Source organism: Balaenoptera borealis, assembly GCF_965194805.1.
Source record: "Balaenoptera borealis genome assembly, chromosome: 4".
In the NCBI taxonomy this organism is placed as follows: Eukaryota; Metazoa; Chordata; class Mammalia; order Artiodactyla; family Balaenopteridae; genus Balaenoptera; species Balaenoptera borealis.
In genome coordinates this window covers 81,050,720-81,179,064 of record NC_138861.1, presented here as the reverse complement: position 1 = coordinate 81,179,064, position 128,345 = coordinate 81,050,720, and the positions used below count along the sequence as shown (strand labels likewise).

General features: G+C 33.6%; 1 protein-coding gene across 1 annotated transcript; it reads right to left on the bottom strand.

Annotated features, from left to right (window-relative positions):
- Positions 1-57,092: 57,092 nt before the first annotated feature.
- Positions 57,093-125,083, bottom strand: GABRG1 (gamma-aminobutyric acid type A receptor subunit gamma1). Its single transcript, XM_082390687.1, has 9 exons — positions 124,965-125,083; positions 107,427-107,575; positions 94,057-94,124; positions 80,142-80,362; positions 79,215-79,297; positions 75,869-76,006; positions 75,591-75,743; positions 70,563-70,774; positions 57,093-62,478 (listed from the first exon to the last, which is right to left on the bottom strand). Exons 1-9 carry the CDS (start codon positions 125,066-125,068, stop codon positions 62,209-62,211), a joined length of 1,398 nt encoding a protein of 465 aa, XP_082246813.1. The 5' UTR covers positions 125,069-125,083; the 3' UTR covers positions 57,093-62,208.
- Positions 125,084-128,345: the final 3,262 nt, after the last annotated feature.

The following is a 128,345-nucleotide window of genomic DNA, read 5'->3' as shown; positions in this document are numbered from 1 at the left end:
TTCTTCTAGGTCTGAGAATGTAGCAAACATTCCCCACCATCAGCCTAAGAGAATCAGGATAGTACTCATTACCCTGACTTTTCCACTGGTAACCTCACCTTCAATGTCCACTCCCACACAGAGGTATTCCTGATCATGGAGTGTAAAGTAGCTACACACTCACTCTATTGTCAAGCCAAATTTCAGATCTACTAGTTGTCATTTTGCTGAAGTGATTATTTGAATCCTACTTTTTTGCATGAAAAACATGTTTATAGAATTGTCTCTTAACTAATGGAGGAGAGCCTTGCCAAACTCCCAATATTCAAGCTTAATGCAGTTTTGATTTTTATTCATTTAGCCATTGAGAGAAATCTCATGAAGTCATTAAAATAAACAAACAACAAAAAAAAGTCCTCCTAAAATTGCTAGTTCTCATGGGGTAATTGTGAACTTCAAAACAAATAAAAATTGTTTGAAAAAAAGGGGAAATGTCGTTTTTTATATTAAGTAATGAAAATTAGTTAACATATCAATAAATTGAAATTATAGATATCCTATAAAAGGAAGTTAACAACATAACTTGAGAGGGCATCATTTTCACTAGTGACTCACTTAGACACTGGATGAAATAAATATTACTGTTTTGAAAGGTCAGGGATTGGACAGACTGAAAATGATAAGCATTTTAAAATAATAACACCACATAAATATAGTATTGTTTTGTATAGTAATTTTTAAAATATAATTTTAAATAAATTCCAAGGGCTTGTCTACTAATATCTTTTAAACATAAAACTAATATCACTTTCCAATTATAAAATCTAAAGCATCAAATATGTTCTTTTAAAAATTCAGATAGCTTCTAGTATTTCTGATTCCCATAGAATCACTATGTAGGTCTTCTTTCATAAACTGATTCACTGTTTTCAGTACCAGAAGCAGTTACAGACAGTAGTGTAAAGGCAAATAAAAATTAAAAATAAGAGGTTTAATTCTCCCTGATAAAAATAAGGAAATAGACTCCTTCCCCTTCCTCACCCTTTCCTTAGAGCATTTACTTTAGAAAACTTGTAATTGTAAGTTATTTCTTTCTCTCTTTGAAATGTAAGCAAATCTTTTTAAAAGTTAAATAAGCCTCTTGTCAACTTTAAGACCCAGGAATGTCTTTCTCCAGGACCTGGGAAACATCCCTTTAAAATGTAATCATCAAAGAAGATGGTGTCCTTACCTACCTGTTTCTGTGGGATAATAGAAGCCTAACTTCAGCAGGCGCCTAACTCTAAAACTACCTCTTGTCAGAAAAATATGAGAAGTTTATTTTCCTCTGGATAAAATCAATTAGGCAACACAGATAATCACCTCAACTGCCAAGTCAATTTAGGATGAACTATGTGTGACAAATGGTTTTGTCAAGTCTTCTTGAGGACCAGTCATTGTTTAAATTGAGAACATGTATGTAACGGGTGAATCTGCTCGGCTGTATAAAAGAGCGAGAGTTCTTTCTGTCTTTGCAGTCTCTCAGAAGATTGCCTGTGATGCACATGCCATTCTGGTTTAATGCTTATTCAGTAGCAAAACTGTTTACTTTCTCTTTTACCTTTTGGGAGAGGTTTTCTGGGTTGAGAGGAAATTTTGTTTTTAATTGTATTTCCTCCAAATAGACCATAGTAAGTAATCCACGTACTCTCTGAGTTAGCAGCTCATTGAAAATAGTATATATTTTATGCTTTCAGATATCATCTATATTAACAGATTGTCTCTTCAAGTAGGTTTTTCAAAAATGTAAGAGTGTAATTATCTTTTTTAAAAGTTTGATTATATCATTCTATAAAAATAAAACTTCAAATTGACAATACAAACTTACCCTAGGATTTTATGTTTAATACTTGAAAAAATATTTAAATGGCATTTTTTGTTTCAAATTATATTTGAGGTAATTTCTTATTTTTTCCTCAATTTTGGAGTTGCCTACTTGATATATAATTTGAAAAGTGTTCTTAGTATTGCATGGCTTTGCTTATTAACTCTTTATTAAATACTTTTTCCTTTAGTAGTGTTCACCATGGTTAGCAAACACTAAGTTAACATGTAAACAAGTGTTCAGATCACTAATATCACAGTAACTAAAAGCATGTCAAATCACTAATGGCAAGAGAAAATGTGATGCTGTGATGCTTCAAAACAATTACAGAAATATTGTCCTGTCTACTATTCAGATGATGATATTCCTCCATTGTTTATAGAGAAAAGAGGTAGCATTAACTTTGGCTCGCGTCAGAGAATTGCCAGCTCTTGCTTCCATGTCTCAGCAAAGTCACTGCCAAGGCAAGGCTCCTGTTCCCTTGAACAATAACTGGCAAGGCAAGTGACAGTCTGTTGGTACAAGTGTCAGGTCTTCTTACCCCCATGGATTTTTATTAAATTACCCATTTGTCTAATTCTGAAAATGGTAGATTGGTTAGAAAGCATGTTGTAGATTTACCTTAAAGGTGCCTAGACTTGGTATACAGTTAAATATATGGAGTCAATGAAACACAGATCAAATCCCAGCTCTGACATTGACTAGCTATGTTAACTAGAAAAAATATCTCCACTTGTTTCTTTCATCTGCTTCCTCATCAATAAAAGAGGTAGAATAATAGCTGTTTCAAAGGCTGCAATGAGGATATAATAAGACAATTCATTTCAAAATCTAATAGAGTAGATTTAGGTTTCTTGCTAATGGTATGTGTTGTTTGTTGTCATTTCATATTGGGTGGAAAGCCTTCATGGGCCACACACTAGTGACTGTTGATTACTTTATATAAAACACCTACAAGGGAATACTTTGGTAATACATCAGAGTGCAAATGATTATATTGGATATTGTTGTTATCAACAAAGAAGATTTAAATCTTCTTTCTGAGTAGAAAGTTAAAATAAACTTTCTACTCAGTTTATTTTATTAACTAGTTAAAACCTACTTATGCCACGGAGAATTCTATACTTACTGATATATTTTTCAGGAAATAATCAGTAGGAAATTTCCCCTTCCCTCCATCTAATTGCAAATCATTATTGTTAATCTTATTATAAAACAAGTGTTGTAGTTAGTGTCCAAAATGGCTTCCCAATGGACCAATGGACAATGCCCCTGATATTCACATTGTTGTATGCCCCTCCCCACCCCAGCCTCTGGGTTGTATTTGGGCTGGCCTATGTCATAAATAAGATGTGGTGAAAGCGACTTCTGAGGCAAGGTCGTAGAAGTTTTGCAGTTTCTGTCTGAGTGTCTTGGAAAGCTTATTGGGTAAAGCTGGTGGTCTTATCTGATGTTTAACTATTCTGAGCTGCCTTTCTATGAGGAAGCCCAAACTAGTCATGTGGAGAGGCAATATGGAAAGAAAGAGATGCCAGTCAGTCTCCAGCTATTCCACCCATCCCTGCTTAAGTGCCAGGCATATGAAGAGCCATCTGGACCCCAGCCCAGTTATACCTTCAGATGACTGCAGCACAAGCCTGTGGTTTCTGACTAAAACCACTTGGGAACCCTGAATGAGAACTACCCAGATAGGTCCAATCAATCCATAGAACGATAAAAAGTAGTAATTTATTTTTTTCAGGTAGTCTCTTACATAGCAATACAAATAGAAATCATTTTCTACGCTTAATTTGAAAAAAATGGAAAAGAATATACGCTTTATTGGTTATAATATGTAATTGTAAAATTTATACATATTTTAGCCTGAATTGTCCAAAAACATTTAAGAATGTGACCAAATCTGGCACAAGCTAAAAAAATAAATCCATACATAGGTCAAAAATCCTACCCAGGACTTTGGATCTTATAACTGAATATTATGCACTGAAATATGCCCTCCCCTCCCCCAGTTTGTATGTTGAAGCCCTCAGTAGCCTAGAATGTAAGGGCCTTTAAAGAGGTGATTAAGTTAAAATGAGGAAGTTAGGGTGGGTCCAAATTCAATCTGACTAGTGTCCTTATAATAAGAGGAAATTTAGACAAACTGAAAGACACTAGAGGTGCACACACACAAAAGAGAGAATGAAGATAACGGGAGGAGACCTCAGTAAAAAACCAACCCTGTCAACACCTTGATCTTGGACTTCCAGCTTTCATAACTGTGAGAAATAAATTTCTGTTGTTTAAAGCCACCAAATCTGTGGTACTGTGTTATGGCAGCCCTAGCTGACTAATACAAACATGAAATAAGAGTTAAGAGTCAGAGTGTTTCCACTGCTGATCAAAGCGGTGTACCTGGCTGAAGTCTCCAGGGTTTGCTAGACCTATACCTGTATAGGACTCCTGACCTATATCAACCAGCACATCCCAGACCAGTAGTGGAATCCGGATTCTGCCTTGTCTGTAGCTGTTCTGGCTTAGGACGTTCCATCAGTTCTATAAACTCTCTGAATGAATCCCTTGTTCTGTTTAAGTTAATATGATTTGGTTTCTGTAGTTTGTAACCAAGAACACTAACTATGAACGATCTCTCCTTCAATACGGTTGTTTAGATGAGTCACAGTAAACCATATAGGATAAGGAGTTCCCTACAAAATGCCTGCATGTGCTCTTACAGCAGGAGGGGCACACAGTTACAAAAACTCACTGGTGGAAGAATTCAGTAACAATATAGGAGGGTGGAAATTTGGCTTAGTGAGACATTTAGATAGTGCTACAAAATAATAACAATCATACTAGTAATAACTACCATTATAGTGTTAAACAAGAAGGGTCTGTCAAATGTTTATGAATGGCTCTTTGAATAATGAACTGTATTAGAGATCTTAACAATTTCATTGCTTTAGGATTAAACTAGTAAATTATGACATTCATAAGGGTTGCTTGTAGAGAGAAGCAAATCTGTTTTTGAGTTCTGATTACATTATCTAATAGATGTGGCCTTCAGTAAGTTATTTCCCTCATCTCCAAAATAAGGATGTCTCTTATATAGAATTATTCTAAAGGTTTAAGGAGAATATATATGCCAAATATTAATCATGGGATACAACAAAGTCCATGTTTTCTTATTATCAAGTCCACATCCCTTTCAGAGGTGAGGGGAGGATGTTTTTAACTTGCCAAGAAAACTAAATTTAGTCTCTTCTCAAGGTAAACAATCTATTTCAATATAAAACAATCTCTTTGGGACAAATATTCAGTCAATTCAAAGTTATCTACCTAACAAGGATAATTCTGTCTTCTCAAGTGATGGCCTTTCTTCTATCCGCTTATCTAAGAAGATTCCTGGATGTTAGCAAGCAAACAGGTGACCTCCTGACAGCAAGGATGGGGCAATTTGTTCTTGTACTGGTGCTTACGTTAGCGGGTCTGAAGTTCTGGAATCCTGATTCCCCAAGAAATGTATCATCTCCTATGTTATTGTGCACATTCACTTCTGCTGATCTTTGCTGATAGTTTCCCCGTGGTGGAACTTCAGAAAACAGTTCTCTGTGAATTGTAAGAGGCTGTTGTCTGCCCTCCCCATCACTGATTGTAGTCCCAGCATAGCAGTCACTGGCACTGCATTGTGTCCTCTATCCCATTCCTAGCTATGCTGTCATCCTCACGGTGTCACCATCCCCTCATCACAACAACCCTACAGCAGGCAGTCTGGTGCCAGCCTACTTTTCTGTTTTCTCTGCTAAGACAATGAGAGGCACCTCTGTACTTTGCATGCCACAAGGACCCAAGAGTAAGCAGTGGAGGCCAAGAGATGGTAGAGGGCTAATGCAGACCCTCTCTGTGATTGGACACAGCATGCTTCCTTTCCATCATCTTAACAGCCATGATGGAGTGGTCTACACACCCTGAGTTCAAAATAAACAAACAAAAAATTTAAAACATTTCTGCTTTCAGCTCTCTTCCACTCTCAAGTTATCTGCATTCTTTCTGTTGTTCCTCTGGAAGTTCAACTCCAAAGTGAAGAGAAGAAAAATCAAGGACTTTCTGTCATCTGACTCCTTGCCCTTTCCTCTATCTTGCTTTCTTCTCTCAATGTCTCAAAAGCGCTCTTTGTTTTGTCCTTCAATGGGTAAGAATTCTCTTCTGTCTCATCTTGAGTCCTCTCTTCATTGAGGCTTATATAGTCTTTAGAGACCTGGCTTTTGACATAAAAATGAAAATGCCTTTGCAATGTGAAAATCCTTTGTTTCTCTACAAAAGCCCATCATTCAAGGTTTTATCTCACTTTACACCCACACACCCACACACTATATTTCTTACAAGTTAATAGCTATTCACCATTTTTCTCCTCTTCTGTGCATTCCTACTAAGGCAATTCTAGTTGCCCTTCAGACAATGGGGGTACTCTGGTGAAACAGAAGCAAGATCTTTATGTGGAAAATAGAAGAGGAAAAGCATATTAACACAATTTTAAAATGTCATTCTATCTAATGAATAGAGGAAATACTTGTAATTAAAACTATAACTTTAATTTATACTTCCATTCACTCAGTGAAAAAGTATCTATTGAGCTCCTACTATGTGCAATCAGTATATTAGAAATTGGAGAATATAACACAGAACAAAATGGAAATAGTCTCTGGCCTCCTGGGTAAGACAATCATAGAACAAGTAGTTACAAGTGCGATAAGGATCACAGAAGGAGAGTTCTGTACAACATCTTACAGGAGGGAGCTCAATATTTTTTTCGCCTAAGTGACTTTTTTCGTTCTAAAATTCAGGTAGACCTACCTAAAAAGTAAGTTTATGAGTATAAGTTAATTTTGAAATAATTGAACAGTTCTTTTAGGATTCTGTTGAAATCTAGACATTTTAATTTATTTATTATATTAGCAAAGTGAATTATAAAAATGATGACACGTAATAACTGTTCCCCTGAACTAGCAAGCTTTTCTATTAATGAAAAATATTTTATTACCTGAAGAAAACTTTAAAATAAAATATAATTTTCTTAATTTAGATGAATAGAAATAAAGGACAAATACTAGTCAAGGAATGATTTTCCTGGATTGAACAAGATACATTAATATGAATTGAACAAGTTGGTTGTGGAGAATGTCTATATTTGCATTTTTATTAACACTGTCAGAGTGGTGATAATTAGCCTCTACCAATCAAGAAAAACCTGATTTACAGATATATAGTCCATCAACTCTGCGATTTCTGATGTTTAGACAAAAAACTCTGATTGCATGGCAAAAGTGTTCTCCAAGGACAAAAAGAAACTGAGATATGAGAGGGCCAACTAATCTTTCATAATTGGGAACATAAAAGCACTTGTGTTCTAAGCTGTCCTTTGCCTAACACCATGCAAATAGACCAAACATGTGATGATGAAATAGATTATAAGATCATAGTCTAGCATGTCCCATCACCTCTACTTGACTGAGAATGCAGCTGTATGATAAATAATATCAAAACACAGAAATAATTTTATGCGTCATTGATTTGATTATAGGATTCTGAGTCCCAAAAGTGCCCTTGCTCTTCAACGCACAGAGGATTTCTAGTTTAACTTTGATGTAATATTTAAAATATATGGGGCTTAGAGGTATTAAAAATCATTTCTATCAAGTTGGAATATATACACATTTCTCCAGAAGAAGGATAATTCCAGCTACCATTTCCTGAGGTGCTCAAGTTATGCCAGGCTTTAGGCTAAACATATTCCATACATTATTTCATGGAAACACCACAAAACCCTATGAGGAATTATTATTACTCTTTTCTAATGAAGGCAGTGAGTTTTGAAAGGTTAAATAAATTGCTGAATGTCACAAATAAGTTAATAGGTAGCAGCTGGACAAACTCTGGTCTTCTAGTTCAAAATTTAGTGCTCTGCATTTCTTTATTTGTTTTTGTTTTTTCTGCTTTGTTTTGTTACTTTGCATGACACATGCCCTCTTGGGTTGGAAAAGAGAACTTCCTCAGTCTAAAGGTAGTCCCTGAGGCACAGTTCCACATTTTGAGCCAGGAGATGGGTTTTCATGCTCTTTGAACAAATTCAAAGAGTAATAAGCATTCCACATGTAAATGAGAGGAAAATTCATTTTTTAACGTCCATGCTCCCTATCTGAACATCTCCTACACTGCTTTTCCCAAAACTATAATCCAGTTTCCTGGTACATCATCCAGATTTTCTCAAATCAATGTGATGTCAACATTACCAACGGCTTAAATCTTTAACATTTTTATAGGTGAGAATGCCACAGGTTTCTCTCTTTCCTTCTTTTTGGTAGGCTAGTCATATTAATTACTCCAAACATTTTAATCTCTTACAAATACACTAGAAATAAAGAAGCATTTAAAAAAAATTATAAAAGGTAAAACATCATCTTAGAGACTTCTCTAAAGAGAAGCTTTTTCCTCAGCCTGAGGGAGCCTTTGCTGGGACTTTCTCTCTCTATGTAGAATCAGGGTGACCTGGTCACCTTAATCTAAATAAAAAGAGTCTTTGAGTGGGTGGTGACACTGACAGCAGCTTTCAGCAATTACCCAGGACTTTCTGATCCAACACTACACACCCAGTTCTAGCATGGTTTCTGGCACAAAGTCGGAGTTAGAGTGACAAATAGCAAAATTGGTAACAGTGCTGCCCCCAGGCTGAAGAATAAACTTGAGTGAGTTCAATGCACTGTAAGATGGCCAGACACAGCAGCTTCATATTCATGGTGATCACCCAAGAGGTATTATTTACTCAGTGGGGTTGACTGAGCATGTAACCCCACCCACCAACCCCATCATCCCAGTCCTTCCTGGTCACATCCCGGGGAGGAACTTTTTGGAAAACTAACTGGAATAGGAAAAGAAATGGCAGGAGAAGATGCTCCTGACTCAGGGAAAACACTCTTATTTTTTACCTGGAGGTGTTTATTGGAATAGTTAGTTATGAGGAGGCAGATGGTTTAAGAATCTTTCCCCACTTAATACTGACTGAACCTGTCTTGGGCCTCACCTTTTCTGGAAGGAGTAGTAGTAGTGAGCAGCTTCAACCAAATTTGGATGGGTGGAGAGCCTATCATGAACAAATATTAGGATAAGCAAATATGCAGACATTGCACACAAGTTATAAGAGTTAATGAAGAACTGAAGAGGACTTTAGTAGGGGCTGGTAAATCATTGATAGTTAAAAGAGGTTTCAAGGACACAGTAAATATCTATTATTTTTACTCTGGAAGGAGTAAGCTAGCCATTCACCTTAGCAGATTGATGATGAGGATGATGATGAGGATGTTGATGATAAAAGAAAAACAAGTAAAATCCTCCGACTATTAATCTTATTATTATTTTTTTGTTCTTCCATTTCTAGATATATATATGAAAATTGCAACTGCCTGTGAATAATCAATGCTATAAGCAATCACAGTGCCATATTTTGATTTTGCCCTGATTATATATATAACTTTATTTTAGTTGGATGAACATAAAAATGTGTCTTTATTGAGTTTTAATTATTAATTTAAAACTATTTAGACATAATAAAAGTAAATGAATAAAATATTAAAATGTATTAAATTGGCTACTGACTTTGTTTATGAAGCACTAATAGTCACTTTTGGTGAATTTTTAAACTATAAATACATATTTTATTTAAAAATTTGAAACAAAAAATAAGTAAAAGGTGATATAACTTAACTAAAAAGAGTTTTCATTTATATTGGAATGGTTCTATATACATGAAGCACCCTGAAAAAATAAAACTGAAATTTTGTAGTCTTAGCAATTGGCTCAAAAAAACCCAAAACCTTGACTAAAATATTTTGATTTTGACCTATATAATTTTTTGAAACTATATTAGTTATAAGAATAAAAACTGATTCAATTATACCCAAACTTAATATTCAAATCATGTATTCACAACTGATTTAATTTTAAATTATGTGGTAAATCTACTGATTCCATTTATATTATTCAAGTCACCAAGATGCCATAGCCTTTAATGTAGTTAATGGAGCTTTTTTGTGTGTTTATTTTATAAAAAATTTATTAGAAATTAAAGTTGTCTCCTTTCTTTAAATGGGCTTATATAATATTTTTAAAAAATTCTTGTTAGTGTTCTGGTTGTGATTGAATACACATACACATGCAATAAATATTTAAATTGGCATTTAACACACTTTTAAGTCTATAAAACAGATATATTTAATTGGAAAAAAGACACTCAATGAATGTAGTAAAATTTGGCTGTACAGTATGTAAGTTTTAAAGTCCTAACAATATTACTTTATTGATATTATAATCCAGAGGCCATCAAGAGGTAAACTTTTATTTGTGAATAAATATTTTAAATAATCATTCTCTTTTTCTCTAGTAAGAGGGGCCTAAGCTAGCATGAATGCTGGAAATTGATGAGAATTAGATGTAGATATATATGAACAGAATCATCTACTTCTAAAGAGGAAAGGAGTGTCCTTTACTATCTTGACTGCAAATCAGTGCTTTTAAGAAAATGACTGAGCCAGATTGTTTGGGTTCTAATCCTGGCTTTTCTACTGATTTTTTTTTTTTTTAGAATATACTTAACCTTTCTATGCCCATTTTCTTAAGCGTAAAACAGCAGTACTTAACTCCTATGATTGTTATGAGAACTAAATAAATTAATAATTATCAAACTCCTGGATCAATGAAAAGCATTTGTTAGGTTAGGTTAAACCATTAGAAATTGTCATTTTTATAATTGAAAAATGATTGTGTAATAGCAATTTTGTACATCCCAACATAATATTCCTGCTATTACCTGCCTGGCTAACTACTACTCATTATTTAAGATTCAGAGCAGCGATCACTTGCTTCCAGAGCCTTCTCTAACCCCTTACCCTCTCCTTTTTGTGACTAAATTCTGTTCCACATCTCTCTTTCTTGCTACCACAGTACAGAATATCTATCTTTATTAAACCTTGATCATGCATATTCTCTGTTTATTTCTAGTCTTGAAACACCTTTTTCATGATCATGCTTTTTATTTCTGTAATTCTAGCATGTATAACATATTTCATTATGCTAACATATCAAAATTATATTAGAAGTGTCAGTAGCAATACCAGCACAGAAATTTTCTTCTCTCATTGCCATATGTTTCACACCCGCCCTGGGAGCCTACCCAGGAACAGTCCCCCAGCTCAGTTTGTAGGCTTCTCACTCCATGTCGAGGGACTGCCTATCAAGCCACTTGGGATGCTGGGACACAGCAAAGAGCAGCACAGGCACCTGTACTAAATGAAGTGAAAGGAACAATGAAAACGAGATTGATCCCGCCCTTAGAACTGTCTGCAAAACAATCCTCCAGAATGAACTTGCTATTTTCAAAAAAGTAATTTTCCAGATATAAAATTATGTCTACAAGAGTAATAGGAGATTTGATGCAAGTAGAGGAAGCTCATGATTTCTCATGCAGATCTATTGCCAAATAGTGTGAGACAAATGCAGCAATCCTCAGATTTCTAATCTTGAGTAAGGCACGCATGCATTTCATTCTTAAAAGAAGAAAAAGTGAAAGAAAGAACACAAGAAAACAAGAAAGGAAAGAAGAAAAGTAAGGAAGAAGGAAGGAAAGAAAGAAGAAAGAAAGGAAGGAGGAGGGAGGAAGAAAACCAGAAAGAAAGGGAAAGAGGAAAAAATACATTTAAGATGAATAAAATTTAAAAAGGACTTTTAATATCCTGTGTGCATTTATCTCACCATGAACACAAATATAGTATCATGTCAGAGGCCAGGCTCTTAAATCATTAAAAACTTGGTTTGAATCTTGTCTTGGACATTTATCGTCTGTGTGATTTTTAGCAAGTTATCTTCCTCTCTATATCTCAGTTTCTTCACCTATAAAATGGGGATTGTAATTATAGTATCTATAGAGTTGTGAAGAGTAAATAAAGTAATGCACATAAATAGTACAATTCGTGGAATGTAGTAACAGTTCAATAAAAGTTCATTACTATGTAAAAGATGGTATGCAAGTTCAGAATTAGGTATGTTATGTGTATTTATTTTAAAAATACACAATTTTGGATGAGAATATCTTCAGAGACCATTATTCAAAGGAGATTTCAAAATAGTGGTGTTTAACAATCCTAGCAATTATGATTTTGTTATTTTATTGTGACCAATTATAATTCTTATTTTAGAAAATATAAACATTAAAGAATTTAAATTCAAATTTGGTAAATGACTCTTTGGATACTGTGAAACTTCATATATAAGGCCATAACTTCAGAAGTTTAAACAAGAAAGATGTTTATTTCTCTCTTACCTAACTCTTTAAGAGGTCCAAAACTGATATGAAAGCTCCACAGTGCTGGAGACCCAGGTTCTCTCAGCTCTGTGTTCTGCCTTTCATAAAATGTTGCCTCTGTCCATTCATTAGTTAGGACAAGCTATTATGCATTAACAAGTTAACCCTTAAATCCCAGAAGCTTAAAGTAAGAAAGGTTATTGTCTACTTCCTCTGTAGCTTATCATCAGCAAAGAGCTCTGTTCCACAAAGTCACTCAAGGACGTGGGATGATGGGGACTCTATGATCTGATAGCACCAACAAATGGAATATGACGCTTCACTGGTCACCATTGCAGAGGAAGAGAGATACTGCAGATTAGCACCTGGTGTTTTCCCTACCTAAGCCAGGAAGTGTTAGAGGTCACTTCCTCTCACAGTTCACTGAACAGAAGTAGGCATCTGGCCTTCCCTAAATACATGGGTTTGGGATATATTGAAAATACATAGAATGTCTGGTGAGCATTAATATCTCTGTCACAACTTACATTTTCTACATTCACCACCATAGCTTCTTTCAGCCAGAAGGAAGAGATAAAAAGGGAAGTGGAGTGTATTCTCCTCTCCCTCAAGCCAAGATCTAAAAGGTGTTCTCTCACTTCTATTCACAAGACATGGGCCAAATTTAATGAGGTGGCTATAACTCCCTGCAAGGAAGACTAGGGGATATGGTCTTTATTCTGATAAGCATGTACCTTGCTAACATTTAAGAGTTCTATTACCAAAAAAAAAAAAAAAAAAAAGGAAGGGAAAATTAGAATTGAAAGAAAAACTGCAGCCTCAACCACAACATTTGTGGACAAAATTATATAATATCAGTTAAGGTAATTTAATATTTAGAAAAAATGTTTGAATTTCTGGATTCTGATATAAATAAAAATTCTGATTCAAAGTAATCTTGAAGTACTTCCTGTGTATCACCAGAATATATATTTTTAATTAATAAGCAGTCTACCAATCGATTGAATTATCATCTATCCTCCTACCCACAAGGAATTTTTTCTGAATTACCACCTTGCAGGCTCCTAATGATGACAAACCTTATAGGATATTGGTGAAATAAGGTTGAGTACAAATTAAAGAGGGAAGATATACAGATTTATAGTTCATGGTTTATCTTTCTGTGCAGTTTCATGAGAAGAAACAAGTCATCCATTAAGATTGTTCAGCAAAGTTTGTTTTTTTTTAAAGTAATTTTATTTATCTATTTATTTTTGGCTCCGTTGGGCCTTCATTGCTGTGCGCGGGCTATCTCTAGTTGCGGCGAGCGGGGGCCACTCTTCATTGCGGTGCACAGGCTTGTCATCGCGGTGGCTTCTCTTGTTGTGGAGCATGGGCTCTAGGTGCGCAGGCTTCAATAGTTGTGGCACACGGGCTCAGTAGTTGTGGCTCACGGGCTTAGTTGCTCCTCAGCATGTGGCATCTTCCCAGACCAGGGCTTGAACCCGTGTCCCCTGAATTGGCAGGCGGATTCTTAACCACTGCACCAGCAGGGAAATCCCTGTTCAGCAAAGTGTTGGTTTCTCTTCTCTTTCAAGAAAGGCTCAATTCTTTGAAAGAGTTGGACATTTCCAAGAACTAATGTTCCAGTCTTGTACTTATATCAAAAACAATTTAAGAGAGACTGTTGCTAGTTGTGTTTTTCTTTTGACATTATTTTTAAAACACAAAAACAACTATTGCCAAAAGGCCTGTGGCCAGTTGAAATTGATCCTTAGATATCATTTAAAAATAATCTTTACCATTGGCTACCTAAGAGTTGCATAAAAGCTAATTGGTGGAAATTATATTATTATGCTGACCTTTACAACCTGAAATAATATTTCAGGCAATGAATGTTTTCTGCAATAAATCCACCTGGCTATTAAAGAGAGCTATTATTTCCTCTTATAAATAACTTCCTTGCAGACCGATTTACAGTGGACTGGCTTCCTTCAGAATGCCATCTATCTTCAGAGAATGAATAGATTAGAAATGCATGCTGGTTAACAAAAATATTATTATATAATAATTCTAAAGCAGAGTACAGAAATGGAGAATTATTATACCCAGGTGTTGGACGCAGTTTAGGTAACTCTCCAGGTTTGCTCACATCTCCCTTTCTGCACTATGTTTGTAATGAACTTCCAGAAAGATCACTTGGAATTATCTTCCTTCTGGTAGGTTTAATCTTCTGGAGAGGAAGTCCCACTGAGCTCTGATGCCATGTCGTGGTGTTCATGGTAATCTACCTGCTTGGGCAGCAGACCTTCAGGCTGGGGCTCCTGGTCTGCCATGTTGTTCATTGACATAGATAGGCAGCACTTCACCTCACACCTTTACCTACACCAGTTGCCTTCTGCCACGGGTTCTCCTGTTGCTTCTGAGACACAAGGCACCACTAGATCTTTTGGAGGCTTCCTCTGCTACTTTGAGATTGGCTTCCCTAGAAGATGCCCAGTAAGACTGAACTGAAAAACTTGCAAGTCTGGGTATAAGAGCCCTATGGAGGAATTTGGTCAGTGGGAGATAAGAAACAGAAAAGCTTTCTGCAGCACAGTGGTTCTCTCAGATGCCCCTCACACTGGGAAGTTGTCTATGTTTGTTACCTGGCTACAGCCAGCTCAGAAATGCACCCTCTTATGTGGGGGCTTCTTCTATCCTCGGCTCATTTTCCCTCACTCCATTTTTCCTGAGATTTCAATTTTCCTCACCCATAAAATGTTAGCATATAAGTTTTCATTTCAGGATCTGAATTTTAGAGAATCTGGGCTAAGACATCCATAAGTTAAATATTCTTAAGGTGTCAAGAGCAATTATATTTATCTTCCATTCTTCCTACAACCCTTCTTCTTTCCTCCTAATTTTTTCCTATCTCTTTTTTTCATTTCTTGTTAAGATTTTATAACTAATTTTTAGGCTATTCTATGAATTAGCAAGAGCCAAAATAAATGTACATATATTTGGAGGAAAGACAAGCTATGCTGTTTTTTTCCTTTAAATGGAACTAATATCTTAAATGACCTCCAAATTAATATATATATTTTTACTCTCAATAGAGAAAAGCATCTGAAGATTACTTAGGAAATTTGCTGTCAAATTGTAGGGTATGGGAAAACTTTGGTTATGTGGTCTTGACAGATATGAGAAGTTATAATTAATATATTTCACACATTAATCTGTATTGGGACTTTTAAAATTTGATTTTAACTATAGGAATTAACTGTAAACATATAAAATGTAATTTTAGAGACAGAAAAAGCTTCAGCCTTCACCTAATCCTAACTTTAATTATTATATAGGCAGATAAGTCTCAGAGAGATGAAGTGACTTTGGAAACACCTAATCTCCCAAGTTCAGAGACTCAACTAAGACCTAGATCTTCTGAATCAAAGACCAAATTTTTTAAGTCACTTGTAGGCAGTTTGCTATATGTCTTGCCAAATGTTCTCTCTACTTTGACTTTTTGAAACTAGAACTAGAAAGGGGAAATTAAAAAATAAACAATAAAAAAAAATCTAAGGAACTGAATGCTAGACTTTAAAAAATGTTGTTAAAGGGACAGATTTTATTTTTATCTCCCTTTACAGAAATGACCCCAAAACTCAGTTTCTTAACTATGTGCTACAAAAGAGAAGGCTGTGGATTCCAAATTATTTAAGTCCATGACTTGCTAAAGGGAATGGCTTTAACCCATAGAGAATGAAGCTATTGGCAGTACTTGAGATTTTCTGACTCAGGCTCCTCTGGAATATTTTGGGAAAGTATTTCTTTTTAACCCATACTTTGAGTGATAGATGATTTTCAGCAAAACTGCCATGTGTAGATAATGAATCAAGAAATTAGGGAAACAACAAATTTCTACTTATGTGTGTTCTCTAACTATGATGAGCATGTGCAACATTAGCCATATTTTAATTTTATTTTATTTTGCTTATTTTTCTTTTTAAAACTAATTTTTTAAATTTGAAAAGTAAATCATAGAAATGATATGAAAAATAGACAATATAATTAAGTACAAAGATGAAAATAATATTAGTATCTCACAACCCAGAATTGAACAGTATTAAAATTTTGGAGTTTATCTTTCAAGAAATTTTTATTCATATATATTTATGAATTTTTACAAATAAGAGGCCTCACTAAAAATACAACTTTTAACCTGATTCTTTTCTTTAAAATATCTAGGGTACATAACTCCAAGTCTGAATAGTCCTTGATAAATTCATGCTAAATTTTTCAAAAATATCCCATTGTATACAAAATATCTAAATAGTAGTAGAAAGGAAAAAATAAAATATAAATAATTTGACCACTGTGCTTATGGCACTGAGAACCTCTCCATAGATATGGGATGCCATCAAATATTTTACTTTTAACTATGTAAGCTTTTTATTTACTAAGTTAAAGAGATTTTTTTGTGAAAAAGTATTTCTTTTGAAACCAGTGTATGTGACAAATGTGAATAAACGATTTCCGCATTGAAAACAATAACAATTGCTAATTTTAAATTTTTACTATAAATATATGACCAACATTGTGCTAAGTATTTGAACTGAATTATCTTACTTATTCCTCAGACAACTTAATTATATAAATACCATCATAATTCTCACTTTACAGATAAGGCTATTCAGTCTCAGAAAAGCTATTTTTTTCCAAAAATCAAACAGCTAGATAGCTAGAATCTGTCAGAATTTGCATACAGTTCCAGAACCCATATCGGTCTAGAATCCATACTCTTAGTTATACACTGCTTTTAATTAATAATAATAATAGTAATAATAATAACAACATAATCTCTTTTCAGTGAGGATGTGCTATCTTTGGAATTATTTATACCACCCTTTCCTCTCTCAACTTTCATAAATAGTAATCGATAGTATAATACTTAAAGTGTATATGTTGCATGTAGAGTATGTAAATCCTTGCTTGGGTTAATTTAGTGAAAAATTACTAAGATAATTTTAATGTGCTGTTTACAATCTGGTTTTACTGTCAAAGATGGAATTTTTATTAGCACAAAAATGATATTTCAGGGAGACGCTTTTGCTGGAAAATACTTATAAAAACAGTTTAAAAAAGCAGTGGCCTGTTCTCTATCTTTAAATAGATAATCCTAAAATTTGAGCATATTGAATGATTTCAAGTAGTTTTTCATTGTTGACCAAAAAATGGACTCAACACTCCTTACATTACATCAATTGAAAAATGTATCTCATTTTCCTCTACTAATAAGGAAATAGTTTGTTATTCTTCAGAGAACTTCAGCCAATCTGGCATGAGCAAAAAGGGGAATTTTTTTGGCTCAAGTATCTGAGAAGTCCAGAGGTAGGGCTGCCTTCAGGCAAAGCTTGATGTACTGGCGTAAATGAGATCCTTGGCATCTGTTTTTTCCCCACCACTTGGCTCAACTTGACTCAATGTTTTGGCTCCACTCTCCAACAGGCTCAGAAAAACTAGCTGCAGAAGGTGAAAACTTTACATTCTCTTAGCTCCAATTTCCTTAAGAAGGGACAGTGTTCTCTCCCATAGGATTCCCGGGATCTTATTCTCTCTCACTGGTTTAAATTATATATCAACTCTAAACATAAACCTACGGCAGGAGAATATGAGTCACCAATTGGTGTAAGGTCAGGTCACATGATACACTCTGTGTTAGGTCAGGTTCCTCAGGTTCCTTTGTAGGTGAGTAAGGCAGTATTCCTAGAAGAAACCAGAAAGGAAGACAGGGATGGGAAGGAAAACAAGCAAGGATGTAATTTTAGGCAGAGTCCAGAAAAGGGGTATGTTTCAGGAACTGTCCAGAAAGGGATGTCTTCTACCTTTTCCCACATGGAAAGCTGGTGTGTAATTTATTCCTACCCTTTTCAATGACTGGGCTTGGATAAACATGATCTCCAGATCTCCTGTGCATGAGGGTACAGTGGATCCAGGGTCCTGAGGGCAGTCTCCTGAAGAGGAGTCTTGAATGCAGACCACTGGAAGCAAATGCACATGGAAGCCGGGTGAGGGCTCACAGGAATTCAAAACGATTGGAGTAACAGTGTTCCCTACAAACCCTAAGGTCAAGTGGTAGCTAGGGATCTAACTCTCATGAAAATCAGGGTGTGGCTACCAGAATATGGGTGAAATGAATGCTGAGTAACACAAAACAAGAGATTCTCCAAATTAGATTTTGGAAATGAACCAGAAAACTTTTTAGTAAAATATTGGTAAATTGGTTAGTATTAGAAATCTTGATTTTATATATATTTTTAATTTTAATTATTTTATTAAAATTAATAAGTGGATTAATTATCTGAATTATTACTTAAATTTTTTTGTGAGGGTTCTTTTTTTTATAGTTGCTTTACAATGTTGTGTTAGTTTCTGCTGTACATGAAGTGAATCAGCTATATGTATACCTATATCCCCTCCCTCTTGGACTTCCCTCCCCCCCATTCCACCCATCTAAGTCATCACAGAGCTGAGCTTCCTGTACTCTACAGCAGGTTCCCACTAGCTATTTTACATATGGTAGTGTATTTATGTCAAAGCTAATCTCCCAGTTTATCCCACCCTCTCCTTCCGCCTGTGTCCACATGTCCATTCTCTACATCTGCATCTCTATTCCTGCCCTGCAAACCGGTTCATCTGTACCATTTTTCTAGATTCCACATATATGCGTTAATATACGATATTTGTTTTTCTCTTTCTGACTTAACTTCACTCTATTTTAAAGGCAGTATTAGTAAATTAAGCAGCTATTGTGGAGTGGAATGAGCACAACATTTAGTAAGAAGTTCTAGTTTCAGCCTCTCATTTAGAATGTAAATTAGACAAATTAATTAACCTTTTTGAGCCCCAATTTCCCTACCTGCAAAGTGAGAATTAAAATAAGACATACATCACTAGTTGTAATGAAGACCAAATGAGGTAGTAAATGCAAAAGAGGTTTTGTAACTGTGACAGGGCTTGGAATGTTAATGGTTCCACCTTACCCATTAGCGTGTAAATTTCTGAAGGCCAAGACCTTACCTCCTCAACTGTTCTCAGTGTTTAGCCTAATACCTACACTTAATTTACACTACTTGGAGATTTAATAAGAAAACGTATTTGGCAGGCAAGATTTTTGTTTTGGTAGCTATATGCTTGTGGGCATTATTGTCTTATACAAATAAATTTTGTTTTGATAGAAATATAATAAACTATTTCAGCTTTTTAGAGGCCATGCTACATACTTTATAATGAGAAATAACAAAGACTATGAGGCAAGCTCTTTTTCTCTTTTGTATCCCCTGTCTTAATGCTTTATAAGTTTTTGTTTTATTAAGCAGGAATTAACTAAGCATAAATTCCAAACATTCAAAATAACTAGCAGCCATTTGCTGTCAGAGTAGTCTTGTTCCTTCAGAAAATTGTCTGGAAGGAAACTATTAGTGCTTTTCAGAATTAAACTTGTCATCAAAATTTTCTTAACGAGAAGTGGAAGATATGAGGAGGTGTGTGTACGAGGGAGAGAGAGAGAGACAGAGAGAGAGAGAGAGAGAGAGAGAAAATTTTATGCAGAACAGATTCCAGGTTATAAGTGTAGCTAATTATCTAGACTTCAGAACCACGCTACCTTGAGTTATTTCAGTTCCGTTTGTCAATTTCTTCATCTAAAAATGAGGATAATAGTATTGCTCTCATAGTTTGTGGTGAGTACTAATTGTTTTAATACATATAAACTATTTTATCAAAGCATATGCCTTGTTTTGTTTATTTTGTTAACAAACCCTGCTATGTTTATTGTTACCCTAAAATTACCAGTGGATAAAAGACACTCAGGACATTGTAGAAAATCCATGGATATTAACTGCAGAATACATTAGCATCTGTAAGGGCAAATACAAATTTAAAACAGGAGGCTTAATTCTCTATGTTAAAAATAAGGGAAAGGAATTCCCTCTCCTCCCTTTTCTTAGACCATTTGCTTTAGAAAATTTCTAAGTGTAAGTTCTTTCTCTGTCTCTTTGTAATGTATGTAAAACATTTTATTTTATTTTTATTTATTTATTTTTTAACATCTTTATTGGAGTATAACTGCTTTACGATGGTGTGTTAGTTTCTGCTTTATAACAAAGTGAATCAGCTATACATATACATATATCCCCATATCTCTTCCCTGTTGCGTCTCCCTCCCTCCCACCCTCCCTATCCCACCCCTCTAGGTGGTCACAAAGCACCGAGCTGATCTCCCTGTGCTATGCGGCTGCTTCCCACTAGCTGTCAGTTTTACATTTGGTAAAAGCTAAAGAAGGTTTTTGTTGGCTATCTGAATACCCAGGAATGGCTTTCTCAAGGACCTGGAAACCATCTCATTGTAATGTAAACATCCAAGGAAGATAGGGTCCCTATCTCCCAGTTTCTGTGGGAGAATAGGAGCCTAACTTCAACTGGCTGCAAGTTACAAAACTGCTTCCTGTCATAGAGATATGAAAAGATTATTTTTCCTTTGAATTTAGCTAAGTAACTAACACAAATGGTAATCCCAATTACCAGGGTATGGTAGGCGATCACACTACGTGTGGTCAATGGTGCTGTCATGTCCCCCTACTCGAGGACTAGTTATTGTTTATCTTGAGAATATATATGCAATGGGTTGTATCTGCTTGGTTATAAAAAGGTTGAGATTTCTTTCTGTCTTGGAAACCTAAACCTCTTAGCAGATTACCTGTGATGCATATCACATTCTGATAATGCTTACTCAATAATAAACTGTTTTCTTTCTCTACATTTTGGAGAAATTTTCTGAATTGACAGATTTTGTTTTCAATTATATTTTGCCAAAACACCTTCTCTTTATATGTGGACCAAGAGATACATGAGCATTTATATCTATAGAGAAAGGAAGACTGACAACTGGCAAAGAAGTTCTGGATTTCTTCCTTATTCACACTTTGATAATTCTTTTTCATCTCTGCACATAGAGCAGTAGTCACAAAATTTGACAAATGTAGGATTTAGATAGACAGTCTTTCTTGAAGTGCTGGCAGAGAACTAAATCCATCAGAATCACTTGTTCTGCTGATAGAAATGAAGATTTGAGGCCCACTGCATCTTTCTTTACTCAAGTACTTTTGACCTTCAATTATCAATCCTATGTATAAGTAACTTAATTGTCGTGAGTTTCAGTTTAATCATCATTAAAATGGGGATAACAACACCTACTTCACTGGGTTGTTATGCTTATTTAACTTTCTGATGTAATGTGTTAGTCTTTTTTCACTAACATTCTATTGTGGATTTTCTGTCATTGTCATTATTCTTTTTGTTTCAGTCACCATAATCTGTGAGTATCACCAAATTTCTTGGTTCCATTAAGAATACCTGCTTGCAGTTTATGATTGTGACTAGTCTAGGTAACACTGAAACTGTTGATTTAAAAAAAAAAATCAAAAAGAATTAAAAAATTTTAAAAAGACTTCTACATTAATATAAAAAATGTCCAAGAAACTACTTCAAATAAAATAAGTAAACATATTAGAAAAATGGACAAAGAATATGAACAATTAAGTTATAGAAAAAATGGCTAAAACTATATAAAAAGACAATTAACTCTGCTAGTAAATAGAAATGGCAAATTAAAACCACAGTGATATACCCTCAATCAGACTGGCAAACATAGATAAATATCAAGGGTTGTGTATTATGTGAAAAAATAGTAACCTGCATGCATTCCTCTTGGAATGAAAATCGGTACAGCTATTTTGGAGAGTACTTTAACACGGCGTGTTAAAATGTAATGTAAATGTATAGCATGACCCAGCAATTCCACTCCACATCCAAACAAAAATGGGCTCAAAAGGGAAATTTGCAGAATGTTTACTGCAGTATTTTTTGTAGAAGCAGAGAGCTGGAAATAATCTGGGTATCTCCAACAAAGAGAACAGTTAAATAAAATATAGTTTCCTTGTACTATAAAACAGGCTGCAGCAGTAGCAGTTCAAAACAATGAGTGATATTTATATGCTAATGTGGACTGAAAATTGTAGTATCAAGTGGAAAATTAAGATATGGAAAATATATCTACAACACAATGTGGCATACATAGAGGCAAAATACATAAAGATGGGTTAAAGCTTCCAGTTTCTGGAGCCAGATAATCTGGGTATGACTTCTTGTTAGGTGTGTAACCTAGGGCAAATCACATAACCTCTCTGTACCTCTGTTTCTCATCTGTAAATGGAGAAAATAATAGTACCTACACCATAAAATTGTTGTAAGAATTAAATGAGTCAATATATGAAAAACACTTTGAAGAGTGCTTCACACATATTAAGACCTGAACAATTCTTAAAACTGTTTATTATTTATTTTAAGATGTATTTAAAATATATACATACACCCACCAGTACTATATATTTTTGAAAAGATCTATCTCTGTATTTCCCTGATAATATATGAAAGTGAGAATGTAGTTAAGGGCAGGATGGGTATAAAATGTAGGAAATAAATAAAATAAAATATAAAATATGAGAGAGGACTTGTAAAGATTGATGATCATAGAGTCCCATGAATGGAAGTGTATGATGAACTAAACTATCCTCGGTTGAAATCTAAACAAAACAAATCTGCTATTTTTTTTTTCAAAATTTGCATTTTAAGTATTTTGTTTTATTTATTTATTTTTGGGTCTTCGTTTCTGTGCGAGGGCTTTCTCTAGTTGTGGCAAGCGGGATCCACTCTTCATCGCGGTGCGCGGGCCTCTCACTATTGCGGCCTCTCTTATTGCGGAGCACAGGCTCCAGACGTGCAGGCTCAGTAGTTGTGGCTCACGGGCCTAGTTGCTTCGCGTCATGTGGGATCTTCCCAGACCAGGGCTCGAACCCATGTCCCCTGCATCGGCAGGCAGACTCTCAACCACTGCGCCACCAGGGAAGCCCCCAAATCCGCTATTTTAACTTCAACTGTATTCAGGCTTTTCCAGAACAATTTGTCACAGTTAGTTGGAATAAAATTTTTGCAAAAATCCTTAACAGCAAAATTCACATTTAATTATGTATCTAGGGAGTGATATCCTAAAACCTTACAGGAAATAATATAAAGACACTCTATCAAAATTCAAAGTTCCTCAATCTCACCACAACAGTATATACATAGGAACTTCTGATGGTAAAATAAATTATTTTCCGGTTTGTAGAAAGGGAAAGGAAAATTTAGTTTGCCCTTTAGAGTATAAGCATCTACTACTTTTTAATATCTTTAACCCTAGCAACTATACACATGCCTGACAGTAGGCTCTCAATTATTATCTGCTGAGTTAATGAACAGATATTATAATCAGAGATATTTACCCCTCTCTAACTGGTGGATTTTGCTTGCATATTTAAGAGCTCATTCTCTCCTAGGGATCCAATTGTCATTACTTCACGAATAAGAAACAGAATCATAATGCTTTATGATCTGTCTCCATGCCTGTGCTGAGTTGCCCAATTAATGAATACTGACAGATGCAGATACAGTTCCCTTCTGTCCCCAGGCCAATGACAATGACCCTGGTTGCATATTAGAAGCCGTTGATGCAATGGATAGAGTCAGCACTTTGTTTTCTGTTTTAAGCCCATTATCTAAAATGGATAAAGTGAGGCTTCAGGCCTGAACTTAACTGCTCCCCATTTCCTCCTCTCTGCCAAGTCAGAGTGATGAGATTTCTGCAACATCATTGAGATTATGCCCTCATTTCATCCTGAATTTGTTGCGAACTATAACAACTAATTATATTCTCATAAGTGTCTTCTCCGTGGTTGACAACACTCTACTTACTCACTATGACCTCAAAGGGATTTAATTTCCCCCGCAGCCCCATTTGTGCTTAGAGTCTGCTATGGTGGGTACTAGCTCCCAGACCAGTGCCCTTAGATATTTAGTCGGTGTGAATCAGAACAAAGCTTTTTTATTCCACATCTGTGGGTGCAAAGTTCTGGTCCTGGAACTGTCAGTTCAAATTTTGGTCATGTCAACTCCCAAGTCACTCCCCTCTTCCTGCCTGCCTGATTCCCATACTGACTTGTGATTGGGTCTGCATGTAACATGATAAATTGTCTCTGTAAATGTGTCTGCTAAAGTTTTCTTTTCAATTATCAAAGATAAGCAACCCCAGCAGAACTCTGACTGCTAATCAAAACAGAACATATGCCAATGAATACGTTTGTCTTGATATGTAACTATAATAAGTTGCATTTTTTCCCTAGTGAGAATAATCATTGTCCCCAGTATTTGAAGGAGATAAAACTTCAGAGAGTCTTCCCATTAAAAGTCACTTCAATAATACATAATGATAAAATGTTTTGTACTGTATAAAACGTCAACATTAACAATCTTTTTATCTCATCTTACTCTTCCTGTGCATTTATTAAAACTGTTAAAAATGGTTTTGAAATTTCTTTACTGCATAAATCTGACTCAGTAATTAAATTTACCACATATGCTTTCAATATGCATATCAGTTACTAATCGTGGAATGATAGCAATGATGAAAGTACCGTAATAGTAATACCTTTTGATGTTGAAATATCGTATCTTAGGATCAACAGAAAGTGTTAAAAGCATATCTTAATTTCTTTCTCAGTAGATAGTGACACCACCTACCACTAAAGATTGCTATAAGAGTTAAATTTGACATGGATTAAGTGCTTAATGCATGTTATATATGATTATCAATACATACTACAGTGCTATACAATGTGTAAGAGAAAATATTCAGCACAACTTCATATTAAAATATGAAAGCAAAAAAAGTGTAATGTGATGTTAACTGTATTCATTCAGGAGTTATGTATTTGATAGTAGTAGGGGAGAATATTTTCACCTTCCTGTGGGTTTTCATTGAAGCTGGCTGATCTAAGCACTCTATCTGTGAACACACTATTCAGGGCTTTAGAGCTGACATTTCACAACAAGATTTCTTTCTGACATCTCCTGTGGTGGACATTACCAGTGGTCATAAGACACCATACCCATCACATCATGCTATGGAAGAGAATAACATGACACATTGCTTCCCGTGTTGGAGTGTTTAATGCAGTTTGCCCCTTCTTTTAAAACTAAGGACAGCATTTACAGTAATCAGGATGGATTTTGCTTTGGTGGTTTTTTTTTTTTCTTCTTTTCTGTTAAGAGGTGTAAGTTGTATCTTTTATATTGATATTTGTTACATAGGCTTTGTCTCCTCTACAAGAATTCAAGCTGGAAGGTTTATTTTATGCACTGGCTTGTTTATTTTTTTTATTTTTATTTTTTTTAAACATCTCCATTGGAGTATAATTGCTTTACAGTGGTGTGTTAGTTTCTCCTTTATAACAAAGTGAATCAGCTATACATATACATATACATATATCCCCATATCTCTTCCCTATTGCATCTCCCTCCCTCTCACCCTCACTATCTCACCCCTCTAGGTGGTCACAAAGCACGGAGCTGATCTCCCTGTGCTATGCAGCTGCTTCCCACTAGCTATCTATTTTACATTCGGTAGTGTATATATGTCCATGCCACTCTCTCACTTTGTCCCAGTTTACCCTTCCCCCTCCCTGTATCCTCAAGTCCGTTCCCTAGTAGGTCTGCGTCTTTATTCCCATCTTGCCCCTAGGTTCTTCATGACCATTTTCTATTTTTTTCTTTTTCTTTTTACATTCCATATACATGTGTTAGCATACGGTATTTGTTTTTCTCTTTCTGACTTACTTCACTCTGTATGACAGTCTCTAGGTCCATCGAACTCACTACAAATAACTCAGTTTCATTCCTTTTTATGGGTGAGTAATATTCCATTGTATATATGTTCCACATCTTCTTTATCCATTCATCTGTCGATGGACACTTAGGTTGCTTCCATGTCCTGGTAAATAGAGCTGCAACGAACATTTTGGTACATGACTCTTTTCGAATTATGGTTTTCTCAGGGTGTATGCCCAGTAGTGGGATTGCTGGGTCATATGCTAGTTCTATTTTTAGTTTTTTAAGGAACCTCCATACTGTTCTCCATAGTGGCTGTATCAATTTACATTCCCACCAACAGTGCAAGAGAGTTCCCTTTTCACCACACCCTCTCCAGCATTTATTGTTTGTAGATTTTTTGATGATGGCCATTCTGACCGGTGTGAGATGATATCTCATTGTAGTTTTGATTTGCATTTCTCTAATGATTAATGATGTTGAGCATTCTTTTATGTGTCTGTTGGCAATCTGTATGTCTTCTTTGGAGAAATGTCTATTTAGGTCTTCTGCCCATTTTTGGATTGGGTTGTTTGTTTTTTTAATGTTGAACTGCATGAGCTGCTTGTATGTTTTGGAGATTAATCCTTTGTCAGTTGCTTCATTTGCAAATATTTTCTCCCATTCTGAGGGTTGTCTTTTCATCATGTTTATGGTTTCCTTTGATGTGCAAAAGCTTTTAAGTTTCATTAAGTCCTGTTTGTTTTTATTTCCATTTCTCTAGGAGGTGGGTCAAAAAGGATCTTGCTGTGATTTATGTCATAGAGTGTTCTACCTATGTTTTCCTCTAAGAGTTTGATGGTGTCTGGCCTTACATTTAGGTCTTTAATCCATTTTGAGTTTATTTTTGTGTATGGTGTTAGGGAGTGTTCTAATTTCATTCTTTTACATGTAGCTGTCTAGTTTTCCCAGCACCACTTATTGAAGAGGCTGTCTTTTCTCCACTGTATATTCCTGCCTCCTTTATCTAAGATAAGGTGACCATATGTGCATGGGTTTATCTCTGGGCTTTCTACTCTGTTCCATTGATCTATATTTCTGTTTCTGTGCCAGTACCATACTGTCTTGATTACTGTAGCTTTGTGGTATAGTCTGAAGTCAGGGAGCCTGATTTCTCCAGCTCCACTTTTCTTTCTCAAGATTGCTTTGGCTATTTGGAGTCTTTTGTGTTTCCATACAAATTGTGAAATTTTTTGTTCTAGTTCTGTGAAAAATGCCAGTGGTAATTTGATACAGATTGCATTGAATCTGCAGATTGCTTTGGGGAGTAGAGTCATTTTCACAATATTGATTCTTCCAATCCAAGAACATGCTGTATCTCTCCATCTATTTGTATCACCTTTAATTTCTTTCATCAGTGTCTTATAATTTTCTGCATACAGGTCTTTTGTCTCCTTAGGTAGGTTTATTCCTAGATATTTTATTCTTTTTGTTGCAATGGTAAATGGGAGTGTTTTCTTAATTTCACTTTCAGATTTGTCATCATTAGTGTATAGGAATGCAAGAATTTCTGTGCATTAATTTTGTATCCTGCTACTTCACCAAATTCATTGATGAGCTTTAGTAGTTTTCTGGTAGCATCTTTAGAATTCTCTATGTATAGTATCATGTCATCTGCAAACAGTGACAGCTTTACTTCTTCTTTTCCAATTTGGATTCCTTTTATTTCTTTTTCTTCTCTGATTCTATGGCTAAAACCTCCAAAACTATGTTGAATAATAGTGGTGAGAGTGGGCAACCTTGTCTTGTTCCTGATCTTAGTGGAAATGGTTTCAGTTTTTCACCATTGAGGATGATGCTGGCTGTGGGTTTGTCATATATGGCCTGTATTATGTTGAGGAAAGTTCCCTCTTTGCCTACTTTCTGGAGGGTTTTTATCATAAATCGGTGTTGAATTTTGTCAAAAGCTCTTTCTGCATCTATTGAGATGATCATATGGTTTTTCTCCTTCAATTTGTTAATATGGTGTATTACGTTGATTGATTTGCCTATATTGAAGAATCCTTGCATTCCTGGGATAAACCCCACTTGATCATGGTGTATGATCCTTTTAATGTGCTGTTGGATTCTGTTTGCTAGTATTTTGTTGAGGATTTTTGCATCTATATTCATCAATGATATTGGCCTGTAGTTTTCTTTCTTTGTGACATCTTTGTCTGCTTTTGGTATCAGGGTGATGGTGGCCTCATAGAATGAATTGGGGAGTACTCCTCCCTCTGATATATTTTGAAAGAGTTTGAGAAGGATAGGTGTTAGCTCTTCTCTAAATGTTTGGTAGAATTCACCTGTGAAGCCATCTGGTCCTGGGCTTTTGTTTGTTGGAAGATTTTTAATCACAGTTTCAATATCAGTGCTTGTGATTGGTCTGTTCGTATTTTCTATTTCTTCCTGGTTTAGTCTTGGAAGGTTGTACATTTCTAAGAATTTGTCCATTTCTTCCAGGTTGTCCATTTTATTTGCATATACTTGCTTGTAGTCATCTCTCATGATTCTTTTTATTTCTGCAGTGTCAGTTGTTACTTCTCCTTTTTCATTTCTAATTCTATTGATTTGGGTCTTTTCCCTTTTTTTCTTGATAAGTCTTGCTAATGGTTTATCAATTTTGTTTATCTTCTCAAAGAACCAGCTTTTAGTTTTATTGATCTTTGCTATCATTTCCTTCGTTTCTTTTTCATTTATTTCTGATCTGATCTTTATGATTTCTTCCCTTCTGCTACCTTTGGGTTTTTTTTTGTTCTTCTTTCTCTAATTGCTTTAGGTGTAAGGTTAGATTGTTTATTTGAGATGTTTCTTGTTTCTTAAGGTAGGATTGTATAGCTATAAACTTCCCTCTTAGAACTGCTTTTGCTGCATCCCATAAGTTTAGGGTTGCTGTGTTTTCATTGTCATTTGTTTCTAAGTATTTTTTGATTTCCTCTTTGATTTCTTCAGTGATCTCTTGGTTACTAAGCAGTGTGTTGTTTAACCTCCATGTGTTTGTATTTCTTACAGATTTTTTCCTGTAATTGATATCTAGTCTCATAGCGTTGTGGTCGGAAAAGATACCTGATACAATTTCAATTTTCTTAAATTTATGAAGGCTTGATTTGTGACCCAAGGTATGATCTATCCTGGAGAATGTTCCATGAGCACTTGAGAAGAATGTGTATTCTGTTGTTTTTGGATGGAATGTCCTATAAATATCAATTAAGTCCATCTTGTTTAATTTATCATTTAAGGCTTGTGTTTTCTTATTTATTTTCATTTTTGATGATCTGTCCATTGGTGAAAGTGGGTGTTAAAGTCCCCTACTATGATTGTGTTACTGTTGATTTCCCCTTTTATGGCTGTTAGCATTTGCCTTATGTATTGAGGTGCTCCTATGTTGGGTACATTGGCTTGTTTATTTAATGTGCATTGTAAATTATTCTGTCACCATATTATCTAATAAATCATATTGCTTGATGTTCACAAGGTTCTTGCTACTCAAGACTGCAAACAGATAATTCATGGGAAATCAGAGAATCTCTGTGAAATAGTACACACAATGTTTATCAATAATGTCATTTCAAAAAAATATATAGTTGATATTTTTTAATTCCATTTCTGAGAGAGTATAAGTCAAATGAGATTTCAGCAGGTCATTTTGAACAGGTATAATTTTATTTTACCAAAGCCAGATCTATATATAAATTTGGAGTGCATGGTGAATTTAGATGAGGTTCTTTTGTTCATATTCCCTATATCTGCTGAAAGATTCTTGCTTTTCTATAGTAATTTAAACTATTGCAGACATCTGAATTCTTAGAAATTGCGTACAGCATCTGGGACTAATGAAAGAGCTCAGAATTGGGAACCTAAATACATTTTACCTTATATAGTAATGTATAACGATCTCAATTGGTGGAACCACATAGTTTATTTATTTAAAAAAGAGTTAATGGTTTCCTGAATCACACCAAGAATGGTAAGAAATTATAAAACAAATAAATCCTTTTTTTTCAAGTAATCACATTTTATGATTTATTTAATTCTTGAGACAGCATGACATACTGCCAAATAGCATAGGTGCTAGTGCCACAACATCGAGTGATAATTCTAACTTGCTACTGCAGATTATTTAACTTCCTATGTATTAAATTCCTTATGCCTAAAGTAAGGATAATAACAGTACTCAATGGATGGGCTGCTGTGAGAATTAAGTGTGTTAATACAGGTAAACCACATGGAAGAGTGATAATATGCAATAAGCACCCAATATAACTCAAAAGCCAATATGAAGAACAAAGTAGGATAAATATTTGCAATAATATGACAATATTTTTTCCAATAAACCTATTAGAAATACTTAAAATAGATCAATGAATAAAAGACATAAATAGATAATTAAAAAAGGAGGACATATATTGTTTAGGGGAAAAGTAAACTTCATTGGTAAAGAAATACATATGAAGAAATAAAAAATAATTTTTATTTTTTAAAGTAACATAGATATGGGAAAATACAAGAATGTACTATGCAAGAAGTTTACACTTTTACATTTAACGTTCTTGCATAATGCTAGTGGGAGTGTAAATTTGTATAATCATTTTGGAAATCAATCTAACAATATTTATAATGAAAGGTAAAGTCTTTTATTATTTGACCTAAAAATAATATTTTGTAATTTTGCTTTAGGTTAAAAAACTTTAGGCAAAATGATAGTTAGTACAATATAATTTGTAACTGTAAATTTTTGAAACAATATAAAAGTACAAAAGTAATTGTTAGTATATTATTTTAATTTCAATTATTAAAATGTATTTAGTGAAAAATAACATGAATTCTGCTTATATGATGATTGAGTAATTTAAAAAAGAAGAATACAATGTAGACTATGTAATAAGGAACACAGTTATGTGAAACAAGGAAATAAAATTACACATAGATACAAGGCTGAGAGAAATGCAACAAAATATAATTAAAAGCTATTTATAGATACAAATAAAAAATGATTTGTTAACTATTTACATCTTCGTAAATGTTTTGTATTTTATATACTGAGCATGTACAATTTATAAAATAAAATAGCAAACTTTAGGAAGAAAAATAATATTTCATAAACATTTAAATTACTTTTAATTAATCATTCATAATTATTTAAATTACCAAAAAGAAATTTTGATATAAAATTAATTCAATGCTGTGGGAAAGATTCAGATCTCATTTTTAATCTGTATACTTCTAGTAGTAAAAGATAACATCAGAATATCATGTCACTGATTAAAAAAGACTGCATTCATTTTCATAATAGTCACTATGGATTTCATGTAGATATCTTAATTTTAGACTTTATTTATTTATTCAATTATTTATTTTCAACTTATTTTATTGATCAGGAAGTTGAAGTTCAGAATGGTAAAAGGAGTGACCTCAGGTAACTCAGCTCATCAATGGTAAAACTGGAACCCAGGGGTATTCTGACATGAAATGAATGTGTCTTGCTTTATCATATGTAAGGTGCCACTTGTCTCTTATTTGCAGGAATTAAAGAGAAAAAGAACGGGGAAAAATATCATACCAGTTTTGTTATTTATTCAAGAGGCATTTATTGAGCTTAACATGCATTAGGTTATGTGATAAATACTGACATTGAAAAGTGAGTAAATCATAATCCCTAAATCCATGAAACTTGAAGTTATTAGGGTGACAAACATATAAACAAATATAAAAAATGTCATCCTGGAAGTATGTGCCAAATATGTGTAGGAAAAGTCCTTTTGAAAATGTGTGCCAGTGTAATGAAAGTACAGTGGAGACACAAGGGTGTCAACCTGGGGAATCTTGGAAGGCTTCCTAGAGGTGGTGATCTATGAACAGGATTTCACAAGACTGAGGATGAAGTAGAGGAAAAAGATACAAATGAGGTGGCACTTTAGAGGAGCAGCAGGTAATTCTATAAACTGGAACCACAGCGTGCTGAAGGGTAGTAAATAAGGCTGGGGACATGAATAAACACAGACTGTCATTGTGGATTTATAGGTGATTCAAGTGAGATTAAAATATATAGAGTAGAGGAAAGAATAGTAGACTAAAAAGCAGGAAAATTTGTTTCCAGTTTTGACTTTGTTTTATAAGCAGATATCTTGAGTCCTTCGTATGCTGGGCACTATGCTAATTGCATAACTTACAGCAATTAGCAAGAACAAATAAAAACCCTGCTTCGATGGAGCTCATAGTCTAGTGAATAAACATACAGTCAAAAATATTTACAACACATATTATAGTTGCTAAGTGGTATTTGGGAGGGAGGGAGGTGTGCAAGGAACTAAGGCAGTGTGCAGGAGGTATTAGTGATATTTGAGTTCAAATCTATAACCTGTAGGAGTTAGATTTAAGGATAAGGTGGCAGTTTCTATAGAGCAAGAAATCAGCATTTATCAATATAAAACCCAGGGGCATGCAAGAACATGCTGAGGTCAATAAGGTAGAGGACAGCACTTGAGAAGGAGAGGTGAGAAGAGTTCAAGCTGGAAATCAGAAGTGGTCAGATCAGTCACAGACTTGGAATGGAAATTACGGGGCTACTTAAGGCAGTGGGAAGCCTTAGAGATTTTATGGCATGAAGAGTGCATTTTTGAATGAGTTCTCATTTGTTAATGTGGAGAATGGATTGCAAAAGGCAAATCTAAAGACAATGATACACTTAGGTAGGTGTGTAGCAAACGAAGGAAGAGATAGCAACAGCCTTGAGTCACTAGGGTCATAAGAGTAAGGAAGTCAATTTTACTTAACCTCTCCGAGACTCAGGTTGATCTGCTAGCAAATAAAGATGTTGGGCTAGATGGACTCAAGTTAGCTTTCTGATGGAAAAATGTGCCCCAGAGTTTTTAGCTCATGTACTACAATGAAAGAAGCATCTCATCCCCACATGGACATTCACAGAGCAATGCAATAACATTTTGACCTAACACATAGCTCTGAGGGACTAGGCTGTGTGAGTTTGAAAGAGAAAGATAAAAATAAGCCACAAGAGAAAGAAGGAAAGCAAATAAAATGAAATATCTGCTGGGAACTTTCACACAGGCTTATCTGTGAAGATTCCTAGGGGAAACAAATCAGAACACTGAAATTTTCATCAGACCCCAAACCCCATGAAAACTACCTCCTTCCAGGTTTATGCACAAATTTCAGACCAAAGAGATTTCATTCAGATTTGTGGAATGTTTTCCCCTGAGCCCAGGAACATTTCATCAAAGCAAAAAGAGAAACCTGTTATCTGGTCTAGAGAGGGTGCTTTCTCCATGTTGACTGTTCAGCTCCTTGCTCTGTGTGCTTGCAGTTCAACAAGGAGTGGGGGTATAAGTGTAGGTGTTTGGCTTTCCTGTGCTATTGCATGGAAAATCAGAGTAAGGATAGGATTTTTTTAGTATCTGATGTAATATCCAGGTTCTTGCCATTTTTTAGTGATGATGGAGAAAGAACTGGAAAGGAGTCCTCACCTGGCCTTTTCATTCTTATGCACCTCTCCCCAACTCTGTCCACCCCCCATAATTTCTGTCCTTTGCCTACAGGAGCCAATACACCTTAGTTTCCACTTGGTTGTCAGAATTTATTCAGTCCTGCGATCTACTGGGCCCAGCTCCTGCTGCTTCTTGCCTCTTCTGCATTCTGCCCTCTTCATACTTAATGGAATTAGGATTAGATATATAAAGTCTTAAGCTTCAAGGGCCCTTTAAGAATCATATAACCCAACATCTTTATCTTACTTCTAAAGCAACTGAGTTTTAAGTCTATGGCATTCTTTGCCTTCTCAACCCTCTCCTGAACCAGGACTGAATAAATAGAAAAAGGATGCTACATGCCAAGTCTCTCAATGAATACAGCTCCTTCCAGAGCATTGGTCCTTCTATTACCACAGAGGCCTTACCTTTGCCACTATTCTGAATTTAATGTAAGGAAATACAGTGGTATTTCTGTTCGTGAAATTTTATAATTCACATATTAGTGTTTTTCCTGAATTTTAGAATACAATGTACCATGTCTTCACAGGATTTTAGCTGGTGGTTAAGGTGAAATTGTTGAAAATTAATTCAGAAAAGCATCAGTTTTTACAAACATTATAGGTATTACCAATCTCTTCATTTGCTGTGCTCCATAATGCTTCATTTATTATATTTTTATGGTTCCTCTGACACTCTCCACTCATATATCTCATTTCATGCCTGCCTTCTTTTTATACTACAAGCATCTATACTATAAGCAGGACGCATGTATTCTTCACTTTTTGTGTTCTAAACCTCTAAGATTATATCTAGCAAATAGAAAGGGCTGAGTGAATAGTTGCAGAGCAAACACTTTTATTTTTTAAACTGAAGATACAGTGCCACCTATATTAAATAAAGCAGTATAAAAATCATGAAAAAGTACATATATCAATGAATTTCTTCAAGATGTCTTAATTTTAGAGCTTTTGTGCATATTGAGAACTGAGAGAAATTTGAAGAAATGACTTAGACAACTTTTAATATGTTCCTAATTTCTTTATATAAAACCAGGAGAGAAACAAAATAGTAAAAGAAGCAGGATCACTTAAATTGTGTATTCTCTCATTTATTAAAGGTATTATGCAGTTTTAAGAAATACTGGCTTGAACTGGTTTATCCATCTAACAAAAGAAATTGTATGTCTATCTAGGATATGCAAAGAATTTCTGTGAGTTTTAATTTGTGTAAGACAATAATGAGGGACTTCCCTGGTGGTCCAGTGGCCAAGACTCTGCACTCCCAATGCAGGGGACCTGGGTTCCATCCCTGGTCAGGGAACCATATCCCGCATGCTACAACTGAAGATCAAGCATGCCACAACTAAAAGATTCCACATGACACAACGAAGATTCTACCCATGGCAATGAAGGTCCCACGTGCCACAAGTTAAGACCTGGAGCAGCCAAATAAATAAATAAATATTTTTTAAAAAGACAATAATGAGTATAGTCTTTAGCAATAATTATATTACATATACCTACTTCAATTTCTACGTTTCCAACTACTCTTTATCTATCCAAGGATGAAACCAATTTCTCAACAACAGATGTGTAGATGTGTAGTGAACACGGCTCTTAGACATATAGTAATATTTGTCATATTGTAATTCCAAGTCTTCCTACACTGAAATCGTTGCAGTTAAATAAGGAAAGACAATTGTTTTTAAGACTGAGGAAGCAGCAATTTGTTTGTCTCCTGGATTTGGTATTAAAAAGAGGCTTTGGATAAGGCTTTTGGATTATTTAATTACTGACTAGTACTGTAAACACATATTATTTTTTAAATTGGTGTATAGTTGCATTACAATGTTGTATTAGTTTCTGCTGTACAACGAAGTGTATCAGCTATACGTATACATATATCCCTTACCTCCTGGGTCTCCCTCCCACCCCCACCCCCATCCCATCCATCTAGGTCACCACAGAGCACTGAGCTGAGGTCCCTGCACTATACAGCAGGTTCCAACTAGCTATCTGTTTCACACATGGTAGTGTATATATGTCAATCCCAATCTACCAATTCATCCTACTTCCCCCTCCTCCATCCACATATTTGTTCTATACATCTGCGTCTCTATTGCTGCCCTGCAAATAGGTGCATCTGTACCATTTTTCTAGATTCCACATATATGCATTAATATACAATATCTGTTTTTCTCTTTCTGACTTACTTCACTTTGTATGACAGATTCTAGGTCCATCCATGTCTCTGCAAATGACCCAATTTCGTCCCTTTTTATGGCTGAGTAATAGTCCATGGTATATATGTGCCACATCTTCTTTATCCATTCATATGTTGATGGACACTTAGGTTGCTTCCATGTCCTGGCTATTGTAAATAGTGCTGCAATGAACATTGGGGTGCATGTGTCTTTTTGAATTATAGTTTTCTCAGTGTATATGCCCAGTAGTGGGATTGCTGGGTTGTATGGTAGTTCTATTTTTAGTTCTTTAAGGAACCTCCATACTGTTCTCCATAGTGGCTGTATCAGTTTACATTCCTACCAACAGTGCAGGAGGGTTTCCCTTATTGAATCATCACCTATAAGCTGTAAACTGGAGGCAGTGAAGAGTCCCATCATCAGACTCTGGCTGAAATTTCCTTTGGATCTTGCCAGAAAAATTTATCCTTGGATTTCTCCTTTTTTAAGGCAGCAAATAATCCTTGTGTACAGTTTGCACATGTGAAAATAATGTGTTCCCTCTAGTTTTGCTCCCTTTTAAGGAGGCCACATTGACAAACTCAAGAACATATTTCTGTAGAAGTGATATAGAAGAACATTTCTTAAAATGTATTCTGTGTAATACCAGTTTGATTAGATTTTCCTTTTTCTAAATGGGAAAAGGATTCTGTGATTAAATAGTTTAAGGAAAGTGGTTAGATAGACTCTTTTAATGCTAGACTTCTTAGGAGCTTTAAAATGCTACTGTGTATCATCTATCACCAGAAAGGAAATAGAGAATACAGTATTTTCCAAACTTAATGACTACAAAATCTTTATTCAACCCTAAAGCATCTTGTAAGAATAGTGTTCTGTTAAAAACAATTGTAAAATTTTCATTCATGTTAATGGGAACAGAAGTGGAAAGTCTATTAATTGAGAAAACTGGGATGAGTTCAAAAGTTAAAGGTTTCTTTACATAAGAATAAATTCAAATGACAAAAATTTATCATTTTATGCTGATATATCTAATGCCAACTAAATACAATAAGATTTTTTCTTTCCCCATTCTATATTTATTTGTCTTTTCTCCCATAGTGAGAACTCTGGCTCCCAGAAATATCCCTGTGTTTACAAATTTGCTCAGCCCTGCAATACATAATTCCTGCTTCTGTACTCTGAAAGGATAGAAGCAATGAAACTACAGCCACAGTGAGCACACCTTACCACTGTATCTTGTTTTCTAAATACTGTTCCCTATTAAATGTAAAATAGGAGTACTTAGAGAAATGGCCAATTCCAGGGAAAGTAGAAGACGATTCTGGAATATCTTATTGTGTCAGAAAGTATGCAAACACTCAAAAATGAGGGGTCCTGTCCAAATGACACAAGAACCAGTTTTGAAAAATTTCCCACTGTTGGCCAAATTTGGGAAAGTATATCTTCAAAAAAAAATAATGACAGTTATGGATTAAAACACAATGGGTATTTAGAAAAATTATTGTGGATACCAGAGATGTGCAGCAGGGCAATACAGATATATAGCAGTTTTTACTATCAAGTTAACACTGGGAATATTTTCTTGTAAAATTAAAAATAATTGGGAAGAATTATATTTGTTACTTATATACAGTATACTAAATATTTTAAAAGAGTAAGTGACTCACTTCATTACAGTTTTCTAAATGATTCTGTTGCTACCCAAGGATGCTGTGAAAATAAATGAAAAGAGATCTGGTCAATGAAAAAAAATCACAACAAACATAAAAGAATTCATGATTTACATAGTAACAGTAAAAACCAAGCAAACAAATAAATTCAGGGAGAAGGGAAGACTCTTACAGTAGAATGCCAACTGATCATTGTCAAAGAATGATAGAGTTGGAAAAATCACCATTCTTCAACTTATATAGTAAGAATAAATTCAGGCAAGAATGATCTTTTATAGAGTGTCTTTTCTACATTACCTGTGGCTTAACTCTTTGTAAGCGAAATTATGAGCAATAATTATAATGTGTAGACTACATAAATATAAAAGAATAAGGTTTATAGAAAAGCTCTATTAAAAGTCTGCATGCAGTGCTGATGGTTTTCTTTTTTCACAAAACTATCCCAAATTTAATGATGTGATTTAGAATTCTTAGCAGCATTTTGACCAGTTATCTAAATTGGGTAGCTTAGACTTCTGTCTCTAATCTTCAGTCATTAACGTTTTTCTTGATGAGTTCTGATGTACCATATGTTCTTTTCCAATTTTCCTTTTTGTATCATTTTGTCTAAACGAAGCTAACATCAAAGTATAAAATTGACTATTTTACCTACACACTCCTTTTTTTGGCTTTTATATAGTTATTTTGATTAGATATTTCATTGCTAACCACCTAATGTGCAGTACTTTACATCTACTTTAAAACTTTAAAAACAGTTGGTTATATTTGATATGTTGGTGAAAATTAAGGAAACAATAAGGAAACTTATAAAAAATAATCTTATAAGAAAAATTCTTAGCAGCTTTCTAAATTTATTAATTACTTTTTCTAAGTTAAACACATTTTTATAATACTGACTAAAAAAATCATATAATTTTCACATTCTAAAGTAATTAGTGATATTTTAGGTGACTGTCAAAATAACTAATAAAATTGTAAGTTTCTACAATTAATGGAACTTGTTTCGTTCTTTTTTATATCTCTTCTTTCTTAGTTTCTGGGAAAGTACAAGTAGGCATCATGAGTCTAGGAGATAATTTTGACTTGAGATTAAAAACCACAAGTTAGTTATAGAAAGTCATTTGGCAATTTTTTGAAATTTATATATATATATCAATATATTCAATTTTGATGTGATTCAAACCATAGTGTAGTCAAGTTATCTTGTCATAATTAATATCTGTTTCATCACTACTTAAAATCTAATTTGAGATATCTTTCGATGATACAGATATAAACTGACAAGTTAAAAAAATAAATTAAACAAACTTATTTCAGTATGGATGGTTATTAAAATTGCTTGATCATTCCTTGATTTGCCAAATTTCCTGTCTTCTCTAAAATAGGGGAATCAGCTGTCAAGGCACTTGAAAATATATTCTCTATAACTAGAACATATGTTTTATAAAATACCTAACCTACCTAACATAACTTTATGTTCTTGTACATTAAAATACCTAATATAGTGATCTAGTTGTTAGGACTTATCACTGCTTTAAAGAAATTCTCCATGGAAGAAGAATAGAAAATCTAATCAGTGAAGAAAATGCACACATTTTCTGTTATTAGTATATGTACATGCAAAGTCAACTGGATATGAATTTAGTCCTCCTTAAAAAAAATAGTGCAAGTAGTTCTGTTCTTCATGATTTAATAATTACAGCAAATATTGTGTAAGTTTAGGTTCTTGAAATATGAATGTATCCATCTTGCAAAAGATATAGGTAGAAGAAAATTATGTCAACTAGCTTGGCAAGATATTGCAAGAACAAATTAGTCTTCTTCTAAATGGCCTCAAAGCAGTTTCTTGCAAGGGAAAAACATAAAGGATAATATCCAACTTCACTGTGTGGAATTAGGAAACATCATCTGAATTGCTGAAAAATCAGAATCATTAGAAAATCACTTAAAGACAACCAGCTCCTGCAAAAAACATAACATATAAGGTCATTTTAAATACTGCTGTTAATAAGGATAGTTTATCTGGGCCTGCTTTATTGATTAGATCACAATTATGATTAGATTTAGACATCAAGTTCTGGTAAAGGTAAGGACAAGGGCTACGCTTTATTTAACTTTGCATATGGGATGGCTAACTTAGAACCTTATATATAAAATGAACATAATGAAAATATTCTGCATATAAATGGTTGAATGAATAGCTGAATGAGTAAAATGTTTGAGGAGTTTGTTTCAACTGAACAAAATATCTCATAAATTAGTTTTTTCCCTATAATAATTATATTTTACTTAAAGGTAAACTTTAGTTCCATATATTGACCACTAAGAAAATTAGAAATGGCTTCATCTTAGTTAAAATGTATACTGGAAGAACATAAACTCAAAGGAATTTGTTGAACACTAGTTCTGATTTTTAACACAAGCATTTTGTTCACTAGAAATCCTATGTAAAAAATACTTAACTATAGTAACATTTTAATGGAAAATTTAGAAAAAGAATCTGGGATTAATTATTTGATTAATATTGTCACCAAAACCCATGGAGAAAACTCAAGTAGAGTAAGGGGTTATCAATTTCAGTGAAAGGGAAAAAAGATGTTGCTATTTCAGTAGGTTAAGGGAAGGCCTCCTTGATAAGGTGATATTAGAACAGGGACCTGAAGAAAGAGAAGAGGCTAATCATGAAGTCATGAAGATATCAGAAGGAGGCTTTTTCAGGCAGAAGCGAGAGCAAGTACAAAGTGTGGCCTGGAGTGTGAGTGGCGTACTTGAGCAAATTGCAAGGAAATGAGAATGGCCAAGGTGGGAATAATGGGGAACGGAGTGGAAGTAGATAAAGTCTGGAGGGTAGTACCAGGTCAGTTCATGTAGCCTTGTAGGCCATTTTAGGGATTTGGGATTTTTACTTGAAAGAGATGGGAAGTCATTAAAATGTTTTGAGCAGAGGATTGGGATGATCTTATTTGCATACATTTCAAAAGGATCACTCTGGCTCAGAGAAAAGAAGAGGAAAATGAAGAGTCTATTCGGTACAGGCAGGATATGATGGTGAATTGTTACTGTGAACAGAACTTTGGAAGTGCTAGGAAGTACCCATAAACTTAGTAAAATTTTAGGAAAAGCCAACAAGATTTGCACTTGAATTAAATGTTTGGTCAGGGATACACCCAAGGTGTTTAGCCTGAGCTGCAAACCTGAAGGATGATGTTACATTTTATTAAAATGGAGAAGACTAAAGAGGGAGTATGTTTGAGAAGACAGAAATCAAGAGCTTGGGGCAAGATTATGATGTCCTCTGGAGAACCAAGTCAACATGTTTTAAGTTGGTGGCTGGGGATAGAGTTCATGGAAGAGATGGGGACTGCGGAGTCATTAGCATTTAGATAGTGTTTACTAGATGAAATCACCCTGGAAGTGAGCGAATTAGTAAAGTAAAATTCCTATGCCTTAAAAATATAATAGAAAACTTTTAAGTTCCTTTATCAGACCTATCAAGTCCCATACTTGCAATCACTGAAAATAAAGATGTATCTTGAAAATAAAGGAATAGTTGGTTGTTTGTATTCATTATGAAGTATCTTTCACTTTACTTTTTAGAATAAAAAGAAATGGAATATATTTTGGCTCCATAGCAAGAGTACTATGTATGAGGAGTCTGGCTTCTGTTTACAAACTTATGTATGATTTTTCAGGCCCAACCATAGGCAATTACAAAGGCTTTACCTGGCAGTCCTCACTGGGAAAGCTGCCTTCCCCACACCAGAATCGGGGCACAGCCAGTGCACTGCAGGCTCTGAGGGGAGTTGCAGGCAAGGGTTCAGAGCCCCTTACCTGGTGTGGTCTTCTCATATTTTCATTCCTAGCCCAGGCATCTTCTTTCCCACGTCTTCATGTGGGGCCTTGGGTAGAGGTACCTCTGCTGTGACCTCCTTAGGAAGTAAGAGGCAGAAAACTTGAAGGCAATTTTACCCAGTCTGACCCAGTACTTGTTCACTCCTAGTCCTTTATCTCTGCTCTCCTCCCAACCCAGGGTCCGTGAAACTGCCAGGGCCTTTTGTTAAGGGCTTCCTCAAACCCTGAGTGACCCAACCCTCGCTTCTGTGTTAATCCACTTGACACCAGACTGATGTGCCATTTTGGAGAAGTGAAAGGGGGAGTTGGAGCTTTTTCCTATTTCAGACTCTAGCTTATATCATAGCAGTAAGTAGTTAAAGGTTTAACTCTTTCATTTTGGGTTTGTTGTTTAATGCACTACTCGGACACTTGATGGCTCAGCTCTCTCTCTCAGTTCAGCTCCTGACAGTGTAAATTATCCTTGTATATATTTTTATCAAAACAAATTCAATATATTTTACCAACATTATGGTAGCTTAAATTTATATTGAGGTATTGTCCTACACTTGACATGTATTATGATTTTAACATTTCCTGATATTCAGGTAGTTATTATAAAAATTCTATAGGCACTTTTTTTTGATAGACAAATACTGCTGTGGCCTTATGTTAATGCTTTCGTATTCCCACTAATGACTTGAAAAATAAATAAACAAATCATATTTCATTCACTAGGCTCTTTCTCCTGCTAATTCTTCTATCAACATTGTTAAATAATTATACCCCCAATGAATTAATGGTAAGCTGCAATCTTGGTGTTGTAACTACAAATTACTTTAGCATAACTACAATTACTCAATTTTTAAAACCTTATTTTTATTGCTTGTTTGGTATAAAAGTTGATAAAGTTTAACCTACATTAAAATCTGTCATTATTTAATATATGACATTCTGTTTTTCTTGAGAAGATAAAATACTGAAATTCAAAGAAAATGCCATTTTGAGCCTAGATTTACAGGAAAAAGTTAACTATGAACCATCATGAAAAGTGAAATATATCTATTAAGAAGATTGCTTAACTTTTACCTAGTACCTTATGTTTCATAAGAATTTTGATATTCAAATATTATTCTTATTTTTATTTTTAATGTTGTGAATAGGATTCAAAGGACCAGAATGTCTTAGGCACAACAAATACAGTTCACTGAGATTTATGTAGAGGAAATGAAATAGAAATAGGTGTCAAAAGCTGGTTCTATTTTCAGCTCTGGCTTGCTAGCTGATGACTTCTATCAAAATCACTAAACCTCACTGAGTCCCAATTTCCTCAATCTCTAAAATTAATTTAGTCAGAACATTATTACAGTAATCAAATTAGTTGGTAGAGTTAAAAATGACATATATTGTGCTGTATACTACTCAATCCTGCAGTACTTTACTATGATGTTAAATTTGTGTAATGTCTTGGTGAAATGTATTGGATCTTCCACGTGGCAACAGGTAGACCACATCTAGGGAGTCTGGAGCCTTCCCTTTCTACCTCTCAATACCTTCAGTTCTTTGCCCCTTTGTTTCCTTACTGCCCACCAGGCCAAATGACCTCAGATATTCCTTTATTCAAAGGACATTTGTTCTTGTAGGATCAATCCCTTCTCTCAGCAAGAACCCTCTCTCCTTCCTCACATCCCACAGGGCTAGATTGTCTGGGCTGGTCAAAGTGAAGGAACACCAGTTGGAAAGGAATGGCCTTGTGTTAGAAAGAGCTCTGGAATTAGCCTTGAAAAGGCTCATATCTTTGGCCTTAATTGAGTACTTCTTTAACTTTCAGAAAATAACTAATTCTTGTTTTCTTAACTGTGCAATGGGACTAGTGGTACTCTTTAGCTACTTCTTGACATTGTGAAGATCAAATGAAATAAGGTCCCCTAATGCCTTATAAATGGTAAAACATACAAAAATAAGTGGATATTACAGTTCAGAAAAACTCATCCGTTCTAGCAGAAGGAAGGCAGTGAAGACTCCCTGGAACCTCCCATCATTATGAAAAGGTGTTTGAGTGTTTAACAAAGGTCTTCCAGAGACAGTATCTCTCCTCTATTGCTTAACTGGAAGCATCAGTATAGAAGACAGACTGGGGAAGATGTATTTAGTCAAGGAGTTATTATTATCACTTCCTGAAAAACTGATCATCTAAGTGTAGAAATATATGATTTACCTACATTATCTCCAAATTTTATTTCAGAAAATCATTCAAGGTAAAGCTGGTAATGGTAATTCATCTGGAATTACCCCCAGTAAAGCTCTTACATATCTAATCCCGTGTTGACTTTCTTCTTGGAGAACCCAGGTATCCCATTGCACATTTACATATGTCACTCACCACTGCACATGCACCAAGGAAGGAATTCCTTTAGAGAATGAGCTCTAGTATTTACTTCAAAAAGGTCACATTGAAAGAATGGATAAAATATTCCTATAGTTTGGAAACCAGTAATAGAAATGAAAAATATTGCCTCTGGTGAGATGAGGTAATCTTATTACTTTCCGTAACATCAACTATATTTGAAATTTCTTGATGATTCTTAATTCCAAAAATTGGGTCTTATCACTTCAAATGTTTCTACAGTAATTCTTAAGACTAGTATATAATATTGTGCTGTGTCTAGAAGAAGACCTTGAAATAGAAATGAGTAACAGATGGTTTTTCATATACTGGAACGACTTTTGACTTAGATATTCAAGATGAGATTCAGAATACTTGGACAATATTCAGTTGTTCTGGAACTGATGAATGGAAAACTCAGGTGATTTATTTAATGCTATTGGATATAGTAGATGGATAGTGGGCTGTTTGACTCTAAACCACTTTTCTTTTGTTTGTTTCTATAAAAAGACCAGGTATAACATATGTCAAATGATTACCATTAGTATAGTCAGAATTTCATGAAACAAACAAACAGAACAGAAAACATTTTAAAACCTGAAAGTTGTTAATATATCCTTGGGTAAATATCCATCAAAACTCTGTGGTGAAAACTTAGTGAAGATTTTTTTATATTTAGAAGAAAGTTAGAAATATTCAGTAGAAAAGGTGATGATGGCAATAAGAGAAAAGCTGAGTCCAAGGTTTTTGTTTGTTTGTCTTGTGACTATTAAAAGCTGTTACCAAAGAAATAATATTTATACTCCAATCTATCTGAATAGGAATTAAAACAATAGTAAGATTCCTCAAGCACTTTGTGATTGTGATTATCACAAATAGGTTGATTATTTCCATTTTTCACAGTTTACTAGAAAATATTTAAATCTGTTGTTACTTGTTATTTTTATGATTTTTGAAAGTCCTATTTCATTAATAGCTGCTCTCATCTATCCTGAGGGCAATTTGGCTTCACTTTGTTACTTTGTTAATGTATTTTCAAAATGATAGTATGTTTATGGTGGTATTTCAGCAATTTGGAAATAAAATATTGTTCTAAAACAATATCATTTAGAAAAATAATTCATGATGTTTATAAGAATATTTCACATTGAGAGCCACCATTTTTTTAACATCTTTATTGGAGTATAATTGCTTTATGATGTTGTGTTAGTTTCTGCTGTATAAAAAAGTGAATCAGCTATATGTTTAAATATATACCCATAACCCCTCCCCTTGCATCTCCCTCCCAACCTCCCTATCCCACCCCTCTAGGTGGTCACAAAGCATCAAGCTGATCTTCCTGTGCTATGCAGCTGCTTCCCACTAGCTATCTATTTTACAATTGGTAGTGTATATATGTCAATGCTACTCTCTCACTTCATCCCAGTTTACCCTTCCCCCTCCCCGTGTCCTCAAGTCCGTTCTCTACGTCTGTGTCTTTATTCCTGTCCTGCCCCTAGGTTCATCAGAACCATTTTTTTTTTTTTTAGGTTCCATATATATGTGTTAGCATATGGTATTTGTTTTTCTCTTTCTGACTTACTTCACTCTGTATCACAGACTATAGGTCCATCCACCTCACTACAAATAACACAATTTCATTTCTTTTTATGGCTGAGTAATATTCCATTGTATATATGTGCCACATCTTCTTTATCCATTCATCTATCGATGGACACTTAGGTTGCTTCCATGTTCTGGCTATTGTAAATAGTGTTGCAATGAACATTGTGGTACATGTCTCTTTTTGAATTATGGTTTTCTCAGGGTATATGCCCAGTAGTGGGAATGCTGGGTCATATGGTAGTTCTATTTTTAGTTTTTTAAGGAACCTCCATACTGTTCTCCATAGTGGCTGTATCAGTTTACATGCCCACCAACAGTGCAATAGGGTTCCCTTTTTTCCACACTCTCTCCAGCATTTATTGTTTGTAGATTTTTGAGGATGGCCATTCTGACCTGTGGGACGTGATATCTCATTGTAGTTTTGATTTGCATTTCTCTAATGATTAGTGATGTTGAGCATCCTTTCCTGTGTTTGTTGGCAACCTGTATATCTTCTTTGGAGAAATGTCTTTTTAGGTCTTCTGCCCATTTTTGGATTGGGTTTTTTTTTTTTTTGGTATTGAGCTGCTTGTAAATGTTGGAGATTAATCCTTTGTCAGTTGCTTCATTTGCAAATATTTTCTCCCATTCTGAGGATTGTCTTTTTGTCTTGTTTATGGTTTTCTTTGCTGGAGAGCTACCATACTTAATGTTTCTGTGACTTGTGGTTAATTTATTTTGCTTTTAATAGAGTTAACCCATTTCTTTTATCCTTCTCCATATCAAACCATGAAAGATGGAAACACACCACACACACACACACACACACACACACACACACACTGTATTTAGTCAGGTTAATCTAAGTTCAAGTCTCACTCTGCTATTTACCAACAGCATGACCTGCACAGATAACTCTAGTACCAAAACCTTCAGTACCTAATTTAAAATAAAATAACTACCTCATAGGGAGACTGCAGGAATTAAATGAAATAATGCATCAAGCATTGCCACTATTTAAGCACATGTTGACAATGAATTTCCTTCCCTGACATGGATCCATTTCCTACCTTCATAGCCAGGAGTTTTTCAGATAGTAGAATTAAGGCATCCATAAAATCATTAAATAAGCTTTTCAAGATGACTGTGAATAAAATGTACTCCATAAAATTTTCTTGTGGTAGAGAAAAATTGAAGATTGAATAAGCGTAGAATATTCAACTTGGAATTAATCTTTATGAATTCAAAAATACTATTTTTGAAAACCCCTTATTACGTGTATGTTCCTTCATTACTTAACTTGGTTTGAAATAACTTCAGTAATGGTAAAATTGCCTGAAATAAATAATGTATAAATCATTTTTTTCCAATTGTTATTTTCCTTGAAATATTAAAAGTATATTTGTGCATGTGCACATTTATTGCTTAAGTTATTGAGCTAAAAATATTGTTTTAAATTGTCATATGTATGAGATATCATATCAAATAGCCTGTGGAAATGGAAATTTAGCTTCGGGAAAACCCTCTGGGAAGCTACATCTCACAACCTTCCTGAGTTAATTATCATTCAGAAGATCTTGGCCATATGTAGCAAGTAATATTCTCTGTCAGGTATGGAACAATTAATGCTGAATTTTATTTGCTAGAATTTTATATAAAATATATGTAATATATTTTATGCAATAGGCCTATAGTTTTATTTTTTTTTCTTTTCAGATTTTAAAATATATTTTCTGGAAAAGTCAAATTGAGAGGTTTTTAAAACTTATTTCTAGTCTATTCCTTGACATGTAAAATAATCCCTTGTTATATGTCTCTGACTCCAGTGCCTTTTCCCCTTGATTCACATTGTTGTTGGCATACCTAATACATTTATGTCAGTCATGCCTATTTCATGTTGCCTTGTTACTATTGTGTAATTGCACAAAAGTACAAAAGTATTCTAAAATGTCTCAATTATTTCTCTAGTTGATGTTTTATCTTCCTTAGATTTACAACTTTGGTTACATGAGTTATCTTTTTTATTCTCTCTTGTTTTATAAGTGATTTTTCTCTTTTATTCTTTAATTGCTTGCCTGTGTTTATCAATTCATGTCATGTTTATCAATCTTTAATTTTTTCTTTACTATTCTTTATTTTCTGGTTTTCCTGCATTTGTTGTATTGTTTAATTGAATTTTTATTCGATCCATTTCCTTTTTTTTCTAACTGATGGTAACATTAAATACTGCCCAGTTACCTGATTATATATATATATATATATATTGCATTCCATACTTTTTTAAAAGAAAAATTTTGTACATTTGTTGTATTGTAACAAGGTATAATTATGAGTCTTCTCTTTTGAATCATTATTTCAATGATTCTTTCAAATAATAGTTATTAATTTTGTCTTATGTGGTAGCTATTTTGGCCCCTGACTATCTGAAGCTACAACTTAAAGGATGATCTATTAATCAATTAATAAATATGTGTGTATATACTTATAAAAGTTACTGCTTATAATAAGTGCTACAAAGTGAATAATGGGCCTCAGATCAATCATATATAGAGAACAGAGAATAATGAAGGGGGTCCCACATTTACAGAGTAGTCAGAGGATTCCTCTTTCAGATTACACTTAAGCTTAGATCTACAATATAAGAATGGGCCAACAAAGCAAACTGTAGGGAAAAGAATAATGTAAGCCAAAATAAAAAATTATGCCAAGGTTCTTTGCTGTGAACACCCAGGGTCTTTGAAATGGCACTAGATAAACTTGTAGATGTTGGCAAGGCCAGATACCGTAGGAATTTCTAGGAAATAAGTAACTGAATTAAGTCCTACCTTTTAATTGGGGAAAAGTCAAAAATCACATTATAAAACAAACAAACAAATCATGTATGCTGGGAAGTGTTGTTGCAACGTTTTCTTGAAAACACAGTCTACAGTGGAATTGGTTCAGTAAATAATGGAACTCTAGAAATATGATTTGATTCATATGCTTTCAAAGAGCCAGTCACATCTTTACTTCATTGAATGTATCGTTTTAGATTAAATGCTACTTTAATTTTCATCTTGATAGTTTAAGGAAAGCAAGTCATGGTTGAAAACTACACTATTATAAAGCCCATTAAGAAACATACATTTTCCATAATAGTAGAAAGAGCATTTCAACTTATTAGCTTTCTCTATGATGAATCACAAAATGAATCAGCTTTACACTAGGAAGTCAGCTCAACTCAATAAACTAATCAATGAACTAAGGCTTGAGCATATGGTATACACACTCTACTCCCCCCAAGATATTTTAAGCTCATCAAAATAGTCCAAACCAGATGCAGATCCAATTTTTTTTTTTAATGCAACAGTAAAATCTATCCCAGAAATGATTTTTTTACACACTCTTTGGAAGATTTTACAATATATTCTCAGGCATTCTTGAATGTCTATTTTCCTCACTGTTCAACCAATCAATCAGAATATAATGGAAAGTAACTCTGTAAAAATTGAGGAAGCCTGTAATACAATTGGCTTTTCATAATTATGTATTTATTGGCAAAGGTTAGGAAAGTGATAAAAACATTCAAATATGACTTACATATAGATTGACACCAATGCATTCTTCTTGTAGCATATGCTCAGCATCATAGAATATGAAATAGAGGGGTTGTGCGATCCACATTCATCTAGGCATACATGCCTGTCAATAATAATTTGCTGCAGGCAAGTCACCATGCTAAGTGTTTTCCTCCCTTTGCTTCCTTTAATGCTTGCGATAAGCTTGTACGGTGTCTAAAAGAATAGAGGGTTTTTGGTTTTTTTTATTCCATAATGACAAGAAATTCTGGGATAAGCAGTCTAAGGCTTATGTGGCAACTCATCAGTGGTATAACGATCTTTATTTTTTTCTATATATCAACTTTTGCACCTCCAGGTCTTCTGTTTGAATTCTAAGAGGAAAAAGGGGAAGGCCAAAAGCTGACAGGCCTAAGGGCTGATTGCAGACACTAGTCTATTTCTTAAGAAGAAAAAGAAAATCTTGCTAGAAGGAATACCCAGGCACTTTCTTACATATAATTGAGAACTGGATCACAGGTCACCCTTAAATTATAGGAAAGTATGGGAAAACACATATTTATTTTCTTTATTTTCCTCTATAGTAGAGAAAGCCTAAGGGAAAGATAGGGTTTTGGAAAATTTTTTTATTGAAGTATAGTTGATTTACAGTGCTGTGTTAGTTACAGGTGTACAGGAGATTCAATTATATATATACATATATATATTCTTTTTCAGATCCTTTTCCAATGTAGATTATTACAAGATATTGAATATAGTTCCCTGGGCTATACAGTAGGTAGGTCCTTGTTGTTTATCTATTTCATATATACTAGTGTGTATATGTTAATCCCAAACTATGACTTACATGCAGATTGATACCAATGCATTCTTCTTCTAGGATATGCTCAGCATCATAACTTCTGTATATCTATCTATTTATCCCTCCCCCCTTCCCCTTTGGTAACCATAAATTTGTTTTCTACATCTGTGAGTCTATTTCTGTTTTGTAAATGAATTCATTTGTATCATTTTTGATATTCCACATATAAGTGATATCCTATATTTGTCTTTCTCTGGAATATATTTTTTTGGCGCTCACTTTATAGTGTCTGCTACACATTCTATAGAGTCAGTACATTTATTATCATCCATGTTTTACGGTTGAGATGAGTGTGGCTCAACCCTTGAAGGGGTTAAGCAGTTTTCCTAGTGCCATGTGGTTGGTCAGTAACTAGTGGATCTAGGCTACAAACTGTGCATTTGAATTCAGAGTCACATTTTCAACTGCTATATAAAGTTGTTTCCTATTACAGTCCTGGATCAAAAAGTCATTATTTCAAGAAATCTCCCTTTCATAAGCCTTTCCCCTCACGTAAACATCAAGGGCAGATATTAACAATTCTGGAGCATCTGCAAGACACCAAGTGTTTCCATAAATGTTATCTTTATGAATCCTTTGAATTATATGTTACCTCCAATTTTTAGATTAAAAAAAATCGCCAAAGCTTATAAATTTAAGTAATTTGTCCATGGCCACACAGAAGTAAAGGAGGGCTAGGATTTGATTCCAATTCTGCATAATTTCAAAGCTGTTTCTCTTTTTTACTACACAATAAGGTTTTAATTTTCCTAAATATAAATGACTATTGCTGATACTACTCATCTATATCTAGTCTGCAAAGAAGATTGTGGAAGTAATTTAACTTCTGTATCTCTATCTATCTTCTATAGATAGATATATAGACATATTTAATTGTGGTTAAAAACAATTTATTATCTTAATCTGTACAGTTCAGTTGTGTTAGCTATATATACATTGTTGTGCAGCAGCTGTCTAGAAGTTTTTCATCTAGCAAAACTGAAACTCGGGACTTCCCTGGCGGTCCAGTGGTTAAGACTTTGCCTTCCAATGCAGGGGTGCAGGTTTGCTCCCTGGTCAGGGAGCTAAGATCCCACATGCCTCGCGGCCAAAAAACCAAAAAACATAACACAGAAGGAATATTGTAACAAATTCAATAAAAACTTTCAAAAAATGGTCCACATCAAAAAAAAAAAAGATCTTAAAAAACCCCCAAAACTGAATCTCTATATCCATTGAACATCTCCCAATTTCTCCCTTCCCCAAGCCCTTCACAAGTACCATTCTACTTTCTATTTCTATGAATTTCACTGCTTTAGATACCTCATAAAGGGGAATCTGCAGTACAGGTGCACCCCACTTTTCAAAAGTTCACTTTATGCCACTTCAGTCTTATGGAAAGACCTACATTGGTACCTGATTTTGCTAACTGAAATAAATCCTAAGAGGATTTTTGCTTTTACCAAAAAACAAAAAAACAAAAGTGAAAAGTTAAAATAGTGTTCAGCATTTGTTTTTTGATAAGCTTTTATAGAGGCAGTGCACAGCCTGAGCAGCAAGAATGGCACCACCAAGCTCCTTCTCCAGGAACTACACAACATCGCAGCATCAATCTGCCATAGCTTTTAACTTTGTGAGCATATGTACTTTATTTCTGTTTATTGTGGGCATCTGTTAGCAAGATGTGTCCTAAGGTAATCGCTTCTTCGCTTTATATGGTTTAGGCTTAGAAAATGTTTCATAGGCATGCACTTATTTCATTTAGTGTATTGTCCCAAGTTTTATGCATGTTGCAGCATGTGGCAAAATCTTCTTCTTTTTAAAAGCTGAATAATATTCCATTGTATGTATATACCACATTTTCTTTATCCATTCATTTGTTGATAGCTATTGGGTTGCTTCTACCTTTTGGCTATTGCTGCAATGAACATGGGTGTGCAACTATCCCTTCAAGATCCTGCTTTCAATTCTTTGGGATATATAGGATTGCTGAATCATTGTAGAAGTAATTTTAATTAATAAAAGGATTTAAAATATGAAATCTGTATATTCCATTTGGAGATTGCCCTTTTTTTCCTTCACCCTTTATCCCTGCAGTCTCATGCTAGGACAATTAACATTTGGCCTTTGACTTCTCAGTTATATATTAATATAAATAATCTTGTTTCTCCAGTTCATCAGTATGTGGATCCTGTATGCATAGAGAGGCAATTTGTAGAGTGATGTAGAGAACAGGTCTCAGGCTGGCATGCCAAGGTTTAATCCCAGGTATGCTACTCACTTTCTCTGTGTCCTTGAGCAAGTATATCAGACATTCTGTGCCTCAGCTTCGCTGTGTAAATTACAAATAAAATAGTAACTACTTCTTAGGGATGTTGTAAGAATTAAGCTAGTTATTATGAATAAAGTTCTTAGGATAATGCCAAGTATATATTATGTACTGGCTAAAGTTACTTTTTCTTATTTTTATTTATATTTTACCTCACACTCTTTTTTTTTTTTTTATTCTCAGAAGCCATTCCTTCTCACAATTCCTCATAGAAAAACATGGCTCATTCTCACTATACTTAGTTCAGTGTGTCACCTGCAATTTCCTGTATTACAGTTATTTGTCAAAGGTGGTTAAATCAGAATTGAACTATGGTGTGCTTGTGTATCACAGATGTTCAATTGCAGACCAGTCAATACCATCAATACGTTTGAAAGTTTCACCCTCATGTGCAATTGAATTTTTGTAAATAGTTCTAGGTACATAGTGAAAGCTCAGCATGTACTGTTACACTTTAGTTTATAATAATTATTGAAGTCAGAAACTATGTCATATTCATTGTTGTAATCCTAGCAAAAAAGAAAGAGCTAGAAAAACCTGGATCTTGTCTTTCCTGGCCCTGCTTCTCTTCTTCCATTCAAATTATCAAGAAAAAGAGGTGTGTAATGGAGATAAAGGAAAAGAAAAACACTCTAACTGGAATTTTGGTAACAAATGTCAATTTAAAAAAAAAAATCTGTAAAGTAGCCCTTTGCTCTTAGAACAAACATATACGTAAAAATTTACTGCACTAATGTGCACCAAATAATACCTGCCTATATCAGAGAAAATAGAGCTGGAGAGATAGAGAAACTTTTCTGATGCATAGGTCAACTTTGCCAAGGCATCCTGATGCAGCCATGGCTGGTGACTGCGCAGTGAGAGGCACAGAGCTCCGAGTTGCCAGCGGATGCCTCTAGCTCTGTTTTTCCAGGCAGAGAGAAAGTAATTATGTGACCATAAAGGTCGTTAACTGTAATCAGTTCTAAATCTCTCAGTAGTGCCCTCAAACATTGTTCTGGGTGTTTACCATTTTCCCCTCCAAATGTCGCCAGTCTTCTGCCCTCTGCTCTGTGTCCCAGAAAACTGACCTGTAGGGATCAAATCAAATGCCCCTTGCTCTCGGCTTCCAGTTAAGTTTTGCCACTGAGGAGCACTAGCAGAAGATTGGAGGGAAGAAGGGAAATGATGTCACTGAGGTATTTATTCCACAGGATCCTCCAACAAGGTTGCCACAAGTTGCCAGGGTTGCCACAAGTTGACAGCATCTGTCAGATGTCCTTTTGCCCACAGTTATTTCTTTCTTGCTCCCTGCAACTACTCCCTCCCCTCTGATCCTTTGGCACCAGCTCTTCCTTCTGGAATTAGTTTCAGGATTCTGGAAGATGCTTGGAGGCTTTCCTAAGTCTTTCCCATACTTTTGTAAAGTGTCCTTTTGTTAAACCCTCCTCAAGTTACACAATTCAACTATCCCATCATTCTCCTTCTGGGACCATGACTGAAAGACACATCAAAACACTCTGAGTTAAGAGTACATGTTCTTACCTTTCTTACTCATCCTTGAGAAGACAAAGTCAGGAAAGATGGGAGGGATTATGCACGCAGTACAAATGGCTCTAGTTCTTTTATAATATGTCTTAAAATCCAGAGTTTATAAACACAGAATTTATAAGCAAACGACTGAACTTGATGTGTGTCATGTTGTCTGGGTCACCCAAGCTCACGGTTTCTAGTTTGCCAAACGGAATGTTTACTATTGGTCCCTCATATGGCACAGGCTTTGCTACTCATCAGCTGAGATCATTAATTTTAAAATGTGTGGTAAAACAATATGCTAATATTAATTATTAATATCAATGCAAAGTGAGGTTTTCACAATTTTGAAATTTTATTATAAGAGTAATCTTTTAAAAAGATAAGCCAGGGGCTTCCCTGGTGGCGCAGTGGTTGAGAATCTGCCTGCCAATGCAGGGGGCACGGGTTCGAGCCCTGGTGTGGGAAGATCCCACATGCCACGGAGCAACTAGGCCCGTGAGCCACAACTACTAAGCCTGCGCGTCTGGAGCCTGTGCTCCGCAACTCTTAAGAGAGGCCGCGATAGTGAGAGGCCCGCGCTCCGCAATGAAGAGTGGCCCCCGCTTGCCGCAACTAGAGAAGGCCCTCGCACAGAAACGAAGACCCAACACAGCCAAAAATAAAAAAACAAATAAATTAATTAATTTAAAAAAAAAAGAAGTAATATTGTAAAAAAAAAAAAAAAAGATAAGCCATAATGAAGAATTGAAATTTTAGCACAATAATTTAAAAGGTTTAAAGCTAAAAAAGTGAAAAAAGTAAAAATTTAAATCTTAATATGAACATAAACAATTTTTAGTAGTGTACTTGAATCAATATTCAGAAATTTGATTTATGGTAAATGTTGAATGTATCATTACTAAAGTTACCTATTATATAGTATTATCTTAAAGATGTTTTCCTATTTTATTGAGCATAAAAATTTTAACAAACTAATTTTTTGTGACTATTTGAATTGTAAATTTTAATTATTGAAGTGCACACCCTGAAATGCAGAGAGAAAGCTCATGAGTACTGTGTAAAGTGAACTAAATATTTATTCCAATAAAATTATTCAGAAAAAGCTGTTTGGATTTTAATACTGTGAAAAATGTTAAAAGCAAGATAGTATACTGACACAAACAATTTTAATGAGAAAACACACTTTATGCTGTCTCAAGGGGGAAAATATTAAAATTACTTTAGCAGTTGCATTTATCACTTTTCTTTTACTTAAAGCATTCTTGTGTCAATTTTAGGAGTAACAGCAATCTTCTCTCTAGATTAGTCTACTTTATCTACTTCAAAAAACATTGACATAATTATGAAACATGCATTTTCATTAATAAAACAGATTCACAACAGTTTTTTTAGCAGAGTTTAAAAAAGAGAACATAGCTTTGATTAATGTTTCTGTGAGAGGAGTTGAGACTATAAAGTACAGTGGAGAGCAATTAACTGTATTATTTTTTTTAAATTAAGAAAATGCATTTTAAAAAATGTGGTGCCTTTTTAAATAGCACAATAAAGTTATTCCAAAACAGGGGTTGGCAAACTTTTTCTGTAAAGTGCCAGAGGGTAAATATTTAGGCTTTAAGGACCACTCGATTTTTGTTGTACCTACTCAACTGTGCCGATACAGTGCAAAAGCAGCTGCAGACAATATGTAAATGAAGGGGTATGGCTGTGAGCCAGTTACTATTGCTGTGACCATAGTGTGCCACTCCCTTTTATAAAAAGTAAATACAGGCATAGCTCATTGTACTTTGTGCATTGCTCATTGTACATTGTACATTGTGCTTTGCTTTATTGTGCTTTGCAGATATTGCATTTTTTACAAATTAAAAGTTCGTGGCAGCCCTGGATCGAACAAGTCTGTTGGCGCCATTTTTTCCAACAGCATTTGCTCAATTCCTGTTTCTGTGTCACATTTTGTTAATTCTCTCAATATTTTGAAACTTTTCGTTATTTTTATATTTGTTATGGTAATCTGTGATCAGTGATCTTTGATGTTACTGTTACAATTTTTTGGGTGCGCCACAAATCATGTCCATATAAGACAGCAAACTTGATTGGTGAAATGACACAAAGAATTGAAGATATTACATAAACTTCGTTGATAGAGCAGAGACAGGGTTTGAGAGGATTAACTCCAATTTTGAAAGACGGTCTACTGTGGGTAAAATGCTATCAAACAGCATTCCCTATTACAGAGATATAATTCTTGAAAAGAAGAGTCAATCAATGAGGAGAACTCTGTTTTTTGTCTTACTTTAAGAAATTGCCACAGACACCCAACCTTTAGCAAACACCCCCCCAGATCAGTCAGCAGCCATCAATATCTAGGCAAGACTCTCCACCAGTAAAAAGATTATGACTTGCTGAAGGCTCAGATGATGGTTAGCATATTTCAGCAATATTTTAAAATTAAGGTATGTACGTTTTTTTAGAAATAAAACTATTGTACACTTAATAGACTACAGTATAGTGGAAACACTATAATAACTTCAGTATTGGGAAACCAAAAAATTTGTGTGGCTCGCTTTATTGCGATATTCACTTTATTGCAGTGGTGAAGAACTGAACCGCAATATCTCTGAGGCATGCCTGGTAGTCTGTATTATATTTGATTGGATATCAGGAGTAATTTTTCAGAACTCTTATAGTACCTGTTTAAAATATATCAGCTGACATTGAGTCCACGCTGGAAATAACAAGTAAGGAGATAACAAAGATTACACTCTTACTGAATAATATAGGGTTTCTGTGCTTTGAACAGAATTGAGTAGGTTGCTTTTTAAGTCTAAACACCTCTTCTGTGAAGGAAACTTGTTTTAGTTTTGGAATATGAACAATCACATTGTCATCAGAATAGTTCCTTGTAACTGAAAGAGAAGTGTATGTATAACTAGAGGTACCTGTATTTAATTTCAGGTTACAGGTATATGAGCTTGGAGCATGTATCTAATATACTGAGCCTCAGTTTTTCCATCTGTTACATAGAGCTCATTCGTTTGAAGTCTAAGTTATTAATATATAATGCACTTAAAGTTCCAGACACATGGCAAGTGCTCAAGAAACACTAAAACCTCCTTCATCTTATTCAGGTTTTTTTTTTTTTTTAATGAAAACAGCATTGGACCTGAAGGAAGAGTCACAAACTTTCCTTTTTTTTTTAAGTACTGTATTTTAGTGGCAGACAATTTTCCTTCACTAACTGCTTCCTCAAATGAAATAATACATTTTCATAACACGAGGTATTTGGAATGGCCTGAGTATTAATCCTCGCTAATATGTATTTTTCTCATTGATTCACCTGGGGAATACTATCTGGCAGTTCTGATTAGGATGAAATCACAAGTTGTTAGAATAATCCAGATTCATTGTCTTGGTAGTGAAAATCATGCATAAATATTAACTATCTTTGCTTAACCTTTTAATTCATTTAGTTTAATTCATTTTCAGAACTCTGCGTCAAAGAGAACTCTTAAATTTATTTTCTTAATTGGAAAAAATGTGAAATAACATTGATCATAAATTAACTTCAATGCTAAAATCACGATTACATACTCTAAAACTAAAAAGGGACATATCTGTATGAAAACTATAAAAAAAGACACATTTTAAGAGAATGTAACTATTTCATAACGTTACTGAATTTATTTTGCACTTAGAATCATTAAAGGACATAATACTTTGATAAATTGAGTAACTTTGCCACACACAAAATGCTCCCCAAAATGATGAAGCAGAAGCCACTGCAATCACAAGCCATAAAACTTTATTATACGATGTGACTACATACACCTTATGGACACAAATAACTCTTATTACAGTGGTTTATCGAGATCCAAACTATTTCTATTGAGGTCAACTATATCTTAAAAGTCCTTTAATTAGCTCTTTCCAGCTTAACTGCATTACAGGCTCATCTTAACTATTCCCAGACTCAAAGCTTCCAGGTACATATTTCATTGTCCAACAATAAATTAATTTATTTTGAGGCAAATATTTCAGAAATTGGTTGAGAATCAGAATCAACTTCCTGGATTTGTCTGGTCACACAGCAGCCTATTTCTATTCACAGTTCTCCCTTCCTCTCTTTGTCCAAATATATTATTTTTTTTCTTAGTTAGAAAGAAAGAAGAGAAAGTTATTTGAAGAGAAAGCCCTTTTCGTGAGGAACAGATTCTCACAAAATAATAATAATCTGGACATATTATACTTCAGGAGATTATTCTTTTTTTCATCCCTAATGTGGGAAACATAGATCAGTAGGAAAAATAAGCATTTGATTAAAATGTTAAAAGTAACAGCAAACAAGATTGTAATACATCCAGAATTTCCTTGCAGTGTTTTAGTGTTCATTTACACCCAAATACCTACTATGCAATACAGGATCCCCTCTCTTCTTACACACAACATGTCACTCAGTTGCCTGTTAATCACAGCTTCATGTTTGCCATTTTTCCTTTTTTTATTCAGGATCTGTCTTTCCCCCTTCTACACTGAACTTCAATCACCAGCGTACTGACCTTCATTTTTTCTCACCTCATGTATATTATAGTAGCTTCCTAACTGGCTTTCTTTACTCCAAACATCACACACCAATAAATGAAACTCTTGAGATATTAATAATGGTGCTTCTGTACTCATGTATCTTTGTGAACACTTCAAGAATTTATATCACTCAGCCCTCTGAAGTTCATATTCTTGCCTCTCTACCATAGGGCTAGACTTATCTTTCTAGCCTCATCTTTGCTTCCCTATATGAATCTTAACCTTCAATTGAAATGGAACTTTTATTTGTGCCCATGCTTCTGTTTCTTTATTCAAGCTGTTTACTCAACTGGAAAATGTATTCTCTATTAACCTCGCCTGTTGACATATTGAATTCTCAAGCTCCCACCTCTAAGCCTATATTCTCCAGGAAACTTTCCCAGAGTTATCCTCCATCCCTTAAATTGTATAACTAGTCTTCTGATTATATTATAGTCTCCTCCAGAGTTCATTTTTATATTCCCTATTGTATCTAAGTCAGTACTTTATATATAAGAAGTGCTGCGTAAATATTTGAATTAGGTTATGTCATTTCCAAAATGCACAAGCAAAAAAGGACAGAACTGACCTTACATTGACTACAGCAATGTGGTCAACAGTGTCTGGAAACTCCATTTGGAATGTTTTGATAGAGGGTTGGTAATGGTTTCTGTGACTTTACAGTGCTCTGTCAAGGGCTCGCTAGCAGTAAAAAACAATGACCAACAGAAACATAATACCAAGTATGTCTAGACTTCATTTGGTGTGACATTGAGGAGTTAAATAAATTTGATGATATAAAGAAAAATAGCTTGGTCAGAAATTATTTTCAAAATGTTTTTGGTGGGACATATGCTAAATTATTGAATGTCTAAGCGATCACTTAAACTCCAGCGCTAAGATCAATGAAATAATTGTGAATGGTATCTTGCTGAATTTTGCAAGAGTGAAAATAGACACTGGTATAAAACTGATAATTTTGTACATGTATTTATTCATTTATTATATATCTAATCAATTTTTGGTTATTAATTTAAATTTTAAACTCAAACAAATCATCCTATCTAAATCTCTTGTGTAATCAAAGTACGAGATGCGTTTCTTCACAACACCTTGACTTGGAATACAATTTCACATCTTACAATTATGGGCCCTTGATGTGAGAGTACTGTCGATCATTCTTTTTGATGCTGAATCATTGGAAAGAATGCAGCTCTCAATATTGATCTTGTTCTTAAACTGAAATATAAGATATTTTATGATTAAATTTGATGTCAGAATATGGGAACACACTAAAGGGGAAAAAAACCCCTGGTGATTATTTGTATATTTACCCACATTTATTGTACTTTAACCTAAAGTTAATGTTTTTAAAACTCCTTAATGAAATCTATATCTTTAAAATAAAATGTAGCCAATGAATTATCTAATTTCTGCTTACATTAACACTTTATATTTAGTTAGATTTATTCTTTAATTTTGCCCTTTCCCTACTGAATTCTCAGGAAATCTAAGTTTTTTGTTTTTTTTTTTCCAGAAACTACTTGACCTTTTAGGAATTGATTTCAATTGAGTCTATCTATGCAATTCAAGAATAGATAAAATATTATCATGCAATTGTAAACCCAAGAGAATAAAATCATGCTAGTCACAATTTCCCTTCTTGATACTTCTAGATCCTGGTCACATATTTAGAGGATAGCTCGATGTGAATTAACACTTTTCCAAATTATTCTAAGTCCCTCTGCTCTAATTATCTCTCCCCTCATCTATATCCACTTTTTTGGTCTATATTAGTGTTAAAAACATTTAAATCAGTCAGGAAACACAAGTACCAGTGAATCCAATAAAATTAAGATATAACTCACCTGGAAAAAGAGGAGGATTTTTTTTTAAAATTATTTCTCAAGATGATAAAACTAATACTTGAAAGAAGAGAGAAACAGGGATTAGACTGCATACCCTTTGAAAGTAAGCTCTACTTGATTTCTTGTAAAAATAATCTAACTGCATTTTCACCTTTTCATTCTCATTTTTAGAAATAATAAGATTTTTACACACTTCCCTTTCTGATCTGCTTGTTTAAACAGAACTGCTCAAAATGCCACTGGCTTTGAAAACAAAGCACTAGTTTTGATGATATATACAATGAATGTATATAGAAAAGCATCTGTCATATTTTTATCATCTTATCATATTTTATTTCCACTTGTAAATACTGTCAACATTTAAAGCCAAGTTAATGGAACACCAGTGAGAAAATCAAAACTATTAATATCAAGCATTTTTAAGAATTTTAAAATAGGGTCATGCTGATAGACTTGAAAGAATCCCAGAATTAAAATTGCCCCCATGATAATGAGCAGGCTATAGCTTAAAACATGGAAATAGCCATGATACATTTTAGTGAAATGATTTATTCTTCATTGGTACTTCATTTTTCATTTATCTTTAAATGAATGTTTACGTTAAGAATATCCATCAATACTCAATGTTATAACAGTGAATGCATGAGCACTTTGTAAGTGAATATATACATAGCCAAAGTTTAATTTGGCTTTCCATTCAGAAAAAAACAGTGTCGGTGGATATTTGGGCAATATCATTTAACTCATGCTTATGTTTTTCCAAGATTTATAAGCGAAGTGAAAAAGTTCAGATGTAGGTGGTGGATACACAATGAAACATATTTAGATTAAAAAAAAAACCCACTATATATTCTAAAAACATAAGTATAACCATGCCAGAGCATACACATGTATTCACTATCCACGTGGTGTCAGGCGCACAGGTGATAGCTTCCTCCACATACCATAAGATAGGCCTTGATCACAAAATTATTCACCCTGATAGTTGCTCTTGACAATGGAAACAATTTTTAAAGGCTATCTTCAAGATCATTCTGGTGATTTTACAGATAATTAGGTAATGGTGAATGAATAGGGAGTTCTTATAAATAGTTGATATGCCCAACTAGTTACAGGAATAGATTAATTAAAGCCTAAATTTATCTTGCCTCTTAACAAAACAGACATTTTGGAAACTATTAAGCAACAGGCTGTAAACTATAGTAAGACTATTTTTGTTCCTCTCAGAATTGAGAGAGCCCCACACACTCATGTTCATTAGAGGTGCCTCTAACAGAACTCCACCTTTAACATGATTTTTGTGCCTGCTCACCTCTTCTAAAAAAAGAGAATATCATTAAAATTGATAACAAAGTCGTAAAGCTGACCAAGTCCAAATTTAGGAACTGGGAAAGGCGATATAGAACACAAGCCTAAGACTGTGTTTCCAAACATTTCTGGTCTGAAAAATGTTAATAGTACATAATTAAGACCATATCCTCAATATGCATTTCAAATCAATTTGCTAGATAATAATTCTTTAGCCACAATGAGCAAATACAAGCCCTGTTCCTCAATGTTTTTGGTTAATTTAAGGAATGTAACATTTTTGTAGAGGGTTAAGAAAAAGTCAGTTCTTTCTGTATTTAATTTCAGGGTTGGTAGATCTAAACTCTTCAGTGTTAATCTCTTCATTCTTCATAAATGCTATGCGGCAGAGAATAAAATGGTTAAATGTAATATTCTTCATTTTTTTTCACCTTGTATTTAAATTACTTTGATGGTTTCCATCTTAGTTTGTAAATCACCAAACCTAAATATAACTGGAGTTTTATTTAATGTTTCATCAGGAAATGAACTGGATCAAAGATAAGGTAAAATGGCCTTTTCTTTTTTAAATAATAAATAAATTAAAAATAAATTAATTTCTTTTGGGGAGTAAAGTTTCTTGGAAGTCAATCCAATGAAATCATTGTTTTCATATGTTTCATATGTTTTCAACTAGCTCTATTCTAAACAGAGCATAAAAATAAAAAGCAAAAAAAAAAAAAAATCAAATTAACAATATTTTCTAGGCAAAAACATATTACATAAATATTAGGCATTAGATTAAGCTACCATTACAAATGATAGGCTATGTTTAAATAAAATATATATTAAAATTATTCCATCTTTGAAATATGAATCACAGAACTTATAAATTCAAAATCATAATAGGATATATGTAAAAATAAAGAAAATTAAAGTACAAATATATAATACTATTTTAATATACTGAATTTTGCAACTAATCTGTTTTACATAAATTTATGTATATTAATCTGAAAGCTGCTATTTTATTTACCTAAGAAAGCTGTAAAATAGTTAAAATAACTATTCACATTTTAACCATTGGTTTCTCTGCATTTTAAATTTAAACTTCATGTTATTGAAGGACAGTCGATTATATTGGATTTAGTCAGACTTCTTATGAGTTTTACCTAGTAAGTAGAATTTATAAGTAAAGATAGCCAACCCAGTAAACCAGATTGAACAGGGCAAAAGCTGTTGGGAAAAATATTCGAGAATAGGAATCAATTTTGGCAACGCGTATATGTATCCTCCCTTCCCTCCATGATCCTGTTCTGCAGTCTTCAAAGCAACAGAAGAAGCTGGCACAATCTTTGCCCTCCAAACACTGGTACCCATAATCATCTTCTCCTTGCGGCAGAGAAAGGCTATTCATTGGAATGAGAGTAGATCCTGGATGGAGTCCAGAGGACATCTGAGTAAAATAATAAATGAGTTTTGAGAAAAAAAATCATAAAAAAGATCAATTTGTCCCCTCAAGGCAAACTCTGAGAGACTGACATGCAGTGAAAATAATCTTATTTTCCAAAAATCAAATGAATACCCAATTCTAACATGTTTTTAGATTATAATTTACCTTGTAGCACATAAAAATATTATTTTACATTCCAAAGATTTTGCAGGGAAAAAAACACTCAAAATTAAATATATTTTATACCTTTAGAAAGTTGTTCTACTGAATTATTGTTAACCATGAACCTAATTCTAAAATGAGAATAAACTATTTTTCTATGATATTTTACAGTAAATCATTTACAATGCTATAAACATGTGTTGGTTTGCTATGGTTATATTCTGTACTTTATTTTAGTAATAATGAGAACAAATAGTAAAGATGACATTCTGATAAAGCAGAAAACTTTGAGGAGCTATGAATGAATAAAAAAGATATGAGGTCTGGAGTTGTGGATAGGCACAAAGCATCATATTTGGGAGACAGAATGTGCAGGAGGTAAAAATTCAGGTTGGGGAACAACTGGTATTCAAAATTCTGCTAATTCTACCAAAATTCTGCTCATTCCAGCTATCCAGCTGAAATTATATTACCACCTAATTTTTGTGATGGTTGTGATGAATAAACTTCATAACATGTAAAATGATCTGTGCTTCGTCTTGCCCAGTAGTAATAGTTATTATTTTTACCAAGATTTTTTGGGACACATATCAAACTAATTCTTGATGATACCATGTTCTGAATAATACTTAAATAAGAAGAAGAATTTTTAAAAATATAAAAAATCGAGCATGGCCAGGATACTGTGGAATATTAAAGCCAACACTTTGGAACAATCACTTTGGAGCAATCACTTTGGAGTCAGGATATTGTGGAATATTAAAGCAATCACTTAGGCTGAAATTCCAGCCCTGCCCAGTAGAGTCCTGTAACTTACAGGAAATGTCACTGCTCTTTTGTGTCTGTGTCTTTTGCCATACCAAAGCCACAATAACAATACATAGATCTGTTTGATGATTAAATTAGATGATATACATAAAACACCAAACAAAATATTTGAAACATAGCAAGTATTCCCTTGCCAATTGATAATAGTGTTGTAATTGTCATTGCTACTGTTGATTCTTGGAGAAGATATACCATAATTGACTATAAAATATGTGCTAAAACAAGCAATAATAACAATAATAACAACAACAAAAACTTGGACCTCATCAAAAATGTTCCTGGAAAGAAATACATTAATGAACGCTTGAATAAAATGGCAAGTAAAATATGAGTGAAGATTGCCATTTTAGTAACTCTTAATCTCTCAGGACTTCCACGTATTTCAGGGATTATTTTAAAATGTGAGCCTCACAATTTATTATAATCAGTGGTGTCATTATGTAAACACTGAATACAATGCTGAGATTATAACAATTGTTTTATCCTGATTTTAAATTCTAATGAAAATATATATAAAATTTTTTCATCCTAAATTTTGAAATAAATAAATCTCAAAGCCATGAAAATTAAACATTGTATGAGAAAGATTTTAAAAATTAAACACAAAAAATGATAATTTTTAAAAATTTGGACCTATATTCAAACCCATTTCATTCCTAAAAAGAAACATAGAATCTGACCCACTACATATTAAACATTCAGTATATGCAAAGAGAAGCAAATAATCACATTTAGTGATATTTTAAAAAAATAAAACCATCACACAAGTCGTAACATCCATATTAGGAAGAAAATGTGCAGCCTGAAGATAAGAAGCAATGCCCTAAACACAAATGCATGACTTCACTTGCCTAGATATATCATGAAAAACAGAGGCAGTATATTATTAAATGTTAATGACAGATCTTTTGAGATTGACACTTGGAGATACTCGACTACACTCCTAAATTTTAGTGGAGCACTAAACTTATGTATAAAAATGAGGCAAATTGGTATTCATTTTCTTGTTACTTAAATAACATATGTTCCAATGTTAACCAGCGTGAAAAGTGGTTAAAATGCAAGTTTGTTAGTCCGCAATTTCAAGGTTATATGGCATAAAACACGTTCCATATATCATTCAGAACTGCCATAAATGGGAAGATGGTGTGTTTGTTAGAAGATATCAATTGTGCATGAGAGGTATGATTAAACATTAAAGTGCACAAAAATGGAGAAAAACTGCAAATGGTTCATTTAAAACATGGACCAATCCCTGGTGGTCAAAATCATGCAGAGCTTCTTATTGCAGTGACAATTTAGATTGACAATTTTCTAGTTTCCTGCTGCCTCCTCCAAAATGCCACTAATTCATAAATTGAAAGAAACTACACTTTATTGAATGATGAATGTGACTAGGAATGAATTTTATATGTATTGAGAAAAATAGCCAAAGAGCTGACACAGTATCAGTAAAATAAAATACTTTCGACACATAGATTTGTGACCTTGGAAACCACTGAAAAATTAATTGGAAGAATATAAACATTATATGCCTTATTTATCTGAAGTACAACAGCAAAACCCACCTTACAATTTCTCAAATAAAAATCCTGCTGCCCCCCAAATAGCAAACATTGAAAAAATAAAATAGATCCATTTAAATGACATTAAAAGAAACAACACAATTGAATAGAATTTCCTTTTACTTCAAATGATGTAGTTTTGAGAATATGCCATTTTTTTTGTTATTTAAAAAAGTCACTAAGAATAGCTGAACTTAACATTTTGAGAAATCCATCCCATTTTCACTATTAAAGATACATATGTGTCTGGTTATATATTAAATACTCTTACTTATAGATTAATCGTATATTTAAATATACAAAATATATTTTAAGCACCAAGACCAATAATATAATAACTATTTAGATCATATACTAATACAATTAATAATATTAAGTATTAGCAATATGATTAGCAAACATTATTAGGTCATGTTATTGATACTATGAAATATTGACTAATATCACTGTTCATTTCTCATTCAAAAAGTGGCAGATGAGAATGCCAAACTAAGCACAGATTTTCTCCAATCAACTTTCACAAAATCCCAGTTATTTATCAGTCAGAATTTCAAAAATTACAAATCTACATCAATGTTTAAAAATAGACATGAGGTGGATTTTGGTGATTCTGAGTTGTCAATTTTGCTACTCCAAGAATTAGAAGTTAATGGAAATAATTATCAGAGGAAAGTAAAAAATAGAAAGTCAAAAAAAAAAAAAATTCTGAGGGTTGGGACCAAGGCTGTGAAGCAGAGAATTGTATTCTCACTTGTACATTTAGATACTGTTTGATTTGTTCATTTGTTTCAACCATGCACAAGTAAACTTCTTACTGTATTTCACATTTCACCAATATCAAATAATCCTTCCTAGGAGCTTTGCCAATTACCATTACAGGAAAGAAGGTTTATAATTTGTGAAACCGTGTATTGATTCATCTTTTCATTATTTTTGTGCTCTGAAAGGTAGAAGAATGTTTATTCATATAGATACGCACTGGCTGAAAATACGATATTTTTTGTGTGTGTGAGGAAAAGGTTATGGTTGGGTATTGTGGGCAAAAACAAACAAATAAACAAGAAACAAAAAACAAAACCTTCCACACATTATTTCCACTCCAATACCCTAGTTCCACTCTCAGTAATATATGACATATTGAACTACTGCAATAGTCTTTATCTCCTTGCTTCTTTTGCCATTCAAGTATATACTCCATGCTACTTATAATTATCTTTCAAAAACATAGAAGCAAATATGCCATCTTGCCTAAAAACATGCATGACTTATCAGCGCTGACAGTGCAAAGTGGAAATTTCTTAACATGGTACTGGAGACTTTCCACGTCTCGGCAATAAACCACTTTTCTATCCTCAACTTGGGTATTTTCTTTACTAAGATGCCTATTTTCTATAGTACTGTCCAATGAAGTTTTTGCAATGCTTGAAGTGTTCTGTATCAGTATTGTTCAATATGGTAGCCACTAGTTACATGTAGCTATTAAGCACTTGAAATGTGACTAATGCTACTAAGATACTAAATTTTAAATTTTGGTTGATTTTAATTAATTTAAATCAACCTAGCCATATGGCTAGTGGCTATTGTATTAGACAAAAAGCCTGAGAAATATACAAATCTACTTTTTATTCTTATATGTATGCCTCAACTTGGCTTACATGGTTTCTTCTCTCTTAAATATTCTTGATAATTTGTTTTCCTGAAAACTGCAACTTATCCTTTAAAGAACTACTTCAGTGATGCCATGCTTTCTTTGTAATTTTCTCTATCAAATTCTCTTTGGAAGAGTTAGTTTACATACATTTTGAATAAATTATTTACAATGAAATGAAAAAGGCCACCCACTGCACTGTTGGCTCACAATGACATAGCCTCTTCTCAACACTATGTACTTGTTAGTGCTTCACAGGCCACATTACATGATGTCTCAAGATTTCCTCTGTGCATAGGACAGGCCACTTAGTTCGGACTTTGTGGTACCTATCTCTATTTCAATAAGAACGTCTTTAAATATTCTTAACTTATATCTATCATAGAAAATATTTTGCTGCCGAAAAGGTATTTGAAACCAGTCACCTAACTGCTACTTCCTTATAGTGTCTTTGTCTACTTTTGATTTTTATATTGGACTGTTATTTGTACTGTACTTTATTATCTTACATTTACACTTCTAATGTATTTTTCCACAACTAGATTCAAAGATCCCTGAAAGCAGAGAACACATTCTGTCGTTATTCTCTTCATAGTGCCTTGTTCATGGCTGGTGAAATAAACTTCCTTCATTTAACATTTTAACCAATTGAGAGATTACAAAAAAGTTCTACCTCAAATGGGTAGATCAGGCTCCTGATGTAGGTATAACATGGTTTTCTGAGATTTTCTTTATCATCAATGGGCTATTTGAGTTTCAACAAGAACTACTCTTTAGTTAGCTGGTTTACTACTATTGCTTTTCTGAGATCTTTACATGTTTCATAAGGATCTTGATTCTATACTTCAACATAGTTAACTTACTAGATTCTCTTGAAAATAGATATTTATACAAACACACCTGAATCATATTCTTAATGAGTAGAAATAAAAACCCAATAAAATATATTGGATGGTAATATGACCAAGTCAAAATGTCACTGACATTCACAATAAAAAATAAAGGAGAAAGAAATAAAGAAATATGGACATAAGTAAAGGACAGAAGGAAGAAAGGGATAATGGAAAGAAGGAAGGAAGGAGGGAGGGAGAGATGAAGGGAGGGAGGAAGGGAGGTGGAGAGAGAGAGCAAGAAAGAGTAAGAAAGAAAAGTTCCAATATATCATGTGGAGAGGAAGGTAGAAAGCATCTTTATTAATTTATATTTTTCTTAGAGGGGTCATTGATGCTAAAAATCTATTGTGTTCAAATATCATCTCTTCCTGAGTAAAATAAATTGGAGTTTTCTGGGATTCTCAGCTAAGCAGTCAAAGAGATGTCAAGAAGGGGATTTTAGTTTCTTTTAATAACAGACATGTTGACTTTTCAGTGACTCTAGGCAAGATCTTTGGTCCTGGCCTACTGCCATAAATAATTTGGTGAAGAAAAGGGAAATGCTGGATTTTAAACAACTCAGAATTTTGAGCCTATAAAATAAAGTGGGCAGATGGAAGGACAGAGAGATAGATAGAGAGATAACGAAGATAAACTCACAAACAATTAAAACAGGTGTAAAGGCAAGATGCTCCAAGATTTCTGGGTCTAAGCTTGCATTTGATCCTCCTGGCTGGAACAGAAGAAAAACACAGATTCCACAAAGCCCTTAAATAGAATATTTTGAGACAACAGCAAGCAGAGCTACCTATTCTTCATAAAAGTGTGCTCTGATTTACCTGATTTGCAAGACCGTATGGCTAAACACTGAACTAGGCAGGGAGTCAGATTTGATTACTGATCCAATTTTTCACTTAAAGTGTCATTTTGTATTGAAAAAGCTCATGAAACACATAACTGAACAGAAAGAAACTACTATAGAATTTTATTTTGGATGGCTCTAAAAATATTTTTCTTACCTAGGTAGTCAATTACATATCAATTTAACTTTTGATATTTGCAATTTAATGCTTCAAAGCTCTCATTTATTTTTTATTCCTTAATTTTTCATCTTTAATATTTTGCTTCTTGGGTTTGGTGCTAAGTTTTAAATACTCAACATACAGACATTTTTTCCCTAAATAACTATTCTAGAACAGTGCCTAGAACATGGGTGTCCTTAATTAATATTTGATGAATGAATGATTAAATGAACATCATAATTTTAAAGCTTGTACTCCAATGTTTCAGCTTCCTGAGTAAATGAGACATCTGGTAATGTGGTTGAGAGCACATGATCTGGAGTCAAACTGATTATCTGTATTCCTACAGTAGCCACTTATTGGTTGAGTAGCCTTAGATAATATTAGTACCTATATTACATATTCTTAGAATGAAATTCTAGAATCCATGTGAGATTGTACATTGTCTGGCTTATAATGTTAATTATTTTTATTCTAAACATTTTCATTCACAATTTCCAAAAATAAAATTGTCAAGGTAGTAATCAAGCATAGCTGTGGATGAATAAATGATGAAATGGAAAATCCAGAGAGGATGTTTGGCTTGGATTAAAGGCAGATAGTAGAAAACCTGTGTTTTTCTTTACCTAAAAAATTAGCAAATGGATTTTAAAGTTGAAATCATTGCCCCCTGATGCTTTGTCCACTCAGAGGCCATAATAAATCCTATGGATAAGCTAAAATCATGTCAAGTTGAGAGAGTCACATGTTAATTCTACCATGTAAGTTCTGAAATGTGTACCACCAACAATGTGCTCTCCTTCCTTGGGATATTGTGGGAATCTGGAACCAAATACACAAGGCTTTGGTCCTTGGAGTATAACATAAAAAGTAAAATATAATTTAAAAGTATGGTAAAGTTTTATAAGGAAACTAATGAAAAATGGGAGAAGGGAGAAAAAGCATTGAATCCTAGAACTTACAAATTTAGGACATAACATGAAAAATCCCATGCCTCATTATGTACATGCTATGGTAGGTTTACAAGCTTACCACTCATGCATAACTGTTTTATATAGTTCTCAAGTATACTGGTATTTTGGAAAAAAATCTGCTTTAAAAACATTTATTGGAATTAGCAATGAAATGTCTTTTTTGTTAATATTGGAGAAAAAGATGTTTACTTTTCTGAGTCCTATGAAAACAGGCAACATAAAGGAAGGATTACAAGCTTGACCTCTGTCACTGTAAAAGACCTGGGTTTGAGTCTTGGATCCTTCACTTCCTAAGTTTGTCCTTGTGCAAATTACTGAACTTGTATATATAAGGTGCCTATGAGCATAAATGAAATTATGCATATAAAGGAGTTCCTGGAATACTCAGTGTTACATATTACTTTAAGGTTGTTATAATTGCCATTATAAAAAGAAATTATAGTTAATCATCCAATACTTAAGTATTTTAGAATCAGTGGAGTTAATTCTAATTTATCAACTTGATGTGATATAAATTAAGGTAGATATATGCTTAGGAAGGGGGAGTGAGTACAAATACACAAAAGCCAAACAGATATCTTTTCTATGACATAGAAAGCTATGTCTTTCAAACACAGCTGAATACTAACATTAAAGAGAGATCTTTATCTCTAAAAATTGAGTTAATTTTGTGGGGTACCAATGTAAGAAGTCCAAATCCTATCACAAAAATAGATTCAAAGAGAGAGTTTAAATAATTTTTAGGTACAAAGAATTTACTACTTGTGGAAAATTTCACAGCATAATAACCACTCTTTACAAAGGTGATCCAAAAGTCTTTTCTAGGGAAAAATATAAGAATACTTTTGCTGGTGGGCAATGTTAGGTACTCCAGTTTCATCTTAATATTTTTTTTATCTTTTGTCAAAGTATCACTAGCAACCATATCAGTCTAAGAAAGTATAACATGAGAACCCAAAAGAGTATCTCTAACAGTAAATTGTTGCTTATAAAATAGAGATTTTTTTCTAACATACCGAGGCCTTATTTTTTAGCTTTCTTTCTCTAGTAGTCTTAACTTTTTTGTTGCTGGTAAAATAATGCAAGGTACCATACTCCATCAAAGCTGCAAAAACAAAAATGAAACAAACAGAAACAAAGAGATCCATCGCAGTCACATAAGAAACCTTAGGTAAGGACTTCCTGGCAATTGTACTCAAAGTTGTCATAGTCAGAACTGTAGTGATACCTGTGGAGGGAGGGAAGAAAAATAAATGAGGAAAAATAACTTAGACCATTTTTATTCTTCCATCCGATTTGGCAATAGTGTGAGCAGATATAAACAATGGAAAATAAAAGCATATAATTACTTGTGATTTACAGAAAAAAAAAATTCTGGTAACCATAGCTACATTGTGTTCAATGTGTTCTTTGTGTCTCTGTGAGTTCTAATCATCTAAATTCTCCAGACCGCAGGTAGTTGACTCCCCATACCTATTCTTCCCTTCCTCCATAGTAATAGACTATCCAATCTTTAGCTAGTCTGCGCCTGCCTGAAAGTACAAATTTATTTGCCAGCTTCTTTTAGCTGTGTGTGGCCACAGGCTGAAATCTAGCCAAGAAGAATTAAGTCAAGGATGTAAACAACTACCAGAAGATGTCATTAGAAAGATAGGAAATGCCCTTCTTTCCCTCTTCCTAATTGCATTTTGCTGGACTACAATAGCCAGAGCACCAGAAGCCATTTTAGACCTCTACCCAATTGAATCTACAGTGATTTGAAGTTTCCTGCCACACACAGTTAAAAGTAATCCAAACTGCTCTAGAATTTTATTTTTTATAACTTGAATTAGACCTATTTTTTTCATCTCGGTGAAGAATACAGGCAAAATGATATCAAGGGAATACTTGAAAAGGACAGAGTAAATCTTCATGTTTTGAAGAAGTCAACATATAAAATTGGGATACCCGCCTGGGCCCCAGCCCTGTGTATAGATCTTTGGGGGTATCTGTTTCTCTTTATCCATGGTCTTCTTGTGGTTCTTACCACTGCTAATTTTAGGCCCCCTAACTCACAGCTGCACATGTTATATCTCTTCTAATCTAAACTGCCTTAATTCTCATTCTTTGCCTCATGAAAGAAGGCACCATTAGTGGGATTGTTTTCTCTCCAAAAAGTACTAAATATAATGCCAAATGAATCTTAATTTGGTCAATTATTTATAAAGTGGCAACATCTGGGTTGAAAAAATAGAAAGTGCCTCTTTGGTAATGGTGAAGGCAACAGCCACCTCTTTCCCTCATGTCTACACTGAAACATGCCTTAATAATAATTCCTTTCACATGCCCATCTTTTTATTTTTATCGCTTAGGATTGAAAAAATTAAAGATGATACACGTAAAATGAATTGGAAGTCATGGAGGCAAATTAGGTTCAAACTCTGATGTTCCCACTCTTAACTCTGTGACCTCAGGGAAGTTTCTTAACTCCTCTGTGCCTCTCATCTAAAAAACGGGCACAGTAATGTAATAAATTTTGTATAATATATTTACATAAAAGGTATTTACTCATTTTTTAAAGTAGATGTAAAATCTTTCTTCCTTTCTAATACTAGTGTTTAAAATTTCCCTTCTAAGCAATGCTTTAGCTGCATCTTACAAATATTTATATGTTAAATTCTTATTAAAATTAAGTTTGAAATATTTTCTAATTTCCTTTTGACTTTTCTTTAACCCAAGAGTTATCTAAAGGTCTTTTAAAATTTTTCCAAATGAATGAGGCCATTATTAATCTGTGTTATTTTTATTCATTTTTAATTTACTTTCATTTTGGTTAGAAAATATCCTCTGGAAAGTTTTAGTCTTTTGAATGTTATTGAGATCTTGGTTGATGTTCCGTATGCATTTGAACATATTGTGTATTCTGTAGTTAGGTGCAGTGTTTTATAAATATCAATCAGGTTAAGTTTGATAATTTCATTCAAATTTTCTACATCTTAATTGATTTTTCCATGTAGTTATTCTATCAATGAAAGAGAAAGAGTATTATAATGTTCAATTATTATTGCAGATTTGTGTATTTCTCCCATTATTCCTGACAGTTTTTGCTTCAATTATTTTTAAGCCAAAATTATATTTAAAGGCTTTTCATATGGTAAGTGCGAAATAATTTCAGTGACTACCAGTCTTCTCTCTTCCTTGATTTGTGCACTATATTTTTTATAACTTATTAAATCATAACATTCCCATAGTCAGACGAAGGTAGCTTTCCCAAGGTACTCCTGGCTTCCATAAAAATGTCCCATCTCAAGTAGAAAAAAAATCTTAAGGCCAATGTGTTCTTTGATTTCATTATCAATGATGGAATTAAATTTCACTTTACTAAAATACTATTACATTTCTATTGCATAAATTAAGGAAAACTATAGTAGAACTTAGCTTCTACACATTTATTTCTTTAATTTAGTAATTATTATCACAGAGTTTAGCTTAAAAATAATATGGTGGATTTCCTATTAAAATATCTCTGAGTTCATGAAATTAAGAAAACGTTTAAAATACGTAGCAGATTCATTGCTATTTCCCCGTTGGCTTCCCCTGCTCAAAATCTTACAATAGTCTCCCATTACATTTGGAATAAAACCCAATGCCCTTAAAATGACCTACTAAAACATATGATCTAACTACCGGCTGCCTCTCCAATCTTGTTTTCTACCACTACTCAGTCACCTCTAGACTCAGTTGTCTTCTTTCTGAACCTCAAGCATGGATGGCAAGGAAGATTCCACTTCAGAAGCTTGTGGTTCTCCCTGTCTGGACTATCTTTCTACCAGATATCCACCAGGCTAGCTCCCACACTTCATTAGGTCTCTGCCACCTCCTCAAATAGGTCTAGTCTGACTCCACAAGATAACATAACAAACAGTATATTCACCCACATCCCCTGCCATTCTCTAGCCATTTATTTTACTTTTTCTTCGTACCCTTTAATACTCACTGACATTTTATTGTATGCTTTTTATATGTGTACATTACCTGTACACCCCACTAAAACATAAATGTTTTATGTTTTAACATGAACATGAGCACATCACAGTTTGTTCACTGTTAACACTGCAGCACCTAGAATGCTGCCTATTTCACATAAAGCTTTTGATAAATGTTTGTTAAAATACAGTCTTGGGACTTCCTTGGTGGCGCAGTGGTTGGGAATCTGCCTGCCAATGCAGGGGACATGGGTTCGATTCCCTGGTCTGGGAGGATCCCACATGCCGCGGAGCAACTAAGCCCGTGTGCCACAACTACTGAAGGCCGCGTGCCTAGAGCCTGTGCTCCACAACAAGAGAAGCCACCCCGATGAGAAGACCGCACACCACAATGAAGAGTAGCCCCCACTCCATGCAACTAGAGAAAGCCTGCGCGCAGCAGCAAAGACCCAATGCAACCAAAAATAAATAAATAATTAAAAAAAAAAAAAAAAAAAACACCTCCCCTAAAGTCTCGAGGCAAAGATTAAATAATATATGTGTAAACCATTTGTAAACATTAAAAAAACATTGGACATATGTTAATTACTGAAAAGACAAAGCATTAAGCACACGAGAGGGTGTAATAAAAAAAAAAAAAAAATACAGTCTTGAATAAATGAGCTCAGGAAATTGTCCTTCAATGATGTATGTATGGATGTATGTATGTACACTTTAAAAAAAATCCTTGATCCTCCAGCTATATAGGGTCCACAGTTGTAAGAGATATTCTTTAAGTTAGATCTGGCTATGGCTTATCTTTATAGTTGATGTGGTAATATTAAAAATATGAATTCATGTAAAAACACAATTCCACTATTGACTATTCTCTTTCATGACACTATGGCATAGGCTTTTGGCTTCATATAACCGTAATGGTAGAAATAATCCATCCAAATTTTCTTTGGGAAAAAATATAAGAATAATATTTAAGAACAAAATATAATATTTGTTATACTCAGAGAAGCATACAAAAAAACGAAAGTAATTTGATTACCTTGGAACATAAAATAATTTGAAATAATTGTAGGAAACAAAACTCAGATATGAGTGCATTTTGTCCCCTAGCTATATCTACACCTCTATTTAGATTCCCAAGGAGTTGCATTTCCAAGTATAGAACTAGGTACTTCAGGTTTTATCTTGCTGCTTTTACGTAATTTGCATTTTACTATATTTACTAAATGGAGTTAGTCACCACCTACCATAGAAACCACATGGAAACCTCTTTTTGTTGAAACTAGAAACTGTCCCAACTTTCTTTATGTCTTTAGGACACAATTATCAGTAGTGAGATTCATATCTTATACTGATGTTGGGAATTAATCAATTAATCAATAATTCATCTTTGTATATCAATGCATAAATTTAGGTTATCATTTTCTTTTAAACAAATGTATAATAATTAGACACATTTTCTTATGACTTTATTGCAACACATTGCTAAAGAAAAAATGAAAAGTCTATTTTATCAAGTATGAATTACAAATTACCCTTTTAATCAGTGTTGTTGTACAGGCAACTCTCAAAAATATTCACAGACTAATTACACATTTTATAGATCACAGAAGCCTGGAAACTTCTTGTTCCTTTCAGCACCTGCCCTTTGGAACCGTTGACTGTTCATTAGCACCATTGTAAGAGAAGGGGATTTCAAAGCTTTCTAAACACACACCAGTCAATAAATACTGGCTATTAGTGATTTGGCTAAAAAATAAAATCTTGATAAAAAGTGATTGAAAATATTGATCACATTTAAGATTCAGGGATTATGTATGATTTTCATGCATTAATTCTTGCTTAGTTTTTATTCTTCCCTTGACCTCTATTAAAAACATTTCTGAGATTTCAAGCTCTTTACAATTCTATTTCCTACTTGTTTCATATATTCATTTCAACATCATATTGCACTAGAGTATCTGTCCATTTTTGTCGGACTGCAGTTAGAGAATATTTCTAACATATTAAACTGTAAACTTTTATTACATTAAAATGTTGCTAAAAGTCATATGACACTATAGCATATATTACATGTCATACCCAGTGATGTTCTTGCAGGTACTGCATCTTTATTGATCCAAAAAGACACCCAAGAAAGAACAACTGTCAGAATACATGGAATGTAGGTCTGAATAGTAAAATATCCCATTCGTCTGCTCAGGTCAAAAAAAATTGTCATGATAATATAGTCCCCTGGAAGAAAAAAATTGTTTTATTTTGGCTATAAAATACATACAAGTATAGGATTCCAAACCATAGATTTAAATGCAAATGCCACTGATGCTAGCATTAATCACTGATTTGTATTTCCTTCTTACCAGAGATTGTGTGAGAGATTTCAGTTGTGTTCCGTAACCCTACAAATGCAAATTGATATAATCTCCAGTATTTAGGATCAGCCACTTCTACAGAAGGCTTTTTCCACTTATACTCAATTTCATTTTTAGGGTATCCATCTAGGTAAAAATTAAAATTAAAAATATATACATTAGCAGATCCAAATCTGTTACTTTTGCAATACCAACATCCAAAGACAAATTCTTTTGAAATTCTTTCTCATTTTTATTATATGTCAAATATAGAAAAAATACTGCATAAAATTTATGAGTATAGTTTAAGGAATAATCATAATGATTAAATAATGATAATCCATGTTGACTCCAATTAAATCAAGAAATAAAATCTTGCTAGCCTTGGGAAAAACCATGTGTCCACTCCAATATAGTATTTCCCCTCCCGACCACAGGTAACCACTAACCTGATTTCTGTGATAATCCTCCCCTTGTTTTTTTGGTTATAGATTTTTTGATAGGCAATTCTGAAATATATAGCTTAGTCTAGTTTCTTTTTGAACTCTGCTTGATTGTTAACATACTGGATGCATTATTTTATATCTTACTTCTTTTAATATCATATTTAGTCATCCATGCTGTTTTATGTAGTAGTAGTAAATTTGTTCTATTGTAAAGATGTACTAGAATTTATTTATCCATTTTACTGTGTCCACACTTGTAATCTTTTCTGTTGGCTATTACTAACACTGCTGTTAGTTATGTTATTGTACATGTCTCACAAAACATGTATATGCACAAGTTTCTCTGGTATATATACCTAGGTATGGAGTAGCTGGGTCGTGGTTTACATATACTTGCCACTTTATGAAACAACGTCAATCTTTTTTTCCATAGAGAGTATACTATACTCATCTCTCACCAACCAGAGTATGAAAATACATGTGGATCTATATTCTCATTAAAGTTTATTTGGACAGTCTTCTTTATTTTCACTGTAGAGTGTACTTTATTTCACTTTTTTCCTGATTATGAATAAAACCTAGAAAAATTTTCATGTGTTTATTAGATTCTTCGGTTTCTTCTTTGGATAACTGCTTGTCAATTGCCCATTATTTTATTGGGTTTTCCTTTTTATCTTTCTTTTATCTGAATTCTTATGTATATTCTGGATACTAGACCTTTGTTATTTATGTTGAAAATGCCTTTGCCTTCTCAGCAGCTGTCTAGAATGGAAGTGTATTCTTTTAAAAAGGATATGATTTTGTTTCTGCTACACTTCCTGGAAATCCACAAGGGTTTTTTGGACCAACCGAAGGAAATTTGGGAAAATCCATGTGGGGCTGGGCTTGTGGTTAAATCCTCTCAAGGAGTTAATTCACCCTGGTATGCTGATTGAAGAGACAACTTTCCTTTTAGACCTTAGTGTTTGTATGTGCATGTGTGTGTGTATGGGGGAGGGGGCGCTCCTTCTTGTTACTTTAAGTGTCCAGCCTTTTGTAACTCAGATGTATGTAGCGATCATGTTTTACTACATTTCCAATCCACAAGGCTGTCAAAATTGAAGCTCAATTTTATCTTTTTTTGGCAAATGTCCTCAGGCCACAAACCTTCTTGCCTTTCTGGTTTCAACTTGTAATGTGAATTTTTGTGGCTGAAAATTCTTTCCTAGTGATCACTTAAAGGTTTTTGAGACGATTTTAATAATAAAATGTTTTAAATTGTTTTAGACACAAAGGTTAATCTACCATATTACCGGAATGAAATTCACTATCAACTTTAAAAAGTTCCAAAACAGAGTATCATTTCCCACCAGGATCCCCTAATCAGCCATGCAATGAAATTGCTCTCATCTTTGTTGGCCTGTGTAAGGATGTGTTTCCTCTTTCTTTTCTCCATCTTCTCTCTCTTGTTCTAAAGGTTTAGCATCTTGTTTTTCCATATTTCCCATTCTTTTTCATTGGAATTGTAGAAGTAATAGAGTATAATCATAATATATAGGAATGTGGGCACAAATAGAAACAGGGAGCTAGTTACTTAACCACTCTAAATCTCATGATGTTGACTTGTAAAATGGGAGCCATAATGAAATCTTCCAAATACATTTGTTGTGAAATATTAGATGGAGAAGGCTGTATCCTCTACTGGACTCCTATAGAGTGCCTGAAAAAAGATAGCTATGATTATTATATTTATGTCAGTAACACCCAATTGCACTAACAGGGATAGGATATTCCCAATAATGACAATCAAAGCTAAAGAGATATCACACCAAGAATTCAGGCATGATATCTAGAGGAGAATACAGTAATTGCTACATCTTTAAATATTTGCATATCAACTAGTCCTTGAATGTTTTTTAATCAAGTCTTTGCTGTTATATGGCTGTTTTATTCATTGAGAAGTCAATGTTAGAAAATCAGAGCAGTGAGAGATGAGACTATGAATTAAAAAGGACATTTTAGTGAGATTAAAATTATTAAGAAAGTCAAGAAAATCCTTAATAAATGACAGCAAGAGATATATGGGAATTTTTAAAGTGAAGAAGCAGGATAATACTTATAAATACTTATAATCTACTGTGAATAAATTCTAGAATGTGATATCTGAAAAAAATTGAATTTTAAAAAAGGAAAAAGCATTATACAATTCACAGACATAAGCAATATTTTTAAAGTCATTTTATGGGTTTTCAAGACGCTCAATTATATATTATGTAGAAAAACATGTTTATCAAGATATATGTGAGGATAAATATGTTAGTAAATATAAAACAAAACTGATATTGGTATAGAAAGATTATAACTATTTCTTTGCAACAAAATACTAAGTGTTTGTATCTAAATTATTTCTCTCTAATCATTTCTCTGTGTTTCATTCATTCTTTTGAATAAATTTATTTATACCTTGGTTTTTCCAACTCATTAAAGTTTTCTCAAATATTTGCTACCATATAGTAAATGTTCTTCACCAGACCAATTAAATATATTTTAAAGTACAATGTAATAAAGTTAAATCTGGCCTCTAGAAAGATGAATAAAATTCGAATCAACTTTTTATTCATGGCAGTGTAAAAACATCTGAATACAAATCTATCTTCAGTAGTCCCTTATTTAATCAAAATAAGAAAAGGACATGGATATAACTAAGATTTGTAAAGAATGATAAAATATATATATTTACTATGGATTTATTGCCACTTTTTAATTTAAAGCCAGAAACAAATATGTCATTTTATCTAAGACAGTTAAACATAGTCCACACTTCTGAAAATTGTATAAATTGCAGTTTATCTCATTTTATTTTACATTTTTAAATAAACAGGATCAGAGGCTATAAAATTCTATGAAAAATCAAGTATTTTATCACTTACAACTTGAAAATTCCAATGGACATGAATGTTCATCCATAGGAAAGTTGTGAAGCTGAAGGTAACATTCTGCATTAATTGTCAATCTATTTAGATGGAAAAATAAATATTAAATAATGAGAAATAATTTCAGGCATTAAAAATCTTTTGTCTAATTTTTAAACGTGATTTTGGCCCACAGTAATGGACTGTGATATAGAAAATAATAAAAATTCGGAAGTCTCAAAGTCTTAAGTAGTAATATAATAACATTCATAAATGAATAAGAAAATTTTGACATTTTTCTCTCCAGCCAACTAAGATGCCTCATAATTAGCCCAAGTATGATCTCTGTGTTCACAGTTAAAAATTCATACTTCAGGATCTCAACAAACACATATACGTGCACACACATGCAGATTAACAGAGTGTACCTGGTTAAGTATGGTGAATTTTTTTCTTTTGACCATAAACATCTTTCCGTTAAAGGGATGATTCTTAATGAGTCGATATGTTCAAGACAATGAATTAAATAAACTTGAATCTTATACATCGACCCTCATTTAATCTTATGTTAGGGATGTTTTACTACACCACTGAAAATCAGAGTATTTTAAAATGTTATAGCAGGATGAACTCCTAGAGAAAAATCTCTGTCAATCACTTGCCCTATAGATTAAAAAAAACATAATGTTTGTACCACAATCTATTCTGCTTCAAAGAGGGGAAATCGAAGAGTTTTTCCTCTTTGCTTTCAGTCCTTTTCACATACTAGTAACTCCGAGCTTAAACAAGTGTTTCCATGATAGTTCACCATTTTAGATTTTAGTGTATAAAAGAAACTTCATATTTCTTACTTTGCAAGTTTGAAAAATGGAAATTTATGAGTTGATCAAATATTAGTATGGAAAATAAATTAGAGCAACTACAAGTTTTTTTAAACAGTAGTACCTTAGAGTATATAGAACTCGTCCATCATTCCAAATTCGAAGAAGACGATTAGGAGTTGTTATCCAATGAGCATCAGATTTTCTTGAGTTTCTGAAGAAAGTGTCAGGAATCCAAATTTTTCCAACCATATTACTGTTAAGCATAAGCACTTTCATGGTACTATTGAATTTTAGACGACTATCAAACCAGGTTTGGGCAAAAATTATATCTATTGTGTATTCCTAAAAGATAAAAAGAAGAGTAATGACTTATAATAGTTAAGCCACTATTTTAGATATTTTCTTCAGGTTGAATTTTTATAAAGTTTCTGTAAGTAAATAGCACTTAAACTCAGTCTTTTTTGTAGAAAAAAAGTATGCCATTATCTTAACCTTTTTTTTTTCATTGTTTACATGAGTCATGTAAACTAAAATCCAAGATTCCTCGTAATTACTGCTGTCCAGTGTGGCTTTACATATTTTTTTGTAAATTGTATTCAAGATTTTATAATAGGTAGGATATAGTTATTAAACATAAAGGCCAATCATTTTCATGTTAACAATTATATTAAATTTTGTGGTATTTACAAATGCTTAAGTCACACAAAAAGTCACAAGCTACAAAATCGAAACGCAAACACTCGCCAAATTATCTAAAAACCCTTATCTTGTCCTTTGTCCAAAAAATTAATTTCAATTATTTAGATCCACAGTTTTCAAATATTTTAAAGCAATCATACACACACACATACACAGACACACACACAGACACACACACACACACACACAGACACACACACACACACACACCATATTAAGCACTTATAATATGCCAAGTATTCCGTTGAGTTTTGCAAGTGTCATGTCATTAAATCCTTACTACAGCCCTGTGAATAATTACTACTATAATCTTTATTTTTAAGGAACATTTATTAATAGAGACATAAAATAATTCTCCCCACATCAAAGAGCAGATGATATGAAAACTGAGACACTGTAGGTTGAATCCCAAATCCACATACCTAACAACCGCATATAATGGTGGTCACAGTGAGGCCTGATGATGCCATAATTAGAGCAAAGGCTCTGCCCATAATCATCAAGTGACTGTAAATAGGAAATTGCATGGTTATGAGAGAATTCTTAGGAGTAGGTGATTAGGTATAATCTACCTTTATATCCTGACAGAGTATCTACCATATTATAAGCATTAAAATTTATTTGATAAAATCAATGAATAAGAATACATATTCGATGCTACTGAGAAAAGAAAGTGATTATATGTATGTGTGTGTAACTTTGATATTAAAAGAGGAGGAAGAGAGTAAATTGAAAGATACAAAGTTTTATATGAGTCACTTGAGATGGGAGAGACTGGTTACTCACTCTTGATGTAATACTAGCTCTTGTCCAATTTACCTGGAGAGAAATATTTATAAAACATGGAATTATAATTGGGAGCTTGACTAATGAATGAAAAAAATGTTTAAATGGTAGGGAGAATAATAAGTAAACAGATTAGGAGTCAATTTGTCAATAGAGAAGTTGGATCAAATCCTAATTTCCAGGCAGGATATTTATAATTACAATTTACTTGACTAGAATACAGAGAGTAAAGTGAGTGGAAAACCTCCTTTTATCTATTTTGGTGGGTTTCTTTAATTGAATAAATTTGACATGTAACTTTGTGTAAGTTTAAGGTTACTTTAGTACATTTATATATTGTTATATGATTACCGTTATAGTGATATTTATCAAAGTATCTAATTATAGTACGATATTATTGTCTATATTCATTATACTGTACATTAGATTTCTATGGATTAGTTAATACTCCTTATAAGTTTATACCTTTAAACACCATTATTTTATCTATTTCATATGAACACTATTGCAATTTGGGAAAGCCACATACATATTTATAATTATTTAAAATCCAACACAGGCCTAGACATTATGTAATTGAGTATGAAATGTATGTTCTATAAAGGGACTAATATGCATAGATAAAGTATTATGGATAATTTGTCCCATATAATAATGTAATTAGTGATCATTCATATATTTAACATCTACAGTGTGTAGTTCATTGTTTTGCATAGATGTGAAGACATGAGGTCCCTGTACACAAAAACATTGCATCGTGACCCCCTCTTCACATAGTCTTGGTTGCCATTTAAACAACATTCTATACCAGAATTACACTGTACTTTTTTTTTTTTTTAACATCTTTATTGAAGTATAATTGCTTCACAATGGTGTGTTAGCTTCTGCTTTATAACAAGGTGAATCAGTTATACATATACATATGTTCCCATATCTCTTCCCTCTTGCATCTCCCTCCCTCCCACCCTCCCCATCCCACCCCTCTAGGTGGTCACAAAGCACCGAGCTGGTCTCCCTGTGCTATGCAGCTGCTTCCCACTAGCTATCTATTTTACATTTGGTAGTGTATATATGTCCATGACACTCTCTCACCCTGTCACATCTCACCCCTCCCCCTCCCCATATCCTCAAGTCCATTCTCTAGTAGGTCTGTGTCTTTATTCCCGTCTTGCCACTAGGTTCTTCATGGCCTTTTTTTTTTTTTTCCTTAGATTCCATATATATGTGTTAGCATACTGTATTTGTTTTTCTCTTTCTGACTTACTTCACTCTGTATGACAGACTCTAACTCCATCCACCTCATTACAAATACCTCCATTTCATTTCTTTTTATGGCTGAGTAATATTCCATTGTATATATGTGCCACATCTTCTTTATCCATTCATCTGTCGATGGACATTTAGGTTGCTTCCATGTCCTGGCTATTGTAAATAGAGCTGCAATGAACATTTTGGTACATGACTCTTTTTGAACTATGGTTTTCTCAGGGTATATGCCCAGTAGTGGGATTGCTGGGTCGTATGGTAGTTCTATTTGTAGTTTTTTAAGGAACCTCCATACTGTTCTCCATAGTGGCTGTATCAATTTACACTCCCACCAACATACACTGTACTTTTGTATGGGATTGAACAGCAGAAACTGCTTAAGATAAAGGAAGAAGCTAACATACCCACCAGGTTTATGGCTTGGCAAAGATCCAACATTGGTTGGTAGAGGAAACCTCAAGCTACTTAGTAGGTTTACTTGGCTTCAGTATTCCTGACTAACAGGGCATTAAAGATTGCACTTGAGAACTAACTTATATAGGGCTGGGATATAGCAAGCATCTGTGAATCCTGCTTAGCAGCTGGCAGGATCTTCTTTAGCGCACCTGTTTATAAATGTGCTAATCACTGTTGGAAGAGTTATAACTTCCAAAGGGCCAAATTCTTCCAAGCAGAGATTTTTGGGAAAATGTGAAGTTTTTTTCTGCTCACAAGTCCCTCAATCTATGTTCAAGGAGAGAAAGATACAGAGCCTGTCTTGATTATCCACGCTTCCTAAACTTTTTGCAAAGGCTAATACTTCCAAGCTCTTTTAAATTACTAATCCTTACTAAATGCCTCATTGAGATGAAAAGTTATTAAAGTCTGTGCCATTTTATACATAATTGAAAAATCCTATTTTGTTTGCTCATTTGTATTAGTGTAATTTCGAGAAAATAATCAAACTGTGTTCTTGTACTTCATGTTCCTATTTAGAGGTTATAATTACCTGCATAATAAATAAGCAAAAGAAACATGAAAAGGAACTTCCATTCACTGAGAACAAGTAGAATAGCTTCTAGGATAAACATTTTGAGATGAGGAACAGTGCATTTAACATTTGAGATCCAACGTACACTATGAAACTTTGCCTCCTTGCAAGTTAGCCCAGAAAATAGCATTAGTGAATAAAGGTGAAGAAGTGAGCCATCTTGATTTCTAACTCAATCAGTCAAACCATAACTGATGAAAGTTCATGTAGTGCATTCTTCTACTTCACTGTCAGATTTGCAATTATGTGCTGTGTCTAACATTTAAAAGCAGTGGTTAATTTAATACTTTTTTTTTAGTAATGGAATTAGCATCACTCAAAATACAGACCTAAATAATTAATTTAGGTGCATAATTACATCATGAAGTTGGGTTGATCCTGATCTGATCTTAGCACCTTGGCATTAATCTCTCCCTAAAGTATCTATTCACACGGCCAAAATATGATGGGCCAATGGTTAGCAATAAACCAGATACTAAGGCTATAAACATGTAGAGAAAAGGTACAAGTGTAGTTAATCCCCAGCACAAATAGCTTTAGTGATAAAACTTCATAGGATTCTGCCCCACTTTGCTCAATTATTGTAAAAGCACCAACTTCTTGATACTATCACAAGATAAGTAAAATAACTTGGTGTTATTCTATTTTTTCAAGTGAAAAAGAAATAAGGAAGGAGGTTATGTCAGGTACTTAAATCATTGAAATCAGTCAGCAGTACATTGAGAGATATTACAAAAGCAGACATAAATCCTGAGTTCAGTTATCAACCCTTTGGGTTCTATTTTTATGTCTCTAACTTTAGATTTCCAAAGGTACATAACACCATGTGCATTCATCACTTAATTTTTTAACAAATATTTTTCAGTGTTCGAGTTACTTCTGTATTGTTCTCAGTTTACAAAGATGAACATGAAGACTTCCTGTTATGAATATATAAATAATAAAATTGGAAATTAATAATGCTTAGGGGAGATAGAGTTAAACAGAAATAGAAACAATAGAGATCATTTTCAGCTATGGGAAATTAAGAAAGACTTCATGACAGAAGTTGTATTTAACCTGAACTGACTTTCAAACACAGCTGAATACTAAAATTAAAGAGAGATCTTTATCTCTAAAATGTAAGTTAATTTTGTGGTCCACTCTTTGTTACAAGTTCAAATCCTAACACAAAAATAGAATCAGAGGATTTTCTGACATATCAGTATGCTACTAGGATGGCATTTTTCACACTATTATTGGAAGTGCTGGCTTCCGACGTTTACTTCGGTAGGTTAGATCAAGTTGTGCATATCACAAAGCTGAGTGCTCTACCCAGATAAGCCAAAGCCTGTGGCAGGATTTGCACAATTTCCATTATAGAGATTTGTCATGATTTCCATTATAGCAAGATGTTAAAAGTGGAGACATTTAACAAGTTTTCTCTACTTCAGATTTTAATTAAACTGCAGGGTAACTGATGTGAGTTCAAATTCATTGCCAATCTAAAACCTAAAACTTTAGTACATTATTTAAAGCCTTTGGGCTGAAACAAATATAAAAATAACACAACTGAGTAGGAGGTAGGGCATTGTCTTTAATTGTATACATAATTGTAAATACTTTTCAGGTAAACAATGACTAATACTTATACATCAAAAGTGTGTTGTAGTTAGTGTGTGTAGTGAGACGTTATGATGTAATCTAAAGAATTACTGGTTGGGTGGAGTCAGGAAATCATGTCAGAGTCCCAGTTATGTGACTTCTTAGAGTAGGGTGCTGACCAAGTCCTTTACTCTCTCTCACTGGAAAAATCAGGGCACTACGTGAAATTATCATTCTGATCTTTCCCATCTCTAAGGTTTGGTGATCTTGTTCTAAACATAAACAAGAATAAGGGCTACAATGGACATGGTGTTGTCCAGTGACCTATTCTCATAAAAATACTTCTGATCTATAGGCATCTTTGTTATTTTAATTTAATCCCACCTAATTCCTGCTAAATTTGTAGTTGAAAATGGCTCAAGCCAGTGGCTGCCAAAACTGGTTGACCAGAAGTCCCCAAAGAGCATTTTCAAAATTCTGATTCTAGGTTCCCATCCCAGATTACTGAATCAGAATCTCAAAAAGCAACACTGAAAAAGTGCATTTTTCTTAAATGCAGTTTGGGTTTCTAAAAGTTTGGAAAATTTCAACTTAAAATTCTATCACTTCCTCAAGGCATTTATATCCAATAACTAGGTTTCTGACCAAATAAAGGTAAAAGTAAAAGAAATAAAGACAGTTAGAGAGAGAGAGAAATCAACAGATGAGATTTGTACAGAATTCCTCAAACTGTACAGTATAACCTGTCATCTCTTTAAATATAATTTCTATATATAAACACTGTATGAGAACATGTGTTTATGTGTGTGTGTATTTAAGAAAACTTGAACATTCAACTAATAAATGTACCGCAACAGAATTTTAAATGTAATCTTCAAAAATGGTGAAATATTATCCCTCTGAAGTTATCTTAGGCCATGTTAATTATCACCATATGTGCTAAACTGCTTTTACTTAGATATTCATTGTTTTTCTTTTTTTTTAAAGAGTATTATTAGCAACGTATTAACGTTTGTCATTCTCCTCGTGTAAATAAATTTTCTATTAAGAAGTGAAGTAATCAAAGCAGTTGCCTAATAACTTTGAGTTTATCATTGAAAGCCATTGGTAGGTACCATATAACTCATATAATTTGATTTTAAACAAAGAGGTGAAAAATGTATACTCATAAGATATAGTTATATCATCTATAACATTTGACAAATGAAATAGTGCCTTGAATCAGCTAGGCAGGAAGCAAGGCTACCTACCTTTTAATCACATGTATGATTAGGTCCTTATTCTGGCAGAACTTTCTCCCTAATCCTAGCCTGAGGCCAGAACTACCAAGCAGTACAGGCCCATTCTACAACATTCTCTATTTACCAATTCATGAAGGACTCAAAATTGTAACTAACCCGGGAGGCAGATCATTAAAGAAGAATTCAATATAGACTCCTCCAAAATCTGACCAAGATGTTAGATAATGGATTATTAGATAGATTATGGTACAAATACATCCCCTAATATCATGCAACATTTAATGATATTTTTAAAAAGTAATTAAGTGGAATAACAGTCATGATATAATAAGTAGAAAGACAATGTTATAAAAATATGTATAATATTAATAGTATAACATTTGGGAAAACTATGTACATGAAGTTATTAAAATGGTAGTTAACAATAGTGACCACTGGATAATCATAATCTAGAATATTAATTTTTTCTTTTGCCTAAATGGAATTTCTAATTTTCCAATATTTGTCATGTATTTCTTTTAAAATAAGGAAAAAATCCTATTTTAATGAAAGGTTTTTAGAAAAAAAATAGCATAGGGTCACCATTTGCAACTTAAAATATGTATGGGTTCATACACAGAATTTTTCTGGCCCTTCCTCTTCTGTATCGATCTAACTTGTTATTTTTTAGACGTCTTCCCCACTAGGTTTTATACTTCTCCAAAGGAAAGAGGCCATATATATTCTAACTAGTAGCCAATGTACCAACTTTCACAATACAAGTCTTACATAAATAAAAGACAAATAAGACCATAAAATAAAAATTTAAATGTGTTTTTTTCAACTCAAGAAATAGTAAAATTATTTTAATAATTTTTGGAGGTTCAGAGGTTATTTTAATTTCTTTATTCTAAGAGCTTTAACTTCCTATTCATGGGGCAAGTGAGCATTCTGGATCAAAGAAGCACAGAGTTGAAAATAACATTTATTTATAATTGTTAATTTTATCTCTGCTAGTGTTGAATCAAAACTTACCTAAATTCTATTTTATTTTAAAATAAAGCCTGTGAAAAGAAAGAGGTTTTAGAGTATTTAATGAAAACAATAAATCTTAACATAATATGCAAAAGAAAAGAAATTAAAACTATGGCAACAAACTTTAAAATATTGTACAAACCAAACAAATAAACTTAATGTGTTTGCTGTTTCATAATTCCTAAAAATAATATAGCTGGCAAGGAATGAATGTTTCCTGTTAATATAGTAAGAGGAAAAAACACGGTTAATTTGATATGTAGAAGCTATGCTTGAGGCTTTATTTCCTTAAATCTGGAAGCAGCAGAAACAAAAAAGAGAGAAAAGGAAGGAGAGGAATGAGAGGGAAGAGAGAGAGAGAGAGAGAAAGGCAGAGACAGAGACAAAGAGAGATGGAAAGATGAACCTATGAACATTAGCACCGATTGTATGAACCATGCTGAAGAAATGTGCTCCTTGCAAGAAATTCATGGAGAAAAAAGTTCTCTCTGAGCACCAGCTTTCTCAATATATCTAGAAAGTTTAAACCCAAGTTATATGTCTAGGGAGTTTATTATCAAAAACAAGTCTGATAAAATAAAGGAAAATAAAAAAATATTAAACTTCAGTTCTCACCTTTCTCAAATAGATTATTTAACTATACCTCACCCCCTATACACACATTTGATGCTTGGCCATTCCATTTGAATGATGGAACAAAATTTGGTTTCTGGGAAAATCTCTCATATCCCATACTGTATTTCCATACAATAACGATTAGTGTTATAGCTTTCGTAGTTCCATCTACGCTTTTAAAGAATATTTTTTCTTTTATAGGGAGCAGTTGGTTTTTCCTTTTCTGGTAAAAGGAGTCTGAAAAGGGGCATTATTGTTAAATATTTCTATACTGACAGAAAGAAAACAACTTGTCTTTTGCTAAATTAATTTAATCCTATTTGTGTACTGCTCTCCCCAGCATTGTCATCTCCAGCAGGTAGTTACTCTGGAGTCTAGCCCAGCTTGTGCCCTGGCTCCTTTCTAAGTTGCCTTCCTCATAACCTGTGTTTTCATTCTTCAGCCCTGTCTCCATTACCAAAACCAATCGCAATTTCACGCTGGAAGAATCTATTCAGCTTCGGAAGCATATTCTAAGACCATGTGACCTCTGACCCTGGCAGTTAGGATGATATAAACTTAAGTCCTACAGACATGAAATGGAATCTTGTTCTTGAACAGTTTTTTATAGCTGTTTTTCTCTCTGGTCTGACACTTTCAAAATGCGTATATTGATAATCTCTTAAATATTGGACTATATAACGGTGTACCAGTTCCTATGAGTAAACCCATGTCCAAATTATACCTGGAATTTTCAATTATAACTGTTTTCTACTTACTCCCCTTGTGTTATATACCTATAATATCATCTTGGATTCTCTGGAGCTTTCATTGATTTTGACTTGATTCAGAGAATCACTATAACCCTTGAATGTTGTATTTGCTACCAGAGGATAAGTGCAATTGTTTAATTATCCTGAGACATCTACTTGAAAGAGTGAAAATACATAATCTCCTCAAAACCTGAAAAATTAAGAGGTTAAAATACTTTAATTCCAGTCTAATAACCTCTATTAACATTTTTTGCCTTCAGTTTTGATTGTATATTTCTGTTCTGTTTACATTTAGATAGTTTTATTTAGAGATGCATAGTTGAACAGCCTCTTTCCAAGTTAGTTTTTCAATCTTCATTAGTGCATCTGTTATTCACTTTGCACTTAAATTCCCAAAATAGAAATTATAGGAACGATCTATTTATTGGCTGATTTATTCATTCTTTCAACATGCAATTATTAAATATCTAATTTTTGACAGTGATACCAGGATTGAAGCCATTCATCTAACCCTGGATTTAAAAAGAAAAGAAAAGAAAGACATATCCTAGTGTAGAATGATATTGCTTTAAGTCTTATCAGTAATCTACAGATACTATTCTATGTAGCCAAGCTTAAAATGAAACAACCATTTTGCACCAAACAAAATTTTGCCTCATTTGAAAAAATAAAAACATTAAACCTATGTATTAATTTTGTTCCTTATCAGTAATTTAAGTTGTATGTGTAAAGAGGGAAAAAACACTTGCTTGCTTAATTACACTCAAGTCTGCTTGTTTTATTACACTCACAGTCAAAGCAAGTTTGTTCATTTTATAATAATTGAATTCTAATTTTCCTGCATTGTTTAGTTAAAATAGTCCTCTCTGTAAACTGTTCCTTAATCCCTAGTATGACAATGCTTCTCTTTTAATAAACACTATCAAATATTCCACAGTTTTTTTTCTTATATGTGCTTTAGTATCACCAATTTTAATAGTAATTTCACTTAATTAGCTTTTTAAAAAACTATCACTGTCCAAGGTTACAAGTGTGTAATTTGCCCCACTGGGAAAACTAAATATTTAATACCATGAAACTTTTATATAGGAAGATCATCATAGAAGCCTCTTGATAGCCATTCTTGTCAAAATATTTCTGGAATACTAATTCAGTCTTGAATTCTACTTCTTCTTTAATGACCACATTTTTCTTTAATGAATTCATTCAAATTGAAAACAAAAGCCCCAAATAAAACATATACAATGCAGGAAAATTTAGACTTCCACATGCCCAAATGGGCTTATCTAAGTATTGGTTAATTAGAGACTGAATATTTTATGATTTTTTTAAAGAGAAAATTAACATTTTAGTAAGGCATTACTTTATGAAATCTTATATTTGCATAATGTTAAATCAATACACACAGGTATATAGAATGTTTTATCTTTACAAAAACCAAGAGGTTGTATACAAATTTGTTTGGGGTAGAAGTAATACTAAAACACTCTTTGAAACTTTCTCTTCCCTTGCTTTATCTTCATTTTCTTTCCAACTATCCTGTTTAATTTACTACCTCAATTTCATCTTTCAGGTCCTTAAATATATTGGGTTGGCCAAAAAGTGCCTTTGGTTTTTTAAGTAAAAATAAAAGGCACATTTTTCATTTTCACCAAGAACTTTATTGAACAACGTATTTGCCCTTTTGTTCCACTACCTTCTGCCATTTTTCAGGCAACTTCATAATTCGATCTTCCCAAAACTTTTAATCTTTTTGAGCAAAGAACTGTTCCAGGTGCCTTTTACAGTCTTACAGGGAATTGAAATTTTTTCCAGAATTTTGTAAAGACCGAAATAAATGGAAATCTGAAGATGCAGTCTCTGGTGAATACAGCAGAAGAATCAGAACTTCCCAGCCAAACTGTAACAGTTTTTGCCTGGTCATCAAAGAAACATGTGGTCTTGTGTTATCCTGATGGAAGATTATGCATTTTCTGTTGACTAATTCTGGATGCTTTTCATCAAGTGCTGCTTTCAGTTGATCTAATTGGGAGCAGTACTTGTTGGAATTAATTGTTTGGTTTTCCAGAAGGAGCTCATACTAGAGGACTCCCTTCCAATCCCACCATATACACATCACCTTCTTTGGATGAAGACCGGCCTTTGGTGTGGTTGGTGGTGGTTCATTTCGCTTGCCCCACGATCTCTTCCGTCCCACATTATTGTACAGTATCCACTTTTCATCACCCGCAACAATTTGTTTTTAAAACGGAATGTTTTCATTACGTTTCAATAGAGAATCACACGCGGAAATACGGTCAAGAAGGTTTTTTTACTTAACTTATGTGGAACCCAAACATCAAAGTGATTAACATAACCAAGCTGGTGCAAATGATTTTCAATGCTTGATTTGGATATTTTGAGTATGTCAGCTATCTCTCACGTGGTATAACGTTGATTGTTCTCAATGAATGTCTTGATTTGATCCCTATCAACTTCAACTGGTCTACCCGACCGTGGGGCATCGTCCAGAGAGAAATCTCCAGCACGAAACTTCGCAAACCACTTCTGACAGGTTTGATCAGTCACAGCACCTTCTCCATACACTGCACAAATCTTTTTTTACGTTTCAGTTGCGTTTTTACCTTTCTTGAAATAATAAAGCGTAATATGCTGAAAATGTTGCTTTTTTTCTTCCATCTTCAGTATTAAAATGGCTACACAAAAATTCCTCAGTTTGGTAAGTTTTTTTTTTTTAATGCATGCTGATATGACAGTTGTCACAATACAATCTAACAAAATTGTTTCAAATTAAGTTAAAGACAACTAAGAGCTACTAGAGCCATCTTACAGGAAAAAACGAATGAACATTTTGGCCAACCCAATATATGTTCCTCAAGGTCTGATATTTGTTTCTTTTTCCTTCTTTCTTTAACACTGTTTTTCCAGTTCCTCAGAGGTTTAGCTAATCCCTGATAAATATTTGCTCCAGCCCTTCCCCCTGGAGCAGTTGGCTCCTATTTTCAGACTCTCAAATTCAACTTATCCCAAGCCAGTTCATATTCATTTGCACTAAGGCAACAAAGATGTCCATTATGGTGTGGCCAAAATGCTGTCAGTACGGTAATCAATATAGGCAGCTGTGAAAGTTAATGACAATCATGTGAACATCATATTGAGTAAGAGAAAAACTGAGCATGACTGTAATACTATAAGAATAAGCAGACACAGACAAGTATATAATAATGGTTATTCAGGCATAAAGTGGTTAAGATCAGTAATAAAGAGACAATTTGTTGTAATAATGAATAAATGAAGTTAGGGAGAAAAATCATCAAAGTGTTAGAGAATTATCTTTGCATGATGTTATGGGCTAAATGGTGTCCTCCCAAAATTCATATGTTGAAGCCCTAACCCCCAGTACCTCAGAATGTGACTGTATTTGAAGATAGGGCCTTTAAATAGATGATTAAGTTAAAATGATGATTAAGTTAAAATAGATGATTTAGATGATTAAAGTTAAATAGATGATTAAGTTAAAATGAGATCTTTAGGGTGGACCCAAATCCAATCTGACTGCTGTCTTTATAGAAGGGAAAATTTGGTTACACAAAAAGCACCAGGGAAATACATGCACTGAAGAAAGCCCATGTGATGACACAGTGAGAAGGTGGCCATCTGCAAACCAAGGAGAAAGGCCTGAGAAGAAAGCAAAGTTGCTGACACCTTGATTTGGACTTCTGTCCTTAAAAACTGGAGACATAAATGTCTGAAATTTCTGTTGTTTGAGCCAGCAGTCTCTGGCACTTTGTTATGGCAGCCTGAGAGAGTAACACAGGTGGCCAAATCAAAGGAGATGAACATAACACATGATTGAGCTCATTGAATGGGACCAAGTAGTTTGACTCACAGAAATGGGATCATTAGGGTTTGGAACAGCACATTTTCATCCTATTTTAAATAATGTCTGTGGGTTATTAATTATGTCTTTCAAATGGTAATGAAAACTATTCTGTGTATAAGAGGTAAAGCATAGTTACAAACTTTTCCATTTTCCATCCTAAATGACCTTTCCTTGACATTTTCTCATATTCTCTCTTGCTCATATTTCTCTTTTACTCTCTTTCTTCCCTCTCTACCACCAAACTCTTATCTCATTCTTTTCTAAGTCAAATTTCTCAAAATAGTAGTTCATAAAATTAACCTGCATTCCCACTTACTCACCATCACCTTGAAATCCACACATGATTGCATGTCTATCACTGCAGAACCCTTATTTCTAGCTCTGTGACAAGAAGTTGGATAGGAGATCGATTTTGAGGATGGAGGAGAGACATACGATTCAGCTGTTATTCTTTTCTTTCTTTCACTTTTCCACTGAATTTCATCTAGCAGAGATAACCAGTACCATATAACCAACACCAGTGGGCCCAATTTATTCCATTTATCACTGGATTCTGATGTATGTTGACAACTGATTATTAGTTCCTTCTTTTCCATTCTCTTTTCTTCCTCAGATTATACAATATCATCTTCTCCCTGGTTCTTCTCCTGCCCTCTGACTTTTCTGAGTATGTCCCTTTTCTGCATTTCTCTTTCTTCCACCTGTATTTTACATGCATTGACCTCATTATAAATACCATCTGATTCTCAGATCTGTGTTCCTCTTAATCTGCATCTTCCTTGGATCATTTCTTGAGGCTTTAAGCTATATTTTATGCTGCTTGTCCCTCTTCCCTCCCCAATTTACATCTATTTCCAGTCCTAACTTCTTCCTGGAAATTAAAATCCAAATCATTACTGGACAGTTCCTCCTGAATGTGCCTTCAGCATCTGAGGGCACATATGGCTATATTCCCTATCTCAGAAAATGACTCTGCCATTTGCAAAGTCATCTCTATATCTTGGAGTCAGACTATGCACAACCAACGAATCACTAATTGCACCTGTTGCCCTGAACTCATTCAGAATTAGTTATCAGAAATTATTCACGTATTCTTTCCATTATTGTGGTATATATATACTCCAGAACTCTATGCCAGATACCTATTTTTAATATTCGTTACTCACCATATTTATGGGATCAACTGGTCCAATGCTGTTTACATAAACATCAGTTTCAATTACTGTGGGCCTCACTGCAAAATACCAATATAAAGAATGGTCAACTGAAAATAGAACTACCATACGACCCAGCAATCCCACTACTGGGCATATACCCTGAGAAAACCATAACATAAAGATGTTAAAAAAAAGAAAAAGAATGGTCAAAGATATAATCATAGGTTGTCTTAAATAAATCTTATTTAAATAAATCTTAATAACTATTACTATTTTACACTTTCAATAATAAAACATTCTCATTATTAAATGAGGAAGCATGGCCCATTATATAAACACAAAAACCTTTTCATTTTACAAATAAATTGTGTAACTAAAAATTACCATTTTTGACTAAAAACCTCCCAGTGTACAGCCTAAAACTGTCTAAGTCATCCATTAAAAGTAAGGAAGTTTATTCAGTTAAAAATGCTAGGTAATTTGCTCTGCAATAGTCATAGAATTTTAGGATTAGATGGATTTTAGAGCCTAAACATTGTTGTGTTATCCTACTTAGTGCATATCATGATGTGCTAGCAAATATTAACAAACTTGCTCTTGGACTGGGAGAAAAAAAGCCCCAATTTGTACCTTTTGCTGATTTCAATGTTGTAAATACTTCCACAATGAATGATTTAAAGATACCAGTGTGAAGTCACTGAATACAGAGTCGGGACAATATATAATGTGTCGTTATTGTGAGCCAGTATAAGCTAGTTCCGGCACACACTAGAGCTTGAAGCATAGTTATGATGATTAAAGGAGGTGATAGATCTGAAGCGTCTACATCCAGGTCTGATTCTTGTGAGGAGCTTCATTAAATTTGTTCACACCTCCTTCCTCTCTTGTTAACAAAATTCCTTTGGGTTGTTTATAGCTGGTTCCAGTGAAAGGTGTATTTTCATCTAATTCTCAGAGTATATTGTACAGCCATCCCTGTGGACTTCATCTGTTGTGTTTTGTACATAACCATTTGTGTTTTCCAAGTTAGTGTTTAAATGGTATATGCTGTATTCTTATATTCTATCAAAATGTGCAGCACAGGTCAGCCTTTTAAATGTTAATCGAATGATATGATTAACTAATATCTGCAATAGTGCATATTTGTGATTTGGGCTTTGAACCTTTGTCAGGTATTTTTGGCATGCTATAATGAGATTTACCATAATGATGATAACTTATACTCATGAGATTTTTTTGTTCACTATGAAAAACATTTTCACATAGTTTCTTTTTACTCCCTACCCCCCTGCCATATAAAGCGTAAAGGGTTCATTTATTGATTCAGCAAATACTTGTTGAGGAATGCATATAAAGGTTTCATAAAGTAGACAAGAAGGGAAAAAGACATTGTGAGAAGAAAATCTGTCATAGATCTCATGGAGATTTACATAGAGATAATGCAAATAAAATAAAGCAGAAAAACCACCTTGTACACTGAAAGTTTCTATGCTAAAGTAAGCATGTTTCCAGTACTGTATACTCAGTTATCCTTTCTGGCTAAGTTTATGTGATTTCCCTTTCTGACCCAGTACTTACCACTCTTACAATGCAGGCGCTATATTAGACCTCACAGGATGAACCCCCTCCTTTAGTACATAGCTGAATCTGCCTGTCTGAGTCCCTATCCTGTCTCAAGTCTCCCTATCTTAGTAACTTAGTCTGTCAGAGCTTCCAGGCTGGTAAGCTTCCATGGAAAACTTGAAGCATTTTGGAAAACAGTGCCTGTATTATTTTAAAACCATATTTATTTTTAATCTTTGAAATTATAAAAAGCCCTACACTTAGAAAAACATACAGTATTTATTTAGTTTGTTTTTCCTCAAGCAAATATTTTATTACATGACATACATATTTTTTTAGCTAGAAAAATAAATGGGATTTGTTAGAAATAGTTTTAGTATGCAAAACTATAGGTTTCTAGATTTACATGATACATGACAATGTAATTCGATCTAGTAGCCAACAATTAGATTTCTTAAATAAAAGTAGCTTCTATGACTTATAGAAGGTTATATAGCTTAACCTAAGCTGACGACTTCTGAGATGAGTTGCTTTAATCATTTGCCATTTATGTTTGACTAGCTATGAATTGTAACCAATAAATATCATATAATTAAGCTAATTATAACTAGATTTACAGAGTGGTTTTTATGAAAGTCAATTAATAACAATAGGTTTATTAGTATCATTTAGTATATTTATTACCAGTTATAAGCAATTAAGTGCAATGTACCAGTCTTATCTGATTAGATTTTTTCAGTTCATCTGATAAATCAACAAAAGCTGAGTGCCTGCTCTCTATTGCATGATACTTGGGGCTGAACACTGCTTATGCCAAGAACTAAATGATTTTTTTTTAACATCTTTATTGGAGTATAATTGCTTCACAATGATGTGTTAGTTTCTGCTTTATAACAAAGTGAACCAGCTATACATATACATATATCCCCATATCTCCTCCCTCTTGCATCTCCCTCCCACCCTCCCTATCCCACCCCTCTAGGTGGTCACAAAGCACTGAGCTGATCTCCCTGTGCTATGTGGCTGCTTCCCACTAGCTATCTATTTTACATTTGGTAGTATATATAAGTCCATGCCACTCTCTCACTTCGTCCCCGCTTACCTTTCCTCCTCCCCGTGTCCTCAAGTCCATTCTCTACGTCTGCATCTTTATTCCTGTCCTGCCCCTAGGTTCTTCAGAACCATTTGTTTTTGTTTTTGTTTTTGTTTTAGATTCCATATATATGTGTTAGCATATGGTATTTGATTTTCTCTTTCTGACTTACTTCACTCTGTATGACAGACTCTAAGTCCATCCACCTCACTACAAATAACTCAATTTCGTTTCTTTTTATGGCTGAGTAATATTCTTGAGGACATTTTTATTTACAGGACATACATTTCACATTTTACAGTAGAGAAAGCTGTAGATATGAGTGATCTGTCCTGGTTTCTTGATATCAACATTTCCTTAGCTAACTATAAGGCAAATATATGTATGTTACAAAAATATTAACTCTGGCATTAGGGCTTGAGCCATACTGAGATATTTCATGATGCGCATACATCAAGTCCTTCTGAGATGGGACAAAAGATATATTACATCAGTAAGTCCAACGTAGAACATTGCTATTCACAGAGAAGATATTCAATAAATTACACAATGATTATATATTTGCAAACTATGAGCATTTTTTGAGTTATTATGTATATCATTTTATAACTTTGAGATGCTTTCATTTGATCCAATCCTTTAAACTTCATCCCCAAAACACGAAGTAGAATAAACCTGAAAGTGAATTAAAATATTTCAGATTAATTTTGAAACTACAGCTAGTGCTTATATGCTTCAAAATATAAAAAGGAAAACAATGGAAATCTGTAATTGTTCCTTAATAATGACTTATTACTGCTTTCACTGATTTATGCTATGAACAATACTTTTGGGTGAAATCACTTAAAATACAGGATTCTTAGTAATTGAGTAAGTACTTTCTTGGCTTTATGATTTTCTCAGTAGAAGGTTTGTCCAATTGCAGAATTTCAGTGATATTTTAAAGGAAAACACCATACTTCAGTTCAAAAGTAGAAAAATGAAACTAAAAGAAAATTGCTATTCCAAGCTTATTAAATGATATTTAGAAAGTGGGCACACTATGTTTAATTCATCAATACACACAGAGAACAAAGATCTGTTTTTTGTGATAGTACAACAATGACTGAGAAAAGCATGTACTGCCACAGCAAATTACATTTTTGATAGATAAAGGGAAGACAGGTAAAGATGACACTGAATTATTTTTGCAAGGCCTCTTTCTGTGCTGTGACTTCTAAGTACTTTGCTTTAAGTATCTCACCAGAATATAAGTAGACTCCTAGTGGAAGTGAGTATATAGAAATAGACATTCCAGGCAACTTAGTAATCCAGCAAATACAAAGAGGAAGGAAAAGAGAAAGAAAGAAAAAAACAGGGAGCTCAACATCGAGTTTCCAGGTAGTTAAGGCAAAACTGAAGAGAGCCCACTCTGGGTGGGTAATCGGTTATCAATCAGAAGATATAAATTAAAATGAATTTTAAAAATATTTTCTTCATACTTATTTTTAACCATGCTGTATTCCAATTGTCTAAGATATCTTTAGCATAATATGTAGCTTTTGGGTCACTTTGGATATTAAAATTAATTTAAGTCAGTCAAAAACTCTAATCCTGGAAAATAAGATTAATGGTCTTTTCTTATTGCCCCTAAATGGTATTAAAAAAGAAATAGTCCCACTGATCTGCATATTGCAGTTATAATATACAGATTTTGAAAGAACTATGACTAATATGTCTTATTGCCCTAGAACAGACAGCAGGGGTTCTCAACACAAAGATGTTATATTTGGGTCCAGATACTTCTTCCCAGGCCTTACTAACAAGGAATGTCAACTAACATTTGCCATCTCCTTCCCCAGGTTACATATGGACAAATAGACACTTGGATACACATGGAAGAAAAGGTAGATATGGATAAATAGATACTTAAGACTGTGCTGTCTAATACCTTAGCTAGTAGATACTAACACAGACACCTAGAAAAGATACTAACATAAATTTTGGACAGAAAAGAATGCCTAAAAAGATCACTTTAATAATTATTCATATTCGTTTGTTTTCAAATTTTTTATTGAAGTATATTTGATTTAGTATAAATCATACTATAAATCACAATAGTATTTGTGTTAGTTTCAGGTGTTCAGCATAGTGATTCAGTTATTTTTTTCTGATTATATTCCATTACAGATTATTACAAGATATTGATTACAATTCCCTGTGCTATATAGTAAATCCTTGTTGCTTAACTATTTTATGCATTTTATATATAGTACTTTGTATCTGTTAATCCCATACTCCTAATTTGTCCCTCCTCCCCTCTCTCTCCCCTTTGGTAACCATAAGTTTGTTTTCTATGCCTGTGAGTCTTTTTCTGTTTTGTATATAGAGTCTTTGTATTATTTTTTAGATTCCACATATAAGTGATATCACAGTATTTGTCTTTCTCTGTCTTACATACTTCACTAAGTATAATATTCTCTAGGTCCATCCATGTTGCTGCAAATGGCAATATTTTGTTCCTTTTTATGGCTGAGTAATATTCCTTTATATATATTTATATATATATATACATATATGTATATATATCATATATATATCTTATCTTCTTTAACCGATCTGTTGATGGGTGCTTGGGTTGTGTCTATGTCTTGGCTATTATAAATAGTGCTGCTGTGAACACTGGGGCACATGTATCTTTTTGAATTAGGTTTTTGTTTTTTCTGGGTATGTACCAGGGAGTGGGATTGCTGGATCATATGGTAGCTCTATTTTTATTTTTTTAAGGAAACTCCATACTATTTTCCATAGTGGAGGCACCAATTTGCATTCCCAACAACAGTGTACAAGAGATTCCTTTTCTCCACATCTTCTCCAGCATTTATTATTTGTAGACTTTTTGATAATAACCATTCTGACCAGTGTGAGGTGATACCTCATTGTAGTTTTGATTTGCATTTCTCTAATAATTAGTGATATGAGCATCTTTTCATCTGCCTCTAGGCCATCTGTATGTCTTCTTTGGAAAAATGTCTATATAGGTCTTCTGCCCATTTTGATTGGGTTGTTTGTTTTTTCGATATTGAGTTGTATGTGCCGTTTGTATATTTTGGATATTAACTCCTTGTTGGTCGCATCGTTTGCAAATATTTTCTCCCATCCCATAAGCTGTCTTTTCGTTTTGTTGATGATTTCCTTTGCTGTGCGAAAGCTTTTGAGTTTAATTAGGTCCCATTTGTTTATTTTTGCTTTTATTTATTTTTCCTCGGGACACTGATCTAAGAAAATATTGCTACAATTTATGTCAGAGAATGTTTTGTCTATGTTCTCTTCTAAGAGTTTTATGTTGTCTGTCTTATATTTAGGTCTTTAAGCCATTTTGAGTTTATTTTTGTATATGGTATGAAGGAGTGTTCAAATTTCATTGACTTACATGTAGCTGTCCAGCTTTCCCAACATCACTTTTTGAAGAGACTTAAGTCATTTATTATGTATACTCTGAGATGAACAGATAAAATGCTACTCTGCACAGTACATATTACTACTTACATTTAAATAGAAATTAATTAAATTTAATTGAAATTTAGCCATACTAACCACATTTCAAGTACTCAATAGTCAATAACCAATTTCAAGTATTCAATACTCACAAATGTATGACTGCTTTTAATATATATAACATATATTAAATATATGTAAATTTAATTATTTCGTATTTCTTCTTAGGAGAATGAAAGACTGATCTCTTATTCTGTAGTTTAATGTCTCTTTAGACAGCAGACTTAGCAACCTGCTCCTGCTCCTACACCTGATCAGGGGAAAAGAAAGTTGGAGAGGAGATTTAAAGAAAGAGAAGCAATGGAGTATCTGCACACCCACTCTTTGGAATGTCTAGGATATTTTATTTTCTTGTGGGTACAATTCACATCAAAAGAAAATAACTGGACCAGAGGCATCTTACCAGTTTTTTGGCCACCAGCAGCACGTATCTCCAGACTAGATTGTTGATGAAAGGAGCTAAGGCAGGTGGAAGATATAGAGAAGCCTCTAGATTCCCCAGGTCAAGGAAGTGAGCAGTATAAAATGCCTATGAACAACAACATAAAGCATTTCTACTCTATTCCTACCCTCCTACCCTCACTATTTATATGTTTGCCTCTCAAAGTGTACTAAGGGCCATTTGGTGTTAACCCAAAAAGAAATAAAAACTAAGAAGACAAAAGTTTCAAACTGCACCTAGTTAACTCCTCATATCTCCTGCATGTTACCATCACTAGAAACTTAGAAGAATTAAACAGATGGAATAAAAAAGCAGATCCTTCCCTTCTCACCCCAAGTCCCTGTCTAGTGGTACATGTCTATCATCTATTCTGGGAGAGGGATAGCTTTAAATCTATTGGGATAGTAATTTTTTAGATTAAATCAAACTATTTAAATCACTGAAATTGTTTGAAAAGCTGTAGACTCTACCGGAAAAGTTGTTAAGAAATAAAAAATAAAATTCAACATAAAGTAATTAAAGCTTTACTAGAATTACAAAGCCTTTTAATATTAATTCCTTATTAATTTCAGAAGTCCTCAGTAAATTCATTAAATTTATTTTCATAATTAATGAAGAAGAAAGATGTTAACACAAATTTTGGACAGAAAGGAATGCCTACAAATCATGTGAACAATTAAATAATTCATTTTGTATAATCTGAGATGCACAGATACAAATGCTGCTATGCATGGTATAATTATCAAGGTACTTAGGACATGTTTTGTCTAATCTATTAAACGATGTGATGTCACAGATGTATATAGCATTTGAAAGTCCAAATCTTGATCTGAAATAATTTAGGTAAAATGCTAAATTCATGAAGTAGGACAACTGTCAAAATACTTACACATGAAATTAAAAGATTATACACGCTAGATTCTATTCAGAAAAGTTCACTCAGTAAGTATTAAATGAACATAATTTATGTTTCAGACATTGTTTTAGCAACGAGGGATAGGGTGCTTTCTACCTTCAGGGAACTGACATTAATTGAAAGAAAAGAGAGTGTCAAATAATAATAGTGAAATATGACGAGTAAAATGGAAGTACAGATTTCTGTTTCTTGTGATAAGTAATTGGCATCAATTTAACCATCTCAATAAAAACAACTTTTTAATGTTTAAAGCCTTGAGAGTCATTATGAAGATATAACACAAAATATTTATACACCAAATAACAATGCATTTACCTTTATGAGGCAAAATCTACAGGAGAAAAAGGGAAATACAGAGAGTAACACACCAAAAATTGAAGAGGGAAAAGAAATCATTAAATTTCCAACTCAAAAAAAAAAAGCAAAACAAAATAAAATATAATGAAGGTTATAATAAAGACAAAGTAGAAATTACAAGGTAGTTAATAGAAAAACAGTAGAGCTCATTCGTTAATAATGGAAATTCTGAAAAAATCCACTTCTCTTAATTTTCTTGATCAGAAAAAAGGGGGTAATAATACAAAATATAAAATAGGAAATAACAAATGGGAACTAAACATTGAAACAAAAAAAGTTTGTTTTTTTTAATCCTAAGAAATTACTTTGAAGACTTCTTTGCAAGTAAACTTGAAAACCTAAATAAAAGAGATAGTTTTCCTAGGCAAATACAGATTACCAAAAATGAGTAGAAAGCACAAACAGACCAATTTTCATAGGAAAAAAAAGTGATCAAAGTGACTAACTATTTCCAAAAAGCACAAGACCTGGATGAATTTATAATGGAATTCCATCAAACCTCCAAAAGTCAGATGATGCTAACACCTGGATAAAGTGCTAGACCTTTGAGAATGAAGGAAAATACCTTTTCATGAAACAAATGTAAAAGGATGGCTAAAACAAATGAAGACAGTACTCAAAAATAAAATAGAAGATGAATATCACTTATAAATACCAATACAAAATACTAAATAATATATTAGCAAGCAGAATCCAATACCTCATTAAGTTTATAATATATCATGACCAAGAGAGCTTTAGTTAAGAATGCAAATTGTTTCAATTAATACTATACACCATACTAATAGATTTAAAGAGGATAAAACTCAAAATTATTTCCGGAAATGTTGAAAAAGGCTTTGAAAAATTTCAATACCAATTCCTGATTTTAAAACTAAATCAAGCAAATCAAGGGATAAGTTCTTAATGTGAATATTCATATGAAGAAACACTAGAGTCATTTCCATGAGAACTAAAATGAGGCAAAATTACCCATTATCTCCACTACTATTCATTATTATGTTAGACATATTAGACAATGAAACATCATAACGCTTTTAGACAAGAAAATTCTATTAGTTGCATATGAGTTGGTAAATAAAATAAATAACTTTTTGTATATGGTATGATAGCATATTTTGAAAACAAATGATGCTTAAACTAACCAAAAAATCAGAAGGCAGCAGGAAGGTAGTAAGATATAAAATGAACATTCATAAATCAATGACATTGATATACAAAACCAGAAATCAGGTAGAGGACATTACAGTTGAGGAAATATTTACAGGAGAAAAAATTAAATACTTAGGATTCAATTTAAGAAATGTGAAAAATCTATGAGTAAATCTTAAAACATTCCAGAGAGATACAAAATTAACATGAAGATTTAGAAAGGCAGCCCATGTTCCCATATTAGATGATACAATGTTATAAAGATGTTAGTTTTCCCAAAGTTAATTTACAAATTTAACGCAATCCCAATAAAAATACCAACAGTTCTTTTTTAAATGTAACTAAACTTGTTGATAATAAAGCTCCTTTTTTTTTTTTTAAATGACACGCAATAGCCAGGAAAACTGAAAAGGAAAACCAAAAGAAAATGAAAATATAAGGTGGGGCCAGCTCTATAAGATATTAATACTAAATGTTTTAGTCTCAAAATACTGTTGAATCTCTACTGTTAATATAGTGTGGTGGCAAATAAATAGAAAAACAAATAAAAGAATGGGATAGAAAGGACAGAAATCACAAAAGTACATAAGAAAATGTAATATATGATAAAGTTGACATCTCAAATAATGGAAGCAAAGATTGACTTTTTAAAAACTCATGCTGAGTCAACAGAAAAGCCATTTGAAAAAGATAAAAATTAGATTCATACTTTACACCATACACAGGAATAAAATTCAAATGCATCAGGGAATTAAATAAAAGAAATAAAATCATACAAATGCTAAAAGTAAACATAGATGAATTCCATTCAAAGTGGAATATAACCAGTAACATGGAAATGAAACTGTCAAAAAATGGTTAACATAACCACGTTGAATGGGGATAGGGAAGAAAAGAACTAACCTAAGTTACTTTGAGGAACAGTATTTTGATTACATACTGCAAAGATAAAGGCAAAAAAAAATTGTATATGAATATTTTATTCTAGTTAATTTTTTATAGACGTGTTAAAATTATAGAATTACTTTATGTATTTACTGGAATTGAACAAGTAATAAAATATACTATGGGTAAATGGGAGCCAGGTGTCTCCCTGATGGAAAAAGAAATTACAGATAAGGAAAAGGGAAAGGTTAGAATGAATCCTATGGTCTTTGGATTGGAATCAAGGCTGTCAGTATCAACTTCTGGTTTATAATACATATACACAGGGATAGACATAGAAATATAGATGCCTGTGAATGCATGTGTAGAACATATATTTTCTCCTTCTGCCCAATGAGAAGGTCAAGAAGCAATGATACCCAATATTAAGAAATACACCTGGTGCTCACATCTTGGTTTCTAAATACCATTCTACAAAAAGAGGAACCAGGGTTCTTGGAGAAATGATGAATTCCATTGCTGGATCAAGAGGAGCCTGGAAAATTTTATGTGCTAGAAAGTAAGGATATGCTCAGAAAATGATAGAAACATAAAAGAAAAGAGAAATAAAATTATAGTATGTACCAGTTGTCAAATTTTCATTTTGAGCAATAAAATAAATAATGATGGTAAAGGATAATAAACTATAAGATAAGACATATATCTAGAGGTCTACACTGAGTAAATAAATAAGTGAATAGATACACAATTGGACAAGTCATAGATCCTCCTTACTGCAGAATTACAATTAATTTGTGTAGAAGGAATGATGATAATATTGACTTACTACTTGACAAACATCACAGTAATACTCTTGCAGGTAAGAATCATTGATAGAGACCAGAGGAATGACAAAAGTGTGCTGAGAAATATCTGCATATTTCTCCCCAGCGCAGTATCTCCTCACAACATATTTATTAATCAAAAAGAAAGATAATAACTTCACAGTGAAGAAACCTGGAAGAAACCACACTTAACGAAAGTGTGGTTTACATCACCAGTAATAAGATATATAAACATCACATACCTCCTAACACAATACACTGAAAGCACAAAATATCACTTTTGCGGTGTTCTTGGCAAAAATGCATAAACACAGCCCAATAATGAAAATATCAGACAAATTGAGGGGCGTTCCACTGGCCAGTATACTTTAAAATTATCATGTTTATGAAACAAACAGAAAAACTGAGAAACTATACCAGGTTGGAGGAGAGTATGGAGGCATGAGAACAAAATGCAATGTGTGATCTTGGTTGGGATTTTGAACAGAAGAAAAGGACATCAGTGAGGTATCTGCCATAATTTGAATAAGGTCTGTAGATTAGTTAATAGTATTGTATCAATATTAATTTATTGATTTAGGTAATGATTCTGTGATTATGTAAATATTAACATTATGGCTGAAAGATTTCTGGGAATTTCATGGATAGATAATATTTTATTAAGTCTAAATTTTATTTTGAAAAAATAATTAAAATAATCTAGGAAAACAGAAAACTAAATCATGGAAAATAGATTAACAATAAACAAAATAGTGTAAAATAATAAAATTTTAGAAAATTTTCAACAAAGAAATTTGACAAAGCTAAAATTCGATTTTATGACAAACTAATAAAAATTTTAAAGCCCTTCAAGATTTATTCATAAATGAAAGAATGGATTACTAATATCAGGAATGGTGGAGGAGAAAAGCCCTCAGATCCTAAAAACATTAAAAATATCATAAAAGATGTTATGAAACAATCTAACTCAAGTAAATTTTAAAATTTAAATTCCTTGAAAACTGACCAAAACTAATAAAGTAATTGAACTGCTAAAATTTTTTCCCAGAATACAAACTCTAGGCCAACATGACTTCACCAAGTAATTCTTCCAAATATTTAAGGGAGAAATAGTATCCATTTTAGATAACTCTTTCAGAGATGAAAAGAGAGGGAAATATAGCTCATTTGTAGATGCTAGCATAATATTGATGCCAAAACTGAAAAAGACATTACAGAAAGTAAAATAACAGGCTAATGCCCTTTATGAACATAGATATAAAATTCCAAAACTAAATATTATCAAACTGAATCTAGTGATATTTTAAAAATATTACCATGTCACAACTAAGTAACATTACAGACACGCAAATTTTGTTTAAGTTTTAAAAATCAGCCAAAGTTAGTTACAGAAAAAACGTTAGTAGAATAAAGGGCAAAATATGATCAATATGATTGTTTCAATAGGTGCACAGAAGTCATCTGAACCAGTAGGGAGGTAAAAAGAACCCTAGCAAAATAAGAAGGTAAAGGAACTACAAAGAGCATCTTAAAAAAAAAGAAGCTTACATCAAACATCATAATTAATAGTGAAATATAGACTGTTTTCCCTGATATCAGGAACAAACCAGGACTATTCAACACTGATCTCTAGTCTTAGTGCAATATGTCATGAAAAAAGTATAATTTTGAAAATTAATTAGAATGTTCATTATATGCAAAATAAACTCTATTGGCAAAGTAGTCATTATTGGTAATAGTCATTACTCTCTGTGTTTATAGAAAATCTACATTAATATAGCAATAAATAAAGTTGATAAATTTAGCAAGGCTGCTGAGGACAGAGTAGATTAGCAAAATATCTATTGCATTTCTATACACTGCTAATAAAAACTTAGAGAGTAAAATTAAAAAAAATCTATTTATACTTACATTAAAACTTCAAATATAGAAAATTAAATCTAGTAAAATATATTCAGCACTTCTTTACAGAAGACATTAATAAAAAATTGAACATATGTGGAAGAATATATGATGATCATGAATTTGGTACAGTAAAAATTCAGTATGGTAAACATTTCAATTTCCCTATATTGATTATAGATTTAATGCAATCCCAATAAAAATCTGGCTGACATATTTTGTTTGTTTTAAAGTGTTGCAGTGGGAAACTTTGAGGTTATTTATGTTAAAAATGTATGCATAAATGCTCAGAACTGAGAATAACAATTTTGAAAAAGAAGAACAATGTTGGATTGTCTACACTAAATATACTCTCAAGGCTTATAATTCTACATTAACTAAAACAGTGCAGCACTGCACAAAATTCGAACGCCTACATACCTTTCAAATATTCCCTTTTATGAAATATCTCTTAGTTTTTCAGGCAGTTTTATCAAAAATTGCTCTGTTGTAGCAATTGTACAGTAATTACATCGAAAATGTTTAGATGTCTTTCTTCCCACGTCAAACTGTGAAGCTTTCAAAACAGTACCATTCCAAATAATAATTGCCAAACCCGCAGTCTCTAACACGCATCGGACACTCAAGGAATATGAAATATGATAAAATAACATCAGCAAATGTGGCTTTCACAGTTACCAAAATCCGAGAATGATTACTCGAACTTACCTCCTATATCTGGGCGAAGTTTATTGTCATAGCCTTGAAGCAAGGAGTTGAGAATTTGTGTTATATCTCCTTCATGAATCTTTGGTGCCAAGACCCAAGTTTTGTTCACTGTTAAATCCTCATCATCTTCATCATCTGCTTTATCAACGCTAAAGAATTCAAAAACAAAAATTGTATGATAGAAAGTTCAACCAAGTAGTGTATTTTTAAAAATAGTTTAAGATTATTCTAATTGTGTGAGAGAATAATAATAGGGGAAAAAAAGCATTAGAAATATTTTACATTCAGTTAGACTAACGCCTACATCATATGAACTGTCCTGTTTTAATAATACTCAAAAATGAAGAATCCAGTGCAAGGAAATATCGTATAATATTAATGTAATAAAGTTTTGCCACTCCCACAACTGTCATTTAAGGCCATAGAGATTATGCACTGATAATGTGAGGAGTGGCCCTAGATTTGTGCGGTACACAATCTGCACAACCATACGCAAGTGATTCTATACCACCACACCCTAAAATAAAAATTAAAAGGTAAATAAGTGCAGGAAAAGTTGTAATCATTAGTCTGGTAAAATGTATTTTAAAATGCACGTGTAGAAAAGAAGACTTAATGAAAGATGAGTGAAGAAGGGTTCAAAGAAAAAAGGAAAAAGTATTGAACACACCTATGCTTCTTCCTTTTAAGTCAGAAGAACCAAGACCCCAGACATCTATTCCAAGAACTCTGTCAAAGATTGTCTTACCAAATCATGAGTGGATGACTCACTCTCCATATATATATAAAATCATGTATACATATATATACATATTATATATATATATACACATATGTATATATATACATGTCTATATATATACACACACATATATAATCATGCTTTCCATATATATATATATGTATATATATGGAAAGCATGATTATCACATTTTAGGACGAGAAGTTAGACTTTAGGGATCAAATAGCCCACTGCCTTTATTTTGTAAATGAGGAAACAAGTCAGTAGGGAATCAACCAAAGCACAAACTCATTTATTTTCAAAACTGAGACTCAAACCCTGGTCCTATAGCTAATGCTTCCTGCTACGACTGTGTGTTTAACAAGCATAAAGTTTCAGCTTACTTATGAATTGTGGTAGAAACATATAGTAATATAGATATTCATCTATAATTCACCAAAAGTAACAGACTACTTTGTTTATTACCTGTAAGTAACCCCACCTTCATTTGAGTGAGATCAACCTAGACTTACACCCAACTTTAGTAAATATTAGTCCTCCACTGAAAAAGTATATATAAACTTTTATACCGGTAAAATCAGGTAAATCTATAATATATTATTTATTTACATATATTTGAGAGATGAGCTTCCCTCCCGCAGTAGATATTCAAGTTTATCTTAACAGCCTTAGTTGATATTTCTACACTATTCATTCAAATCTCTTTTGCTGTGAACCTAAACATTTTAGCTAATGCAGCCTTTACCCCCTTTATCCTTTTAAATTATTTTTCAGTTTTATTGAGATATAATTGACATATAACATTGTACATGTTTAAGGTGTACAACGTAATGATTTGGTCTATGTATATATAGTGAAATGATTGCCACAATAAGTTTAGTTAACATCCACTCTCTTTATCCTTTTAAAGAGTATAAATTAACATTGTAAATTAAAACTTAACCTTTAAGTATTTGTACCTCATTTTATCTTTACAATAATTGTATTGATAGTTATTAAAGGAGAGTTAACGGATAATGGAGTACATTATTCTTCTCAATATTTTTCCTCTTCTTCCTGTCAGATAACTATTCTTTTCACTCCACTGACTTCTAACTTGGTCATGTGACCTGAAATACTCCTTTCTGCAATGCATCCCTGTCCCATTAAACTCAGGTTTGGCCCTGCAATTTGCTTTGGTTAATGGAATACATGTAACATAGATCACTACCAAGCAGAAGATTTATTGTCAGTGTATGGGTCACCATATCTCTCTGTCCTTCTGCCAGAAGACCAGCCATACTCAGACAGAGGCTACTACTCCATGACTTCACTTTCAGGGTGAAGGCAGCATGAACATAGCCACAGTTGACCTACAATGGACATGTAGCCTGAGCGAGAAATAAACATTTAGTATTGTAAGCCACTGAGATTTGTGGGTAGTTTATTACCACAGTATACAAATTTTATCCCTATGTGAACTCCTGGAGTACATTTATTTAACAGAATTTTAATGAAGTGCTCATTTATATTAATTGTTTTGCTGTATTTAACTTCAAAAATATATACTACTGAAATACAGTTGTATGATTTCCTTTAAATAATTTCTTATTTTCTCTCAATAAAATATATACATATGTACATACATACATTCAGTTATAAACTAAAGCATTAAAAGTACTGAAATATTAAGAATCCTGCTCATGTGTCTTCCAGGAAAATTTTTTCTAATTAGAACTGCTGAGATATTGTCAACAACCAAAATTTAGGGCATCCATCTAGCTTTAAATCCCAGTTTTATAAAATAAAACATCTGATGGATAGATGCAGACCACTGCATGTATAAGAACTTGATCTTTCTTTGAAATACAACTGTAGTCAAATGGAAGTTCCCAGAAAAAATAGGAAGCACATGCTTATATTGACTTATATCCCCCTTTTCCCAGCTATCTCAGAGGTAATATAAAAATTGACCTCAATGACATCACAAACTAACTTCCCTCATTTTTGGCAATAACAGAAAGGAAATTTCATTATAGTTAATTTTCTTCATTTTTCCTCCACACTTTCTGAATTACCTTCAGAATATTCATTAACTACCTTAATTTCATATTGGTATTATTTTGGTGATTAAAAAACACTTATAATTTTAAAGATAGTTCATATAGCATATCTGATGTTTCATTATCATTCATAGACTGGAAGTTTTGTAACATTTACCTATGTTAAGTGAACATTCATTTGGAGGAAACAAGTATTATTTTCTTAGGCAATATTCTGGGAATTTGTAGACATTTGCAAGCACTTCTCTTAAATAATTTGAATGAGTATAATTTTATCATTATTGGAAATAAATATACTCCTTAGTATATAATTTTACTAAATGTTTATTTTGATGATTGATGTTTTTATTGTTCTTCTCAGCTGTTGAGTAAGTTCCTACCATGTTTCATGAACTGAGTGCTAGGTTTCTTCCATATTAAGGTATGTCATTTAATCCAGAGTAATCCCATGAAATAAACATTACTATTCCTGTTTTACAAATTAGAAAAAAATAGATTTATAGAATTTGCAGGACCCACACTATTAAATAATAGAGCCAGGATTTGAAACAAGATTGATTTAGCTTGAAGACTCCTTTTCTCTTTGAAGTTTCCATGGTATCTTACTTTATCTTTGTTAAACAATCCGGGGTAGTTAGATTTTGAGTTTTCTAATTTATAAGAACATAACAACATTTTGGTAAGTAGTTAGCAAGTGCATTTGTGTTGTGCATGGGTAGAATGCTTAGTCTCTGCCTTTGAGTTCTGAGAAGTTAGAATAATAATTTCAAGGAATCACACACACACTCTCTCTGATAAAAAAGACTTTCTAAAGTGTGTGCTCAATCTTCAGTCCAACGCTTTAATTCATTTATAGAGGAAATACCATGTATTACAAATATGCTAATTGCTGAAAACAAAAAGATAAGTAAAATTGTATTCCTGATCTATTTGATCTTATTTTCTAATGAAGGAGAAAACTATTCAAATGATACAAAAAACCATCATGTACAAAGATGCTTATCACAGCGTTTTCTATAGTAGCAGAAATTTTAAACAAAAGAGCACGTTTAAGTAAAGTATTATATGTCCATATGGTGTGATTGATGCATCCATTCAATTGGTGATTATGAAAAGTCTGTAAAAATATTAAATTATTTTCATAATTTAATGTTGTATGCAAAGTAACATATAATACTTTGCCTTCATCAAAACCTAGGTATAAATGGCTAAAGATTTAACCGGAAAGCAGTATAATGAATACACAAAGTATTCTATGCTAGTGGAGCTACAGAAAATTTAATTTTTTTCTGTATATTAATAGTATACTACAATTTTTCTGCATAATTTTGTAACAACTACATGAAAAGGAGTTAATTTGACATTAATGCCTACCTAAAAATGAACTGCCTCTTCCTATACACCAGATAGTACCCTGAAATAAATTTCTAATCATAAAAAATAAGTAATTAAGTAGAGGTTTTTATAGAGACAAGTAGAGCTTTACACTCTGCCAAGAAAATGAAATTGGCAGTCTTAAAAAGTTGGCACTCGATTCTCCTTGGGTAAGAACATGGTTGACTGACAGCCCAGGCGCCAGCCCTCTGGACCAGCACTGCATCTGTACCAGATCCAAGCTTCCCCAGGCTGCTTTCAGGCAATAAATGAACATTGTGGCAATGGTAGTACAGACCCGTTCCTGCAAGACTAGGGCCTCCTCTAAAGGGCAACTTGTGTTGGATGAATCCTGCTGGCCTGGCCAAAGCCTGTTTAGTAGGGCTCTCTAGTCTGAGACTCTTTTAACCCAAACATCCTCTTTGCTTATACTTGCACAGGGATCAGACCTCCATTATTATCTGAAGGCTCTCTCTGCTTACTTCCACTTCCTCTCATTTACCCTGCACAGGCATTTCTCTCGAAAATCTCTTACATGTCCAATCCCAACTTGGCATCTGTTTCTCTGAGGCTTTTGCTTCTCATATTCTTTAATTGACACTTGTAACTTGTTACTAAAGAAAATTTCTGAGTCACCTGTATCAGTGTTGGTTGTTTTTTTTTTTTGTCTTACTAACTTATTTTAATACCTTGACAAATCCATCTGATTACATAGTAAATTATTGTATGTAAAAGAGTACTTTAAAGATTGTATTACTCTTCTGAATATAACAAGCAAAAGTTTTAAACTAATGGTAACTAAGAGATAGGTTAAGTGAAGACAAGGCATGCTAAGCCATATAATCATGAGGAGAATTCATCTTTACAGCTAGAAAAAATATATATATGTCTATAGCAAGTCAATCAATCAATATAAACTATTTTTCATACATAGGGTAAATATTCATCAAGATTTTCCCAGGAAAATCTTGATTTACACCTGTTGTCCTAGAATAATTACAATATTAATAGTAACCTCTTTCACTCACAAAATGGCCTAATTTGGATGATAAATTGTAAAGTCACTGGATATAGTTCATATAAAGTTTACTGCAATGAAAATGCCCTTGTTCTGACACCTAGGGAAGACTCTTCCATCAATCTATTAAGGCAGTGCAGATGACAGCAAAGGAAACCATAAACAAGACGAAAAGACAACCCTCAGAATGGGAGAAAATATTTGCAAATGAAGCAACTGACAAAGGATTAATCTCCAAAATATACAAGCAGCTCATGCAGCTCAATATCAAAAAAACAAATAACCCAATCCAAAAATGGGCAGAAGACCTAAATAGACACTTCTCCAAAGAAGATATCCAGATTGCCAGCAAACACATGAAAGGATGCTCAACATCACTAATCATAAGAGAAATGCAAATCAAAACTACAATGAGGTATCACCTCACACTGGTCAATAAGAATGGCCATCATCAAAAAATCTACAAACAATAAATGCTGGAGAGGGTGTGGAGAAAAGGGAACCCTCTTGCACTGTTGGTGGGAATGTAAATTGATACAGCTACTATGGAAAAAAGTATGGAGATTCCTTAAAAAACTAAAAATAGAACTACCATATGACCCAGCAATCCCACTACTGGGCATATACACTGAGAAAACCATAATTCAAAGAGTCATGTACCACAATGTTCATTACAGCACTATTTACAATAGCCAGGACATGGAAGCAACCTAGGTGTCCATCGACAGATAAATGGATAAAGAAGATGTGATATATATATATATATATATATATATATATATATATATATATATAATGGAATATTACTCAGCCATAAAAAGAAACGAAATTGAGTTATTTGTAGTGAGGTGGATAGACCTAGAGTCTGTCATACAGAGTGAAGTAAGTCAGAAAGAGAAAAACCAATACAGTATGCTAACACATATATATGGAATCTAAGGGGAAAAAAAAGGTCATGAAGAACCTAGTGGCAAGACGGGAATAAAGACTCAGACCTACTAGAGAATGGACTTGAGGATATAGGGAGGGGGAGGGGTAAGCTGGGACAAAGTCAGAGAGTGGCATGGACATATATACACTACCAAACGTAAAATAGATAGCTAGTGGGAAGCAACCACATAGCACAGGGAGATCAGCTCGGTGCTTTGCGACCACCTGGAGGGGTGGGATGGGGAGGGTGGGAGGGAGGGAGATGCAAGAGGGAAGAGATATGGGAACATATGTATATGTATAACTGATTCACTTTGTTACAAAGCAGAAACTAACACACCATTGTAAAGCAATTATACTCCAATAAAGATGTTAAAAAAAAAAAAGAAAAACAAATACCATATCCTAACACATGTATATGGAATCTAAAAAAAAAAAAAAAAAGGTTCTGAAGAACCTAGGGGCAGGACAGGAATAAAGATGCAGACGTAGAAAATGGACTTGAGGACACCGAGAAGGGGAAGGGTAAGCTGGGACAACGTGAGAGAGTGACATGGACATATATACACTACCAAATGTAAAACCGATAGCTAGTGGGAAGCAGCTACATAGCACAGGGAGATCAGCTCGGTGCTTTGTGACCACATAGAGGGGTGGGATAGGGAGCATGGGAGGGAGAAGCAAAAGGGAGGGGATATGGGGATATATGTATAGCTGATTCACTTTGTTATACAGCAGAAACTAACACAACATTGTAAACCAATTATACTCCAAAAAAGATGTAAAAAAAAATACAATACATATTGCTGATGCTATGATTACAAAATTGAATTTCAAGCTGTTTAGGACAAGGCAATAAATAATATTAAATCATATAGCAAAACTTAAAAAAAAAAGACTCATCTCTAAGATTGTAAGAAACTCCCATAAATTATTTAGAAAAAGATGGATGATCCATCAGAAAAAAAAAAATGGGCAGAGATTTGATTAGGCATTTCACAAAGATAACCAAATGAGAATGAGTACATGAACAGACACTCCACATCATTACTCATGAGGAAAACATAAATTAAAAACACGAGATACCACTATACATAAACCACAATGGTTAAAATTAAAAACCTTGACAACACCAAGTGTTGATGAGGTTGTGGAGCAACTGGAACTCTTGTATAGGACTGTGAGGGCAAACTGTTAAAACCACTTAGAAAACTCCTTGGTGTTATCTCCTAAAGATGGACGTGCACACACTCTATGACCCAGTAATTGCACCCCCAGGTGCATACTCAACACAGTTGCATAGTATGTTCACCAAAACGCTTGTTCCACAATGTTCAGAGAAGCATTAGTGGATGTACCATCAATTCAAAAAAAAAATCCAAATATGCATCAGTAGTGGAATGGATAAATAAAATGGGTTATTTAAAAAAAAAAAGTGCAGCTGAAGCTCCAAACAAGGCCTCATCTGTGATCTGTTGCTCATGACAAATTAGTGTTTGTTTATGAACATCAGATACATTTCTATAAGTCAAATGACAAGTTTCAGGGAAGAAACATACCTGTTCTAATGTTTCTGAGTAGACTATATTTTAATGTCAAAGCCTACAGGAGCTAACTTTTAAAGAGTATGTATAGGCACTGAATTTAGATCTGAGTCAAAGAAAATAAAAGTTAAAATTAAAAAACTTTCTTATTTTCTTTTTGCCTTTATATTCTACTTGCTTAATTCTTTTGTACAAAGCTCTTTTTAGGGTAGTAATGCTGAATCATTTTTACTGCTCATAAAAGTTGGTAGGGAAGCGAAACAAGTAAAAGATGATAGATAATAGAGTTACAGATTTGAACTTCCAGAGTTTTAGAGAGGTGAAGTGATAGTCCACTCAATTCTGTGATTATCCTCTTAACACAAAAGAATTTGGGACCCATCACGTGAGACACAGGGAGGAATGCTTTGAAAATTTGAGGAGGGGGAAGGGAAGCATGCCTAGAATATTAAATGTGTGTTCCAGTCTGTCCAGTGCTTAACTTTACCATAAAATTGATCACACTGCATCTTAATTAGCTATTTACTTTATTTATTTATGACCCTCTGTAAGCTCCTTGAAAGCCAGGGTTAAGGTTTTCAATGTGATACCATTGGCACATAGCCTGACATATAGTAGGTATAAAATAAAAAAAAAATTCACTAAGTAAATGAATACATGGACCGAATATTAGAAATCATCTTGCTGTTTACAGGTAAAATTACAGTGAATAAAGAAAATAAACAACTAAAAACTGTAATTATTGGTCTTAATCAGAGAATTGATTGTAGTTAACCTAATATAAATTTTAAAACATAGTAGCAGTAGCTTTCTGATTCTAGTACTCATCCATCATAAACTTAAAAAAAAAAAACTGATTTCTTTCACAGTGACAATACAATCTATAAAACAATTACAAAAAATATAGCAGGGAAGATCTGTCTTATGTGAAGAAACTAAAACACCAATTAAAGAATATAAGAATAGAACAAAATAAAGGCAAATAAATATTTTGGCTATAAAACAATATTATTAATACATAATTCTCAAATTAGTTTCTAAATTTAATAAAGTTTTAATTAAAATCCACAGTTCCTATGTAACAGATTAAAATCATTATACTGTAATTAAGTAGAAGAATCAATATAATAATTACAAGAAATTATTGAAAAATAGATTGTTAGATGAAATTTGCCCTGCCAGAATAAAAAGAAAACAAAATAAAGTCACTGTAATCAAAACCATATTGTGATAACACATAAAGAAATCAGTGAAAACAAAATCAAACCTTCAAATTCAGATCCCAAGTGTCTAGAAAGTCAGTATACAACAAATGTGACTAGTCAGTTTAGAAATGAAAGGATGAATTATTCAGTAAATTGGATTGAAAGGTTTATCAAGCCATTTAGAAAAAATAAATTAGATTACTACTTAGACAATAAATTGCAGATATATTAAAGATCAAAATATAATAAAGTATAAAACTATTAAAGAAAATATTGAAAACGTTTTTTAACTTTTGAGATGAGGAGGTCTTTCTATGCAACACGTAACCAAACCAGGAAAGGAAAAAAAAAAAAATGACAAAAAAAAGGAAAAATAACTCATGGAGGACATAAGACAGTTTAGACAAAGACTGGAGACAAAGGATAGATTGAGACAAAGATATTTATAATGTAACTGGTATACAGAAATTTCAGAGGGAAAAAAAGACTAATAAAAATAACAAACCGGGCTTCCCTGGTGGCGCAGTGGTTGAGAATCTGCCTGCCAATGCAGGGGACACGGGTTCGAGCCCTGGTCTGGGAAGATCCCACATGCCACGGAGCAACTGGGCCCGTGAGCCACAATTACTGAGCCTGCGCGTCTGGAGCCTGTGCTCCGCAACAGGAGAGGCCGCGATGGTGAGAGGCCCGCGCACCGCGATGAAGAGTGGTCCCCACTTGCCGCAACTAGAGAAAGCCCTCACACAGAAACGAAGACTCGACACAGTCATAAATAAATAAATAAAAAAGAACGTGAATTTCTAAAAAAAAAATAACAAACCGTGCTAACATTTACTGGTAGCAAGGGAAAATAAAATGTGACAAATTTTAGCCATCAGATTGGCAAAATATTAAAAGATTCATTACATTCAGTACTATTGATAATATAGATAAATGACATTTTTATAACCATTAATAGAATAAATTGCTCTAATAGAATAAATTGAGTAATTTGGCAACATTGATGAAATATTGAAATTAAAAGCATGTACATATGTATATATATACACAGTAACAATATTCATAATAAACAAAAAAAGACAGAGAATCTGTAATAGAATAATTTAATAAATTATAATACTTCCTTAATATAGAATGCCATATCATCATTAAAAAGGAGGTACAACTAAGTATGTGTACAAATCTAGAAAAATATCTTTGATATTAGCTGTGTGACAAAAACAAGTGTTAGATTTCATTTGTATAAAAAATGTACACACAAATGTGTATATACATATTTGTTTAAACTTATGGAAAAATCTGGAAGTATAGGCTCCAAATTACTAAGTAATTTTGAGGAGTAGAATGGACTAAGTATTACTCCATTATTATTTACATTATATGATCAAAACGATTATGACATTAGGGAAAAAAGTTTTGTTTTTCCCATATATTTCAACAACATATATATGTATATCACTTAGAGATTACTTAAATTGTTTGTTTAAGAAAACAAGTAAAGAAAAATAAGGTCTAAACTAGTTGTGGTAAAAAACTTAAAATTTAAAATATTTTATGTCCACTGAATAGAACAGAAATTGGATTATATATTAATGATTCTACAGTTTGAGATGTGGAATATTAGTCTCAGAGAAAAAATAAAATGTGACATCTTCATCCACTGTGATTTTTATGTAGCTTCCTTGGTAAGGTAGAATACATAGCATCTTTAAAATTACACTAATGTTAGGAAATTAATGGCAATAGAGATTACTTTGGGCACAGAGATCTTCACTGTTAGTTTCAAAAGGGGTATGGCCAATTCCTAAATCTAGTAGAACATAGTTTGATCTGGTTAGATAGGATATAGGAGTGTATGGTTATATTAGTTAATGAGAAAAGGGACAGATTGATATCAGAATCGATTTTTAAAAATTAGTATAGTGACATATTTTTAGAAAGAAAACAAAAACAGAAAAATATAAAATATAGCAGATTATTTTTTTGTAACATCTTTGCTCATAGTTTAGTGATTGATCCTTAAAATAACAACTAGTACTAATAATAAAACAATATATTTTGCCAGTTTTTGGATTTTTTTATTTGCTTTTTTGGCAGGCCAACGTTATTTTGTTAAAACAGAGTTTAGAAAATTGGGAACCGTGCTTCCAAAGAATAGTCTTTAGGGGGATGATGAATACACAGAGATTAAAAATGTTCTTTTGAGACTGTTTCCATGTGAATATTTTTTGGAGGAAGGGAAAGAAACCATAATTTTCTTCACAGTCCATTAAAAAATTACCGCTGGATTGAAAGTACATTAAAATGAACACCAAATTTTCCATTGTTCCACTTTATATTCATAGAACATAACGGAACATAAATTAGACTTAGAAACATATAACACTTCATGACATTCACATTCTCTAAGCCTTTGATGCACTTATGCATCAGATAAATTCTATCAGGCTGCTAAAATTTTTGCAGAATTAAGGCAAATATTGAGACTTATTAAATTATAAACGATATGAAAAGATCTTAAAATTAAATGGAAGAAAGAAATGGGAGTCTGTTCTTTTGAATGCAAAAAGATATACCTTTTCCCTAAGTCTTGGGACCGTAAAGTGAGAGGTAAAATAGTTTCATTGACATAAGTATCCTCTCAGAACTTTCACTTCAAAAGGGAGAGAATACAAATGAGTAGAACAGAAACAACAAAACACTCTTTCTAGTCAACTCCAGTTATGATAATTTGCAGGTTTTTCAGAAAGAATTGTTACTAAGGAAATGACAGAAACAAATATACACTCATAAGACACCTGCACAGAGTAACAAATTAGTTTATAGAACACAGATGTCTGATTAAAACTTCAATTTAATCCAACCAATAGGGCTACGTTGTTCTAGTCAATGTGGCTATTTAGTAGAAAAGTAATCCCTGCTCAAGACACTCTACTGCATGTGTTGGAAAATTATTCTAATAGTGGTACACACCTAGACTGACTGAGAGGTAAATGACCTGCCTATATTGAAATGGATCACAAATTCTGCAACCACAAGTCATGGTCCTAGCAATCTACCCAAAGATTAACTTGTTTTCCAGAACGCTTGATTCTAGCAGCCCTACAGCTATGTGGAGAACCAAATCACACCCTGATCACAACAATATTAAAATTTTCATATTTAACCCACTATACTCTAATCATAGGTCTTCTGATATGCTCATCTACCTACAGGTTGGAGTGCAGGGTCTATGTTAACTTCCTTTCTATATTCCTAATATTTAGCACAGTCTCTACCACTGTGTTACTCAAAATATTTGTCACTCAATATATTTGTCTAAAAATAGGGAGAAATGTTAAATCTCTAAATGAATTGTATTTGTAAGGAAAGAATTCCTACAGTTCAAAAATTTACTACTAAACTAAGTTATATAGGTTTTAATAGGACGTTGCTATCTTAATGTCATATGTTAGATGACCAAAGTAAAGGATATCCTAGGAATATAGTTTTCAAAAGGCCCACCAAACCGTGAGACCATACCTCTGGCCACAGAATAGTAGTGTTATCTTCCTATGTATATTTTTCACTAACACTGACCTGAACTTATGCCTATGACAGCTAAGAGCATTCAATCTTTTCCCAGAGTTACAACTGATGCCAGTCTCCTTAGTGTCCCCACTATAGCTCATCTAGAATTGCAAGTAGCTGTTATAGCATTTTATTGTCTTTAATTGTTTATATTGATAGATCGTCTCAACATTAACTACTAGAGTTTAAGTTCACTGGGGTCAGGGGCTCTGCCTTCTTTGTCCAGCACGTATACTATCACATATATGTCCTGTATACACTATACAAACACTAGTAGGGCAAAGATTATGTCTTGCTTACCACTGTATCTCCAGTTCCCAGACCTCTGCTTAATACATGGTAGGCACTGAGTAAATATTTGTTGAATGAATGCTAATGCTTAGTAACTTTATTGAATGAATTAATAGCTAAGAATATTTCCTGAAACATGGGGCTTTAGTTGGTTAAACCATTTTAGTACAGATAGAATTAGATTCTGAGATATTTAAAAGTAGAAAAAAACATAAATTTCATCTGGCTCTCACAGAGTACAAGAACTCTAACAAGCTTCTGCTTGAAGTTTAGTGACAAGACATCCATTATTTTGTTAGAGTGCTTTTGTATTGATGAAAATCTGGCTTCACATAGCTTTCACTACTTGTTTATGGTTTGTCTGTAACATCTATACATAAATTCAACAATGATTTTCTCTAGCATCCTTAAGAATATATGATTCCGCAACAAAATTTACCTGAATTCAAAATTCTTGCTTTTAACTGTCTATCCAGTGGTGTTTTTTCTAGATCAAGAACTCCAGTTCATTTAAGTTTTTCCTAAAATAATTAATCCAGCGCTACATATAATATTCTAGATTATGTGATAAATACACAGCAGACTGTAACTTACTGTGCTTCTGTCAATTTTACTGTCTCTCCTCTTCTCTCCTCTCCTCTCATCCTTTCCCCTTTCCTTTCCTTTCCTTTTTTTCCTTCCCTTTCCTTTCTTCCTTTTATCCCTCCCTCCCTTACTTTCCAACCCCCTCATCCACAGTTATGTTAATTGCTTTGATTTATATGGCATTTGTAATCTTAGAGGAAAGGTGATTAAAAATGCAGGCTCTGGGCATAGAGCACATGGGATCTGAGTCTTGGATTCAGCATTATCAGCAAGATGATCTTTAATGAGTTCGTAAAAATTGCTGTGCCCTGGTTTTTCCATCTGTGAAATGGGGAGAATAACAGTATCTAGGCTTTATTTTCCCTTCATTTTTGATTGGTAGTTCGGCTAAGTATAACCTTCCAGGTTGAACATTTATCTTTAGAATTTTGGAGACATTTCCTCCATGGTTTTCTGGTATTGTAGATGAGTAATCTCATGGTGTTCTAATTCTCTTTCCCTGATTATGATCTTTTCTATCAGTACCCACTAACCTTAAAAATTTAGACTCCTCTATTTATCTTTGGAGTTGTGAAGGTATATTTCCTTATTTTGACTACAAGATGTTTTCCTTTGGTTAATACCATAAACCTAAGCCATAGCAGTGTGCATAATGGTAGTACTCATGTAGAACACTAGACACAAGTACTATCCATATGGTTAGTTCTCACGTCTAGTTTATTCACCACTGTAAACCCAGCAAGTCGCACTGTGTAGAGCACATAGCAGGCATTCAATAGGTATTCGCTGAATGATCTCTCCCATAATCCAAAAGATATTTAATAATGCACAAACGATTCAAGGAGTTTACTGCACTTAAATTTAACTAGAATAAAAAATTCTAGAATTACTGTGATTCCAAGAATATCTGTTGTTATGACTTTTCAGTTAAAACTTTAACTGCCATGTACTTTGCAAAAATTTTCTCTCTTGGTCTTGAAACAAGCTGGAAAGGTAGATGTCAGTTCTACTTTTCACAAACGAGGACTCTCTGCCTCAAAGATTTGCCTGAAATCAGCCTAGTGGGAAGTGCTGGAGCTGAAACTAGAATTTACATCTAATGGTCAAGTCCAGGATTCTCAATTGGTAGCATGCATATATGTGAATTATTCTCCTGAGGCCTGTGGCAGTCATTTCATCATATTTTGACAATATCTCAAGAGCCCTTTTTTCAGTTTTTCACTCTGCCTGTCTCCTCTTCTTTGGGACCCCACCTTCATTATTATTTTCTTAGACAAATTTTAATCACCTTTATATAAATATATAAATATAAAATACTAGATTTGTCTCTTTCATTTTTAAGATGAAAAAATCAAGCATTTCCTTTTGTTGATAAGCCAGAAATGTGACTCATAGTATATAATGGGATAAAAAGGAAGACAAGTATACCAAAAAGACTCTATACACAGGGGATTTATCAATTATAGCATTTGCATTTTAACTTCAAAATCATTTTGTCTCTCAGTTCTTCTTTGAATATTTAATTATCATGGAGCTTCATTAGTCATTTTGTACTCATTTACATCTATATTTTATTAGAAAATGAAGCCAAAGCTCTGAATGCCTAAAGAAAAATCATGCATTACCATCTCCACAAAATATATTACTGAAATTATTTTAAAATAATATATTTTATAATGTAATTATACTTGAATATTGTCATTTGGGCAACTGACTGCTAAATTGTATGATTATTGACTCGAGATTGTTTTTAGAAATAAAAATGAGTTATCTCCCTTTAGCTCTCTCAACGTACAACTTCTTAGTCAAAGCTTACCGTAAATTACATTTTAGACTATGTAAAATCTCAAAGCACTTTTTCAATTCTTTTCAAAAGTCTGATTATAATTATATTTTTTTCAATATTAAATTCAAAACATTATTTTTCAAATAAGTCAAATCAAGCTTGAGAGATCTTAACCAACTTGCCAAGATGCCATAGAGCCTCACAGAGAATGAAACATAGGAACCATGACTACAGCTTTTAGTTACAACAACAGGATTGGTTTTCATAGTTCAGCAATGTAAAAATCAATAAAGTGCCTCTCCTTTATGCTCTTGATGAAAACTAATGAGTAAACAAGCTACTGTCTTTGATTAGATACAAAAAATAATAGCTTCCAATTCGGTAAATCCCAAAATAGGTGACTTTGAAAATTTAATTTAGAAACTGGCATCAGACATCAAAATTCTTACAAATAGAACCATCTGTGATTAGTTTTAGAAAGGTCCCTCAAAAGGAGAAGAAAGGAAGAAGAAATTTTGAATGTAAATGGTTTATACATGTTGACATCAATTATCTTCAACTAAATATGAAAAGGATAAAAAGTTCATCACAACTGTAGCTACTTTGAAAAGTGAAGACATACACTCTCATAACTGAGGCCCTAAGAGTTAATTACAACAGCAACATACAGCTTTATTTTTTTAATATGTATTTTTTCACTGGCCAGAATAATCCATATTCTCTATAGTACTATGATAAAATGATTTATTTATTTTAGCTGCATAACGCATCTCTCTCTCTCTCACTCATACATATGACAAAAAAAAATACACGGCATTTCCAATTAGAATTTCTCTCTTGAAAACTGCTATGAAAAGCCAGTGACGCAGCTATTGAGTTATTTTATGTTTCCGTTCAAATCTTAGAAATATTGAATATGAAAACTGGAAGAAATCATAAATGATCTACTACTGCCCTTCATTTCCTAGATGAAGGAACTGTGTTCAGAGCAGTTAAGGACCCTTGACACATAGAATCATGTCTCCAGACTTCCAGAGCCCATCTCTGTCCACTACACCACACAACTTGTTAATTCTGAGCAGCTTGAAGAGAGTCTGAGACCCATCATGATTCTCATAATGTAAATATCCTCAAGAAGAAAATGTATTATTTAAAACCAAACATTTCTTTAAGTAGACAGTATGCCCTTTAGTAAGCAGCTTGTCTATTAGATTGCAAGAGAAACTTGCACTTACAGTGATAAATCAGCTTACAGGTTGTTATTTCAGAAAATCACTGGATTAGTCTGTTTTTACTTATGAGAACACAGATTCATTTGCGATATTATGAAGATGCATGAGAGCACTAATCTATGGCCTACCAAAATATCTTCCATAATTTTATAATATATTCAAAGAAATAAACCATTATTATGCGCTTAAATATAAGAAATAATTAATCAAGTAGAATGTTTGTGCTCATGCAGAACATTTACGTTTCTAAGGGAAAAGGGTAAATAAACTAAAACTGTAATACTTAAAAAACATTGGGTGTCAAACATATTCTGGCAAGTCTAATATTACTTAGCATACTTTATTCTCTATTTTTGGAGAGAAAATACAGTTGTTCTATCTGTTAGTAATGGCAAAAATCCACTTTAGCTATATGCTAAAAATAATCGTCATAATAATAAATTTTAGCAGTGATGCAAGTACTTAAAAAGGCATGTTTCCATCTCTATAGTGATTGCATTTTACTCTTGAGTTCTAAGCACTCCCTCTCTCTCTCCCTCTCTGTCACACACACACACACACACACACACACACACACACACACACACGGGACATTCACATCACCTTACAATATTTATTTACTTGTACACAGCCAAGTTAAAAAAAAAAAATTCAAAGCCGGCTCAGTAAAATATACATGGTTACTTCTAACTTAAATGTAACATAGTTTCAACCCTGATGGATTTTTAGCCATATTTATGATCTTTCTTGATGTAAAACTTTGATTTTTTTTTTAGAATAGCAAAAAGGTAAGGGAAAAGGCAATATTAGTGTATAAAAAGCATCATACATGCCATGTTCTGTAACAAGTTTCTAAAATAACTTTGTCTTTAAAATGCAGAATCATCCAGAAAGTTCATCAGTGGCATTCATTCTCTAAATGTAGTAGCGAAAACATTTCTACTCCCCTCCCCACTTCCAGTAACTGAATCTTTACTAGTTTCTACTGTGCTTCAAGTCAAAAACAACTGAGCTAATCTCCATACTTCACACATAGGCTAATTTCATTCTATCAGAAAAAGAGTAGATCTAATCAAAAAATAAACTGATGGCAAAATGTTGCACATGTGCCCAGGGAAATGCAAATTATTTAACCTAGAATGATTTTTTAAAGAAAAGAGAAATGAGGGGGGAGTGGGTAGATACCAAAGAATAGTTTTGAGTCCTTGAATTTACTCACCAGTTTCCCAGGTGCAGGGTCAGTAACAGGAACATCAACCTCAACCCTTTCCTTTGACTCCACAGAAGAAAAGGGGAGAAGAGAAGAGTTTTCCAAGAACCCATTGGGATCGCTTTTTCCGCTCAGTTCTCCAAGCCAGGACTTTTTCTCCCACCTTAGATGCAGCCTGGTGAGTACAGAAGGGAGAGTGTGGGAAGGCAGTACACCTCCCAACCAGGTAGGATGCGACTCCCAGGGGAACTGAGCAAGGGAGCCAATCATTCCTAGAGGATGCTGGCATAAATTATCTGAAAAGAAGTTGGGCCAATCAACGGCCCAAAAGGGCGGGGCTTCCCCTACTAGAAATCGAGCCCAGTAGGGAAAAGGGCTCCGTCTTTCTGAAAGAAAAACAAACCTCTTCTCCCTGGCAGCCTCAGAGAAACAGTTGAGTGGCCCTGACAGATTTCCCTCCCTAGGGAAAGACGGCTTCCCTCTTCCCTCTAGCCTTCCCTCCTGCCTGACTCTATTTCGGGGATCTGTTTCCTCTCCCGTGTTTGTATTCTGAATCTGTCTTCCAAGAGGGATCCGTGGGGAGCTTGCCGTGCCTAATTGGTTTTCCCCGGGCTCGCGAAGGTTCTGCTAATTTTTGTTAATTATTGTTAATTTTGTGTGGGGGGGAGAGGGAGCGGTGTCTCATTTCTCTTTGCAGACCCAGCACCTGGCACGGTGCCCAGCACAAATATGTTCTCGGGAGATGCTGAAATATATAACTGAATGAATGAATGAGCGGGCTGGGTGCATTCCTGGTAATCACGTTTCCTACCCACCCCCCTTCCGCTGTCTTATAAGAGAGGATTTGCAGTCTCCTCTCTCTGGGCACCAGAAGATGATACTAATGAACAATACCAGACAAGAATAATCTCCTTTTACAAAAACATAAACAAAAATCCGATTTTAAAAAGGTTATTTTAGTCATAGGAGCTGGAGATCGATTACATGTGTAATCCTTGTTCTCCCCTTTGCGTTTGTTGAGCTCCAGTGTTTGGTACCTAACTTCAGAGGCTATGCTTTGAGTTTGCAGCAGAGCCCAACAGTTGCCATGGCAACTAGAAAGCCTCTGGCTGCTCGAACAAACTGTATAGGCTAAGACAGTGGTGGTGGTGGTGGAAACAGGCTTGCTCTGCCCAGCCATCTTCCGCCTCTATGCCCTCCTAAATCGCTGCTTCCCACCGAAGCCCTGGGGTTGGGGTCTTTGGCTGTCATTAATCATCTCACAACCACCTGGAACTGACCAGATTCAGGGGTGAACTGCAATTTACCACCGAGTTACCTTAGAGTATTTGTCTCCCAGGAAATAGTTCAAGGTAGAAGTAACAGTGTTTGTGCATGAGTAGTTGTTGCTACCCTGCCGTCTGAAATCACTTAAAGGAACTGGATGGAGGTAACAAGGTTACAGGTATTTTCTTGCCCAGAATAACAGATGGTGCAGTGCTGGGCTTTTCTCCCCTCTCTTTGATTCTCCATCTTTTTAGTCTTCTCTGAAAATAGGTATTGACTTCCTTGTTTTTCTTCTACTACCAGTTAATTAGGAAGCATTATTCTCTTCCACAAAGTATGTTAGTCAAGGTAGCTCATACCAAATAATTTGTATAACAATAAAGTTTCATTATGATAGATTTTGAAGTGAATAAATTTAAAGTTGATTTCAATATGAATCTGGATAGTTTTTTTTTTTTTCTGGCCAATTAAGAATATGCTTTGCATAGCTATTTAACTGTTTCACTGGGTGCACACACTAAATCACCGTTCTGATTAGCCAGTGAACTAGGAATGAATTCACTAGACGTATGTAGTGAATAACAAATACTCGTCTAGGTACTCTTTGCATTTTGCTAAGATTAGGTAAGTTTTCTGCATCTAATCAGTGGCAATATGATACTGCATATTTTTATACAACAGTAGTTTATAGTTCTCCCATCAAAAATTGTTAACAAGGTTTTACTCTTATTGTTCTCATACATAACTGAAAGATGCTGAGAACTGTTAAGAGAAATTAATGAAGAGAAAAGGTGAAGGATATATCCTTAGGCAATTACACATTGTCTGTTTATTCTTGTAAAACTAAAGGACAGGAGTAATTTCCAAACTGGGAAAGTTTCTGTATTTTCTGAAATATATGTTTTTGCCAATTTGGGGCTGAAATTGTTCAAACTTATTTAAATTCTTTCTTTCAAGAAATTTTATCTGACTTTTTATTTCTGTGTCTCTTCCTTTGATTTATTTTTCCTTCTTATAATATTTGTCTTCTGGGAAACTGATCCTATTCTGCTGTCGTAGTTAACTATAATTCCCTGTAAACTATGTTAAAGGGATCTGAACCCTCTGGAACCTGAAGAAGGAATGATGATTTTGTATATCAGCCATGTCTTGACGCTGACAGTCTGTCTCACTTGATTTACTGAATCAGTTGTGTGTGTGTGTGTGTATGGTGGGAGGGGGGATGACACATAGTGTGAGCTCTGAAAAAAAGCCAAGAAGGTACACTGTGCTCATCAAACAAGCCATAGGGTCTCACAGAGGAACACTTATGGAGAAACAGATCAGGTGTCTTATACTGTATACAAATCTAGATTAGAAGGCCAGAAGTTGCTGTAGGAAAGTGTCTGGAGACAGCTATGTCCACTATGGCAGTGGTTTCCAATTCTAGGCAATTTGACCTCATGAGACATTTTTCAATGTCTGGAGATATTTTCAGTTGTCACAACTTGGAGGATGGACGAGCTATTGGCATCTAGTAAGTAGAGTCCAGAGTTGCTGCTACACATTCTAAAATGCAAAAGAAAGCCATCCCACAACAAAGAATTATCGAGTCCAAACTCTCAATAGTGCCCAAAATGAGAAGCCCTGCAATATGGATGAAAAGGATCAGTAGAATGATTCCATTGCAGCTGATGATTTCTTCATATTGTCATTGAAGTCACCATACCCCTTCTCCTTCCTTTGACAGGCTGAGCCATAACCATTATTCATTAATTTCATACCTAGTTGTAATGATTATCAACTCATATTTCACAGCATTTTTTTCAAAATGTATCCAAGTATCACCTTAGAATAAAATGCTTGGAGTATCTATTAAAAATGCAAAGACATGGGCTTCTTCCCAGACCAAATGAATTAGAATCTTTAGCAAGAACCTCTGGAGGTTCTCATGCATCAAAACATTTGAAAACCATTGTCCTATAATTGTCCCACAAAATGACCAGTGAGACAGTGACCTGATTATGAATGTGCAACCCTGGCCTAGCAAAGCTAGATTTCAATATGATTCACTTGTCCATTATTAATGTATTCATTCAAATATTTATGAATAAATTATGATGTCAGACACTGTACCAGGCACTG

Coding starts and splice junctions, on each gene's coding strand:
- GABRG1 (XM_082390687.1), bottom strand. CDS start 125,068: ATGGGTTCTTGGAAAACTCTTCTCTTCTCCCCTTTTCTTCTGTGGAGT. Junction 107,576..124,964: donor ACCCTGCACCTGGGAAACTG/GTGAGTAAATTC, acceptor TGAATTCTTTAG/CGTTGATAAAGCAGATGATG. Junction 94,125..107,426: donor ACTTCGCCCAGATATAGGAG/GTAAGTTCGAGT, acceptor GGTATTTTGCAG/TGAGGCCCACAGTAATTGAA.